This window comes from Carcharodon carcharias, chromosome 23, assembly GCF_017639515.1.
Source record: "Carcharodon carcharias isolate sCarCar2 chromosome 23, sCarCar2.pri, whole genome shotgun sequence".
In the NCBI taxonomy this organism is placed as follows: domain Eukaryota; kingdom Metazoa; phylum Chordata; class Chondrichthyes; order Lamniformes; family Lamnidae; genus Carcharodon; species Carcharodon carcharias.
In genome coordinates this window covers 31,715,025-31,859,203 of record NC_054489.1, presented here as the reverse complement: position 1 = coordinate 31,859,203, position 144,179 = coordinate 31,715,025, and the positions used below count along the sequence as shown (strand labels likewise).

The window sequence follows — 144,179 nt, the reverse complement described above, 5'->3', positions numbered from 1 at the left end:
TTTTGCGGGGTTAACATGGCTGGGTTTGCCGTTGTCGTTTCTGGTGCATAGGTCAATGCCGGGTGGTTGGTCTGGTTTCATTCCTTTTTATTGACTTTTTAGCGGTTTGAGGCAGCTGAGTGGCTTGCTAGGCCATTTAAGAGTCAACCACATTTCTGCAGATCTTGAGGCACATGTAGGCCAGACCAGGTGAGGATGGCAGATTTCCTTACCTAAAGGACATTAGTGATCCAGATGGTTTTTTGATGACAATCGACAATGTCCTCATGGTCATCATTAGACTTTTATTTCCAGATTTTTATTGAATTCAAATTCCATTATCTGATGTGGTGGGATTCGAACCCAGGTCCCCGCAGCATTACTCTGGGTGTCTGGATTGCCAGTCCAGTGACAATACCACTGTGCCTCCGCCTCACCTGCCTCTTAGTCAGCAGTCGCCAGAAAGCAAAAGAGAGGGCCTTCCTGAGGTCAAAGAGAGTTCTTCTCACCAGGGGAGAGGCATAGGTCAGAAGCCTAGCTGCTAGTCAGGAGGTTGAAGTGCAGACTGCAATATCATGTGCTCCCAATGCAACCAGCTGTCATTGCATAAGCTGCCTTCTCATTCTTTTAAGCAACAGAAGCATCTGTTGACTGTACTTATCTCTCATCGCCATCTTCTCTAATGTCTCTCACAGCAGCTGCAGAAGGGCAGAAGTCCACACGGAGACACGTTCCCGAGGAGTCAGAGGAAGAGACCTCAGGGCCTGCACTGTCGCATCTTACTAGCATATAGCATAGAGCATATATCTGCACCTCAGTGGGTCCACAAACTTTATTAGAGACAGTAGCAGAGGTTGAGCACAAGTCACTTCAGAACTGGCGGATTCAGGGGTGGCAGAGTCAACTGTGGCCAGTCTTCTTAGGAGAATGGAGGATAGGTACAGCCCTGGAGATGAGTCATGGTACAGATGGCTCAATATTGGGACCTGCATGAGTTGTGTGTCCACATGTCAAGAAGGCAGGGTGGGGTCACGGGATGAGTACGGAGGAGTCTCCTACACACAACAAAACCAGTGCTTTGAGGACTGGAGTTCCTCTATTGAGAGCCTGATCAACCTCTTGGTGAGTATGTGCAGCATCAGAATGCATGCAGGGACAGCACGCTGAGACGTACAGGATGTATGACAGACTCAGCAGCACCACTCAGTGGCACAAATGGCACAGAACGGCATGGAGCGCACTATAGCTAGTGGTGCACTCCAGTAATCAAGAGCACCAGGAAAGGGCTGAGGAGGCGACAGGTGATGTTGTGGGGGCTACCCTTCACTAGGCTCCGTCATTATCATCCTACTGCATTCCCCCTGGATCTCCCCGTGATGGACAAAGCATCTATAGAGTTACACTCTGTGACTGAGTCTGGTTCCACAGTGATGCCAGTGCAGCAGCCTTTGGATGTGCCACCCACCCCTGGCACTTCCATCGCGAGGTTGACATCTCAGGTGCAGACAGGGATGAACAAGCAGCCTGCCTCTGCCTCATCCTTAGGTGCAGAGGGAACACTTCGGAGGAGTGGCCATCCACAGAGACAACTGCGTTAGTGTCGCCACTTTGTGAGTCACTTGTTTATGATCTATTCATTAACAGTGAAGCCATAAAGCACTGGGAGATTTTTACACTAAGGCTGACTTGTGTGTTTCCATTTAGTGCTGACAATATTCCAGAGAATGGGAAGTGAGGGTTGGCAGAGCGATGGAGTGTGCTGGTGAAGATTTTTAAAATGCAGCTCCATCCTCACCCCTATGCCCCTGCTACACAGGGGTGTACCTCTTCACTGGAAATGCTGCTCTTCATCGCTGGTCAGCACTAAGCTCCGAGGGGCTTGATCCCATTTTCTCTTATGCCCTGTCTATAGGCATTAGCTGTAGAGTCTGCCTGAACCATTCTCCCCTCCTCTCCACAACCCCAACATTCCACTACAAAAAAACTCTCGTCAAGGGTGCAGAATTATGAAGCATATTGCTTATCATTGAGCACAATTTCTTACCGGTGAGCCTATCTTTCAACCTCTCTCTTCAATGCTGCATTTTGCCTCTATGCCAGATCATTCCCCACTAGGTCACTGCCTCCTCCTCTTCCTCCCTGCAGTGGGTTCTGACAGCACAGTAAACCTGCCCCTTAAAACTAAAATCTGGCTGTTATATATTTTATATATCTCAGAGCAATGCAGAGATGACAGTAGTTTCTATGTATAGGAACAAATTTTATTCACTGTGCCTTAAAATGTCTACTCCATGTTCCAGCTCTGACTTCCAGCTCTTTCTGCCATTTATTTCCTTTTCTCTGAGTCCACATCCTGGCTTTAGTAATCAATCTAAGTGAGCATCAATAGTAAACAAACTCATATAATCGAAAACAAAACAATTGAATGCTACTTGGCCCTTAAATGAGCTGACAACAAGCTCATTAATGGCCGTAAGTAGCTATTTAAGCAGTTTGGATGGGTTGGCCTCTTCCGGCTCCTTTCAAAGTTTGAGTGTGTTGGCCTCATATCAGGAAACTGGCACACCAGCCTGCCCTAAAACCCGCCCTCTTGGTCAATCCAAAATCCCACCCTTGGTAAAAGCACAGTTAAATAGCCTACTAATATTCACTGGCTGGATGATGCATGTGCACTTGGATAAGGTAACAGGGAACTGTCAGGCTGGAGAGCTACCTCCTTACATAGGTCAAAGAGGAGACAAAATTATTTTTTAAATCTGTTTTTCTCAGAGTTTATGAGATCAGCAAACCACTCAGCAGAATTACTGCCTTTTAACTTATTGCCGATAATCCATTATCCCATCTTTATTCATTTTCTGTACAGAACGTTCACTGAAAATTACCCTCAGTATCACAGTGTGACATGCTAGTTTCCAGGCTGTACTGGTCAAAACTCAAATAACCTTATTATTTGATTAAACACTGGATCTCATAAGTGTGTCAGCATCATGCTGAACTGCTGCTATTGTTAAATCAATAAAGAAGTACAAGCTATTAATCAGTAATGGGATTTATGTGCAGCAACCGTTGGATCATTTATCACTCACAGCTGTAGCATGGAATAAATATATTGTGCAATAGATCAGACTGTTTGTATAGCAACAACAGACTCAGACTAATTTCCGTTCATTCTTCCTGTTATTAAAGTGATTTGCAAGCCACCATTAGATAGCAATGTGTCCAATTTTGACAACTCTCTCATGCAATCATTGATTTATATTGAAGTACATTTCCTTGAATGTGGCATCAATTGCCCTCCCAGAGTTGTACACTAGTGATTTGAACCTGATGCTCAAAATGGTGGTTGCCATTACCCAAAATCCTCACCATTTGTAAAACCCTTCTAAAATCTCCTCAGTGTCCTAATTTCATATGTGCAGCAATTAAAATAATTAGAAATGGAAACTGATTTTATTTAGCTACTTGGCTTTAAATGTTCCACACACACATTTAAAATGCTGAATCAGAAAATTAGGGCTGGATTTTAAGGGAGCTTGTTAGCACTTGGGGAACCTGGAAATTTTTTTTACAGCTTATCAGTGGCTTTCTAACACAGCTATTGCATGATTATCTGACTTGCATATTTTTTTGACCCATAAGAGGACGTGATGATGACCCACATCCGTCTGAAGTAATTCCCGGGACGCTCCTGAGATGAAACTTTAAGCGTTGACCAGGATTTCCAACAGAGCAAAAAAACTGCTGCAATAGATTTAACTTTGCAAGGCAGCAGACCACTTCAATGATGCCTCCCTAGGCTGCAAAACCCCACAGAGAGATTCTCTTCCTTTCCAATGGCAGGAAGGGACAAGCCACAGGGAGCAAGAAGTTGTGGCTAAAAATTGCTCAGGCAGTTAAGGTGTGTTGCCACATTCCTAGATACAATCCCAGAAAGGGTTTAATCATCTAACCATGGCAGGAAGGGTGAGTGCAAGAGCACATTCAAGTTTTTCCTAACCCCCAACTTTTTCTAACTTCCCAAACCTACCATTTCACGTCACTCACCCATCCCTCTCCAAGCACCTCTTCAAATCCCTGTCTGTCACCATCCATCAGTGACTCAAAAGACTTAGATTTCTAAGGCACTTTTCACAACTCCAGTTGACCTAAAGCGTCTCCCAGCCAATGAAGTGCTTTATTGAAGTAATCAGAAAATGCAGCTGGAGCAAACTCCCCCAATCAGCAATGTGATAATGACCAGATAATCTATTTCTGTTCTGCTTGAGGGATAAATATTGGCCAGGGCACCTGGGATAACTCCGCTGCTCTTCTGCAAAATAGTGCCAGGGGTTCTTTTATGTCCACCTGAGAGAGCAGAAGGAGCCTCAGATTAATGTCTCATCAGAAGATGGCACTTCTGTCAATTCAGCATTCCCTCAAAGTGCACAGGAGTGTCAGTCTAGGTTGTTGTCCTTAGTCCTGGAGTAGCAGTTGAACCCACAACTCAGGCTCAGAGGCAAGAGTACTGTTACTCACAATAAATGGTTGTGGCAGAAGAATTAATCCAGGCTGGTCTTTTGGTGCCAGCTGGTTTATTTTCAAGACAACTCCTCAGTGCTACTGACTTCCAAGTAGCTTCCCCCCAAACTGTTCCAGCTGTATCTTTTTATTCTATTTCGATGGGATAATCAATGCCCATCACCTGTTAACCAGCAATTGGTTTTTACAAGGTGATTGCCATATTAACAAGTATGACCAACTGAAACAAGGCTCACATACTGACTTATTCTCATCTTAATGTAAAGTAACACCTATTGCTCACCATGATTGTCTACAAATGTTTCCCTCCATCTACTCAACACATTCCATTACTCTCATTCATAGATCTTGCCTCTCCTTCCTTGCAGAAGAGAGTGCAAAACACCGGGAGAGGCAGAGAATTGCAGGTAGCCCCCTGACAGCTGCCGAGTAGGCAACACTGCAGTTTAGCCAAGTCTTAGCACACTTGGCCATTGCAGATGGAGAGATGGGGGTCTCCCAGTTACCTGGTGACTGAATATCACACAGTCGCAGGGCATACAACACACATTCATATTGGTCTGATGTCAGCAGCCACTGAAATATGATCATGTGCACAATGATGGCGTAATGCATTCTTACCTTGACAGTCCTAGCTTATGTCTTTCATTTTCCACACGATTGATGAAGGGACACTTGACTGGTGCAGGGTGAAAGCATCAAGGCAGCTCCCTGGGAACCTGTACAAATATGCTGATTTTAATTTTTTTGTGGTTGCAGACACACTGCACATTGTGGAAGCCCTTGCAGTTCACAAACACTCCAGGGTGAACTTTGGGTGCCTCAGGTGCCAGTCAAGCCTCCCTGAGCTGTTCACACCTTGAAGCAGAGCTTATGGCTAGTTTCTTGGAGATATGGACTACCCATATAAGATCTGGCCGAAAACATATGTTAGGAACTCAGACAATGATGCCCAGGAGAGATCCAATAGAAGCCACCAGACCATGAGAGCTGTCATCAACCAAGCATTAGGGATAATGAAGATGCGTTTCATGTGCCTGGACAAATCTGGATGTACCAGCCAGGACATCCAGAACGATAGTCATGTGCTGTGCCTTGCAAAACATAATGACTCATCTGGAGGTTGGACAAGGAAGTGGAGGGCCCTTTGGAAAGGTGAGAAGCAGCTATGACTGGGCCTGTCATTCACTGAGGACATGTTGCAGGATAGTGCTGATCAGGCCGGCGCTGCCATGGACAGGCATCCACAGGTGGTGCCAAGGTTTTGGTGTTGATCTCTACCACCTAGAAAGACAAGGGCAGCAGATGCATGGAAACATCAGCACCTGCAATTTCCCCTCAGAGCACACACCATCCTGACTTGGAACTATATCGCTATACCTTCACTGTGGCTGTGTCAAAATCCTGGAACTCCCTCTGTAACAGAACTGTGGGTGTAACAACACCACATGGACTGCAGCAGCTCAAGAAGGCAGCTCATCATCACCTTCATAGGTGCAACTAGGGAGAGGCAATAAATGCTGGCCCAGCCAGCAACACCCACACCCTGTGAAAGAAGGGAAAAAGAAATTCTCTTCCCCGTGCCCTGCAGAAGGAAGCTGCCTCAAGGTACCAGAAGTGCCTGGATGGAGGTTTCCATAGAGATCAGCAGTAGAGGGGTCACACAGAGGACGTGGGTCCAGTATTGTAAAAGATTCAATGACCCACTAAGATCTGGGAAGGTGAGTGGCAAGCAATACCCGGGTGACAGGCCTGTAACTTTGCCTGGAGCAGAGTGCATGTGAACTGAGCAGACTGAGTGCCCAAAGTCTTAAGGCAGGATTTTCTGGTCCTACCCAAAATCAAGGGACTTTTGGCTGCTCCCCAAATTTTCCAATGCCAATTCCCGCTGTAGGCAGGACTGGAAAATCCCAGCCTTAGTTTCATTGCTCTGAGCAGAGTGCAGCACACACAGCTCTGATGTTTTAAAGCTTTATACCCATGTATAACTGTTCTCATGTGCCTAATCTTAATAAATGAACCCACATCATGTTTACCCAACCCGTTATAAGGAATAAGTTTTGAACAATAAGTCCAAGGTGTTATATCAGTATAATAACACAACAATGAAGAGGGAAGCTACAGACATCAAGCCAGACGCAGGTACAATGGAGAAGGCTGCCACCTCATCCTCAGCCACAGGGGGAGCATCTTGTAGGAGTGAGCATAAGCACAAGGCCTCACATTGTCAGTAGCACTCAATGGGTCACAGGGGTGAAGTTTTCTCTGTTTGGGTTGTCATTAATTTATTTTGTAATAGTGGCAATTTTTTGATAATCTTGATCAGACTTGGATGTTTTTGAATCTTGTTAAGCAAAGTGAAATGAAGGTTATGGAGGTGTTGTTGCTGGGGTGGGGGGGTGGTGGGGTGGTGGTGTCATGGTCGTAGGAGGTGGTGCCTGGTCATGATGCCGTTCCATGGCCTATGATATGAGATAATGTTGTGGTTGAGACCTCACTCTCAATGCCTTTGGGTGCCAATGGGGATTCAGATGTGTGTGTCTGCTGGAGGACTTCTCTCCCTGAGGCCTGTTAATGATCCCATTAATGAGCAATTGGTTGGAGGTAGGCAGGTTTCTGAATCTCCCACTGCCTTAGATTTGCTTTTGCTTTGAGCAGAGCGCAGTACACACAGCTCTGATGTTTTGCACCCAGACTCATTCCTGCCCCCACAGGCAATTGAAAAGCCAATCCATAGAGTCATCTTTTTTCCCACTGGAGGCAAAAATAGGAACCACATCTGTTTTTGTGACAGAAATCCACCTCCACCAGGAATCTGACTGAAGGGGCGAGTCCTTAATTGACATGGAGACAGTTTCCTGTCCAATTAAAGCTGCCCAGAAGGAAAAATAGTTCAACATTTTTAAATCCCAGTGAAAATCAGTAACACTGGCACCAATAAAACTGGAGTTCCATTTTAAGGTATAATACTGGAGCCCCAGTATAAGGTATACAAGACCAGTTCAGACAAGTTTTACTGGTGCTCTTCATTTTAAGTTTTACTTGTTTCTCCTCCTGTGATGGGAGCAGGAATGGAGGTGGGTTTCAGAGACCCAAAGCAGCCATCACTGAGGCTGATGGTGGTCTTGAGGGAGAGGTGTGCCAAAGTCTGCTATTGAACCACAGTAAACCAAAGTGACACAGGAGAGCTCATGAGGGAATGGAAGGAGGTCCTCTTCCAGAGGGTGGTAGGAAGAGGCCACCTCGTCACATAACAGGGGCACCCCCCTGTTTAGCAGCATTTCCATCATCTTCCAATTCCTCTCCTTCTCTTAGCTCCTGTTCTTCCCCCAATGAGCAGTTCCCATCCAGGGGCTCACTATCCTCAAGGTCCACACCTTTCAGGAGGACTATGTTAAGGAGAGTGCAGCAGACCACCACAATGGCTGAGGCACTTGCAGGAGAGCACTGCAGGACATCACCTGATCGGTCCAGTCACTGGACACAGTGGCCTCTGAGCTCTCAATGCCCCATCAGTTGTGATCCTAAGGTGTTGTCCAGCATCAGTAAAGATGTCACTTGTCACCTGGGTGCCTTAGCAATGTGCAGCCAACTCTGAGATGCTGCAGAGGTCCACACTGACGAGGGCACAGATGTCTGTATCCATTTGCCTAGAGAGTCGCAGTCTCCTTTGGCATTGGTTCTCAGTCATCTACAGGCCTGTTCAACTCTGCATGTCGAGTGTTCTCTGTGCTTAGAGTTGTGTCTGCCTCTCCTTTGTGCCTCTCATCCCTCTTCCCTGGCCCCGTGATGCCTGTCCCTCTGCCCTTCCTGCGCAAGCTACTGCTCCTCATCTCCAATAGCTTCAGTTTCTCAGCATGTACCACACTTTTCCATCCGCAGCCTTCCTGATGGTCAGGTGGACATCCATCTTACCCACTACTCTGATGCCCATGTGATGTCAGAAGGGTGACAACCACCTAAACTGGTAAATGTCCTAATGCCAACTTCTCCCCTGACCTGTGATGGGGTTGCTGCTACTTTAACTTCAAAGGGGTAAACCCTTTAAATTTTGAAAAGCATTTATACTTACCTTTCTAAACTCTTCCAACCTCCATGACTTTCCCCAGACATGGTCTTCTCCTCCTTGCAGCTTGATTGACACAGCCAGCTGCTAATTAATACCAGATTTCCCCAAGAATATTGGAAGAGTTTTAAGATGGGCTTTTAATAAACAATCTTGATTTGCCTCTTAATTGGTGCAGGTCTGTTTGGAGGCCTGAGCTCTCTCCAGCCATCAAGAAGATCAGGGAGGGTGGAAATGGAGGCAGGACTCCCGCCTCCATTCCAGCCCGAGTGGGCTAGGAAAATCTGGCCCACAGAACCATTGTGACACAGGTGGAGAACATTTGGCCCATTAGTTCTCTGAGGTCAGTCCCATTCCCCCACTCCATCCCTAGTAGCCCTACAAGTTTACTTGCCTCAAATGTTCATCCAATTTCCTATTGAAATCATTGATCGTCTCTGCTTCCATCACTCGTGTAGGCATCAAGTTCCAGGTCCACTTTCATACCACTTTCTGCATAAATTGTGAGATTCTCCAAGTGTGTCCAGCAAATTCTCGGAAGAAGCTAGAGGAGAAGAAATCGTGGGCAATGGTGACTTTGGTTGCCACTGGAAATGTGTGCCCACCAGATCCAATTAGCAGGAGGTCTTATTCCAGGAGGCTGCAAATGTAAGCAACCTCCTGAAGTGCTGTTGCTTGGACATGTCTGGGAAGCTGATCCCCTGCCTATAAACACTTTTTGGGTGTTTTGCCTCCTGTGAAGTGCACCTCTGCGCTCATCGCCCTGTCCTGTCGAGTTGCAGGTGGGTGCGGAGAAGGGTGCTGTTGCGGCAGCTCCTGCTCATCTTGGCCTCCACCTGAGACCCAAGGTAAAGCTGCATAAGCGGCATCCTTGCTGCACTGATGTTTGACAGAGGGGAAGTGTAGATCAGGTGCACAGAACTCCAAGGTAGCAGAAGCGACTTCCAAAATATTGCAAATCATCTCCAAGGTAGTGAAAACAGACCCTCAGAACAGGCCCCATCAGCAAAATCCTTTCACTTTGGCAGGGAAGCAGTTGTAAGGTCTGAGTACTTCCTGGAGTTTTTTTGCCTGCCATTTGTCCAGCCCCTCAAGTCACCCTGTCCTCGCACATTGCTGCCAATGGCAAGTTCCAGAAAGCCCGGAAATGCAGCGCCTAGAGTTAAATTCCAAAACCCCAGTTTATTAAAGCTGTCAATTTAATTTTAACATATTATATTTGGCAACCTGACTCTCCCATCCACAGCGGGCATTTCAGCCAAGATGAATATTCTCTTCATCTGAAGTACCTGCATGTAGAGTTTCCTGCAATCCTTAAATTAATGTACAGAGTTGACATTTGAATAATGTTAGTGTGTTTTGGTATTACTGTAGTATACTTGTTGCATACATGCACAATTTTACTGTGTACATTTTTTTTAATTCCATTTCTAGATATGGAGTATGAGCCTGGGCAAAATGTTGTTCTAATGGCTATGCAGGCAGCATCTCATGGGTCATGAGGTTAGACCATTAGCTTACTCACAGCTTTTAAACTCAATCTGTAGATTTGTCAGTGTAAAATAAAAATATAAGCCACCATTATATATGTCCAAAAATCATAACAATCTAAGAGTTTTAACCAGCTTAATCCAAGGCCATGGAATGTGAGTGTGGTTAAAGTGCTTACTGGAGACACTTAAAAATTCAGTACCCTGAATTTATGGCTCAATCGCAGAATAACACATTATATATTAAGGCAGGGGCACTCTCCCTCTCCATTGCGGGTAAGAATCTGGTCATCAGGTGTGAGGCACTCTCGCTGTTGCTGTATGCGGCGCAGATCTGGCCCATTCCAGACTCCTGCGCGATGGCGATCACCCGAGCCATCTTCCGCTTTATCTGGAGGTCAAAAATGGATCGTGTCCACAGGGACACGATGTACAAGCCTCTAGATAAAGGGGGAAAAAACGTGCCCAACATCGCCCTTTGTGTGCGGCTGCATCAAGCTGTGCTTGGACCCTCGTTACGCAAACACCAAGTGTCACTACATGCTGAGGTTCTACCTGTCCCCGGTGTTGCGAAGGATGGGTCTGGCCACACAACCGCGGAACGCTCCAAGTAGTTGGACTGTGCTGTACCACCTGTCCCTCGTGGAAAAATTTATGCAGAGAAACACCTTTGACCACAAATCCATCAGGCAGTGGTCGGCACATAACGTCTTAGAGGCCCTGCGGGAAAAGGAGAGGGTGGATCCTGTGGGATGGTTCCCCAAGCAGATTGTCAAAGTTATTTCGCAGAATGACTCATCGCCAGAACTTTCCAACAAGCACCAAGACATGGCTTGGCTGGTGGTGAGAAAGGCCCTCCCCGTCAGATCTTTCCAACACGCCAGGAGTCTCACCTCCTCTGCACGTTGCCCTCGAGGTGGCTGTGGTGGGGACGAGACCGTTGTTCACCTCCTCGTGGATTGTGCCTTTGCAAAGAAGATCTGGAGAGAGATGCAGGGGTTTCTGTCGAGGTTCATCCCAAGCAGTGCTGTGACACAGGATTATGTGCTCCATGGGCTGTTCCCAGGGACACACACCGAGACAAACATCAACTGCAGCTGGAGGATCATCAGCTCGGTGAAAGACGCTCTTTGGTCAGCCCGAAACTTGTTGGTCTTCCAGCGCAAAGAGTTGTCCCCGACCGTGTGTTGCAGACTGGCACATTCCAAAGTCCAGGACTACGTGCTGAGGGACCCACTAAAGCTTATGGCAGCTGCTGCAAAGGCGCAATGGGGAAGGGTTGCTGTCTAAGACCTTTCTGCCACAGTGCACCGAGGGGCTGGGAACTGTTGAGAGACCCTTGGGCTGTACAGCTCAAAATGAATGGCTGCATTGAATACTAATTGTATTATAATTGTATTGAAGCACCTCAGAGTGCAACATGATATATGTTGATAACTCCAATACCATTGTCTGATTGTTTGCATTGACCATATTGAAATGATTGTAATATTTATTGATTGTATTGATGCACCTCATGATCCATGTGTAAAAGTTGAATCTGATTGTACTTTTCTGATTGTGACCTTGAAATGTTTTGGAATGTTCTTCTAGATATTTTATGAACAAAGTATATTTTTCAAAAAAAAAGGTTTTACTAATCTGTTTTGTCTTACAATGCTAGATCCAGTAACAAAAATTACCATAAGAATTACAAAGGATGCATTTCCATGCTGCAGTATTGAAACATTGCTGGACTTCAGTGTCCCCATTAGCACTTCCTTTAGATAATCCCAGCGTCAACACCCCTTTGTCCTTTTGTCTATGACATCTTTGACAGTCTCTTCTTGGCCTCCACCCATCACTGGCCCTCTATCAAGCTCTACCTCTCCCACCCCCTTCTACCAGCTTATATTTCATCTCATTTCTATATGTCTTAGTTCTGATGAAGGGTCATACGGACTCAAAACGTCAACTGTATCCCTCTCCGCAGATGCTGTCAGAGCTTTTCCAGGTATTTTTGTTTTTGTTCATGATGAGGCTAGCTTCTTCAAGTAGCGGCTCAGTAGTAGTAATTTTGCCTCTGAATAAGAAGGATCTGGGTGCAAATCCCACTCTAGAGACTTGAGTACATAATCCAGGCTGACACTTCAGTGCAGTACAGAGGAAATGCCACCTTTCAAGCAAGACATTAAAGCAAGTCTCCATCTGCCCTCACATGGACATCTCCAAGTCTCCATTTGCCCTTGCAGGTGGAAGTAAAAGACCCAATAGCACTATTCAAAAAGTGTGCGAGTCCTTCCTAAAGCCCTAGCTAAATTTATCCTTTGACTGATATCACTAACAACAAATTATGGGAAGCAATGGCATAGTAATATTGTCACTAGCCTAGTAACCCAGAGACCCAGGGTAATGCTCTGGGGACCTGAGTTCAAATCCCACCACGACAGATGGTAGAATTTGAATCCAATAAATATCTGGAATTAGAAGTCTAATGATGACCAACCATTATTGATTGTTGTGAAAACTCATTTGCCTTAGGGAAGGAGCACCTGGCATCGATCGAGGCAGTGGATAATGACAATGGCAAACTCAGCCTTGTTGACCCTTACTAAAATCTGGGGGATTGTGCCAAAGTTGGGACAGCTTTCTCACAGGCTAGTCAAGCAACAGCCTGACATATTCATACTCTTACTCATGGAATCATACCTTACAGATAATGTCCCAGACACCACCATCATCTATCCCTGGGTATGTCCTGTCCCACCAGCAGGACAGACCCAGCAAAGGTGGCAGCTCAGTGACATACAGCCAGGAGGGACTTGCAATGGGAGTCCTCAACATTGACTCCGCACTCCATGAAGTCTCATGGCATCAGGTCACACATGGTACACAGCAATCAGCCCCACTCAGCTAATGAATCAGTGCTCCTCCATGTTGAACACAAGTTGGAGGAAGCACTGAGGTTGGCAAGGGTGCATGCAGAATGTACTCTGAGTAGGGGACTTTAATGCCCATCATCAAAGGTGGCTTGGTAGCACCACTACTGACCAAGCCCTAAAGGACATAGCTGATAGACTGGGTCTGTGGCAGGTAGTGAGGAAACCAACAAGAGGGAAAAACACAATTGACCTCATCCTCACCAACATATCTGCTGCAGATGCGTCTGTCCATTTGTCTGGAGCAGTTGGAGTAACCACCGAACAGCCCTTGTGTAGACAAAGCCCCATCTTCACATTGAGGATACCCTCCATCGTGTTGTGTGGCACTACCACCATGTTAAAAGGGATAGATTTCAAACAGATCTAGCAACTTAAGACTGGGCAATCATGAGGTGCTGTGGGCCATCAACAGCCGCAGACTTGTACTCAAGCACAATCTGTAACCTGATGGCCTGGCATATCCCCCACTCTACCACTTCCACCAAGCCAGGAGATCAACCCTGGTTCAATGAAGAGTGCAGGAGGGCATGCCAGGAGCAGCACCAGGCATATATAAAAAATAAGGTGTCAACCTGGTGAAGCGACGACACAGGAATATTTGCATGCCAAACAGCATAAGCAGCAAGTGATAGACAGAGCTAAGCAATTCCACAACTAACAGATCAGATCTAAGCTCTGCAGTCCTGCCACATACAGTTATGAATGGTGGTGGACAATTAAACAACATCCCGGGAGGAGGAGGCTCCACAAATATTCCCATCCTCAATGATGGAGGAGCCCAACACATCATTGCAAAAGATAACGCTGAAGCACTCACAACAATCTCCAGCCAGAAGTGCCAAATGGATGATCCATCTCAGCCTCTTCCGGAGGTTCCCAGCATCACAGATGCCAGTCTTCAGCCAATTTGATTCACTCCACGTGACATCAAGAAACTGCTAAAGGCACTGGAAGCTGCAAAGGCTATGGGGCCTGACAATATTCCAGCAATAGTACTAAAGACTTGTGCTCCAGAACTTGCCGCACCCCTAGCCAAGCTGCTCCAGTACAGCTACAACACTGGCATCTACCTGACAATGTGAGTACTTAACTGCCTGCATACTGTAATCATAAAAGAACCAATAGGACAGGTTTTCTTGAGTTTAACAAAAAAGTGGTTAACTTTATTGTACTTAAACTGATCTAAGTATCACACACACACTCGAAGTTCAAACACACGCAAATACAGATTACAAGGCTTGGGAGGATAAGTTGACCAAATTAAAGCCCATAAAAAAGTAGCCCATATTTTGGTGACTCAGCTGGCTTCAGGCTGAATCTGATGGTCTCACTGCTTCCGATTTAAATATATAGATGACTGAATTGGATGTTCTTCGGGTGATGGTAGAGCTGGATTGGATTATTTTAAGAAACCTCTGTCTGCAGAGGTGTCCCTGGATGATCACAGTCAGCAAACAGGGCTCAAGGCTTACCATCTGGTTTGGAGAAAAGAGGTAGGACAGATCCCATTTAGGTCTTTTCCCTAAGCTACTTGCCCTCAGATCTGCTGAGAAAACATTTGCTTAAACCTGACAAAGGGTTGGCTTATCATGTGGTCTTCCTTCTTCAACTGCCACAACTGCCAGGGGGATTAAAAAAAAGACATTGCCTACATATACATAATATACAAAGATGATTTTATTAGGTCATGCCTGGAAGTTAACTTAGCCAGGGGCCTATTGTCCAAGTGCTTACTCTTAAAGGCCCATCTCCAACAGTTGAATACCTTGGGTGATTGTCATAGATGCCTTGCTAATGAGACAGGGTCTGTGAGTCCTTCACACCTTGCTGAAGTCATTGTCTTTGATAGGTTTTGCAGACTGACTGATTCCACTCCAACCAATTGGAATGTGGAATGTATAGTAATGCAAATTCAGTTAGCCAACTTGGGCTGTGAGCTCAAGTTACCTTTGCCTCTGTTTTGAAAAAAATCTGCTTTTAAAAGTTCAGTTCAGGTTTCCAGATGGTGGGTTAAAAATCATCATTTGGCATAAAGCACATCTTCATGATGTCTGTCAATTTCCCCAATGTTCAATTGCCAGCCATTCTTTTTTCAGGCAAGAAATAGTTGAGCAGGGATTGGTCCCTGGGCTTGAATTCTCCTCTTCGGAACTCTGTAAGCAGCAAGTGAAATGAGTTTAGGCCATTTCTATTTATTCAGATCAAGGTGCTCAATTTGGTGCAATGGAGAACACTCCTGTGTGGATGGTTTAACTGGTGCCAGACCTTACCTGAAAACTTCAAATTGGCATTGGATTAATAAGTGGAAATGTGTTTTATTCTCAAACATACTTCCAGAAACATTTTTTGCTGATTCATTTCCATTTATTAAAAAAATATAAAATTGATCCCAGCTTTCAAGAGAGCAACATGTTCAATCTATGTTAAAACATCCAGATTTTCAGCCGTTTAAAATTAAATGTATTTAGATAAATCCAAAAATAAACTCAAATTTGGATGCATGAGCAGGATGTGTTGATTGTGGGGGGGAATGACAAGAAGAGCCCAATAACCAGTTAGAGCCACATGCCAGGATTTTCCGGCTCCGTTATGACGGGACCTGATGTGGGGATTCGGCAGCCCAGCTAAAAGCCCATTGACTTCCAATGGGACCAGATGATTCCTGTGATGGGTGGGGCTGGAAAATCCCGCCCACAAACACAGCTAATCTGGATGGCAATAAATCCCCAAAATTAGCAATTCACAAGGCAGGTTGAGTAGACCTGTAACCACACAGTACAAACTTTATATTCAAAAAGAGCAAAATATTAAAAGGAATAAAAAGATTTTAATCTTCTCAATGTTCCCAGATATTACCTAATTAGTGCAAATTCACCATCCAGAAAAGGGAAGAGTTTGTTGCTGTAAATTTTCTAACATTATATGGAAGCATAGGCGAAATAATCAGCTTGCGCCTTTAATTTTTAATACATTTATTTCAATTAAACATATTGAACTCTTTTGGCTTGTGTTTTTTTTCATCTATATTGATTGAATCAAACAAAGCAAGCTCCATTCATATCCTTCGTATTCTCCTGTGTCAAAATAGGGAGAGAAGAATTTGGTTAAAGGCTGAAATATTGGACCAGATTTTGAACTGACTGTGGGGTCGGGACCCAGTGTGGGTGGGATCTAAAAATTGCAGCCTGGGGGCCACTTCAGGATCTCGCACCTCCAGGGCAGTTTGCAATTTTCAAAGGGCTGGCTGTAGCGGTGAGGGGGATGGAATGTCGATTGCCACCAATTAATGGCCACTTAAACTCCTCAAGGAGCTTGCTAAGGGGCCTGTCAGTGCAGAGCTGAATTTTTAACTTTAGTTCAGTAGAACAGTCTGGTGCACATTGGTGCAGAGCTGTCTGGTTCACCACACGGCAAATTAAAATTTACCTGTCTTTATGTTTTACCTTTTTTTTCCAGGACCTACCTGCACCGGTGTGAATGCTGGACCTTTATTTTTCCTGCATGACCCCTTCCAGTCCTGTCGATGCTGCTGACCCTCTGACAAGCTGTGTGCTCTCTTCAGCAAGGCAACAGCAGCAGCCCCCAACATGGCTGCCACCTGCATTGGCCACTGGTGTCAGGGCAGGCAGCTCCTACCTCCTGGAGGTGCTCAAAGCTATAAATGGGATGCCAATCTCACCTGCTGGCTAATTGGGCCAGTTGCATATTATAATTGGGGGGGCTTGGGGACAGGGTGGGGTGTTGGTGAGGTGGTCGAGACAGAGAATTCATCTGGGTGTCAGGTTCCTGAGCCCTTTTAGAAAATCCAGCCCAGTAACTCTGTTGAAAGCAAAACACTGTGGATGCTGGAAATCTGAGACAAGAACAAAAATTGCTGGAAAAACTCGGCAGATCTGACAGCATCTGTGGATAGAAAGACAGAGTTCTGAAGAAGAGTCATACGGTCTCGAAACATTAACTTGGTCTTTCTCTCCACAGATGCTGTCAGACCTGCTGGGCAGAATTTTCTGCCTGTCGGGTGGGCGGGCCCGACCAAATCTCTGATGGGTGGGGAGCCAATCCCTGAGGGAGAAGCGGGCCCTGCCGCCATTTTAAGTGGGCGGGCCAATTAAGGTCCACCCAGTGTGATGCCCGGCAGGAAGCGTTATGCACTTCCTATGCATGCGGAGGGGGGGGGGCAGTTCCCCAAATGCGAGAGCGCGCTCTTTCACGCACATCTCCCTAAGGCTAAGTGCTGCATTAAAAATAGAAAAATAATAAAATCCTTAACATATCACACGAGATGGGACATAAATTTCACTAAAACTTTAATAAACTATTTTAAACCCTACATGAAACCTCATCCCGCCGGTGGATGAGGTTTCATGTTTTCTCTATTTGTCGCCGGGGCTCCTGGCCTGCTGACCAGCCTTAAGGTTGGACGGGCAGGCCCTTTAATTGTTTTAATTATCCTGTCAATGGCCCCAGTTGGCCATTGACAGGTTGGCGGGCAGACAGTTGATTTTACTGTGCCCCCGCCTTCCTGAAAATTTAAATGGGGCCGGATGACGTCGGGGGGTGGGGGGGGCGGGCGGGGATTCCTGCGTCATTTTGCCATCGGCGATCAGGCCCCGCCCCTTGCTCACCAACGGCAAAATCCAGCCCACTGAGTTTTGCCAGCAATTTTTGTTTATGATCCGGTAACACTGTTTCCCTTTCCAGAACTGCTGCTTGAGCCACCGAGCATGTTTTTGTTTTAGCATTCCAGCATTCACTATATTTACAGTCCTTTGCCATCCCAACCAGCTAACCAATTTGAAGCACTTATGCAGTCATTTCCACTGTGAACAATAGCTGGTGGTGAGGCATTGGTGAAGTGATTGAAAAAAAATCAATGTTGCCTCAGAAGGAAGTAGAGAAATTATTCAAGGCAAAGAGGACCTTCCCATATCACTAACGTGTGCAACAGCAATGATAGCACCAGCAGAGATGTCCATACAAATAACGACAGCAAGGCTTTTGAAGACCAGTAGGACAGTGGTGTGGGAGAAGCGGAATATTTTAGAAAGAGCTTTAATATATTGTGTATAATTTTGGTATAATCACACAAAGGTTCGATAGAGAAAGTGTTGTGCTTCTAAGTGTCATACACTTTGAGTACTTAATGGGTCACAGCACTCATGCTGAAGTACATTTACCTTTGAAGTTAATCTCGCTGATATATTTACAGTTGGCTCTTATGTTGCATTGAAGTACAGCAAATGTTAATGGTATTTTGACTACTTGTTCTTTCAATTATTTATCTCTGTCCAGTCACATTTTAATCTGCTTAGCAGCCTTAGACTAAACTGTCCCTCCCTTCTGATTAGACAACTGTGGAAAGAATGCCAAGCTGACCTGGAGCTAAGCCTCCCTCTCTTGGGACTCCAGCCTGATTCGCAGTTAAACATTTCTGGAAGAATGCCAAGAGAACTGATAAAGGCCTCCAGTCAAATGAGTGAACTGTGCATAATGGTTGCGAAACAAAACTATCTTCAGTTATCCCAGTGCACGAGCCTTTATCAGAGTTTGTCTGTCCTGCACACTATCACTATTCCTTAGCTTCAATGTGTTCTGCTTTTGGCAAAGAAGAAAATGAAAGAACTGTTCCACCAAAATGCCATAATTTGTAACACGCCCAGCTCATGCTTCTCCACTGAAGTCATCATAGCTCAAGCTTGTTTCATTAACATTGTATTCCTGCAGTTAGAAAATTATTGCACAAATGCAAAGGTTACCATTCTGATGAAGGATTACATCCAAAATGTTTATCTGCCTACAGGTGCTGACTGAACTACTCTGTACTTCCAGCATTTCCTGTTTTTGGAGAACACATTACCACCGGTTTTTACGTAGACACTGCAGAAAAAATAAATTCCTAAGATATTTATTATATTATTAGGCAGCGAAGAGTCTATAGGAATCATGATTGTCTCAGACATAAAAAAAATCTAAAAGACACCCAGTAACAATTCTAATTAGAATTAATCTTGAATGTAGTTTCACATGTAAGAGAAGCCTATTACTTTTCGTACATGTGTTTTCTCTCCTTGTTGTTGAACCACAACAGCAAGCCACTTTCCCTGACTGATGATTCAGTGGTCTGCTTTGGAAAATTGAAAAGGCTAATCTCAATTTTGGAAAATTCCCTTTACATGTAGTCAGACGCTGCTCCATCAGTAGCAGGGATGTATCATGTTATGCAAACTATCTAGCCCTGCATACTATTGTGGGGTATTGGTTACATCTCGGTAGGTTTAATGAAGTCTTTGTAGTCTTTAGTTGGTAAATTATAAGTCTTTATTAACTACTAGGGCTATTTACAAATATACAGTCAAGGGTACAAGTTAGAAATTGTCTCCATACTTAGTTCCGCATGCGGCTCTGTCCAACACACCTTGTTCCCTTGGTGCAGCTCATGTGTTCCTTTACATCACCTTGTGGGAGGTATTGTACTCAGCCTCACATTGACCCTATATGTGCCAAACCCTTATACTATACATCCCAATCAACAGGGCAGCTAGGAGGTTTGCTTGCCTGGTACTGACTTCTGCACTGTAAGTAAAAACTGTATCCATTCTCTATAATCCTACACAGTCCGTGACATTCGAACCAATAATAATTAAAATGAGGACAAAGGCTGACCAATGAAACTGAGAATTATCCTATTTGATCTGTGGGTCATCATTTGTCTCCTGGCCTCTGCAGAAGAGCCTTTCCGCTATTGCTTGATTTTCAACAGGAGGTCCCATTTCAAGTCTAACATTGTTAAACATATATCATTGGCAACATTTTGCTTTTAAAGTACTGGTGTCAGCCTTGGCTCCATTGATAGCACTCTTACCTCCGAATCAGATGGCTGTGGGTTAAAGCTCAGAGAGTGAAGTGGATAACCTAGACTGATACTTCAGTGCAGCACTGAGGAGTGCTGCACTGTTGGAGGTGCTGTCTTTAGGATGAAGCATGAAACTGAAGTCCTGCCTACCTTCTCAGATGGTTTCAAAAGAACCTATGGTGTTATTTTAAAGGAGAACAGGGGGTGTTCTTCCCCAGTGTCTTGACCATATATTTATCTCTCAATCAACATCACTAAAAAAACAGATTATCTGATCACTATCACATTGCTGTCTTTTGTACCTTGTATGTTCCAGAGTTCAACAGGAGTTCCCATTTTGGGCGGAATTGTCCCAGATTTACACAAAATATGGTAGTGGATGGGTAAAAAGTTGCAATGGCGGGTTTTCACACCGGATTGTTCTATTCCTGCCTCATTAATTATGCAGCCACAGGAAACACAACATCTTGCAGGTGGGCAGCTTCTGATTTTCTGTCATGACGTTACCTCGCTGTTTCCTCACACAGGACGCCATATTTAAACTGCAGCCGTGCGCACACTTCTCAATGCTTGCAGCCCACGGCTGTTCCAGTGATGACATGGCCCCAAAAGCCAAGAGTGCAGCCCCCCCAATTCAGTGATGCATCCCTGGGACACCTTCCGTGCCCCATGGAGACCCGCCACGATGTCCTCTACCCCTGCTCTGGCTGCAGGAGCCCCATCAGTCTCACCACTCCAGCTTGGGAGGCGGTGGCAGAGGTGGTCAATGCCAATGCATGAGATCGGCCATCCAGTGCAGAAAACGGATGAATGACCTCATCCATGACGCCAAGGTAAGACAACCATCTTATCACTCTAAACTCACACACTCACAAGACCATCAGACATTCACTGTCAGCTCAGGGGACATCACCACTCACTCTCTCACACACACAGCTTCACGTCACCATCTGGTCTCATCTCCTCTGGGGGCTGCCTCCTCAGCCCTCACCATCTTGAGGCCACTTTCATAGATCAACACGTGCCCCCACACACACCCTGGGATACCCCCCTTCCCCAGTATAGCCCTCACTCTGTAACTTCTTCCCATGTCTGAGGCCACTTCTCCTCCTGCCCCAAGTAAGCCCTAGAGCTGCAGCCAATGAAAAGCCATCCCCACCTTACGGCTGGTCCAGTATGTCGAGAGCTAACCGTGAGCTGCCCTAAAAGTGATGTGGTGCTGCTTGAGAAGCCTGGCGCTGATGACTGTGACTGTTGGCCAGAGCAAGGCAGGCAAACAAACCTTGAATCCCTGAGTGAAGTGCGGGTCACCGGGTATACGGTTGTGAAACATGCCAGAGTGCAATCATGCCAATGTGCCTGGATGATCCAGCGTGGGGGGATAATTCGGGGGGGCAGGGCTTATAATAGATGCAAATTTGGTAATATGACGTTCCATTGATGAGTGAAGTAGAAGATTGCAAACTGGTTTCATGACGGCGTGAAACTGATTTTTGGCTTCTCACCACATTTGTCTCCCTCACCCATCATGATGTCCGACGCCAACGGGGCCAGAAAATTCCGGCCTTTAAGCCTGCGCCGTTCTTACATCACAACAATGAGTACACTTCAATTGACTGAGTTGACTGTAAAACACTCTGGGATGGCCTGACATCATGAAAGGCGCTATGCAAATGCAAATCTTTTTTCCTGCACTCACGACGTTCCTCGACATTTCTCCACAAGAAGTCACTAAGGCTTCATCACATTTTGCTCAGAAGCTGCCTGTTCCATTTCTTGAAGTAAGGGCTCCGTACCTTGGCTGGCATGTGCAACTGAAGGCAGATAATTTATTTTGTATTTTGCAAGCAAATTGAGCAGTTGCGGAATGGATCCTTCCACAAGAAATCGCTTAAGGAACAATCATTCTCACTTTTTTTCAGAAGTTCATGAAAGGATTTCAGGAAAGTGGAAAGGGGTGTAAGTTTTATCTTCAGCCAGAGGGGTTGGTTAACATGTCTGTTGCCTGGAAAAAAGTTCATCTGTTCACATAGATTGCTATATTGCCAAAGTGAATAGAAATGCCCAATGTTAAATCCTTGATATACGTTGATCTGGACAATCTCGTAGCTGAGATGAAGGATGGGATACTATAATTTGCCTTAAATCCATGCACAGGGAGGGACAAAATCAGTCAGCTTTCCTAATTCTATGGAAGTGATCACATACGCACATCCAGGGAATAGCAGGAAGAGGCTTAAATATGATGGTCAAATAAGCGAGTGCTCGCTGTGGAAGGAAAATGGTCCCTGTGGAAGTGTGTCTTTAACCTTTTGATACCTTCAGGAGAGGTCTTGGAAGAAATCCCTAGAACTAGTGCCTGTCCCTTCCCTGCTTTCCTCTTTCCTGATGGTGGAACAGGAACAAGGACCAGACTGGACAAGAGGCCAAACTTCAAGCTCAAGCCAAAACATGGAAAGGGTAAGGCACAGGAAGTGAGAAAACTCTTAATTAAATTTAAAGAATCTTTGTAGAAAAGATCCATAAAGAAATAAAACTGAAAAGGTACAAATGAATGGGAGATTGCATGGATAAAAGGAAAAATAAACCAGCTTAAAAGAAAGAATGGGTCATAAAGTAAGAACTAGTTTGTGAGATTAGTAGACACGCATTCTGTCCTTTTATGTGACTTACTCTGTTCCAAATTGTTTCCCCATAATATTTAAAATGAGCCGATATTAAAAAGGTCTTCATTAAAACAGCAGCTAAGATTTTGTGAAGATGAAGGGTGTGTAAACAATAACAAAGAAAACGCTCATGAGATGATATCCTGTATGCCTCAGGAACCTGGACAATAAATAAAGACAGTGGAAGAAAATAGAGGCCTTTGAAATGTTGATGCTTAGACGAATGCTTAAAATTCCATCTACAGATGAGAAAAATGAAGTTGTCCTTGTAATTACAAGAGCAAAAAGAGCTCTTAAGAAGTGACATCCAGAAAAGAAAATGTCAATATTTTGGCCATTTGATCGGAGCTGAAAAGCTACAGAGATCATTTCTAGGTGTCAAAGTGGAAGGCAGCAGAAAGAGGGGCCAACTTAGGCATAGTTGGATGATGGACATCACAGAGCGGTTGCAGTCAAGCTACAGTGGATTTGTGAAGATGACAAAAGACAAATATGCATGACATACCATGGCAGCAGATCCTCTGGTAGCAGTGGATACAAGCAGGGATAGAGAGGAAGAAATATAATCCAAAATGCTTGCACTCATAGGTTAATATCACAAGAGTGGTTTCTAGGCTAGGGGATTAGAGGATGTGGGGATGGAGCAATGGAAAGGAATCTAAGGGTATGGGGGAGAGAGGTAGAAGAGGATGGGACGGGAGAGCAATAAGAACTGAGAAGCGATGGAGGAGGGAGATCTACAGGATATGTGAAGGTGTGCAATGGGGGGGAGGGAAGGTCAGATGTAGAGAAAGAGGTTTGAATGTAAATGAAGTTAAACGCTGTTATGAAGTTATTCATTCATGTGTGCGCTGCCTGAAGGTAGGCCCTTTGGGTGGGATTTTCCAGTCCCGCCTTTGGCAGGCATCGTTGCAGACGGGACAGGAAAATTTGGAGGGCAGCCAAAAGTCATTTGACTTCAGGCCGCTGTCCAAATTTCCCCATTCCGCCTGGGCATTGATGCCCGCAGCTGGCAGGACTGGAATATCCCAACCACTGTCTGCTGATGCTTAACCCTGAGCCATTTCCTTGGCAATTCTGGATTTCCCCAGTAGTGGTTATTGCCATTGCCTTTCACTCCCAGGGGCAGGGCCCAAGTCTACCTCAACTGAACCAGGAATCTACCCTGCTGGTGTTGTTCTCAACCACGCACTAGCCATCTTTGCCCCTATTATGAAGTTATAATGGAACAATTTGTTTATTCTTCATAAAGGTATTTAATTTAATTACACTGTGGGCAGACTTGAAGTCCATAGAGTCATTTCATGACTAGGGTGTCCAATTTCCTATATGTTTCCCATGGACCTGTAAATAGCTGTTAGTAAATAGTCAGCATTTACAAGACGTCAAGACCAGGTTCATGTTTTCTAAAAGATAGAACAGAAGGATGTCACAAGGGAACATAAGAAAATTCTTGAAGAAATGCACGCCACAGGAATAAGCCGCTGTGGAGCAAACAAAGCTAATAATTAAATTATTGGCATGTATGGCACAGCACAAGAGGATTGCAAATGTTTCTGTTTGCAATTAATTGCTGTGGAGAAAAACAATCTCTTCATGACATTTCTAGGGCTTAAGATGTCATTTGTTAACTTGAAAAAGAATCACAAACCTCTCTGCTTGGTTCTCCCCAAGTAACTCCACCACTTCAAAGTGCCGTGGAGCAGTGAGATACAGCTTTGAGTATGTTCTCAGTATGTTCTCATATGTCTAAATCAGAATGGTGTGCGACTGGAAGGCGACTTGGGGATGGTGGTGTTGACATACACCTGCTGCCCTTGTTTTTCGGGACAGTGGAAGTCGCAGGTTTGGGATGCGCTGCCAAAGATGCATTCGGAAGTTGCTGCAGTGCATCCTGTAAATAGTACAGATTGAACCCACAGGGATGAGGTATTTAGACAAGTGGGTGAGTAATGATTGTCTAAACGCATGTGTAAAATGCAAGATGTGTTTTCATTAACTATTACAGTATTTACCTTAATCGGTGAAGTCAGATGATGAGCATATAAACATATAAACATACGAAGTAGGAGCAGGGTTAGGTAGAGCACTGGGATGCTCAAAGTTTTTGTCAGATAAACTTATATTTTCCATGGTAATATCTGACACCCTATAATGAGTTTTTCTTTATTGAATTCCATTGGGACTTCAAATATAATTTATTTCAATTCTTACAACTTTAGAGAAATGTTATTGATTTTCATTAACACCAATGCACCATAATGATGAGAGGTAATGGGCAGTTTTAAGCAATTCCCATTATGTAAACTGTGCAATAAATAATCTGAGTGCCACAGCTGAAAACATTTCTGCCGTGTGCATGTTTCTTGCTTTATAATTTTTGGTAATGTTCACTAGTCAGTGTTTGATTTCATGTATTTAATGCAGCTGCAGTATTTTAGAATTCCAGAATGGTACAATACAGAAGGAGGTCATTCAACTCATCGGGCAGAATTTTACAGCCCTGTTTCAGCGGGGTCGGGGATGTAAAATGCGGGGAGCCATTATAAATCCCATTGACGACCGCGGGAATGTAAAATCCCGCTGTCGTAAAATTCTGCCCATCAAATCAGTGTTTATGTGAACCATTTAGTTTAATTCAATTTGCTTGCTCACTCCCCAAACTCTTTAATATTCTTTCTTTTCAAACAACCCTCTAATTCCCTTTAAAAATAATTGATAGAATCTGTTTCAATAACAGTTTGTGCCAAAACAAAATCCCACATTTTAACCGCCCTCTTTGTAAGGATGTTTTTCAAACCTCCCCTGCAATCCTTTTTGTAATTATCTTAAGTTTGTGTGCTATCGTTACCATCTTACTCAACCAGTGGAAACAATCTGTCGTATTTACCTTATTAGAATTCATCATAATCTTGAAAGCCTCACTTGATTTACTCCTTACTGTTTTAATGAAACAAAAATCCTTTTTCTCAAGTCTCTCTTCATAACTATAACAGTTCATCTTTGGCAACGTCCTAGTGAATCTACATTGCATCTTTCCAATTGCTTTTCTATCCTTCTTTACTAGGATTGTCAACTGTGATGAAATGTATTTCTGGAGGCTTCATCACATGAATTTCCCCCACATTCCAACCATTAGTCAGCCAACACATCCATACTTGTGATGTACTGCCTTCCTACACCAGTAGGAGAGTGAAATGGCTCATTATCCAATTGGATGATGCTTGACTGTCAGTCAAACAGCCTTTCCCCCAACAATTTTCAATATTTTTCTACCTGGTGAAGACAAATGTTCAAAGAAAATGACAAAAAAGAACAATCTTTTTTAATATCCTGATGACTTTTCTCCAGGGCTGCACATAGCAGTGCCTTGGAGAATGATCTTCAATCTTCCTGGAAACTCTAAGCCAATGCTGGAGGGTTGGCAACCCATAACCCTCTTTGCACCATCACCCATAATTAAAATAACATTATCTCTAGATATAAGGATTTAATTTAACTTCATTTGGTCAAGGAATGGAAGGATGGAAGAATGAATGGAAGGACATTAAGTAGTTGTAGAGGAACAGAAAGGCCTTACAGTGTATGCCCACGGATCCTTAAAGGTAGTATGACAGGTTGATAAGATGTTTAAGAAGGCACATGGAATACTTCCCTTTCTTAGTTAAGGCATAGCATAGCATATAAGAGCAGGAAGATAATACCAGAACTGAATACAACACGTGTTAGACCACAGCTTGAGTCCTATGTACAGTTCTAGTCATCATAGTACAAGAAGGACGTGATTGCACTATAGAGGGTGTGAAGGAGATTTACAAGGCTGTTGCCAAGACTGTAAAATTTTAGCTATGAAGAAAGATTGGATAGGCTGGAGTGAACTGAGGAAGTTGATGGGTGACTTAATTAAGGTGCTTAAAATTATGAGGGGCCTAGATAGAGTAAATAGGGATGCCCTATTTAACTTAGTGGAGGTGTCAAAAATCTGGAGTATTGACTTTTAAAGTATAGTAATTGGCAGAAGGATTAGCAGGGAGATGAAGAAATAATTTTCTCATCCAGAGGATGGTAGGGGCCTGGAACTCACTGAAAAGGTTGTTGAGACAGAAGATATCACCACATTTAAAAAGTACTTGGATGTTTATTTGAAGGCCCGTGACCTTCAAGGCAATGGATCTAGTGCAGAAAGATGGGATTAGGCTGGGTAGCTTTTTGTCAACCAGCATGGACACAATGGGCCAAATGGCCTTCTCCTGTGCAGTAAATTTTCTACGCTTCAGTGATTCTTATGTATTTGTGCTGTGTGTATCTGCACAGCGAGCTGCCTCTGTTTCTCTGCTACTTTATGGGAAGAATTTCCCCCCCATCGCGGGTGAAGTGCAGGAACAGGCACGTGGAGGCGCGCCTCCGATCGGCGCACCCAATTGGGGGCGTGCCGCCATTTTACATGGGCGGGCCAATTAAGGTCCGCCCAGCGTGGCGTCTGCCAGGAAGCGCTATGCGCTCTCTGTGCGGGTGGATGGGGGGATTCCCTCAGCCAAGAGTGCGCTCTGTTGCACATGTGCGTGAAAGAGCGCACGCATGTCCCTAAGGCTAAGTGCTGCCTCAGGGAGATCGGCGCCAAATTTAAAAATAGTGAAGGGGCAAAAATAAAATTTCTCTGACATTTCCACAAATGTGACACTGTCACATGAGTTGGGACATGTTCATCACTTTTAATCAAACATTTATTAAATTTTTAAAAACCCTCATGAAATCTCATCCCACCCGTGGATGAGGTTTCATGCTGTTTCCAATGCCCGCTAGGGCTCCTGGCCTTCCCGCCAACCTTAAGGTTGGACAGGCAGGTCCATTAATTATTTCAATTACTTTTTAAATGGCCTCAGTTGGTCGTTGACAGGTCGGTGGGCACACAGCTGATTCAGCTGCACCCCCCGCCAACCTGAAAATTGAAATGACGCAGGGTGGCATTGGGGGTTCCGCCCGACGTCATCCCGTGTCATATTACGTGTCAGTGAGTGGGCCCCGCACCCCCCCCCCTCCCTCCCCTACCCCCCCATGCTCGCTGACCTAAATATCCTGGCCTACGAATTATTTTATGTGAGTGCTGATTTGGTCCCTAGTTTTTCCAATAGATGAACGTCCCCACCAGTCATTACCAACTCAGTGTCAGCATGATGAAAGTACAGTGGAAGCGATTTATTTTTCTTAAAACCGTAGAGCTTTTTGTTTACCTCATCGCTTTTCCACACACAACCTGGATTGATTTCCTCCATCTCTCGAAACAAAGGTTTTTTCTAAGTGTGCAACAAATGAGTTGTCATTGGCCAAAAATCTCACTCCAAAACGTTTAGAAATGAAAAGAAAGACTCAGTTGTCCTGACCTGGAGCTGGATATTTACAAGCGCCGAGGGGTAGAGTTTTACATCCGCAGGCGGGCGCGTGCCCAACCTGGTCAGGCGTAAAATAGTGCGCAATGACTTCAGGTGACACAAATTTTAGCATCCATATGTTTAGATGACTCATTTTGATGCGTGGCCATTTTCTTTCGGATTTTTAAATCTGCTTTTATTGAATTTAAGTTCTTCAGCTCCCTAAGGCAGCTCCCCGCCTTCAGGCAGCTTTCATTCCCCGCTAACCCCGCACCCACGCTGACTTCAGCGCTCGCCTTCCTCCTGCACACCCCCTGCACCCTGGCAGCACTGAGCCTTTCAGCGCACGTTTCACGCTGGCTGGTCGCTAGTTGGACAACCAGCGTGAAATTGTGGCTGGGGGCCGATCGCAGGCGGTGATCTGTCCCTGGCTGCTCCCAGACCCGCCGATCTGGCCACCCGCCGACCCGAAAATCCTGCCCCTAGATTTGCACGGTTTTCTTAAGAATGCATTCTTGTTTAGCAGCTATTAACATCACAAATATGTTTCAGACCTCAGATTGTCTGAGTAATGTCAAAGGAGATTGACAAATTCTCTTTAAGAAGAAAGGGGAGCGCTAATGTAGGTGGTAGAGGTCATGGATAAATAAAAAGGATAGTCCTTTGTGACTCTGGCAAACCAAGGAAGACTTAAGAGCACACGAACATCTGAATTAGGAATGGGAGTAGACCATTTGGACCCTTGAGCCTACTCTGCCAATCAATAAGATCATGGTTGATCAGATTGTAACCTCAACTCCACATCCCCTCCTACCCCAGATAACCTATCACCCCCTTGCTTATCAAGAATCTATCTAACTCTGCCTTCAAAATATTCAAAGACTTTGCTTCCACTATCTTTTCAGCAAAGGAGTTCCAAAGACTCACGACCCACTGAGAGAAAACATTTCTCCTCATCTCTGTGCTACATGGGTTACCCCTTATTTTTAAACAGTGACCCCCTAGTTCTAGATTCTCCCACAAGCAGAAACATCCTTTCCACATCCACTTTGTCAAGACCCCTCAGGTTCTTTTACATTTCAGTTAAGTTGCCTCTTACTTTTCTAAACTCCGGTGGATACAAGCCTAGCCTGTCCGACCTTTCCTCATAAAACAACCAACCCATCCCAGGTATTAGCCTGGTAAACTTCCTCTGAACAGCTTCCAATGCATTTACATCCTTCCTTAAATAAGGAGACCAATACTGTATACAGTACTCCAGATGTGGTCTCACAATGCCCTGTATAGCTGAAGCATTACCTTCCTACTTTTGTATTCAATTCCCCTCACAATAAACAATAACATTCTATTAGCTTTCCTAATGCTTGTTGTACCTGTACACTAACATTTTGTGATTCAAGCACTAGGACATCTAGATCCCTCTGTAATTCAGAGCTCTGCTATCTCTCACCATTTGGATATTTTTTTTAGTCTTCCTGACAAAATGGACAATTTCACATTTTCCCACATTATAGCCCATTTGCCAAATCTTTGCCAACTCACTTAACCTATCTATATCCCTTTGTAGCCTCCTTATATCATCTTCACAACTTACTTCCCTACCTATCTTTGTGTCATCAGCAAATTTAGCAACCATATCTTCGGTCCCTTCATCCAGGTCTTTCATATAAACTGTAAAAAATTGAGCCCTCAGCATTGCTCCCTGTGGTACACCAATCATTACATCTCGCCAACCAAAAAATGACCCATTTATGCTTACTCTCTGTTTCCTGTTAACTAGCTAATCTTCCATCCATGCCAATATGCTACCCCCTATACCATGATCTTTTATTTTCAGCAATAACCTTTTGGAATTCTAAGTATAGTACATCCATTGATTCCCTTTTATCCACAGCACATGTTATTTCTTCAAAGAACTCCAATAAATTGGATAAGTATGATTTCCCACTCACAAATCCATGTTAACTCTACCTGATTATCTTGAATTTTTCCAAGTACCCTGCTATAACGTCTTTAAAAATAGCTTCTAACATTTTCCCTATGACAGATGTTAAGCTAACTGGCCTGTAGCTTCCTTCTTTCTGTCTCCCTCCTTTTTTGAATATCTAATTCTACCTTTGCTACTTTCTAACCTAATAGAACCTTTGCCAAATCTCATGCATTTTGGAAAATTAAAATCAACGCATCAACTATCTCACTAACCACTTCTTTTAAGACCCTAGGGTGAAGCCCATCTGGACCCGGGGACTTGTCAGCCCGCAGCTCCAACAATTTGCACAGTACCAATTCCCAGTGATTGCAATTTTCTTGGAGTGCCTCCCTCTCTTGCACTTGCTGGCTTGCATTTATATAGCTTTTCATGACCACCAGACATCTCAAGGTGCTTCACAGGCAATAAAGTACTTTAGAATTGCAGTCGCTTTTGAAATAGAGCAGCTGATTTGTGCACGGCAAACATCCACAAACTGCAATAGGATAATGACCAGATTGCAATCTTACCCACTTACTCACTCATTCGCTTACCTCTTCAACCACTAACTCACTCACCAACCCACTCATCCACTCATCAACCTACTCAACCACTCACCAACCCTCTCACCAATCCACTCAACAACCCACTCACCCATTCGCCAACCCATTCAACCACTCACCAACCCACTCACCTGGTCAGCAACCCACTCAACAACCCATTCGCCCATTCACCAACCCACTCATCCACTCACCAATCCACTCAACCACTGAGCAACCTACTCAGCAACTCACTCACCCACTCATCCATTCACTAACCCACTTACACACTCACTTACACACTTACCCACCCAGTCACTCATTCAACACTAAACCCACGAGCTGGCAGGCTGGGCTTCAATTAATGTCTCATCCGAAAGATGGCACCTCCGACAATGAAGCATTCCCTCAGCACTGCATTGAAGTATTAACCTAGCTCATGTTCAAGTCTCTGGAGAAGGACTTAACCCCATAACCTTCTGTCTCAGAAGAGATGACCGGCTGACAATAGCAACTGTGACAAGTTGTGAAACTGAATTAAAATAATCTAATAATTTGTGGGTTGGGAGTTGGAGGTAGGGCAGTGGGGAGAATCACCACGGGCAAGATATTGCACTCATCAGGCAGGTCACACCTGAGCCGAACGAGCGTAAAATGACACGCGATGACATCAGGTGAGCATCCCAACGCCATCGCACGCTCACGCGATATTTCAGTCAGCGGGCGCACGCGGGAGTCGGCAGCCCGCCCGCTGACAATATGAGTGGCCTATTAAAGCCCTTAATCAACTAATTGTTTGGAATTTTTCGCTGCCCGTCCAACCGTTCGGTTGGTGGACGGGCGAAAAAGCCAAGCGGCCTTTGCGTTTTTGGCAAAGCCTCATCCACAGGAGGGACGAGGTTTGGTCCTGTGATTAAATAAAAAAATGGAAACATTTTGCAAACATATTTTACATGTCCCTACTCATGTGACAGAGTTGCTTGAGGGACATGTTTTCATTATTTTAAAAGGCTTTATTTACATTGATAAAAAAATCTTCAGCACCCTGACGCAGCTCTGTGCCTCAGGAAGCTTTTACTGCACACACCCACACACATGCATGAACATCAGCGCTCACACCCCTCCCACCCCCACCTCGGCATGCTGGCTGGCCAATTAACATTCACATCAGGGCCCGATCGCAGGTGGCAGTCGGCTACACGACTCCGCCCCCCCCCCCCCGGGGCCCGCCTGCCGCGCCTGGCCAACGAGGGCAAGATTCTGCCCCGCGAAACCTGTCGGATTGTCAAAAATAAAACTAATGGTTCACCGACACCCTTCAGGAAAGTAAGCCTGCCGCTATACTTAATGTGGCCTACATGTGACTCCTGTCCTACCCTACACGGCCTCAGAAATAGTCCAGCCAGCCACTCAGCTACATAGCAACTGCTCTGCAAGTAGAAACTCTACCACCAACTTTGCAGGACATAGACGGACAATAAATGCTGCCTCACCAGTGTCACCCACAACTCAAGAATGAACAACTATAAGAAAATCCTAAACTGAACCCCCTTTTCTACTTATATCAAAGCAAAATACTGCGGATGCTGGAAATCTGAAACAAAAACAAAAATAGCTGGAAAAACTCAGCAGGTCTGACAGCATCTGCGGAGAGGAACACAGTTAATGTTTCGAGCGGATTCCTCTCTGTAGATGCTGTCAGACTTATGAGTTTTTCCAGTTATTTTTGCTTTTGTTCCCCTTTTCTACTTGAAAGGAGCTACAAAACTATTTATTTCAACTGCATTAAAGTCGCTTTCAAAGTAAATTAAAAGGCAATTTTAAACCAGTGTTCAGAGTTATGAGTTATTTCAAGGTACCAACTTGACTATCTCTTCTATATTCTTAATCGAAGCGTATAATTGTTACTGCATGTTGTTCACAAATTTAACAATGCAAACTGGACAGAACAGACAGATAGCTACCACAAATTTCCACACTGTAAAGATTCTTCACTTGATGCAGAGTTCCTGAGGGGTTCAGCACAAACGTCCTACAGGTTCTTGGATTATGGTGTAATTAGAATCAGAGGAGAAGAGGATGCATTGCTCCTTACAGAGGTTAGGAACGATTTCTTCAGTCCGTTATGAGGAATGGAGTTGTAAAGATGAGTATTGAGCATAGGAAGTAAAAATTCCTCCGGCTGTTATGTGCAGTCAGGTTGTAAATGCGATTGCTCAAGCTAAATAAAAGTTACAATTTCCTCTTTAAAAAAATTATAAACAAGCTTTAAGGAAACTTTACAATTTGAAAACCATCAGATAAGTAGGAACAACAAATATCAAACAGAGGAAATCTTCCCTCTGCCCACCAAATGCTGACACAACTCACCAGCCCTGTTTCCAGAGAATTTATCATATTTTCTTTAATTAACCCACCATGGCCTCTCTGAATGGGGCAGCAATTGCCAGTTAAGCGTGTTCTGTTCTCAGGCCTACTAGGAACTGCTTTCAAGTGGGTTGACATTTCTCAACCTGCAATATATTGAAAGGTCATTCTTGGGTCGCTGCTTGCATCAGGAGTGCAGTTTATTGTAGAATCAGCAAATCTGCTGATCGTTGTCGTATTTTTGAGCTTGTTGCAGCAGGTCTGGTGCTCGTTGCTGCTTAGGATTGTATTCGGGAGTTTTTGATCAGTCCCAGCCTGGCTGAGCTTTCAGACAGTCAGTGACATTCAAATGACAGATGCAAAGATTCCCACTTCAAAGGACAGTTAAAAACCAACACGTACCCTATTTGCACAGTGCTGTGAATCTAACTCTGTTTAAACTTTAAGAAACAACAGATTAACAGTGCAGCAGAATAAAGAAGATAAACGTCCATGTAATGAAAATTTCTTTTAACTGTTCACTGGTAATGGTGTAGAGAAGGGCAATGAAACTCCAGGGACTTGCGTGGAAATGTCGGAAAAATCCAAGCTCCTCAGCTCCTCAGCTCCAAAAGGAAGGGATCTTATAAAGGGGATGAAAATACCAGGTAGAAAATATTAGTCCTGAACATCATTTCAAGTTATATCATGAAGTCATGTGTAGAGACTCACAAAGGTGAGTTCAAGAGAAGTATTTCTTCAAACAGAGAGCGATTATTATCAGAAAGCATGAGGTTTTTGGTCGAAATTGCCTCCCCCATCTGAACTTCCATCTTTGTGACATAAACATTTGGTATACCAAAGGATGTTGTATCTACTGTAGGAATGACTAGCATTCCGGTCAGGCCCTAGCTGACAAAAAAGTAGAGCCAAGTGGCAACCCAATTTCAGGATATCCCATTTAAATTGGGACCACCAGGAGGTAAGGCTCGGTCCTTGCACTTTGAAACTTCAGAATCATCAGAGGAGGGGTACAAAGCCAGTTCCCAGAATTGAAAGAGCATTGATCTAAATTATTGTAGCTCCCAGGCCCCTAGCCACACTTTATTATTATTGCTCAGTTTAAACCCTAAGTCTTCAAACTTCAGACTAAACCTAACAACTTGTCAATTAGATTCTCTGTCTCCCTCCAAAGGGGAATGTGCTGTTTTCTTGAGTATCATGGAATGCATTAAAGAGGGAGAAACATGTCAGTGTGATTGATGAAGAAATGTACTTCCTGGCTCTTTCCTAGTTATCTGAAGGATTTGCAAATTGAAACTTTATGTACAGTATTTCAACCCTCAAAACTTTTCAAGGAATGAGGCTGCAGCTGTCTGCATTTAACAAACGTTTGTCCAGTCAATCAAATTTTTTAATGGCCACTTTAGTGTCCTGATAAACTACCATCAAATTAAAGACCATCTCAAAAAAAAACTGGTATTCCGCCCTATGGTTACACAACTATTTTTGAGGTATGTTTCTACTCTTATGTTTGAGAACAAAAGAAAATGTCACAACTAATAGCATTTAACTCACCGCTATCTGTGAAATGATCAGATATTTCAGCATTTCGTGCTGAAACTCCTTTCTAACCACCAGTTTATTCCAGTTAAAAGTTAATGATCACAGCTTCAATCAGGGGACTCTGCATTAGCAAGAGAAGGATTGTCAGTGAACTGTGCAGAGATGCATAACCACTGGTCTTACACGGGACCTGATATTTTTTTCAATGCTGAGTAATAATCAAAACCAGTGGATTATGGTAATCAAGCCAGATTTATTTTTAATACATGGGATCCCAAGATTTGTGTCAATGTTCTGGGGTTAGATTTGTGCTTTTACCATTACTCTGAAAATAAAGAAGTTTAGACTTTCTGATTTGTAGTTTTGTAGTTTAACCTTAAAATGGTTTAACACTGGTGTTAAGATAAAGCATATTGGAAAATTTAGTTATAAGGTAATGCCTGTTGCAAGACGTTATGATCCAAGTGGAGATCTTTACGCTTAAATAGCACAAATTGAAATCAACATAAATTAAGAGACAAATCATGGTCGGTACTAACTATAAATGACATATGGAGTCAGATACAACAAAGACATTCTCAAAAAGACAACAGGCAATCCACCCCACCTGAATGGTCCCATTTACAGCTACACAGCCTTCAAAGCGGAATTCTGGTCCCTTTCCTTCAAGGGCTTAGCTGATTCTCCACAGGCAGCAGTTACTGCATAAACAGGGTTCATCCCATGCAATGTTCCTTTTATGTTGCTCTTTTTACTGTAATTTTCTCAACTCCCAGCTCTTGTCAGTCAGGGTAGTATGGATCTCGCATGCCTTTACCTTCGCAAATCAGTATCAGTATGGCTGATTCTGGTCATTCAATCACTCAGAAGTGGAAAAAAACCAGCAGCAGCAGTTCTAAACATGTTTTCCAATTGCTCAGGAATCCAGGTTTCCCACTCAGCTTGTTGACTGCCTCCCCTTGCTCCAGCTCCACTCTTTCTTTTCTGTCTGCCACATGGATTCTGCATTTTTACTTATCCTCTCCCCATCCACCCTGCCAAGACCCCTCAGGATCTTATATGTTTCAATCAAGTCACCTCTTACTCTTCTAAAGTGGATACATGCCTCATCTGACAACATTGCCTCATAAGACAACCCACTCATTCCAGGTATTAGTTGGTAAACTTTCTCTGAGCTGCTTCCAACAGTTACATCCTTTCTTAAATAAGGTGACCAATACTGTACACAGTACTCCAAATGTGGTCTCATTAGTGCCCTGTATAACTGAAGCATAACCTCTCTACTTCTGTATTCAATTCCCCTCACAATAAATGATGACATTCTATTAGCCTTACTAATTACTTGCTGAACCTGCATACTAGCCTTTTGTGATACATGCACTAGGATACCCAGATCCCTCTGCACCTCAGAGCTCTGCAATCTCTCACCATTAAGATAATATGCTTTTCTTTTATTCTTCCTGCCAAAATGGACAAATTTCCCACATTATACTCCGTTTGCCAGAAATTTGCCCACTCACTTAACCTTTCAATATCTTTTTGTAGCCTCCTTATGTCTTCATCACAACTTACTTTCCTACCTATCTTTGTGTCATCAGCAAATTTGGCAACCATCCCAGCCATCCTTCATCCAAGTCACTTATATGAATTGTAAACAGTTAAGTTCCCAGCACTGATCTCTGTGGCACACCACTCGTTACATCTTGCCAAGCTGAAAAAGACACATTTATGCCTACACTCTGCTTCCTGTCAATCAGCCAATCTTCTATCCATATCAATATGTTATCCTGTATACCACGAGCTTTTATTTTCCACATTAAACTTTGATGTGGCATTTTATCAAATGCCTTCTGGAAATCTAAGTACAGTACATCCACTGGTTCCCCTTTATCCACGGCACATGTTACTTCCTCAAAGAACTCCAATAAGTTGGTTAAACATGATTTCCCTTTCACAAAACCATGTTGACTCTGCCAGATGACCTTGAGCTTATCCAAGTGCCCTGCTATAACTTCTTTAATAATAGCTTCTAACATTTTCCTTATGGCAGATGTTAAGCTAACTGGCCTGTAGTTTCTGGCTTTCTGTCTCTCCCTTTTTGAATAATGGAGTTACATTTGCTATCTTCCAATCTAATGGGACCCTCCCTGAATCTAGGGAGTTTTGGAAAATTGAAACCAATGCATCAACTATCTCACCAGACACTTCTACTAAGGCCCTAGGATGAAGTCCATCAGGACCCGGACTCTTGTCAGCCCACAGGTCCAATAATTTGCACAGTACCACTTCTCTGGTGATTGTAATTTTCCTGAGTTTTTCCTTCCCTTACACGTTCTGGTTATAGATGCTTCTGGGACATTACTTGTATCCTCTATAGTGAAAAATGCTGCAAAATAGCTGTTCAATTCATCTGCCATCTCTTTGTTTTCCATTTTCAATTCCCCAGACTCACCTTCTCTTGGACCAATGCTCACTTTGTTAACTTGTTTCTTTTTAATATTTATAAAAACTCTTACTATCTGTTTTTATATTTCTGGCTAGCTTTCTCTCATACTCTAATTTTTCTCTCCTTATTAGTCTTTTAGTCATTCTTTGCTGTTCCTTATATTCTGTCCAATCTTCTAACCTGCCACCTGTCTTTGCACAATTATATGCTTTTTGTTTAAGCTTGACACTATCTTTAACCTTTCCAGTTAACCACGGATGGTGTGTCCATTGCTTGGACTTTTTCTTACTCCTTGGAATGTATCTATTTTGTATATTCTGAAATATTCCCTTCAATATTAGTCACTGCATCCCTATTGACCTATCCCTTAACCTAATTTGCCAATTCACTTAAGCCAGCTCAGCCTTCATGCCCTTATAATTGCCCTTATTTAAGTTTAAAAACATAGCCTCAGACCCACTCCCCGTTCCCTCAAACTGAATGTAAAATTCAATCATATTGTGGTCACAGCTACCTAGGGGCGCCTCCACTATGAGACCATTAATTACTTGGATCTCATTGCACAATACCAGGTCTAGTATAGCTTGCTCTCTGGTTGGCTCCAGAACATGTTGTTCTAAGAAAATATCCTGAAAACATTCAATGTACTCTTCATCTAGGCTATCTTTGCCCATCTGACTTTCCCAGTCTATAGGTCAATTAAAATCTCCTCTGATTATTGCTGTGCCTTTCTGACAAGCTCCAATTATTTCTTCCTTTATACTCCACCCTACCATGTGGTTACTGTTAGGGGGCTTATACACAACTCCCACAAGTGACTTCTTGTCTTTACCATTTCTCATTTCTACCCAAAATATTTCAACATCCTGGTTTCCTGAGCTTAGGTTATCCCTCTCTATTATGCTAATACCAGCATTAACTAACTGAACCACCCCTCCATCTTTTCCTCGCCTCCTGTCCTTCCTAAATATCTTGTACCCTTCAATTTTCAGGTCCCAATCCATGTCCTCCTGCAGCCATGTCTCCGCAATGGCTATTAAATCATAATTATTTATTCCTATGTGTGCTGGCTGTTCACCTGTTTTGTTTCGAATGCTACATGCATTCAGATACAGTGCTTTTTCTTTTATCCTTTTATTCTTTTTATAACCTCTAGCATTTCATGGGTCTGCTCTGGCTGTAAGTGCCAGCGGGGTATCCAGCTGTAGTTAGCATTGCATGCCATGTCAATCAGGTCCTCACACGTACAACTCAGACAGACTAGAGATGGGAGTGGAAACCCTTGCCAATCTTCCATTTGCAACCCAGATACTACCACACATCATAGTGCACAATATCACTCCTTAGCCGGTGTCAGGGGGCTGAAAATCAACTTTCATGGATAGCAAAGCATTGTGCTTTTGATTTGGTCTTCCACTTTCCCTCGTTTCCATTCCACTAAAGTCAACAGATTGGAGGTTTGGGCTAGGCGAATGATGGGTGGTCAATCCACTACTGGCCATTGGTTGCCTGCTTTTGCACCCCTGCCAAAATTCAATCGAACCCCCCCGAAATGTCATCCCTGTTTATAAACATGATGAAGTGCCCTGCAAGACAGTTTACAATAACAGTACCACCCTCTTGAGAGTAGCAGTGACCTCTAAACCTTCAAATTTGTGAGTCTTGCTATAAAAGGGATTACAAAGGTTTGTTTTAACAAACTTTAGACCCAAGATCATCATGTCCCCCATTGGTTGTCAGAGTGATCTTGAACTAAGCTTCAGGATTTAGTGAACGATGTTTCTTTTCATTGCATGATGTTTGTCATTTTTAAAAACCAATTACAAGGATGTAAATTGCATTGTAGTCCGATGTCAATAAAATGTGACAGGGCAATTTTATTTTTGTGCTGCTAAGAGCATTCCAGAAAGTGTTCAGACAAAATGGAATCTAAAACAAATCATAGGTGTTCATAGAATTAAACATTTGCTTAGTGCTGAAGGGTTGGGCCATAATTGCATGACAACATGTTTGACAAGTTTGCCATGACATGGGTTATGTTTACCTCAACAAATGTTTAAAATAATATATTTTTTAAAAGTACTGCAGCAGTCCATGAACACACCTTTGTCCTGAGGATAGTTTGATGGATTGTTCAAAGCAGTCTATTCCAACAGTAACCCCCTGAAAAGAGTGACAGTTCCTATTTAAGACTAGTTCTGTAAAATGCCGTAAAGGCTTTAAAACAGGAATAGATTTCTGATAACAAAAATGTTTGCAAATTTTATATGTCACCAACACCTTCCCCTTTTCCTTCATTTCTCTTATGTTTCTAATATTTTCATCCTTCTTCTTCTTTTAATTAGCTTGTTTCAATTGACTTCGTCTTTTTGGATTTTCTTGGGGGACTTAACCTCTCTATTTGATGTTTATTCACCTTAAGTCCTTTGTTAATTTAATGGCCGTATAAGCTTACTTTGTGTTCATCTGAGTGTGGAGTGCTAGTATTAGAAAGTGAAATGCTTTCTCATTGTTGGTGCCCAGTGTCAGCGTGAGGCAATGCCAATGGAGCCTAGCTGCAAAGTGAAGCTGCCCCTGCTCAGATGGTCAGTCTCAACGATACCACTGTGATTGTTCCATTTTCTACATTTGATATCCTGATTGACAGTATATTCCTGTAAATTCCTGGTCTTGTGCTTAGAGGATTAATCGGGAATGATAAGTTTTTGCAAGGAATGACTCTTGCTGGTTGCCAGATGGCTTTGCAGCTTGCAGCCTGTGAGCTAAAACATGGGAATTCCCTCCTCTATACTGGGCTAGCCAAACAAAAGGGAGGATAATCAGGAGACTGAAAATCTGCAGCCATCAATTTTGTCCAGTGTCTAATGGAGAAATTGCCAACTTGGTCATAACCCGGAAGCTCAGGTTCCCATCCCGTTGCTAATGTTTCCTGTATAGCCTTGTTGGGCAGACCTTTTGCTGTGCTCAGAAGACCATCACTTAAAAGGGTTAGACTGAAACTGAGCACTTTCTAACTGCACTTTGGCCCTCACTCAAGATCTGGCGTAGGGTTGGTGTGGACACACCGGGTCTTACATACGTGTGCATCATTGATGGGCAGATGTGGGATCCACATTGGATTGATGCCTCGATTCAGAGGGTGAAGGGACAAAATGTTTTTTATATCCTAGGAGTATTCCCAACCTGCCAAAGGCCTGCCACTCATACTCCGACCCCTGACTTGTGAACTTTGGCCAGGTCAGTAATGGAGGCCACAGACGGACACTTCTGGAGCTTAAGTCAGGTTGCAACCCCTGCACATTTCTGAGGTGCAGTTACCTGTACTTTGAGTACACTCAGAACTTTGAAGCTGCAAGTCTCATTGCAAACATTTACACTTTAAAGCATTGAATTTAAAAGACTAGCCTCCTTCCACCAGAAGCTCCTAATGCACCAAGGTTGGGAGGTGTTACCAGGCAACGCGATGCCAGCCACCACGATCTTTGCTGTGGCTAATGCTGTGCCTTGCAGTGTGAAGTTTTGGCAGATTTAGGTTCACGGAAATCCCAGAAACTTGTCTTTGTAAGTGTATGACAAGCCAACACAAATACACACACACACACACACATACACAAAGACACACACACAGTTACACACATGCACACATACACTCACACGCACTCATACACATGCACACACTCACACACACACACACACGCACACATCCCACAACAGGGTCACTTGAAAGGGATTAGAAGTAAAGTGTCACACATTTGAAATGAAGGACAAAACCTGAGGGAGAGCACTGTGTCAGCTCACACTACCAAGATTAGAAGGAATAAACCCTGTGCACCCAACTTGGTCATTGTATTGAATATATATTTGTCATTGATTATAATGTAGAAGACTTAAGATATCAATAGATGATGTTTGAAGGACTGAGAATGAATTTGTGGGCAAGGTGATTTGCCGATTTAGCAGATGTGATTTTTCCCTTTAATGGAATTCAGAAGCAAGGCTTGGGGCAATTACTGGAATAGCTGCTTATTCCACTTTGGCATTTTCATCCCCTTGCTGCAACCATGACTTTGCCATCCTGGTCTCCGGGATGTTTATCAAGACACCCTATCAGGTGCTGCAGATAACCAGTATTCTCTTAAAGCCTGGGGAGATTTTGGCTGTACAGTTATGTCATATGGCACCAGATAGGTGAAGGGTTGCTTTAAGATATCAGTGATCTGTTCAACCATTCTGGGTGAAGTATGAGCCTCTTTTCAGATCTGCTGTTTCTGCCTGAATTGACACATGGCCGTCATAAGCCATTGTCACACTGGGTAAACTTCATCTCCCTGGAGCTGTCTGTGTACTCTCCATTCTACTTGAAGTAACTGTAAAGAAGATGATAGCCTTTAAATAAGGATATTGGACAGCTTCCAGGGAAGTTAGCATTGATCTGTTTTACACCATACCCACACAAAGATTTTTTTAAAAATGGGACTTGATTTCATGGCACACTGGCAGTGGGTTTGCAGGTGGGGAGAGCCCGTAAAATCCCATGGACACCTTGCCCATTGCCTATCCATCCGCCCTTGCCTCCGCCACAGTTTTACTGGCAGTGGGGGGAGATGTCAGGTGGCCCACCCATTGGCCAGTTCAGGCACTTAAATAGCCAATTAATGTTCACTTAAGGCCCTCATCCCACTGCCACTGGGATTCAACCAGCACCAGGGAGGTCCATACCAATCGTCCAGCCCAGCAGCTTTCACTATGTAAGCTGCTGGTGGGCAAGAGGGGTGATGGGGCTGCCTCCTTAATGGGCCTCCTGTAAGACTTCTAGATTTGGGCCCACACGTACCTTAATAGGTAGTCGACTATATGTATGTAATTTTAAGATAGTTTATTGAGTTTATTAAGAAACAACAGTTTAGATATGATACATTAACTAATTAGCCAGCAAAAAAAAGTATATGACCCATAACAGCTTATGATAACAGCATTCCGGTCTCTAGTCCAAGTGTTAGGAAACTCTTCCCTCAATTGCTCGATCTTCCTCCTCTTCCTCTGGTCCATCTTCCATCTGAAGAAGGCAGCTACCCAACGAGCACTGCTACCTCACCAGCACCTCAGCAGCACCTCAGATCACTACCACCAGTATGACACCAATCTATACACCCTTTTTGGGGGGCTGGTAGTGTCAATCATCTATCTAATTATTCTGACCAATGGATATAGGACAGGTACTCAAAGCATCAGGGTGATTACCACCCACCTTGTGCCCCACTCTACTCGAGGTCAGCTTTTTAGTTTACATCTTGCTGAGGGCCATATCCTGGTGGTTTTTAAACAGTTGCATAGATAAGGGGGTATAGAAGACGCCATCTTAACTTAGGAATGGCAACATGAACTAAGTGGGCTTGCCTGTTTCCACAGACTGTTTAAAACTTGCTGACTTTTTAGAAAGATTTTTAGGGAGTGTTATATTATGCAGAAAATATCTGTTTATTCAAGACCCCAATTTCTTATACTCCCTATCCTGGGAGTGATAACATAACACAGTTGATACTGCAATCAAAACACATTAGGGCCCATGGTGAAACTTTTTAATGATTAAATGGAAAAATGAGGTAGCTTATGAATCAGGCTTGCTAATCTTAGTGCCGGGATTCCTAAAATGTGCCCCTGTATTGCAAAACTTTGTGCTAGAGAGTAAATTATAGGTTTATCCTTATTCCCTACAATGAAGGGAACTATTTGTAGCACTCCCATCTTTGAATCAAAAGGCAGCTTCAGGTCCTGTTCCAAGATCAAAGCCAATGGTTGGAAACCTTAATAACAAGAAGAGCCATTTTAAATTTAGTCAAAAATGCAATATCTTAAGAGCTACAATCCTGTCCTCAAATGCCAATAATAATAATATTGAAAACAAGCCTGAGACACATTTCAACATCATTCTAAAGATATTTTTACGCAGAAGTTGCTAATTGAATGATACTTTCTCACAAGTATAATGTTAACAAAGGTTTTAAAAAGCGAAACAAGCCATTTAGATATTATCAAAATGGGTTTGATCAATCAATGTTGAGAGCTGCACAAGCCCTTAATGAGCTGCATGTGGCTCCTAAAGCTGCTGACCCCTGATCGAGGCTGATTCTAGTGTAATAGTGAGAGAGTGCTGGAGCTCCTATCCTTTGGATAAGACACCAAACCATGGCTCAGGAGGATGTTAAAGATTTAATGGCACTTTTTGAAGCAGAACAGGGAGTTCGCCCAGTAAATCAGCAAATCAAAAACAGATCAATTGGTTATTTGTTAAATTGCTTGTGGGTATTTTCTGGCCTGTCCATGTATGAGTCAGTATAATTCACTACCTGTGAAGTGCTGTGAAATCGCTTTGAGAGACAAGGTGAGGTATCTGTAACTCCATCACCACACTCGTTCTGCCAGGTTGGTATGGTGAAAAGCCATTGGGCTAATTCATCTTGACACCACAATTCCTTACCTTACCGTTCTGAAAATAGTACGAGTAACATTCAGCCCTACTTGCCAATGCTGACCAAGATTGCCAACCCTCCAGGATTGCCCTGGAGTCTCCAGGGATAACAGATTGATCTCCAGGACATTGCTGCAAGCAACACCCAGGAGAAAAATCATAGGGGCATTTCAGAGGAAATTTTTGAACACTTTATTAGCTAGGAAACAAATACAAAGGATCTTGAGAGGATGGATGTGCACAGGATGTTTCCTCTTGTGGGAAAATCTAGAACTAGGGGTCACTGTTTAAAAATAAGGGGTCACCCATTTAAGACAGAGATGATGAGACATTTTTTTTCTCTCACGGGGTAATGAGTCTTTGGAACCCCTGTCCTCAAAAGGCAGTGGAAGCAGAATCTTTGAATATTTTTAAGGCAGAGCTAGATAGATTCTTGATAAACAAGGGGGTGAAAGGTTTTCAGGTGTAGGTTACAATCAGATCAGCCATGATCTTATTGAATGGAGAACCAGGCTCAAGGGGCCAAGAGGCCTACCCCTGTTCCTAATTTATATGTTCCTATGTAACATGGAGAGGATAATGCTGCATGATTGTGGGCCAACGTTAATGAGGAGTCCATTCACTTTCAGATTGGCCATGGGAAGGTGGGAAGCCGCAAACAAGGATGCATTTTCTGACAAATGGCAGGAGTGAGAGGGGGAGACATACGATAAATTTCCAGGAATACGTCCAAGAGGAGTTGACGACCCAGGCTGACACAAAGTTCTATCCTGGCTCTGTGAACTAAAAATTTGCTTGCATGGCACCAGTTCAAAGCAGTGCTATGTGGACAATGTCCACCCTGGAGACAGAAAACATTACCGGCCATTACCTGTGTGGCCCATGTGTGTTTCTTCAAAGATACCAATGGAAAAACCTGCTCGGTTTATGTAGGTAGATGCCAGCAGCGCTGTCTGTTCCTGGAGAATCAACACACTCTGTATTGCTCAGTGGGACCATACACAAACTAATTTTCAGTCCTGTGAGTCTTGGCATCCTCTGGGCTATTTTGTAGATGAAAAATCACCATTCCTATTGTAACATACAATAGAGTAATTGTTTTATTCAAACATGCCAGACTTGTGTCCAGAGGAAGCTGTGACTCCCAAAATAACATTGCTGAAGTGGATATTTAAGGTCAAATTCATTTTTCAAAATTAAACTAAAATGGACCTTTTGAAGATACATTTGCCTGACCAAATTATTTTACATTTTTCTTTCCTGTGGACAAGCAATGCTTGATTCCTGGGCCCCAGTAATTTTATTATAATTACAGAAGAGAAAACTATCACCTTGTGTTATAATACCATTATTAGATGTTGGATATTTCTTGGATAATTGCACTTTTTGAGTTGGCCTTCATTCACTGGACATATCACACACATGCCATGTACTAATCACATGTAGCCATGTTCACGGGCACCATCGAGCAGAATTTGGTTCACAGAAGGTATTCTTTACAGGAGATAATTTTTCATATGCTATTTGATTTGAAATGTATTTAAATGGGCTTATGTTAATAAGATTTATTTTCACCACGGTTTGGGGGAATAAGAAGAGATTTTTGGGGGCTAAGTTGGATAGCCCTTAAAAATAGGCACAGGAATTGAGATGGGTAATTACCCTGTACCCCATTCAATTTCATGCAAACAGGGCGGCATCCTCTTGCTGTCTAGTCATTATGGTGACTCCCAAATTAATGTTTTTTAAAATTAAACTAAAATGAATCTTTTGAAGATACATTTGCCTGACCAAATTATTTTACATTTTTCTTTCCTGCGAAGAAGCAATACTCAATTCTGGGTGCAGCCAGCGCCAACAGTTGATTGACTGTGTGTACATAGTATGTACACTGTTTGATTGGCTCTTGTACTGCTTAAAGCTAGCCTGCACCTCTTAAAGGCGAGGTGTATAGGGGTTGGAGCTGGTGCTAAAGTCAAATCTGACCTGAGAGAGAATGCCAGATAGGGTTGCCAAGTCTGGCTGGGCATATTCTGGGTGACGTCGGCGGAAGTGATACTACTGAATCCAGCGGCATGGTGTGATAATCATATCCTATGATAATAAAAACAGGAAATGCAAGAAAAACTCAGCAGGTCTGACAGCATCTGTGGAGAGAGAAATAGAGTTAACTTTTCGAGTCCATATGACTCTTCTTCAGAGCTTCTATGAGTTCACTATGAGCATAGATACATAAATGCAAATCCTGCCCTAGATCCTCTTACTGCTGTTTGTACACAGTAAGTGGTGGTGGGGGTAGAGGGAAATATCAGCAACAAGAAAATTTCAATCTCAACAGAGCTACTTACCCTCTGTCAAAGACGTGTCTAGCCGCTACTCTCACCCATCGTCTTAACTCTGGTGTTTATTTTGACAAGTCACATTACCGCTTTCCCCACTCATGCCCCTACCCCTGACCACAGTGTCCTCTGGGGATTGTAGTCTGCTTGCCGCCCATTTCCCAGCCAGCCCTTCAGGGACTCTCTTTCCTGGTTTAGCCGGGGGGATGATACTTGTGGATCAAACTAGCCCAACCCAAGTCAGGATTGTGATGGAATACTCCCCGCTTGCCTGGATGAGTGCAGCTCCCACAGTACTCAAGAAGCTTGACACCATCCAGGACAAAGCAGTCCATTTGATTGGCACCACATCCACAAACATTCACTCCCTCCACCACCGACGCACAGTAGCAGCAGTGTGTACCATTTAACAAGATGCACCGCTGCTTAGACAGCACCTTCCAAACCCACAACCACTACCATCTAGATGGACAAGGGCATCAGATAGATGGGAACACCACCAACTGGAAGTTTCCCTCTAAGTCTAAAACTTGGAAATATATTGCTGTTTCTTCACTGTCACTGGGTCAAAATCCTGGAACTCCATTCCTAACAGCACTGTGGGTGTACCTACACCACATGGACTGCAGCGGTTCAAGAAGGCAGCTCACCACCACCTTCTCAAGGGCAACAACGGATGGGCAATAAATGCTGGCCCAGCCAGCAAAGCCCACATCCTGTGAATGAATTTTTAAAAAACTCCTTCAGTGGCATCAATATTGTTTTAAAATCCCCAGAATGCTTTCTTTGGCCATCGGGGGATTGATGCCGATTCCAGGAGACATCGGGCCATTCTAGGAGTGTGGGCAACCCTAATGGCTGAACATGGAAGTGAGCAGGTTCCAAGGTTTTCCGATACTGTACTAGAGGCCTGCATGAAAATGAGGAGGTGAAAATGAAGAGAGATGTCCTGAATCCACAAAGGAGCACATGGTGAGAATGCAATGGCAGCAGATAACTGCGGCAGTCAATGCCAGGACCTTAGCCCTGAGGACCAAGACTTTACACAAGTGGTCAAAGTCAAGGTCAGTGAATACACCTTCAAATGCCATATCCTAGCAACTGCACCATGAGCCTCAGGCACTGCTCAAATCACCATGCATTCATCACTGACCTATCAACAATCTCTGTCAATCAGGACTCATACTTAACATTCACCTCATCCTTATGTGTTCAACACTGTTGTAAGCCTCACAGCCAAAGCTCACAGCTTACACACACTGCCATTTTTTCAATCATGGCAGACACCTCATTCAACACTCACTGACGTACTTCGATCTCTGTCACAAGACCAGGTTGCCACAAATGGACACAGCAGGAATTAATCAGCAGGGAACAGGAGCGCCCACATGTTCTAACCCCAGTTGAGGAGGACTTTTTGGCCATTATCAAAAATGATCATTGCTGAGGCCATGGCCAGCAATGGAACTGACTCCATTGAAGATGACAGCATCCTCATGTCTAATCCTCCTTCTCAATTCCCATTTCTCCCATATCCTACAATCTCTGCTGACTTACAAGCTGTAGATGGTATAATATTTTCACTTCTTGCATCTTCTTCACCCCTCTCCTCTCACCACAACTTCACTCTAGTTCTTTTGACCTCCCAGATACTCAAGAACTGCACCTTGATCAGACAGTGGACGAGGACCAAGTAGATAGGGATGGTGAGGAAACACCATCAACTTGGATTTCATTCTTGCAGCCATGAGCTCAGACATTGGCACTGCATCTAATTTAGAGAATCGCAAAGAGGTGGATCAGCAGGTGACAAGACATAAGGCACGAGGCCACTGGCCACTGAAGGAAGGGGAGGGGGCAAGGAAAGGGGGCAAGTGCCAGCTCGCCAGATCAAATGCCAACTCGGCAGATGCTGAAGTCGCACACACATTCTGCAGAGGACTCAGATATGGACTTTTATGGGTGAGGCTACAGTAAAAAAGCTGATGGATCTGTGCAGAAATGCTTGGTACATTGAGAAGCCTTCCAGAAAGCTTCTGTTTTAATGTCAAGGAGTTTAGCACCAACCTGGCACAGGACTTTATGCAGAAGTTGGAGCCCATCTGGGAATGTGGTGGCATAGTGGTATTATCACTGGACGAATAATCCAGAGACCCACGGTAATTCTCTGGGGACCTGGGTTCGAATCCCACCATGTCAGAATTAAAAGTCTAATAATGACCATGGAACATTGTCAATTGTTGTAAAAACCCATCTAGTTCACTAATGCCCTTCAGGGAAGGAAATCTACCATCTGCCTACATGTGACTCCAGACGCACAGCAATGTGGCTGACTTTTAAATGGCCTAGAAAGTCATTCAGTTGTATCAAACCACTAAAAGCAAGTCAATAAGGAATGAAACCAGATCAACCCAGGCATCAGAAATGACAGCGGCAAATTCAGCCTTGTTGACCCTGCAAAGTCTTCCTTACTAACATCTGAGAGGCTTGTGCCAAAACTGGGAGAGCTGTCTCAAAGTCTAATCAAGAAATAGCCTGACATTGTCATACTCATGGAATCATACCTTACAGATAATGTCCCAGACACCACCATCACCATCCCTGAGTATGTCCTGTCCCACTGGCAGGATAGACCCAGCAGAGGTGGCAGCACACTCAGGAGGGAGTTGTCCCAGGAGTCCTCATCATTGACTCCAGACACCATGAAGGATCAAAATAGACAAGGGAACCTCCTGCTGATTACCTTGTACCGTCCCCCCTCAGCTGATGAATCAGTACTCCTCCAAGCTGAACACCGCTTAGTGGAAGGTGACAAAGGTGCAGGATGCACTCTGAGTGGGAGACTTCAATGTCCATTACCAAGATTGGCAGTGTAGCACCATGACAGACCAAGCTGGCTGTGTCCTTAATGGCATAGCTGCTAGACTGGGTCTGCTGCAGGTGGTGAGGGAACCAACAAGAGGGAAAAACATACTTGGCCTCATCCTCACCAACCTGCCTGCCATAGATGCATCTGTCCATGACAGTATCGGTAGGAGTGACCACTGCATAGTCCTTGTCGAGACAAAGTCCCATCTTCACATTGAGGAGACCCTCCATCGTGTTGTGCAGCACTACCACCGTGCTAAATGAGATAGAGTTCAAACAGAACTAGCAACTCAAGGCTGGGCAAACATGAGACGCTGTGGGTGACCAGCAGCAGCAGAAAAATTGTTCTCGAACACAATCTGTACCCTCATGGCCTGGCATATCCCCCACTTTACCATTACCACCAAGTCAGGGAACTTAAATAATTGGCCACTTAAGGGCCTCAATTGGGGCAAGGGTGGGCTTCCCTTCTGAGGCCTTGCCCGCTCCAGTGTAAAATAGCTGCATGGTCTGGCGGGCAGGAACACGGGAGAAATCCCGTTCCTTCAATTTGACGCTCTTCCCCACCTAAAAACCCTTCGGGGGTGGGTGTATAATTCAATCCATGTTGTCAGTGGATAGCCCTTGTCAGTCTTTGGCTTGCCCTGGTGGGTGGCTCAGCCAATTACCACAGAATAAGTGTATCACTACTGCTGCCAGGGCATCAGTCTGCATGATGCACTGGCTATGGTCACACACCAGCTGCACACAAAGGGAGTGATACATGGCAGAGTTAACATGTGGCATCCACTAAGCAATGTGCGTGTCACAAATGTCATACTGTCTCACAGAAAAGCAGGTAAACTATGCAATTCATTGATCACTCTGCCTACTTCACTCCCTGACAATAGGTAATGAAATGAAGTTCTCTCTATTTTACTAGAAATTCTCAATGTTCTCCCTTATGGACTACAAACTGCAAGATGTTGCTAATTTCTTCAAAAACAGCCTGGGAAGGAACCAGATGCATACAATTTCATTCATCTGGTCACTTTTACAGTACTTGCCAGTTGTAAGGTTGAAGTTGTACCTACAGCAGTTGGCAGATTGCACTAAGGGCCTTAGTGAAGTGAAGATGTCTCCAAGTATTGGTCATCGCTGAAGTTCAGGTAGAATTGGCATCTGAACATGCTGAATGGATATGCCTCCTGCTTGGAGGTCTTTTCCCCCTCTTCGTCCCTCTTCTAGCTACTTCACCTGCCTTGCATGGCCTCTGCTCATTCTTCCAATTATGATCCATCCCAAAGGGAAGGTCTACGTGTGCACTCATGTCTGGGAGCAACTGGTTTGTGCAGAAACCTTGGAGTTAGCAAAAGATATTTCAGCACTTGCCACACTACTCTGCAGACCTTTGAAACTGAAATAGCTATGAAAAGCACCAAAAACATTTATAAGCCTAACAATAGCCAGAGGAAATCGACCAGCAACTAACCTGTAAGTAGTTGATGATCCCTTTAAACTGCACTGCTGGGGGTTCCTCCTGCTGCTTAATGCATCTTCAGCTGTTAAATGATGTCATTAGCACGACTGAGAAACTCCAGGGTGGCAGTGCTGACGTTCTATCAGAGTTGCATGCTGATTGATGGCATGGTCTTCCTGCTTCATACTTCCATCAGATGTTAACTGTGTGTTAACACTTTTACCAAAATGGCATCTGGGTGCTTCACATCAGAAGTGGTGCACACATTGCGGAAGCCATTTTGGATCCCTAATGGCTTTCAGAGTACCAAAAAAAGGGCACTACTGAGCCCAATTTCTCAGTTTCTCTATTAGCTTTTAACAAATTTGCAGCCACATTTGTTACTTTTTATGTTGCAATTTTACAAGTATCGAACAGATAAAATCTGTTGGCAGGGTACCCAGTTTTGGTTCTCTGCACTGTAAGCCTGACAGATCTTTATAACTCAAGGTGCCACTGCTCAACCTTTTTTAAATTCATTTATGAGATGCATCGCTGGCAAGGCCACTATTTGTTGCTCATCCCTAATTGCTCCTGAGAAGATGGTGGTCAGTCACCTTCTTGAACTGTTGCAGTTCATCTGAAAGGTATAATCACAGTGTCATTAGAAGGAAGCTCCAGCATGTAATACATGCATTGGTAAGCAAGGGACATTAACTTATGTTACTTCGAGACCTCCCAGTCAATGAAGGACTTTTGAAGTGTAGTCACAGCAAACTCCCACAAACAGCAATATGATAATGACCAAATAATCTGTTTTTGTAGTGTTGATTGAGGAATAGTTATCAACCAGATCACTGGGGATAACTCCCCTGTTTTTATTCGAAATAGTGCAGTGATTACATTTACCTGAGAGGGCAGGCATGGTGTCACTTTAATGACTCATCTGAAAGATGGCATGCCCAACACAGTAGCTCATCACAGTACTGCACTGGAGTGTCAGCCTAGATCTTTGTGCTCAAGTCTCTGACACATAAACAACAGTACCTACAGCCTAATGGGAAATATGTTTGCAGTTTCATAGATACAGTCTATGTTAGATTTTCTGGTTCATTTATCCACGTCTTCCATAGTTCTCCCATAGGTCCATTGTGGATTGATCACTTCTGAGAAAACCACAGGCAATGAAGTTCAGCTGTGTCCAACACTGTTCTGTGCCAGTGTTTGATCTCATTCACAATAATGTAGGGCAGAATATTGCACTTGTCGGGTGGGCATGTGCCCGACAGCATCACGCACTCACGTGATAATAGGCCTGTTAATTGTCGGCGGGCACACTGCTGACTCCTGCATGCACCTGGTAACAATTGACAGGCCTATTAAGGCCATTAAAGATCTAATTAAATTAAATTTTGCACTGCCCGTCCAACGTTATGGTTGCCGGGCAGGTGAAAAGGCCAAGCTAAGGCTATTTAATAAGATAAGAGCCTGTGGTGTTGGGGATAGTATATTAGCATGCATAGACGATTGGATGACTGGTAGAAGACAGAAAGTTGGGAAAAGGGGGTTATTTTCAAGGTGATAACCTGTAACTAGTGGAGTGCTACAGGGATCAGTTCTGGGGCCTCAATTATTTACAATATATATCAATGACTTAGATGAGGGAAGTGAATGTGCTATCACCAAATTTGCAGATGATACAAAAATAGGTGGGAAGGCAAGTAGTGAAGATGATGCAAGGAGTCCGCAGAGGGATATAGACAGGTTAAGTGAGTTGGCAAGAAAGTGAAAAATGGAATATAATATGAGAAAATGTGAGGTTATGCTCTTTGGCAGGAAGAGTAGAGGAATTGAATATTACTTAAATGAAGAAAGACTGCAGAAGGCTGCAGCACAGGGGGATTTGGGAGTCCTGTGGATGAATCCCAAAAAGCTAACGTACAAGTTCAACAGGTAATAGGGAAGGCAAGTGGAATGTTGGCCTTTATTTCAAAGGGAATGGAGTATAAAAATAGGGAAGTCTTGCTAAAGCTATACAAGGCACTACTTAGACCACACCTGGAATACTGTGAACAGTTTTGGTCCCCTAATTTGAAGAAAGATATACTGGCATTGGAGGCAGTCCTGAGCAGGTTCACTAGATTGATCCCAGGTATGGAGGGATTTTCTTATGAGGAGAGGTTGACAGAGTAGATGCTGAGAGGTTGTTTCCTCTTGTGGAAGACTCTAGGACCAGAGGGGAGTAAGGGGCCACCCATTTAAAACAGAGATAAGGAGGAATTTCTTCTCTCAGAGGATAGTTAATCTGTGGAATTCTTTACTGCAGAGAGCTGTAGAGGCTGGGTCGTTAAGTATATTCAAGGCTAACATAGACAGACTCTTTATCAGTATGAGAATCAAGGGTTATAGGGAAAAGGCAGGGAAGTGGAGTTGAGGATTATCAGATCAGCCATGATCTCATTGAATGGTGGAACAGACTCGATGGGCTGAATGGCCTACTTCCACTCCTATGTCCTATGGTCTAAGCAGCCATTGGATTTTTTGAGAAACCTCATCCTCGGGCTGGATTGGGTTTCGATCAATCATTAAAAAAAAATTTTAAACTTTCGAACTCATTTCTAACATGTCCCAGTCCATGTGACAGAGTCCCATGAGGACACATGTTATTAACATTTTTAAAATGTTTCTTATTTATTTTTAAAAATCTTCATCTCCCTGAGGCAGCCGCCCACGTGTGGGAAGTTCCCTGCTTGCCCTCCTCCCACCACCTCCCCCCTACTTTCAGGCAGCGCTGCAGCGCGTTTCATGCTGGGCCTGCCAGCGTTTAAATCGCGGTGGGGCCCTGATTGCAGGTGGGCGTCACTTTCGCAGCTGCCCCCGTGCCCACCTGCCGCACCAGCCTGACGGGGGCAAAATTCTGCCCATACGGTATTCACTGATTTCAGGTGCAATCTGGTTACGGTCCCCCATTCTCGCCTGGCTTAACTCATTGAACGGGACAGAATTCCACTACAGGCACTTCGAATGCAGGGATTGCTGGCCATTTTTTCAGTCAGCTCGATGTTTGAGTGGATTTTGCACAGCCTCCAACTCTTGCCATTCAACACATCTGCACCTGCACCCAGAGAAGCAATGTTCCACTTTAGTTCAATACACTTTCCTGCCTCACTTGTCCCCAGATGAAATCTGTTACTCAATAACAGGTTAAGTTTTGTGTGCTTTGAAGAGTTGTTATTGACAACTATATGGGGGCCTTCCTTAATTGGGAAAATTAGACAAGGGAGACATTTAGTTTGACATGTTGAAGTTTCATTACTACACAAGCTGCACAGATATATTCACAGCTTTAAATTAAACTCAATGGAATAGAACATATTTAACATAATATAACAACCAGATAGCAATCCAATCTCCACCATCCTCTTCTGGTTTTATAATTAGACTCTAGGTCCAGAGGGCGGGATTTTCCCAGTCCTGTGGAGGCAAGCCTGGGAGCAAACTTAGAAAGTTGTATGTCTGATCAGCTCCTCGACGTGCTCCTTCCTCCGAGTGATCTTGCCAGAGGTGGGGTCAAAATGATGGTGGAATGTGCCCACCAGCAGCGGGTAGGTAGTTGAGGAACTAATTGAACTACTAAGCCACTTATTGAAGAGGCTGCGGTTTTGCCGAGGGCGAGAGCAGAGCGGGAGGTCAGCGTGGAGTTATAATGTTGAGAATATAAAAACTAGCAATCCCCAGGCCTCCTGCCCACAAAGACTTGCAAGTGGATTTGCCTCACTGCAGAAGGTTCCACTGGACAGCATTGGCTGGGAGGGGTAGGCTGGCAGTCTCATATGAGAACTGCACTTCCATCCTGTATTACTATCTCCTACTCCATTCAGGTCCGTAGCATACAGCCTCCACTACTGCATCTGTCCTTCACCCTGGGCAATCCGATTGACCCTCCTGCCTGCGCAGCCCACCCAGCTCCCCTAAACTGGATTGAAACTGCAGAGGCAGCCTGCTAATTGGCCGCCTCCAGGAAATTCACTCAGGAGGGAGGACTGCAGACGCCAGTGGGTTCGGGGCCCAGGAGGAGCAGGGTTTTTTTAGGTCGGTGTGCAGGCGTGATCGGTAGGCCCAGGAGCGGCCTGCGATCAGCCCCTGAGCGCGCGCTGAAATGCTCAGCACTGCCGGGGTGGGGTCGGGAAGAGGACGGGCACTGACATCAGCGCGGGCATGGGGGAGCGCAGAATGAAAGCTCCCTGAAGGCAAAGAGCTGCCTCAGGGAACTTAAGGATTTAAATGCAATAAAATCAGATTTTAACATCCGGAAAAAATGCCCGTGCCTCAAAATCATTCACGTGAACATATACAAGATGAAAATTCTGTCTGTACATTTTTATTTTTTAAAATTTATTTGCAGAAACCTCATCCCACCCATGAGGAGGGCAGTGGAAAATCTCCGGTATTTACAATGTTAACGGCCTCTTAATTGTCGGCAGGCAAACACGCTTCCAGCTTTCGCACGCACCCGCCAACCAAAATATCGGGCAAGTGTGCAATGATGTCGGGACGCTCATCCAACGTCATCACGCCCTATTTCTCGCTCGAGCAGGTTGGACGCAGGCCTGCATGCCAAACGAAAATTCCACCTCAGATATGGCCCCACGCCTACATACTTTTAAAGAGCAGAAGATTCGACCCATAGATTTACTTACCAAACATCTTACAGAGGTGAACAAAGCATCACAACAATCTGGGCTAAAGTAACCTTACAACCATTACAGTTACAGTTGTCATTCTACTCATCTTTTGTACTATAGATTAAAAGTGACAGAATAAGACAAATTCTGCTTTTATTGCTTTGGATTTGGGGATTTTTAATAGTGTTTTCACGAATATGTTTTGTGTTTCTGTCCATTTTTCTGTGAATGCAGAAAACTGATGCCCTTGTTTATTATTGTTTCATATCCGGTCAGTTGAGCAACACCAGATCCCAAATTATTCCTGATCTGACACACGTAGCATTTTACTGACTACACCGTCCTCAAAAAAGTGGATTCTGTTGCAACATTGAGGCACTTTGTCTCTATGCTAATTCTCTTCATGAAATCCTGAAGCTTGGTTTAATGATAGGAGCTTCTACTTGAACTCCAACATGTGCAGAAAGTGCGGAGGGTGTGACGGTGTGGTGGCCTGACTTGAGGGCAGGGGTTCTCTTTCAGCAGAAGAGGCTCTTGCCATTGTGCCCCCTCCTTGGGTGTCCAATCAGGGGAGACCCCTTGGGCTCACAGGGAGGCCGCCAGCTTTTATTGAGCATGCTGCCCACGTGGTGTACAATTGCCCACCACCCGACCACCCCACCAACAACCCCCCTGCCCCCTTGCTGCTAAAATATAACCAATTGACCACTTAAGGACCTCTTATGGCCTCTGGGCCAGAAGGCCATCCTTGACCTTCTTCACTTGTGACTTAGTCGGAGGGGAGGTTGGGAAGCTGATGGGAATTCAACTCCCTCTTCCCTCCCAATTCCATGCTTCCCCATCTCCCAGCCTGCTCCCGAGGTGTTTAAATTTTGCCCAGTTTCTTTAAGACTCTGTATGTGTCTATAATATATATATTATTTCTTCAACTATAGATAAGAGTAAGGCTGTAATGCACAGAGTAAGAACATAGGAACAGGAGTAGGCACTTCAGTACCTTGAGCCTGTTCCACCATTCGATTGGTTCATTGTTGATTTGTATTTTAATTCCACCTACTCATCTTGGTTCTTTAACTGAAAAAGAACTAATTAAAAATCCCTCCTTAAGAATCTTGTGATTAAAAAAAATTGCTGGTAATTTGATTCCGATCAAAAGAGTTTCCTTTGATTCAGGACCAATTCTGAAAACTCATATTTTTGTCTGTGGAGTCCAGATGCGTTGTCATCGATTAAGCTGATAGTATTTCCATGGTTAACTAAAAGTTTTGTAATATTCCATGGTATTTTCAATGAACATCCCAGGAACCTCTAACTGTTTAGCTCTGTTTAAACATGAGATAGGGATCTAACAGCAACAATGAATGAAAAGGGATGTGAACTCCTCCTGGCTTCTAAATAAATCTTAAAATAAATCACCATTATAGTGAAGTCCAGTCACACACAGCTTTTTTTGTTCATAGACGAGTGGTTGAATTAGTACAGTGGGCATCACATCTTTTCACTTGAACCCTTAGCTGGAATAGAGCTCTGTTAGGAGGGATGAACCCTCAATTCTCTGTTGTAGGTAAGAAGGCAACTCAGGCAGCCTCAGCCAATTCCCCTGCGGGCCTGAGTCAACAGCACGAAACCACTCCTAATTTAGCACTAAACTGGCCAACTCACATGGAGGGGCCCAAGAACTATTTACAATGGCTGAAGGAAATGTTGCACAGGTGCTGTGGAGATAAGCATCTGAGAGCAGGATTCAGGCAAATAGTTTAGGCAGAGCACAGAGAGCTTTACTCTGTACCAACTCCACTACTGTTGTATCATGCAGCTGCCAGGATGGTGGAAGGTGAGCTAGATGAATCTTGGTCTTTCTTAGCCCAGCAATTCTTGTGGTTCACACTCAGTTTTGTATTTCACCATATTGGTTTATATCTTTCCCTGATGGCTTTGCATTTGCTGCCTGCCCTGTTCCTCCCAAGTTTTGTTGCATTGGGCTAAATTTTAGGTAGACTGTTGGGGGTGGGTGGGGGTGGAAGGTCCCACCATCGAAGCTGAAATTTGGGGGGGGTGGTGGGCAAGGGGCCACATTTTGTCAGCAACATTCAATTAAATGGCTACCACCCCCATTAAGGGCAGTGGCTCATTCCCAAGAGCTGCTGGCAGCTTTTTATTCTTTCATGGATGTAGGTGACGCTGGCAAGGCCAGCATTTGTTGCCCATGCCTAATTGCCCTTGAGCTGTGTGGCTTGCTAGGCCATTTCAGAGGGCAATTAAGAGATAACCAGATTGCTGTGGATCTGGAGTTACGTGTAGATCAGACCAAGACAAGATGGCATGTTTCCTTCCCTCAAGGACATTAGTGAACCAGATGTTTTTTAGATCAATTATAGTTATCATTGAGAATAATTTTCAATTTGAGATTTTTCTTATTAATTGAATTTAAATGCCACTAACTGCTGTGGTGAGATTTGAACCTGTGTCCCCAGACCATTAGCCTGGGACTCTGGATTTGTAGTCCAGTGACATCACCACTATGCCATCATCTTGCCCAAGCTCAACAATCCCAGCAATGCCACCCCTAGCAGTGGCCACTATGGGGGCTGCATCTGTAGGGTGAGGGTGCATTGATGGTAATGCACCCTCACAATCAGGTAAGTGGGGTCATGAGGGTGCTGGGGTCAGCCAGACAAGCTCCAGGAAGGGTAGCAGGTGTGGTGGGGGGGGGGGGGGGGGGGGGCGCGGTGGGGTGTCACTCAGGGCAGGCAGCGCCATTGCCATGGAGACAGACCTTGCTATCAAGGGGCCCTTCTCTCCATGAGCCAAGGAGTGCCCAAAAACGTGGACATACCACACACCACCCCACCTCTCCAAATGGAGCCCACTGGGTGGCCACCAGGGTTTACCTGTCAATCTCATCATACAGCAGAGGGCCACCCCTATCACTGGTAAGATATCAGTGATGGCAGGGAGAAGCCTTTAATTGGCCACAGAATTGGCTCAATTGAGCTCCAAGTAAGTGGGCCACCTGCCACCTTTCACACTACTGTCAAAACGGCATGGCGGCAGGAAGATGATGGGCACACCACCCACTGCCTTCTGATGCCATTTTGCCAGCATTCCCACCTCCCAACTCATGCCCAAAAAGGCTAGTGAAATTCAGTCCCATGTGCCACCATCCTCCATTGTTTTGCAAAATGTCATTGCCAGGATAAGAGAATGAGGTGAAGTTTGTCCTGTAGGCAGAATATATGAAACGAAATCAGATAAAGGTACCAAAAAGATTACCATGTTAACAAAATTTGTAATTATAATGTACATTATGATACAATTATCATTCAGATGGTGTGTATCTGTAAATAAGCCTGACATCCATGATCCATCAGTATTTGAAATTCTTATTCAGCAGGGTCTGATTGGAGTTTACAGTCTGGCAATTACATCAGAGAAAAGCACTGGACTCTATATCTCACCCTCCATTCCCCCTACAAGAGATCACATGACATTGGCAAGTAAAACTGTGCCAGGGTATCAAAAATAGAAACCCAGAAACTGGCACCAAACCAAGTCAAAAACTACAAAATAGCATTGCCAATTGGTTCATTATTAATCATGACTGTATTTTCATAGAAATAAGAGGCCAATTTTAAACTTGCATGATTAACTGTGAGCCTTGGGATTTACCAGGCAAGTTAATAGTTAAGCAGAAACACCCCTAATCACACCAAGGTTGGCTTCTTGTGGACATTGTGTACATCCCAAGGAAAAAATGAGCCGAGTTTTTCACTGTACGGGTCCAAGTGCTGTTGCTTATTATGCACCATGCAGTAGTTTTCATGGTCTCTGGCAGACATCATCGTGGCTTCAAGGTCCAAGTTTCCCACCAGGAATTTTTCTACGGGAGGCTTCTGAAAGCTATAATGCAGCCGCGAGACCATCTGCTCATGCTGCCGCTGCAGGCGCCTGTTTTCACTCCGCAGCATTCGTAGGGCTAACATAACCAGCAGCACCAAGATGAAGGCACCCGCAATGCATACAGCTATCACAGCTGCCCTGAACCAGATCTCCTTGGCATTGGCCTCTTGCTGGTGGGCCAGGTTCCGATTCCCAGAGGCCTGCTGCTTCTTGGCTCGTCGGTCTGAAATCGGATCGAGAGGCCATGTTAGCAATTTATTGTAACTCAAGTTTATTTCTAATCAGTGTAGACGTTTGACTATTCCAACGAAAAAGATGAAAACATACACCAATTCACAATTCTGTGCCTTTCACTGTACAACATTAATATAGTGTAGTGTAAACTGCAAGATTTCTTAAAATCATAGAATCAAAAGACACAGGAGAAGACTATTTGGCTTATCCTATCCATATTGGCTCTTAATCTGTGGGATGAATTGCACAGCAGAGTAGCAGCAAAAATCCATGCACTCTCAGTAATTTAAGTGTTTTGATGTTGGTTTTTGCTTATTGGCTCCGGATTTGATGGAGCAATCCTTGTTGGAAATATGCTTGTGTGGATGCCAGGATGAGGAGAAGATTGGCCTCAGCTGCGATGCCCACCATGGTTGAGAACCACAGCATCAGCTATCAGAGTGTCAGCTTTGGCTCAGTAGGTAGCACTGTTGTTTCTGAGTCAGGAGGTTCTGGGTTCATATCCTACTCCAGGGTTTCAGGACAAAATGCAAGACTAACAGTCTAGTGCAGTGGTGAGCCAGTGTTGCACTCTTAGATGAGCTGTTGTTTGGGTGCCATGTTGAACTGAAGCCCTGCCTTCTCTCTCAGGTAGATGGTAAAAATCCCATGCCACAATTTTGAAATACATAGTTCTGGTGTTTTGGCCAATTTTTATCCCTCAATTAACATTACAAAAACAGATTATCTGGTTATTGGCACATTGCTGGTTGTGGGAGCTTGCTGTGTGCAACTTGACTTTTGTGTTTTATATATTATAACCGTGACTGCACATCCAAGAAGTACATAATTGGTCATAAAGCACATTAGGGCATCTGGCAGTCATGAAAGGTGCTATGCAAATGCAAGTCTTTTGTCTTTACATGTTTTCATATGAATAATGACCATTTTGGTATGGAGTCAACACCTTCAGATGAGCCACTGGAGGGAGAAATTTGGCAGAGAATGAAACAGTTGATCCATTGCTGTAGAAACAGCCCTTTAGTATAAATGCTATAGTTTCCACAGCATCAAGAACAGGCACTGTAGAAAGAGGTTTACCAGTATAATTGGGCTTCTAGAGTGCTGAGTTGCAGAACATCCTGATCTCTCATATCTGAACACTCTCCAACACAATACCATTTTGAAGGATCTTTGGTCTAAACATGCAAGGATTCAAGTTAAGACTGTTTGCAATACCCCTCGCTGTAACATTAGTTTTCAAAAGAACCAATTTTTTTTTCTCTCATGTAGAGCCACTGCTGTGCATCATGTAGCATTTGAGAGCAGTATTTGCCTTCAGAATTGTATGGCACTAAGCTAAGGTGCATTCTACCAAGAAAAGCACTGCATGGTGCATGGATACTTGACTATATATGTTATTTCCACAACCAGCAGCATAGTGCTGTCAACATTTCCTAATTTAATAGCATTATAACTTAAAGACACTTCAAGGAAGTCACTTGGAAAATCCTTAAAATCTAACTTGAAATGATTAAAAAGTTGGCATAACACACAAACTGACTAATGTGAGGCTGCAGTTGTATTGGAACACCTAATTGATCCAATATCTGAAGCCAAAGCCTGACCTCACACTAATCTCATTAGTTATATTACATATTATTACTGTGAGAATAAAAGCCCTCTTAAGCCCCTCATTGCCTCTTTTCAGGAAGGCCTGCCACATCTTGGGCCAGTCAGGCGCATGGGCAGGCCAGCTGTGGGCTTCCCCCAGGATCAAAGTTCAAGAAGTGCCAATCCGAGGCCAGCAGCTCTATTGAATGGTAGCGCCACCAGGGAGGCAGTGGCTGCTGCTGGTATGACACCCTCCCCAAATCCAGGATCATTGCATGACCCAGGACACAGACGAGTGATGGTGGGAAGTGGGTCGCGAGGTGGGGAGCAGATGAGGTGGCTCTCAACTGCACCCCCACCCCCCTCTTTCCCAATGCTAAGTCCCTTTATCAGGCACTGAGTGATCAGGCATCTGTACAGATCTCTGGGAGCTTGCGAGCAACCCTGCACAAGTTTGCTGGCGAACCCTCCTGCCTGCCACTGGGCTAGTACCAGCAGCGACAAGGTGAGACCCTTAAGTGGGCATTAATTGGCCACTTAGAGGGCCTCAATTGGCAGTAGGGCAGGAGGGCTGTTCACAAGTCTCCCCGCCACAGCCTTAACCAGCTTGAAGTTGGGAAAGCAGCGGGCCCCCCACCTGCCACCCTCCCGCCAGATTAAATGCCCGCCACCAAACTAGCCACGGGGGAGAGCACAAGATTCTACCCTTAATCTAACGGTGCAATTTAATTGTAATTCATGTTCTGAAGTTATCTATTATTTTTACTATCTTTTTTATGAGGTACACTGTCATTTCACTACTTCCATTCAAGGTTGAAGAATCTTATTTTCTCCAGCTTTTCCTCACGACTCAGCCCATAGACGACCACATATCTCCTCTCTGCATTGTCCCCAAAGCTTGAGTGTTTCTCTTTTGTGTCTCACTGGCTAAAGCTGGATGCTGTACTCCAGATGTAGTCTGGCCAGGTCAATGTACATCCTTCAAGCTGGAGAGATCCTACAGGCTGTATCTTGCAAGGCAGTGCATGGAGTCAGTGAAAGATGATTACATTGGATTTCTTCAAATCAAACAATCAACGAGGATTATTCTAAACAGTTTCTATTCAAGGAGGAATTTAATATCGTGGAACTCCTGTCCTGGATCCTTATATCATGCATTCTGTGAAACTATAGTAAAATAGTATATGTTTTAAAATCAAATGATGATTCATGAAGTTACATGTCAAAATATTTATTATTTAATGAGCTATTGACATAATTTCTTTTCTGTTAATAAGAGTATTTAGTCTGTATCTGATCAGGGAATTCATATTTTCCTTACAGTTAGAAGGCATTCCCTTTATGTTAGATTCATAAACAATTATTTTCCCACCAATTCACACAGAAATAGTAGCATCTAGTTACACAGCTGCTTAATAACCAGATATACTTATAAACAAACACCAAGTACTCGGGTCAAGGGATCAGCTTCTCCTTGTGCAACATCACTTAACTCATTCTCTGCTTCACAAGCTTTCTCCTGTCAACATGCTACCAAAATCCAATCATTAGAGCTGAGGCTGAACTCACAGGGTGGATTCATCCCATATTTGCATTAGGTGCAGTAGCAGGCAGGTAAAACACCAGCTGTAATTGTGGGCTTTCATGCTGTATCGTCCCAAACGCTCTGCATTAGTTATGCATTCCCGGGAAGCATGCCATTTCGATGGTGGGCGGGCTCTCATTCGCCCGCCACGCCATCACCTCACCGCTTCATCGAGCCGGGCGCAATATTTAACATCCAGCTGCATGCACACCACTCGGTGCTTCCAGCTCACAACTACTGCAGGTAAGATGTCCACAAAAGGCAAAAAGACTGCAGCCCCTAGGTTTAGTGACGTATCACAGGAACGCCTTTTGGACGCCGTAGAGGCTTGCCATGATGTCCCCTATGTCCACTCTGACCGCAGAATGGGCAGCGGCATGACCAACCAGGCTTGGGAGGCAGTGGCAATGGTGGCTAGTGCCAATGCTGCACAGAAGAGGTTGGCCATCCTGAATAATCTCATCCCTGCAGCCAGGGCAGGGCAACCATCTCATCACTCTAAACTCACACACTCAAGCCTGCGACACATTCACTGGCATCTCACTCACTGCCAACTCAAGGGACATCACCACTCATTGTCACACACATACCCTCACATCTTCATCTGGCTTCATCTCCTCTGGACTCTGCCTCCTCAGCCCTCACCATCTTGAGGCCACTTGCACAGATCAACATGTGACCCACACACACACCATAGGTTACCCTCCTTCCCCAGTACAGCCCTCGTTCTAAAGCCTCTTCCCTTGCTTGACGCCACTTCTCCCTCTTCGCCAAGCAAGCCCTAGTCATGCAGCCATTGAAAAGCCACCCACATATGGCTGATCTGTTGGTAGAGACCTGCCGTGTGCCCCCCTAAAAGTGATGTGGTGCTGTCTGTGAAGCCTGGCGCTGATGACTGCGCGTGCTGACCAAAGCAAGGTAGGCAGAAAACCTTGAAGTCCTGAGCGAAGTGCAGCCCACCAAGTGCACGTCCATTATGTGCTGTTATGAAATAAGTTGACGTGCTTTCCCCCCAATGTGGGCGGACGATCCAGCGGGGTGGAAGGATTCCGACAGGCTGGCCTAATAATGATATACAGATGTATTACAACAAGGTCCCCAACATCTGATGGCGGGAAATGCGGCCTGCCGTCGGCGGGCTGAGCAGATGATCACAAACTGGTTTCACACCGTTGTGAAACTAATCACGCCATATTGTCCGCTCACACCACCAAAGACACCCAACGCTGGCGGGCACAGAAAATCTCGGCCATTGACTGGATTCAACATAGGAACTGTTAGGCACAGGAAAAGGTCATTTGATACAACAAGGCTATCGTTTCTCAATAAGCCAACCCCACTAATGCTATTTATCTCACCTCTCGATTACTACTCTTTCCAAATACACATCCAGTTATCTCATGAAGACATTTATACTTCAGTGGCTTTCGCTCTGTGATTTTCTTTCAAAACGATATTATTTGGGTGAAAAATTTCCATGTGAGCTTACCTCAGACCCTTAGCCTCCTAATTCTTAAAATTGTGTCCCCTGAGCTTTGGACTCTTCATCATAGTCAGCATAATTTTCTTGATTACCTTTGTCAACCGTTGGTCATGAGTGATAAAGTTTAAAAGACCTAAACTTCCAGGTTAACTGAAATGCTCCTGGTTTCTAAGGTTACAATAGTAGCTAGTCTGGTCTACAGAAGAGACTTTTCTCAATTTTGAGTATATGTAATGTACACATCCAAAGTTAATGGAGAGTTGTGTGACATACTGCACAATGCAGTTTAGCTGGAAGCTTCTGTCCAGTGCAATATTGCAAGTTGGATTTTTTCTTCATCCCATTGCTGAGAGTAACAGGCAGAGAGGAGTGAAATTTGGAGCGGAATCATCCCAGATTTCCACTAAATGCGGTGATGGGCGGGATTTACCCACCGGCCACAATGGCGGCTTTTCCCATTGTATTGTCCCAAACCCGCCGCATTAATTATACATTCCCGGGAAACACGCCGTTTCCATGGTGGGCAGGCTCTCATTCACCCGCCATGTCATCACCTCACCGCTTCATCATGCTGGGCGCCATATTTAAAGTCCAGCTGCGCACACACCTCTCAGTACTTCCAGCCCACGACTGCTGCACCGAGACATGGTCCCAAAAGCCAAAAAGCTTTAGTGATGTGTCCCTTGAGCTCCTTTTAGATGCCATGGAGGCCCGCCATGATGTCCTCTACCCCTATTCTGGCCGCAGGAAGGGCAGTGGCATCATCAAACCAGCATGGGAGGCGGTGGCAGCAGCGGTCAGTGCCAATGCCCTGCAAAAGAGGACAGCTGCCCAGTGCCACGAAAGGATGAATGGTCTCATCCGTTCACAGAATCACAGTGCAGAAGAGGCCCTTCGGCCCATCAAGTCTGCACCGACATGTGAGAAACACCTGACCTACCGACCTAATCCCATTTACCAGCACTTGGCCCATAGCCTTGAATTATGATGTGCCAAGTACTCATCCAGGTATTTTTTAAAGGATGTGAGGCAACCCGCCTCCACCACCCTTCCAGGCAGCGCATTCCAGACCATCACCACCCTCTGGGTAAAAAAGTTTTTCCCTCACATCCCCCCTAAACCTCCTGCCCTTCATCTTGAACTTATGCCCCCTTGTGACTGACCCTTCAACTAAGGGGAACAGCTGCTCCCTATCCACCCTGTCCATGCCCCTCATAATCTTGTACACCTCGATCAGGTCGCCCCTCAGTCTTCTCTGCTCCAACGAAAACAACCCAAGTCTATCCAACCTCTCTTCATAACTTCAAAGTTTCATCTCAGGCAACATCCTGGTGAATCTCCTCTGCACCCCCTCCAGTACAATCACATCCTTCCTATAATATGGTGACCAGAACTGCACTCAATACTCCAGCTGTGACCTCACCAAGGTTCTATACAACTCCAACATGACTTCCCGACTTTTGTAATCTATGCCTCGATTGACAAAGGCAAGTGTCCCATATGCTTTTTTCACCACCCCATTAACATGGCCATCCTTCTTCAGAGATCTATGGACACACATGCCAAGGTCCCTTTGTTCCTCAGAACTTCCTAGTGTCATGCCATTCATTGAATATTTCCTTGTCAAATTAGTCCTTCCAAAGTGTATCACCTCACACTTTTCAGGGTTAAATTCCATCTGCCACTTATCTGCCCATTTGGCCATCCCATCTATATCTTCCTGTGGCCCAAGACTCTCAACCTCACTGTTAACCATCCAGCCAATCTTTGTGTCATCCACAAACTTACTAATCCTCCCCCCCACATTGTCATCTATGTCATTTATATAAATGACGAATAATAGGAGACCCAGCACAGATCCCTGTGGTACGCCACTGGACACTGGCTTCCAGTCACTGAAGCATCCTTCTGTCATCACCCTCTGTCTTCTACAACTAAGCCAATTTTGAATCCACCTTATCAAATTACCCTGTATCCCATGTGCATTTGCCTTCTTTATAAGTCTCCCATGTGGATCTTGTCAAAGGCTTTGCTGAAATCCATATAAACTACATCAACTGCACTACCCTCATCTACACCCCTGGTCACGTCCTCAAAAAGTTCAATCAAATTTGTTAGGCATACCTCCCTCTGACAAAGCCATGCTGACTATCCCTGATCAAACCTTACCTTTCCACGTGGAGATAGATTCTCTCCTTCAGAATTGTTTCCAATAGTTTCCCTACCACTGACGTGAGCCTCACTGGCCTTTGGTTCCCTGGCTTATCTCCACGGCCCTTCTTAAATAGCAGAACCACATTAGCTGTTCTCCAGTCCTCTGGCACATCTCCTGTGGCCAGAGAGGAATCAAAAATTTGGGTGAGAGCCCCTGCGATCTCCTCCCTTGCCTCCCTCAGCAGTTTGGGACACAAATCATCCAGACCTGGAGATTTGTCCACTTTTAAGCCTGCCAACACCTCCAATACCTTGTCACTCCCTATATCAATTTGCTCAAGAACCTCGCTGTCTGTCTCCCTGAGTTTGATACTTTCATCCTCATTCTCTTGGGTGAAGACGGACGCGAAGTATTCATTCAACACTCTACCAATGTCCTCTGGCTCCACCCATAGATTGCCCCCTTGGTCCCTACATTCTCCCTGGTTATCCTCTTCCCATTGATATACTTATAGAATTTCTTGGGATTTTCCCTACTTTTACCAGCCAGAGTTTTCTCATATCCCCTCTTTTGCTCTCCATTTGCTTTCTTAAGCTCCACCCTGCACTTTCTGTATTCTACTAATGCCTCTGCTGATTTGCTTCCCTTGTGCCTGCTAAAAGCCTCTCTTTTCCTTCTCATTGTATCCTGAATATCTCTAGTCATCCATGGTTCTCTGGGCTTGTTACTCCTTCCTATCGCCCTAGAGCGAACATGTTGAGCCTGCACCCACCCCAATTCCTTTTTGAACGCCCCTCACTGCTCCTCTGTAGATTTCCCCACAAGTAGCTGTTCCCAGTCTACCTTGGCCAGATCCTGCCTCATTTTACTGAAATCCACTCCACCCCCATCCAAAACATTTTTTTGCAACTTGTTGATTTCTCTGTCCATAACAAACTTAAATTATACAATGTTGTGGTCGCTCTCACTAAAGTGCTCCCCCACCACCACCTCAACCACCTGCCCAGCTTCATTCCCCAGAATTAGGTCCAGCACTGCGCCATCCCTTGTTGGACCCTCTACATATTGACCTAAAAAGTTCTCCTGTACACATTTCAAGAAATCCACTCCATCCAAGCCCTTAACACTATGTCTATCCCAAGTAATGTTGGGAAAGTTAAAATCACCTAATATAATTACCCTATTGTTATTGCTTTTACACACCTCCGCAAATTGTGCACATATTTGCTCCTCAATTTCCCGTTGACTTTCTGGGGGTCTATAATAAACACCTAACAATGTGGCTGCCCCTTTTTTATTCCTAAGCCCTACCCACTTCTTACTGCAGTAACTGACTCCTTAACTAATAATGCAATGCCTCCTACTCTTTTACCCCCTCCCCTGTCTCGCCTGAAGATTCTATATCCTGGAATGTTGAGCTGCCAATCCTGCCCCTCCCTCAACCACGTCTCAGTGATGGCTACTATATCGCAATTCTATGTGTCAATCCTCAACCTTAACTCATCCGTTTTACCTGTAATACTCCTGGCATTAAAGTAGAGGCCATCCCGACTTGCCTTACTCCCTTGAAACTTAATGGAGCTGTACTCCCTCTGACTTGATTGTTTTGCAGTAGTATGATGTGTCCCTATTCTGCTAACCTTATGTGTCCCCTCCCCCTGCTAAATTAGTTTAAACTCCTCCCAACAGCACTAGCAAACCCGCCTGCAAGGATACTAATCCCGCTGTGGTTCAGAGATAGACCACCCCGCTTGTATGGGTCCCACCTTCCCCAGAAATGGTCCCAGGGGTCCAGGAATCAAAAACCCTCTCACCTGCATCAACTCTTAAGCCACGTATTCATCTGCACTTTTCTCCTATTTCTGTGCTCGCTAGCATGTGGCACTGGGAGTAATCCAGGGGATAACAGCCCGAGAGGTCTTGCTTCTTAGTCTACTGCCTAACTTCCTGAATTCTTGATGCAAGAACTCATCCCTCTTTCTACCTATGTCATTGGTACCAACATGTACCATGACCTCTGCCTTATCACCCTCCCCCATCAGGATGCCCTGCAGCCATTCAGTGACATCCCGGACCCTGGCACCAGGGAGGCAACACACCATCCTGGAGTCATGTTGACGGCCACAGTAGAGCCTATCTGTTCCCCTGACTATAGAATCCCTGATTACTATTGGTCTTCCTCTCTTCCTCCCCTCCTGTACAGACAGGCTGCTTGTGGTGCCAGAAGCTTGGCTCTGTCTGCACTCCCTGGAGGAACCAGCGCCTTCATCAGCCTCCAAAACGGAATACCGATTTGCAAGCAGGACCCCAGGGGTCTCCTGAACTACCTGCCTGTTTCTCTTGGACTGCCTGGTGATCACCCATTCCCTTCCTTCCTCAAGTCCCTTCAGCTGTGGTGTGACCACCTCTCTAACTGTGCTATCCACGATGCTCTCAGACTCGCGGATACTCCACAGTGTCCCCAGCCGCCATTCCAGCTCTGAAACCCGAGCTTCCAGGAGCTGCAGCTGGACACACTTCCTGCACACAAGTTGGTCCCAGGCATTGCAAATGTTCCCGGTTTCCCACATGAAGCTGAGCTAAGTCACTCTTCTCATCACTCTCAACTCACACGCCCACAAACCCATTACACATCCACGGGGATTTCACACCAAGGGACAAGCCCACTAACTCTCACATGCACTCTCACATCTCCATCAGGCTCATATCCTCTGGAGCTCACATCCTCATCCTGTCCATGGCTCCGCTCACCACACAAACATTCCATGCAGTGCCATGCGTCCTGCTCACACTCGCCAACTGTTTCCATGCAGGAGAAGCTGGCTCACAACAGCAGGGATTGGTCCCAGACCAGGGGTGGAGTGGCCCACATTAGGGCCCTCACTCACTTTGAGGAGTGTGCCATCACGCTGACTGTTGAGGACGTGGACCATGCCTGCAGTGATGGTGAGATCGGCGGTGAACACCCACATGAGGATCCTGCACCACATCATCCCTCTCTCTCCTGCTTTTGACTCTGCTGCCATGCATTAATTATCTCTGCTTTGGTTCACAGGGAGCTCTGCCAAGCGACCGACACCCTCAGCCAGCCAGTCCCTCAGCTCCATTTATGTCCTCACCTCCAGCCAAGAGGACACCTCCTCCATTGAAGAGCTGGAAATAAGCAGCCTGGAAGACCCATCACAAAGCTTACCCACACCCTCCACCTGCAACAGAGTCACACACCTCAGTGGGATCTAGATCTAGAGCAGGCTCGGGTTCACAATCTGATGGTCACCACACAGACACACGTCCGCAGCAGGAGGAGGCAGGTTCAGCTAAGCACCCTGGCACTGGGAGGACTGTTAGGGAAGAAGCATTTCTGAGGTCCGAATCAGATGATGAACCTTTGGATTAGGCCTTCCAACCCATCGTGGAGAGTCAGCAGAAGGCATGGGAACATCGTGCGGAGCTGTTGGAGGCCCTCAGCAGAACAGCTCGCAAGTCGGAGGAGTAGTTGCGCCTGCTCTCTGATGAAGTGATATCCACATGTGCATATATGGAGGTCTCCATGGGAAGGATGGTGGAGGCTATGGAGATCCTGGTCCAGCAGAACGCAGAGATGCACGTAGGCCTGCACTCCATCGCGGGAGCCATGCGTGAGTTCCTGCAGTGGCAATGTGCGAAGGTAACAGGGCAGCTCAATGTCCCTCCAGGTGCTCCTTCTCCTCAATTAGCCAGGCCAGGGCCCTTGGGCACCCGAAGGGAGGAGGAGATGCAGCTGGGCATCCCTGGGCCATGCACTCAGGAATCCCAGGCTGTCCACTCCGAGTCCCCTTTGCCTGTGAGCCCCTCAACTTCGTCCTCTGTCACTGCAGAGGGAGCAGCCAGCCCACGAGTGATCCTGGAGGGACAAGTGTGTATGTGGCAAGGTCTTTCGGAGCCTGGTGCAATCAGTCTCTGATGCATGCAGATCCTGCCCGCATCACACTCACCTCAATATCCTGAGCATTTTCAATGCTGCCTTCTGGGGTTCACTTTCAGTTGTCCATCTGAGCTGACCTGCATCTCCGCCCATGCACTGATCACACTCCCATGCAGCCCTTGATCTCGCCCACACAAATTTTGTTTCACTTTTGATTTGGACAGGGTGATGATGATTCAGTTTCACATTAACTCTGCTGTCTTTTCCCCTCCCCCAGCCACCCGTTTCCTTTCCCCCATCACTATCGACCCCTCTGGCATCACCTTCCACCCCCCCTCCCTGACCTATGAGCCATAACCCTTTTTGTTTGGGGATTCCTGGTGAACATGCACATTCCCTTCCTTCTTGAAAATCCCACCCCCATCCACATTAATCTCCCCAACCTCCTCGTCCCCACCCCCAGGGTCCGTGTCTGCCTCTGAATCCCCACCAACCACCCTCACTGTCCCTTCTACCGCTACCGTTGAACACCCACTCTCCCACCCTACCGCCCCACTCACCATTCCCTCATACCACGCCCACCATCAGTTCACTCCCCAGGAGACAGTCATGGACTCACCAGACCCCTCTCTTGCACATTTACCCGGGTATCCCTCCCTCTGGACCCCTTCACCCCTGAAACCCTTCCCCCCTATGGATCCCTTCCCACCCCCCAGAACCCCTTCTCCCCTCTGGACTCCTTCCTCACCTAACCCTTTCCTCCCCCCCGGTCACCTTCTCCCCGGGAAGGTGGGAGCCAGGGTGGGAGCTGTCTTACCCTGGAATCCCTTCCCCCCCACCTTAGTCCTCCCACCCCACCCGGACTTCCCCCACCTGTTTAGTTCCTCCCTTTCCTTATTTCTTCTGCCAACATTAGTCCTGACTCCATCCTCCAGCCTTACTCCTTTCCCCTTCCTGACTTCCTCAAACACCCTCATTCTTCCACTAGATTTACTTCTTCCCCCTTCCCAACTCCTTCCTCCACCCATACCTCTTCCTCCTCCGGACTCACTCTCTTTTCCACACGTTTTTCTCCCCCTGGACTTCCTCCCCCCCAGACTCCCTCCCTTCTCAACACACCCTCCTCACTCCAAACTCCTTCCCTACACCTTCACCCCCTTATACCTACTTCCCCAGTTGCCATCTTCTTTCCCGTGACCCCGTCCTCCCCATGTGCTCCCTCCCCCCTCCTAACATCACCCCCCTCAACACCTTCATTGCTCCATCTCCCAACCTTACCCTCCCGGCACCCTTATTCACCCCCTCCCAACCTCACCTACTGACACCTCATTCCCCCCTCCCAACCTTACCCCCTGACACCTTCAATTCCCCTCTCTCAACCTCTCCACTCCCCCAACGTGTCTTCCTCTCTCATTTGGTCCTAGACCTTCCTCTCCCACCCCCTTGACCATCATCCGTTGTGAACATCAACAGTGACTTTCCAACTTGCGTTAGCTGCTTCCCAGCAGAGCTGTGTCCATGAGAATCCACCCAGCATGCCATGCATGTTCCTACCGGACCCCATTGCTGTCAGGCTCCAGCATCTTCTGATCCTCAGATGTCCATGATGTGAGCAAGGCCCTGATAGTAAATCCCGACTCCTGCACATCACACTTGTCCAGATGTGTTCTGCACCAGAGTGTTTTCCTGCTGATTTAGGCAGATGATCCAGCTTGGTTTTGGGGGTGTGGGGGGGGGGGGGAATGAGTCCAGTGGGCTGGCCTTATAACGATATGCCGATGTATTACAATGAGGTTCCCGATGTTCGATGATGGGGAACATGGCCCACCGTCAAGGGGCTGAGCGGACAACTGCAGATTGGTTTTACGACATCGTGAAACTGATTTTTGGCTTTCTTGCCATACTGTCCGTTAATGCCACCGAACACACCTGACGCCCGCAGGCACAGAAAATTCCGTCCTTAGTCTTTTAACTCAAGTCTGTAGTGATAATGGGCCTGAATGAGGGAAAATTAATCGTGCTTAGCAAATTGTATGCTTCTGTCTAACGTCCAAATGCTGTAAAGCATGGAACTAACTAGGAAGAACCCAATTTTGATCCCTGGTCTGCTAAATTGGCTAATCTCTGCCTTAACAGCAAATGGCGATGTTACAATTGACCTTCTTAAGAAGCCCCAGAGAGGAAAAATGATCCCAAATTTCTGCCCCTGATCTCCTGGAAAGTGAGTGTTTACGGGCATTGGATCAGGACAGGATTAGACTTGGCTGTTATTTTCTCCCCCGCCCTCTAGTCAACTTGCCTGCCAGTATGGATTGTGCAGACTCACAAAGGAATATTGCCTTTTCAGGCAATGAACCAGGGACCAAATGGCTGCCAGCACTCAGTGAACCAAACCACAAGAGTCCCGCCCTCGCAAGAGCAAATTAGGGAAGAAAGTACAAAGAAGGTTGCAAACTGTGGGGCAGATTTTGAGGAAACATGAAGGGGTGGAGTACTCTGAAAATGGTGGGAATGAATTACTGCCCTGTCCCTGCCAACAGTCTTACAGACCTATTCACCCCAGGGCCTACTTTCCCATGATCGCAACATCTAATTGCATCAGATGTTTGGCTCTTCCAGATGCTAAGCAAGGTTTAATGACATTTCAAACAGTTTCCCCTTTGCATGCTCCACATGGTATTAGCTGCCCATCCAGGTGAAAAGGAGCCCAGAAACTTCTCCAGGATCTAAAACAATCAAACTGCCACACTGAAAATGCTCACAGGGTTTTCCCGATCTCCCCCCTGCCCTTGGAGAACAGACCCCCTCCTGACCTTCCAGCGTTCCTGATGTTGTAGCCCACAGCCAGTGGATTAGTACCTCTGGGTGCTTATTTTCCATTGGGGGCAGCAGGCCAACCCTATGCTAATGAGATCTGGCACTCAAAACAGACAAGTCCTCCCACCACTGAGATATCTTTACTGCTTTTCTTCCTCAGCCTCTGCACTGAGCGACTTCTCACCCTCAGTGACGTCTATCTCAACTCATTATGCAATCTCCCCTCTGAGTTGACTGCCCCAATTCATGCTTCTGGTCTCCATCTTGACTTTGCCATCTCAAGTGACTTTGCACCAATCACAGATAAGGCCACCTCTGTATCTCTTGTATCATTTTCCACCCAGGTCCCGCTTCCCATCCCAATCCTACTTCTTTCTGTATTCGCACCTGGAAAACAAACCTTCCTCCAATTCACTTGCAACTGCACTTTCAAAATCCCAACAGTTTAGCCTTTGGCCCTTCACTCACCTTCCCATTATACTAAATTGACTCTTATTAAAGTCAGAAATGTCATCCTATGGGAATCTGATAGAGGTAAATCATCCCTCTTAACCTGTCCATAGGCTTCAATATGGTTGATCACTCCAGCCTCTTCCAGTTAAGGCCTTTCCAGTGTCCAGCTGAGACTGCTCTCACCTGATTCCATTCTTGCCTATCTAATTGTAATCAGACTATCAACTGCAATGGCTTTGCACCCTTCTCCTGCACCATTACTTCTGGTAGCCCCCAAGGGTCTATCCTTGGCCCCTTCCTATTTCCCAATGTACATGCTGCCACTTGGTGACATCATCTCAAAACACAGTCAGTTTTCACGTGTAGCTGATGACACCCAGTTGTCCCTCACCACCACCCCTCTCAACCCCTCCACTGTTGCTAAATCATCAGATTGCTTATCCCACATCCAGTACTGGATGAGCAGAAATTCCCTCCAATTAAACTTTAGGAAGACCAAAGCCATTATCTATGGTCCCCATGACAAACTCAGTTCCCTAGCCATCCATCCCCTCCCTAGCAACTGTCTAAAGCTGAACTGTTCGCAACCCTGATGTCATGTTTGCCCTCAAATCTGAGCACCTGACCAAGTATTTGTGCCATCACTATGATAGCTGATTTCCATCTCTGTAATATTGCCTGAATCTGTCCCTGCCTTGGCTCTCCTGCTGCTGAAACCCTTGCTCGCTCCTTTGTTGCCTCTAAATTTGGCTATTTCCACTTACTGTGGGCCAACCTCTCACATTCTACCCTCCATAAACTTAAGGCCATCCAAAACTCTGCTGCCCATGTTCTTACTTGCACTAAGTCCCGTTCACTCATCACCCCTGAATTTACTGACTTATAACGGCTCCCAGTTAACTAACACCTCAATTTTAAAATACTCATCCTTGTTTTCAAATCCCTCTGTGGCTTCACCCCTTCCTATTTCTGTGATCTTCTCCAGCTCCACAATCCTCCGAGATACCTGCGCTCCTCCAATCCTGCTCTTTGGAGCATCTCCAATTTTAGTTGCACCACCATTGGTGGCCATGCCTTCCGCAGCCTGGGCACTAAGCTCCCAAATTCCCAACCTAAACCTCTCTCAATCTCTCTCCTCTTTTAAGTTGTTCCTTAAAACATACCTTTTTGACCAAGCTTTTGGCCAGCAGCCCTAATATCATCTTATGTCTTTACCACACTCCTGTGAAGCATCTTGATCATGTTAAAGGCCCTATATAAATACGAATTGTTTTTGCAGTTGTCAGGGCTACCAGATGGCTGATGGTCGCAATACATCAGCTAGCCACTCGAAACCTGCTCCCAGTCAGAATCTATCCCAGATTTTTTGTAAAGCTGGTCTATGTTATTTTTATTTCCCACTCACTCTCCTTTAGGACATTGTGCAACATGGGCAGATCCCTGAAAGGGATAGTGGCGATTAAGACTACCATGAAAGTCTCTATCACTGCCACTCGTGACTGAATGCTGATGGCCTGGGATGACTCAGTCTCCAATTGTTTTTCCCTCTTTCTTTGTGCAAACGTCTCCCTTCTACTCAGTTCTAGCCCTTGCCCCAAATATAGTGCAGCTGAGGGTCAGGAACTCACCATGGGGCAACCAGAGCTTTGTCACACAGTAATGCCATTCTGTTCAGGGTGTCAGAGCGCCAATGAGTTTTAGCACTGCAACATTCTTATGATCAGGAACACAGTCAGGCCCACCAACTCTCCCATACTAGGCGACTCAGCTTGAGAGTGCAGCTTCAAGCCAGTAACTTAGGCCATGGTTGTGAAACACGTAGGCAGCTAGTCCACAATCTGAAGCTCCAAGGAGAAGGTGACTGCACAATTTAAACAGGGCAAGTTCTTCTTTAAGAGGCAGAACAATTGGTAAAATGATTTCTGTAGCAGTTAAAGATCTTTTAAACAGGAGGAGGATCAGGGTGAAGTAATTAAAGCCCTATAATTGGTTCACCATGGCCTATAAATCAGTGGTTTCTAACTGTTACAGTTTAAGCTGATGGTTCGCATTCAAATTGCTGTTATTCATTACTTTAAACAGACTCCGTTTGTAAAGATATATATTTGTAAAATCGCATTTCTTCAGAAAAACTACATAAAGCTTAGTATTTAAAATAAAAATGACAGGATGTTTGTGTTCAATATCAATGACCCATCTTTAAACTATTACAGTTGGTAACACATTAACCCTCTCCTTGTTGAATCCCCTCTGCTTGTCTCTGGAACCCACAGATGTTTAAGATTACAGATGTAGCCTTTAAATTTCAAAATTGGAATGTGATAAATGTTGTGCACACATGTGTGTGCATTCATATAAATTGCACATACATGCAATACATGCATGCATTCATTCACTCTGATTAGAAAGCCTTGCATGTTCTTCCTGCATTCTGTCAGAATTGAACTCAAGACCCATTAGACTGCTTTCTATTCTGAGGCTGTATCAGTGCTACACTACCAGTGTCTGCAGAGTGAAAGAAACAATTTGGCAAGTTTGAAGCTACATTGTGGGCTGTGGCTGGTTCCGGCTCGTACTTCGCCTGCTACCCATACACAGTGGGCTCTGCATGTCAGAAAGAGTTATACTCCACACAGTGCAAATCTAAATAAATGTAGGATGGCTTGATTTTATTGCGCTCAGCAATCAGATCAGGGCCCAATTATCATCACCATTACATTGGTGTTCACTCGAACAACATGACACCTACACAAAGTGTAGGATCATTCAAGAGATTCCTCCCCTCCTTATTTCAGAACTCGAGGCTGAAGCAAGGCCTTGAATTCAGTTACCTGCCACCAACCAGCTGGCATAATTAATATTATACAAAAATTAATTGTTTTCTTATTGATTCTGTTCAATGATTCTATTGCAAGAGTGATAGTTTAAGGTTGTTTTGTTTTTGTAGTGAAAAGTACCTTCTTCTATCTTGAGGTATAGAGTTAGGAACATAGAAGGTAGGAGTGAGCCATTTGACCTGTCGAGCCTGCTCCGCCATGCAATGGCTGATCATTTATCTCTTACGCCATTTTCCCCCACTGTCCCCATATTCCTTGATATCATTAGTATCCAGAAATCTATCTGTCTTAACCATGCTCAATGATTGAGCTTCCACAGCCCTCTGGGGTAAAGAATCCCAAATATTCACCATCCTCTGAGTGAAGAAATTCCTCCTCATCTCAGTCTTAAATGGCCTGACCTTTATTCTGAGACTGTGTTCCCTGGTTCTAGACTCACCAGCCAGGGGAAGCAGCCAACAACATCTACCCTGTCACACCTGTCAGAATTTTGTAAGTTTTAATGAGATCGCCTCTCATTCTCCAAAACTCTAGAGAATTCAGGTCCAGTTTCCTCAATGTCTCCTCATAAGACAAACCCACCATCCCTGGGATTAGCCTGATGAACCTCTATTGCACTGCCTCTATGGCTAGTATATCCTTCCTTAGATAAGGAGACCAAGACCAAGTACACAATACTCCAGGTGCAGTCTCACCAAGGCTATGTACAATTGGAGCAAGACATCTTTACTCCTGTACTCAAATCCCCTTGTGATGAAGGCCAACATACCATTTGCACTGATAATTTTGACTTTGGTGATAATGTAAAATGGTGATATCAATCCATTTGTTTGTTGTTTATCTCCCCCAATGGAAGTAAATAGAAATGAAAATCAGGGAATAGCATTTCCAACCTTCCATCTTCAGGAATTAAAGATTAATCTCCAGGACACTGCTGTAAGGAACTCAGAAAAATCTCTGGCTCATTGTGTATTCTGAATGGTTCGAGTCTGGAATGCACTGCCTGGAAATGTGGTGGAAGCAGGTTCAATCGAGGCATTCAACAGGGCATTAGATGATTATTTGAATAGAAACAACGTGCAAGGATACAGGGAAAAAGCAGGAGAATGGCACTAGGTCATGATGTTCATTTGGAGAGCTGGTGCAGACATGATGGGCCGAATGTCCTCCTTCTGCACCGTAAAAATTCTGTGATATGATTTCTTTGAACACTTCTGTTTAATACATGTGAATAAAGACTGCTTGACTGACATGAAAGATCATCCAATTGGGTAACAAGGAGTCTATTCACTTTCTGATTGGCCGTTGGAAAGAATGGCACTGCAAGGATAGACATGTTGGGCAACCGGCGGTGGGAGTGTGGTGTGGGGAGGGGGTGGGATGGTTGAAATGGTTGGTGACAGGAGGTCATTTAATGTAACCTTTAGGAATGTGGTCAACATATGTCAATGCTCCTATCAAGGAGCTACACATAATTGTTGGCTGAATCCAAATTGCCCATTTGGTAAGGCAGGGATACTGGGGAAAGAGTCTCAGAGGGGGAAAGGAAGTTAGTTAAAGGATAGACCACTAATACAGGAGTAGCGAGATTGAGGAAGCAGAAGTACTGGAGGATTAAAAGACTTGCAAAGGGACATGGGAGTGGAGAGCATCATGGAGACTCGGGGAAAATTGGCAACAAAAAATTTTGAAGTTGAGGACAAGAATCTTAAAGTCTTGCTGACAAAGAGACATATCTAAGCTTTTCATCTTGCACTCACCAGGACACTTTGCGAGAATACAAATTAAGGGGAAAACAACAATTTATACCGTATGTGATGAGAGTGCTGATTGGCTGGCAAGTGGTGTCACCATGGAGAATGCACCAGTGATGGTGACTGACTGTTAACTGCCAAGCATTGTTTGAAATTTAAACCAAGCAGCTTGACCCTGATTGATCAAGGAATTGCCCTGAAGGATTAGTCAGCGAATGGCTGTCACATCTTGTTTAGCTGAAACAGGCACAATGTGTGTGCATTTTCTTTCTGTATGCAAAGAACAGGGCCTAATGTATGAACATATGTAGCTTCCAGTACATACAAATGCACCACACTGCAAGCCTGACTGAATCTTAAATTGATTGTCAGTGTAATTCTTTGCACACTGAGGATCATCTAGCAAATGTTGTCCAATCACAGAATCACATCTCCTGTTGGACACTGTGTTTTGAGTTTTGCAAGCACGAGCTGGTTGGGTATGGTCTGTACCCTGCCTGTTGTGAACAGCAGCTGAGATATGCTGTTCGGTATGATCCGCCAGTCTTTGGGACATATGGCCTACATACGTAGCATCACACTGGCACTGAATTTCATATACCACATTACTCACTTGTGTGATAGGCAGAATATCTTTTTGGCTTGATGGCAGCATCCTGTTAGTGGTGAATACCACTCGTGTTGCCACTGCATAAAGTTGCTTTTCTGGGTTTTGGGAAGCCTGTAGAAGTTGATAAGGGATGATGAGGAAGAGGGGAGGAGATGAGGACAGGCTTTAGAATGAGTGAAGACTCAAGCCACAGAACTCTGGATGATTCATGTTTTATGAATAGCAGAACGTAATCAATTAAGTCAGGGTTCTGACGATGCATTACTTGTGATTTTCCAGCTTTTTCTGCTTACATAAGCAATTCTTATGAATAATTTTCAAAAGATTCCAATGTATAACAATCTGTATTGGAAAAGAAAAATGCTGCACAGAGACCCGACTTTCCAGCTTGTTTGTGACGTAAACCAGCCCTGTACTCACTCAAATTCGTGAAAATCCAATATGGGGACATCACATCACATTTGCACATATAGGGCACTACATTGAGATGCATAATTTCCTCATTCTGAGAGGAACATCATAATACTTTATAGAGGAGGAGAGACAGGGAGGAAAGGCAGAAGAGGTTTAAAAAACAAGCCAACAAAGAAATTGGCAATTTTCCTTTAATAGACTTCCTCCCTTATATCGCTAAACATTGCTTCCAATTTTGTTATGAAGGTTGACATCTTGCACTGTGTAGTAGTTTGCACCAGTTAGTAACATTTCCCTGTTTCCAGCTTTTTATTTACTTTTGTACTTTGTCTTGGGTATGGAGGCACTCAAGTCAACATTTGGGTAGGCTCATCTCTATTTTCATGTCAGTCAGGCTCTGATTTTGACAACTAAATATCCTCCATCTAAGCCACTGGTTCTCAAATGGGTCTGTGGATTTTGTAAAATTTGTATAAATTAAAAATAGTTAGTGTTAGTCTCGCACAAGTAGCTGACAGATGTCCACCCTAGAACTATTAAATCTTGCCCTTCTTCACAGTGATGGGCAACCATGGGTTGCCATGTTTTTCAGCAGTGAGTCTCACATTTCCTTTCAGTAAGAGGGGAGGTGGGAGGCTAGCTGCTGCCTTGATAGTTGGGTACATTTAATTTCAACTCATGGGGTTGAATATTGTGCAGATGATGAGGTGCTGGCTGGAGAGTCACCTCTTTTCAGGAAGGCCTGCCATATTTTGTGCCACTCAGGCACTTGAAAGACCAGTGGCAGGCCTTCCCTCAGGATCAAGGACCCCAGGGGCGGGAGTCCTGACTGCCAAGACCTGCTGGCCAATCTTCTGTACTCAGCAACACCACAGGGTGGTGGTGGTTGCTGCTGGTACTACACCCACCCAAGGCCTTGCACTGAGGAGGGACCCGGCACAGTTAAGTGATGGAAGGAAGGAGGTTGCGGTGTGGGGGTCACAGGGGAGAGTTGGGTCGGCAGCAACAGCAGTTGGGTGGCCTTCAGTGGGCCACATTCCCATTGATGGGCCCCTCAATCAGGCACTGAGTGCCTTTGAACAAGGGATCCCCTCTCCCCAGGGAGCCTGCAGGCAACCCCACATGGGTTTGCTTGCCATGCTCCCCACATGGCTGCTCCTCACCCTGCCATTGGGTTTTTTAGCAGCAGCGGCAGGATGAAGGTATTAATTGCCCACTTAAGGGCCTCAATTGGCAGTGGGATGGGAAGACCGTCCACAGGTTTTCCCATCGTGGACTTAATCAGGGTGGAGGAGGGAAGATGGTGGGGTCCCCACCAGCCACCTTTGTGCCTGATTAAATTCCCCCTCTTGCCACCAAACCCGCCATGAGAGAGGGCACAGGATTCCACCCATGCAGAGGGAGAATGCTATTATAATGCTGCTTGGCCCACTGAGTATTTCCAGTATTTTCTATTTATATTGTTGGTTTGATTCTTGTGATTGTGGAAAAGCTCTCAGCTTACTTAAATATTCCACCATGTTGCAATAATGTGAATTCTGTGCGTGATTAAATAACACTGAGAAAGTGGCCTGGGTTTGCTCAGGCCTGTAAAATATTCCTGTGAACGTCACATTCAACTGAGTACTCTGATAGAACTGTAGGTATTGAAGTTTGTAAATTTATGGGATTTTTTTTTTTTAAACAGTTACCTGCAGAAGTTAAACAACCAAATAGGGTGAGACTGCTGTTAATACTGATTTGGCCAATACTGTTGGTATTGGATGAGATCTGTGAACTGATTGCCTGTTAACGGCAGACCTACCCAATCATCAGCCACATTAAAGCAGTTTTGTTGGCACACACTAGAATGTTAGTCGAGTCACACTTACCCTTTATCTCTGTCTTGTCTGGTTTGTCTCATCACTGTCTACATCAATGAAATAATCCTCGAATTGCTACTCTGATTAATTTCCTGTTTTCTTAAAGGCATTATTAAAACACTCATTATAATCCGCACTTTCATACTGATTATTATATAATACAATATTTTAAATGAGGGTCTGTGACTATTTATCTTCTTGAAAAGGGGTCCTTCAATGAACAAAGCTTGTGAACCACTGAAATAAACAAGATGAAAGGGCATCTTCCCTGGTGCTTTTACATCTGAACAATGAACTGTTACAGGGATGTAAACTGTTTGTGATTCGGTTAAACAGGGTATATTAATGGTATTTTGGCTAGCATCTAGAACATCTAAACCAGTGACTCATGCCAGCAATGGGCACAGGACAAAAGTTCATTTAGTTGGGGCACTGGATGGTCAAGATGCTCATTACTTCTTGTGGAAGCTGTTCACCAACGAGTGCTCTGAATTCACCCTGTTTATTTCCTGAAGTGGGCATAAAGAGGTGGCAGTGACACTCATGCATATGTGCAAGATAGTGCAGTGTTACGCAATTGTTCAAAGGTTGTAATCACAACCTGTATTTTCTAACTGTTAGCCATGGCTCAGTGCAGTAGCACTCTTGCTTCTGCATCAGAAGCCGGTAGATTCAGGTCCTACTCCAGAGCCTTGAGTAAAAATCCTAAGTGGGCACTCCAGTCCAGTACTGAAGGAGTGCTACAGTGTTGGAGGTACCGTCTTCAGATCTGACAATAAACCAAGGCTGCGCTGTCAGCTGGATTTAAAAGATGGCATGCTGCTTTGAAGGTTATCCCATTGTGCTGGCCAATATTAATCCTTCAACCAAGATTACTAAAACAAATTACCTGGTCATTGTCACATTTCTGTTTGTGGCACCTTACTGCGCACAAATTGCCTGCCAAGTTTCTTACATTACAACAGTTCTTACCCTTAAAAAATAATTAATTCACTACAATTCACTTTTGGATGTCCTGAGATCATGAAAAATGCTAAATAAATGCAAGACTTGTGTTATTCTTTCTAGACTTAGACCTTCTCCAGATTAGGGAAAGGTCCATATAGGTCAGAGATATGAAAACAAAGTGGCAGCCCCTGAAGCAGAGGCATATGTTTACATTTGTCATTGATTATCCTCCGAAGGCTACATGGACACCAACTTCATGAAGTGGTCCTTGTATCCTCCACAGCATTGGTGTCACCTCATAAGAATTTGCTTTGGAGAAGCACTTTCAGGGCATTAAGAGAGGTTTGTCTCTAATTTCTAAATAGAATCTAATGAAGCTACAGTTGTTTCCCATGAAAATATTTTTTTTTGTGGAGCACAACAGAAAATAATAACTCTAAAAACCATTCCCACTCAGCTGTGGGAACCATGGAATGTTGCTCCTGCAGCAGGGGTACAACACTTAGATCGTTATGAAGCATTAGCAAGACCACACATGGAGTATTGTGTACAGCTGTGGTCACTGTTCTTATATAAGGATATAGAGGCAGTGGAAATGATCTGGAGAAATTAAACGGATAATTCCCAGTTTTACATCATTGAGCTATGAACATAAACTAAAGAAATTAAATCCGTTCTCATCAGAGAATATAGGCTACTAGGAAACAGAATTCTAGACTGTAATTAGGGTTGCCAACTGTTATTATATGTATTTCTGGAGACTTCATCACATGAATTGTCCCCACACCAGGCCATTAGTCGGCCAACTCATCCATCCTTCTGATGCACTACCTTCCTACACCAACTGGAAAGCAAAAAGACTCATTACCCAATTGGACAATGCTTGGTTGTCAGTCACACAACCTTTTTCAATATTTCTATATCTGGTAAAGCAAAATGTTCAAAGAAAATGACAAAATAAACAATCTTTTTTAACTTCCCGATGTTTTTTCTCACACAGCACATAGCAGTGCCCTAGAGATTGATCTTCAATTCCTGGGGACTCCTGGAGATTGGCAACTCTACCTAATATCTTGAAATGCATTGACGATGTAAGAGTAAAGGCACTTTGTGAATAGAGGTACAACACATTGAAAGCTGTTTGGGGGTGCATTAAGTTTAATTTGAGGTGAGAGGGAGATAAAAGCAATGTCAAAATATTTGAAGGAAGGGAAAACCCATCTCCAATTCATCCCAATCCCATCCTGATAGTTGTACCGATGATTCTGCAACATTAACAATAGAGCCAACTTCTAACCTAAAGAGGGCACATCTAAATGGAATAGTCTTTTCACAACTTGACTGATTGATGATGTTAGACCAGCTCCTAATAATGTGTTGACTTGATTAAAATAGTCAAATTGGAATTGTATCAATCCCTATTTCAATGGCAACAGAGAACAAGGAATTGGATGACAAATGACCCAATTGGATCGAGAATGGAACTTAGGGGGTGGAATGACATCCCCTAATGGACAAAATGTTCTTTTCCCATTCCAAATCACTACATCGTTATGGCTGTAAATGAAAGCCCATTCCAGAATTACTAATTTCACTCTGACACACAAAAACTACGTCAAGCTTTGTGCCACCCATGAATTACGGAATGATTTGTGTTTTTAAATTCATTAAAAAGGTTGACAATAAAGCATGCTGAGGAAAAAATGAGACAAAAGTAGAAAATGTAACCAAAAAAAGGAAAATGTTTGGAAAAATTCAATTGGGAATGTTCAGTGTCCCAATGCATTGTGATACTGCCCTATATGCCAGACCAGTGGAGTGTGATCCCTTACTCACTCTTTGCATGAGGTGACAAACCCTATTGAAGCTATTCTCAAATGAACAACGCCTTAATAGTGCCTTAAGATTCAATAGTGCCTTGAGATTCATTACCTGACATGCTACTCCCAGAATGCAGCAACACTTCCTGTAGCCCTTTATAATTACACATATCTTCCCAGCAGCACTCTAAGAGTGACCAGTGTCCTTTATGGTGGTAGGAACTTTGTGAATGGCAGATTTCTGTCGTATTGGAGAAAGTGTCCATGCAGCCATGCAGTAAGGGGGAATTGACATTCTGAGGGTCCAGTAGTCTGGTAAAGCAGGCAGAGAGCTGGGACTTGCACATGTAACCTGTTGCTACACACTGTGGCCCATCACAATAGCATCTGATTTCACCTGAAAAAGACAAGAAGTTCTGATTAGTGAGAGCATTTGTGAGGGAAATCAAAAGCCATAAACAACAAGTAAGTTGGAACCATCATTAACCTTGTTAGTTGAAGGTTCAAGACACAGAACCATTGAATAACATTTTCAGATAATTTGGAATGTTATTCTTATCTCTTGAAGGACAGTGAAACATTAACAATTTCTATATGATGGAATACATTTCTACTTCGGACCACTGCAATGATTCAGGATTTCAGTTCAGGATTTGGCTCCCATTCTAGTTGAGTTCCCCTTCATCCTCAAGATTCACCAATTCATGGGGAGCTGCCAGGGCCCTTGTGTTAATGTGGAAAGGAAGACTGAGCTGGGGGAAGAGATTGACAGAGATTATTACCATAAAAGGTGCAATCTCCCCGACAGCTGGTTTGGAGCAATGGTGTTGATAGCAATGGAGCTATTCACACTGAAATCTTTGAACGCTGTAGCCTGAAGGAGCAAACTGAGGTAACAAGGGCAAAATTGGTAATATTAAAAAATGGCAAAAGGTATTTACTAATACTTTAGAGAAACCAGAATGCCACAATTGGAACATAGGAAGGGGGTTGGCAGGTGGGGGGAGGCGTAAAATCGGGTGGCATGACAAGGTGCACTGTGCCTATTGCCTACCCACCTCTCTGGTATTCTACCAGCAGCAGTCGAAGGGTGCACGTGGATGCCACCCACACCACTCATCCTACCTCAGTGGTAATTGGCACCCCCTCCTGTTCCAGCCCCTGGCCGCCTGATTGTGCACCCCCCCCCGCCCCCCAACCCCACCCCAATTGCCAGTGCCTGACTGACTGACTGGCTCCGGCAAATACTCCCCACTTACCTTTTGGTCCGGCTTCCATCACTGATCCTCTCCCCCTGTGACCGATGCTATTTGACATCACCTCTGAACAACCTAGCGCTAATTTTAAAGGTTATGTCCCCTTGTCCTGGCTTCCCCTACCAGAAGAAATAATTTCTCTCTATTTGCCTTATCAAATACTTTCCTCATCTTAAACACCTCAATTAGATCACCCCTTAATCTTCTACATTCACAGGAATTAAGCTGAGTTTATATGAGTTGTCCACGTAATTTAACTTTTTAGCCCTGAAAAATCTGCACTCTGCCCCCTCTAAGGCTTAAAATATACTTCCTGAGGTGTGGTACCAAAATAATTCTCCAGATAGAGTCTAACCAATACTCTGTACAGCTGTAACATAACTTCCAGCCCTTTGTGTCCCAGCCACCTTGAAATCAAATTCATTTTTGTTCCTGCCCACTAGGTTTTAGTTACTTTTGTACTGTGATCCCTAAATCTCTCTACTTATCCACAGTTCCTAGCTTCTCACCATTTAGAAACTACTCTGATTTATCTTTCCACGTTGAGTTCAAACTGCCACAGCGCTGCCACTCACTTAATCTTTCAATAACTCTTTGCAACTTTCTGTTCCTAGTTATGCTATGTGCCACCTAATTTAGTATCATCAACATGCTTAGATATATAGCCCCCCATTCCTTCATTCAGGACATTTGTAAATATTGTGAGAAGGTGAGGCCCCGGAACAAATCTCTGTAGGTACCACTATATTGCCAATTTCAGTACATGTCTATTATCCCCTCCCTCTGTCTCCAACCCCTATCAACTCCTTACCCAAACTAATGGATTGGACAATAAACATATGTGCAAATTACAATACATAGTACAAATAAACAACCAATGTCATAACTGAATCCAGAAGAATTGCATATCAAACAACAGTTTTCTTTACACACCTGAAGTCACTGATTGATGTTTGGGTTTGGTTTTACCAGCCCAAGGAGCCTTCCTGGATTTCAGCCAAATGGTGATTTTTGGTGTGGAGGTCTGGACTGTAAATGTCGGCAGACCATAAGGCTGTACGGAGCATCCAGTTGAACCTCACCCTGTCCTCACCAACATCCACAATCTCGGGTTTGCTGACTGAATAGCAGTCAGAATCAGGAGCTCTGCCTGATTAGCTTGGGGATGCTCAGAGCAACATTGACGCTTGCAATGTCAACCTGGCAGAGATCGCCTAATTCAGCAAGGACCGTGGATCAAACCTGGAGCCTTCTGGCTCTGCACAGATCAGCAGGTACTGTAGTGCATTTACCCAATTAAACATTGGGAGAGCTCAGTTATATTTATCTGTATTTTCCCCCATATATAGCAAATATATTGCACGCTCCTAAATTCATTAAACTTGGTTGGAAATACAGCCGAAGACCTTTCTGCAACAACAGTGGGCATCAATCCAAAGTTCAAGAGAAACCTCTTTACCCGGTGAGTTGTTAGAATGTTGAAAACGTTACCACAATGTTTGAGGCAAATAGCATAGAAGCTCTTAAATGGAGGCGAGATAAAAAAGAGAGGAGTAGAGAGTTATAGGCTGTGAAGGTTAGATGATGTAGGGCGGGAGAATTGTGGGGCATGAACATCAGGATGGACAGTTTTTTCGAATGACTTGTTTCTGCACTGTCCATTCAATGAACTCCTACTGTAAACTCAGATGTCTCTTTACCAATACTCAAACATTCTCCAAGGCCCTGTGGTCAGTCAGGGATATCCAGTCTGTTAGTTTGAGGCTGGCAACTGTCAGTTGCTAACAAGCCAGACACCATCAAATACTGGACCGAATACTAGCGTGGGTACCTCAAATGGAAAAATGCCCAGTATTCAACATAGGAATGTAGCAACCAGTTTTAAACATGTGTTGGAATGCATTTTATAATTGCCATCGTTTCTATATTTGATTAGTTTGGGAGCCAGGCCAGGGACAATATTCAGTCAACTTTCAGCTATGCTGCTGTATCTGAAGCTGTCAGGTTATTTTTAAACAATAAGTGCAAGATTTTTACGGTTAAGAGCCTTGGGATCCCAAAAGTTTCATTAAATAGTTTGAAAAATGCTAAACATATAGCACAAATGCACCAGCGTGAAAAATCTTTACACTTGTGTTGAGATGTGCAACAAATGGAAAGAAATTAAGTTCCAAATCAGTTGTTGAATAATATACTCTTACAATACAATAGGCCAGTCACACCATATTATTTGCATTGAAGGAAAGTGATTTTGGCCTTGCATCAACATGAACAGGTGAGTGGTTTAAGACTCACTTTCACATCAAGTATATGTCAATTATAAGTTATGTTCCTGATCAATAAAATTGTTGATCCTTGCACCTGAATTCACCATGAACCGTCTAGCTGATACTGGCTGTATTTTCCTTTGCCGAGCTTCCATCAAACTTAGGAACAGGAACAGGACATTTCACACCTTAAGCCTGTTCTGTCGTTCAATTAAACTGTGGCTGATGTGCGACCTCATGCCATGAACCTATCTGCACACCCACTTGCCATCCCCTTAATACCTTTGACTTGGAAAAAATAATCAATCTCAGTTTTAATATTAATAATTGATCTAGCTTCAATTGCCATGTGTGGAAGCAAGTTCTGTGGCATGAAGGTGTGTTGCCTTATTTCATATATATTCAAAGAGGCTGTGATTTCTGCTAAGTGCTGAATCTTTTCAAATCTACTTGCTGGACAATGGTCCAAAACACTATGCCACAATGTAGTCTGATGTGGTTTTGCACATGTTATTCCTCACAGGGTAAGTCCCTGAGTCCAGTTCTGTTGTTGCAATGAGGTACATCTTTGAAGGGAGGGAGGGAAGATTGGACCGAGAATTCTCTTCACCACTATCATACACCCTCAGCAGCCAGTGATGCAGTAACTTAACTAGACCAGCCTCATAGATACTTTGGCTACAAGAGCAGGTCAGGTGTTAGGAATTCTGTGTTGAATAGCTACCTCCTGACTCCCCAAACCCTGTACACCATCTACAAGGCACAGGTCAGGAGTGTGATGGAATACTCTTCACTTGCCTGGATGAGTGCAGCTCCAACAACACTCAAGAAGCTCAACCATCCAGGAAAACGCAGCCTGCTTAATTGGCATCCCATCCACCACCTTCAACATTCATTTCCTCCACCACCAATGCACAGTGGCAGCAGTGTGTACCATATACAAGAAGCACTGTAGCGACTCGCCAAGGATCCTTTGCCATCACCTTCTAAACCTGCGGTCTACCATTTAGAAGGACAGGGGCAGCAGCCACATGGGAACATAAGCACCTGCAGGTCCCCTTCGAAGTCACACACCATCCTGACTTGGAACTATATCGCCATTCATTTGCTGTCACTGATTCGAAAGCCTGGTACTCACTTCCTAACAGCACAGTGGGTGTACTTACACCTCATGGACTGCAGCAGTTCAAGAGAGTGGTTCACGATCTTCTTCTCAAGGGTAATTAGAAATGGGAAATAAATGTTGGCAGTGGTGCAAAAACAGATCACTAACCTGTATTGTGAGCTAAAGGAAATGTATATCATGGATAGATTGCAGGAGACAATAAAAAGGAAAACATAACTTCCAACAAAACCAAGGTGGTTCCCCATTACCTCAGTGGGTAAGTATATCATGTGATGTGATGCTGAACTATTTGAAGCTGGAAAATCTAAGGATAAAATCATTCATTTGTGTTGAATGAGATGATTTCAGATGAACCTTCAGAAGGGACATGACATTTGGGCTCAGTGGCTAGAGGTGGAGGAAAAGTTGCTATTCTGGAAAATGCACAAGGAAGGACCCACCCTGCAAAATGCATATTGGTGGACGCTATGCTAAGGAGAGAATTGGGCATAATTCATTTGCATCTTCAAAGTTGACTGGCCTACTAACACTCACAGTCAAGCTCACACAGGAAGAATGAGCTCTTGGATAAAGGTAATCAGCATCTCTGGAAGAATACCCAAATATGAGTTCTCACTTTCAGTAGAGGGTAAGGGGGAAATCGAGAGAGACATTCGTAGGGAACAGGCTCTATCTTTATTGAGAATCTGGTTCTGGAACTCTCACTGTGCTGCATTGCCAACATTTCAACATGTCAAAGGAAAAGCAGAGAGTTCCTTCAGCAATTTTAAAAAAAAATTATTTGGCTCTACTGGATCTCTTATGGCATTACAGCAAGTCAAAGAAAAATCTGTTTCAAAACAGAAACATTAGACTATGTAACATACTATTTATTATTGATAATGCAGAGCAATACTTAAAGCTACAATTTATAATTGCTACAAGTGGGCACGCCCTGAGGTCACTTAGAGATGAATTGCTGTCACTGAAGGAGCTTGGCAACTGCTCATAAATCTCTGATTGCAGGTCAGAAAAAAGGAAACAGTAATAATTGGCCTTTCACTTTTTGTTGTAGTATTTTTCAAAATGCACTTACACATTGACAGGCCCTGTTTCTGTTATGTTGTGATTTTTTGAGATATTACAGATATGAGATTTAAATCATTCAGAAACAATAGCAAGAGACTTTGTATATGTGACATTTTCAAGTGTGATGAATGCACTAGAGCAAGGTTGGTGCTGTAAGTCCTTGCTTTAAATTGCCCCGCTTAACATTATTTCTTTTTAAAGTCACTTATTCATTAGGGCCTGCTTTTCTGATTTGCATTATCACCTTCGTTTTTATGTCATTTGTAGGCGTTATTGGCTTCAGAGTTGCATAGAACCATAGAAAGGTTATAGCACAGGAGGCCATTTGGCCCATTTTGTCCATGCCAGCCCAAGGACACCCAGGTGCCTTTTCTAATCCCACCTTCCTGCACCCGGCCCAGGCCCTGCAGCTTACAGCACTTAAGGTGCAGATCCAGGTACTTTTAAAAAGAGTTTAAAGTTTCTGCCTCTACCACCAACTTGGGCAGCGAATTCCAGACACCCACTACCCTCTGCGTAAAAAAGTTCTTCCTCATGTCCCCCCGACACCTTCTGCCATTTATATTGAATCTATGTCCCCTGGTTCTAGAAATCTCCATCCAAGGAAACAATTTTATTCTGTCCACTCTATCTATTCCCCTCATAATTTTGTACACCTCAAACAACTCACCTCTCAGCCTTCCTTGTTCTAAGGAAAATAACCCCAACCTATCCAATCTCTCCTCATAGCTACACTTTTCTAACCCTGGCAACATTCTTGTAAACCTCCTCTGCACTGTCTCCAGAGCTATTACGTCGTTCCTGTAATGTGGTGACCAGAACTGCACACAATACTCTAGTTGTGGCATCACCAGTGTTGGCATCAGAGTTGTGTGTCAGCACCAGGGTTACGTGTCGATGCCAGAGCTGTCCATTGGAGTCAGAATTGCGCAGAGCCAGAGTTGCATGTCGTCATCGCAGGTCAGTATACATTAAGTGAATAGAAATCCGATTGAAATTAATCAATGGAAACCCACCTGAAGGTGATTGAAAGATTTGGGCAACGGTCTGTGACACAGGATTAAATGTTTTCTTCAAAGGATGAAAAATGTTCAGGAAGAAAATCATCGGGGCCAACTAAACATAATGTGCAGAGATAAAAGGAGATGTGAAAATATAATGCAGCAGTTCATGATTGAAAGATCACTAGGTTACCAATTTTTTTTTTTAAATGCACTTAGCTGTAAGACTGGAAGAGTTGCATAAGAAAGCACTTAGATTTTACAGAAGCAAATATGGTAGAGACTTTCTGTGGAGTTTAGGGAAAGAGTCAGAGGACCAGACTTCTGGACTTAGGGAAGGTGAGAGTGACTGCCCTTGACATCAAGACAACATTTGACAGAGTGTAGCATCAGGGGACCCTAGCAAAACTGAAATCAATGGGAATCAGAGGGAAAACTCTCCATTGGTTGGAGTCATGCCTTGCACAAAGAAAGATAGTTATAGTTGTTGGAGGTTGATCAACTCAGTCCCATGTCCAAATGCAGCAAGACCAGGACAATATCCAGGCTTGGGCTGACAACTGGCAAGTAACATTCATGCCTCACAAATGCCAGACAATGACCATCTCCAACAAGAGAGAATCTAACTATTGCCCCTTGACATTGAATGGCATCACTGAATCCCCCACCATCAACATCCTGGGGGTTACCATTGACCAGAAACTGACTGGACTAGTCATTTAAATACTGTGGCTACAAGAGCAGGTCAGAGGCTAGGAATCCTGCAATGAGTAACTCACCTCCTGACTCCCCAAAGCCTGTCCACCATCTACAAGGCACAAGTGAGGAGTGTGATGGAATACTCTCCATTTTTCTGGATGGGTACAGCTCCATCGACACTCAAGAAGTTGGACAGCATTGACAGCAAAGCAGCCTGCTTGATTGGCAGACCATCCACCACCTTAAACATTCACTTCCTCCCTCCCTGCCGATGCCCAGTTGCAGCAGTGTGTACCATCTACAAGATGTACTACAGAAACTCACCAAACCTTCTTCAACAGCACCTTCCAAACACATAAATACTACCACCTAGATGGAGAATGGACATCAGAGGCTTGGAACACCACCAAATCAAGTCCCCCTCCAGGCAACTCACCATCCTGACTTGGAACTATATCTCAGTTCTTTCACTGTCACTGGGTCAAGATCCTGGAACTCCCTTCCTAACAGCACTGTTTATTGTTTGTTCATGGGCTGTGGGCTTCGCTGGCTAGGCCAGCATTTATTGCCCATCCCTAATTGCCCTTGAGAAGATGATGGTGGGCCACCTTCTTTACCTGCTGCAGTCCATGTGGTGTAGGTACACCCACAGTGCTGTCAGGGAGGGAGTTCCAGGATTTTGACGACAGCGAAGGAACAATGATTCCAAGTCAGGGTGGTGTGTGGCTAGGAGAGGAACTTGCAGGTAATGATGTTTCCATGCAGCTGTTGCTCTTGTCCTTATAGATGATAGAGGTCATAAGTTTGGAATGTACAAACATACAAATTAGGAACAGGAATAGGCCATTTGGCCCCTCGAGCTTGTTCCACCATTCAACAAGATCATAGATTGTAACCTCAACTCCACACTCTCACTTATCCCCAATAACTTTTCATTCCCTTGCTTATCAAAAATCTATCTAATTGCGCCTTAAAAATATTCAAATACTCTGCTTCCACCACTCTTTGAGGAAAAGAATTCCAAAGACTCATGACCCTCAGAGAAAAAAATTCTCCTCATCACTGTCTTAAATGAGCAACCACTTATTTTTAAACAGTGACCCCAGTGACCCTTCAGGATCTTAAAGGTTTTAATCAAGTCACCTTTTACTCTTCCAAACTTCAGTGGATACAAGCCTGGTCTGTCCAACCTATCTTCGTAAAACAACCCATCCATTTCGGGTATTAGTCTAGTAAACCTTCTCTGAACCACACCTAATGCATTCACATCCTTCCATAAATAAGGTGATCAATGATGTAAACAGTACCCCACATGTGGTTTCACCAATGCCATCTAAAACTGAAGCTTAACCTCCCTACTTTTGTATTCAATTCCCCTCCTAATAAATGAAAACATTCTCTTAGCTTTCCTAATTACTTGCTGTACCTGCAGACTAATCTTTTGTGATTTATGCACTCAGTCACCCAGATCCCTCTAAATCTCAGTGCCCTGCAATCTCTCACCATTTAGATAATAGGCTTCTCTTTTTTACTCTTCCTGACAAAATGAACAACTTCACATTTGCCCACATTATACCCCACTTGCCAGATCTTTGCCCACTTGTTGACCTATGTCCCTTTGCAGCCTCCCTTGTGTCCTCTTCATAACTTACTTTCCTATCTATCATAGTGTCATCAGCAAATTTAGCAACAAACTTCGGTCCCTTCACCCAAATCATTGAGACAAATTGTCAAATGTTGAGGCCCCAGCTCTGATACCTGGGCTGCTGAAGTTCTTACATTAAATGTTAAACTAACCAGCGATGCCCAAATCTCATGAATGAATAAATTTTAAAAAAACCTCTCTTCAGCTTCCAATCATGGAATTATGGAATAATCAAATTATACAGTACAGAAAGAAGCCATTCGGCTTATCATGCCTGTGCTGGCTCTTTGAAATAGCTTTTCAACACCATGTAGTCTTACACCCTGCTCTTTCCCCTGCAATGTTCTCCCTTCAATTTATACAGTATTTATTTTATATTTAGTGACTTATTTTATTTTGCAAGTTATTTCAGCAAGGAATGCATAGTGCTGTGCATGTCTGGTATAGCATTCCAGCTTGTGCATTGTTTATCACGGGTGAGAAATATCTTAAGGAACCTAACTCCGGCTTTAACATTGATCCCTATGGGAACCCATGATTTGTTTAAAGTTGTTTCACTTAAAGGCGCAATTTTCAGGAAGGCAACATCAACTTTAAGTGAGGATTTACTGTATATAAATACAAGACATGTTGATAAATGGATATATTGAACAACCCCTAATGAAGCCATCATAACACAATAGCACTGATGTTGCACCAGAGGATACAGGAGTTCAAGTTTGTCCAAGTTCTTGGCTCTGTTATTTTAGCACTAGCATCAACTCCATTAAAATAAATAGGATAAAGCTTCTGTTAATAGAGCAATAAGAGAAGGTTTGGATAAGTACATTAAGTATTTGTAAACTGGCCTTTCATTGTGCAATTTTGTAAGAACATAAGTTCATAGGAGCAGGAGTCAGCTATTCAGCCCCTCAAGCCTGCTCCACCATTCAATGACATCATATCTGATCTGATTGTGGCCTTAACTCCACTTTCCTGCATGTCCCCCATAAACCTTGACTCCTTGCAGATCAAAATCTGTCTAATTCAGCCTTGAATATATTCAATAACCTATCTTCCACTGCTTTCTGTGGAAGAGAATTCGGAGAGAATAAATGCCTTCTTATCTCCACCTTAAATGGGAGATTCATTATTCTTAAGCTGTGCCCCCTAGTTCTAGATTCTCCCATGAAGGGAAACATCCTCTCATCTACCCTGTCAAGCCCCCTCTAGTTCTTATATGTTTCAGTAAGATCACCTCTCATTCTTCTAAACTCCAATGAGCATAGGCCCAAACTGCTCAACCTTTCCTTATAAGACAAACCCTTCATCCCATCAGCCTAATGAACCTTTTCTGAACTGCTTCTAATGCAAATATGTCCTTCCTTAAGTAAGGAGACAGAAACTGTACACTATACTCCAGATGTGGTCTTGCCAATGCCTTGTACAGTGGTAGCAAGACTTTCCTACTTTTATGCTCCTTCTCCCTTTTAATACAGGTGAATAGTCAATTTGCTTTCCTAATTACTTACTGTATCTGCGCACTAACTTTTTGTGATTCCTGTGCAAGGACACCCCAGGTTCCTCTCCGCAGCATTCTGCAGTCTCTGCCAAAAGTGGGCAGTCTCACATTTTCCCACATAATACTCCATCTGCCAAATTTCTGCCCACTCACTTAACCTATATATATATATATATACACCTTTGCTGACTCTTTTTAAACCTCCTCACATCTTGCTTTCCTGTGTAGCTTTGTATCATCAGCAAATTCGACTACAATACAGTCTCTACCTTCTCCAAGTCATCAATGGCCTAGATCTCCAGTCTCTGGACTGTCAGAGGCCAGACATAACACCCAAGATGCACGTTGGGACCCTGATGCACTAAATCCATGGGAATCACCCAGGAAGTATGAACTTCTGATGGGCAATGCCCCTGCTCCCGGAGACCCTCGGAAAAGTGTCTGGCTCTGCGCTTGAGCCCAAGACTTCAGATGGTTCTAACTTACTAACCTGGATAGTTACCCTTGAAATGTTAGACACAGAAATCCTAGTCTAGCTCCTGGGTAACTTTATAATGGAATCCCCATCATTCACCCTGCCTCCCCCCTCGACTCCCTGAGTACTACCCCTGAACACCCCCTACTCCCTACCCACCTGCCACCCTACCCACCTTCCTCACCCACATACCCATTTACACGCTCACCCATTCATTCAACAGTTCACTCACACACTCATTCACTAACATGCTGAGAAGCTTCTGGACCTTTAAACACATGGCAGAATATGTCAGCTCATGTCATAAAATGGGGGCATAGCTTCTGCACAAACTCTCCTCACTGCTGTCCTTCCTGGATTCCTGCACTGAGGGGGTTCTGCAGGATGCTCCATTGAAAGTTTGGACTGAAAAATCATAAGAAAGGAAGCAGATAGTTTTCTCTCTGATCAGTGTCAGACACAGGGGCTCCGATGCTGAACAGAAGATTTGGGCCAATATAGATGGTAAAAAGTTGAGGATCCAGCACTGATCCCTGCGGCACTCCACTAGTTAGTTTGCCAACCTGAAAAATCATCCATTTATCCCAGCTGTTTCCTGTTAGTTAGCCAATCCTCTATCTGTGTTAATATATCGCCTCCAACACAATGAGCGGTAACCTTTCATGTTGCATCTTATTGAGCGCCTTTTGGAAATCCAAATACATTACATCTAGTGGTTCCCCTTTAACCACCCTTTTTGTTACATTCTCAATGAACTCTAATAAATTTTTAAACAAGATTTCCCTTCTCCAAAACAATGTTGATTTTGTCTGATTATATTTGATTTTCCAAATGTCCTGCTGATATCTCCTAAATAACGGATTCTAACATTCTCCCAATGAGATGTTAGAGTAATTGGCCTATAGTTTTCTGCTTTATATCTTTCTACTTTCTTGAATAGAAGTGTTATATTTGTGGCATTCCAATCCTTTGGGACCTTCCCAGAATCTAGGGAATTTTGAAAGATTACAACCACAGTATCCACTATCTCTGCAGCCACTTCCTTTAAGGCCCCAGAATGCAGGGCATCAGGTCCAGGAGACATGTCAGTCTTTAGTCCTATTAGTTTTCCAAGTGCTTTTTTTCTAGTTTTAAGTTTCTCTCTTCCTTTTGTCCCTGATTTTCAATCCCTATGCAAGTCAACAAATCATTAATCTACCATCAGGTGGTATCTTCCGTTCCGGAGTTAAGTTGGGTAGCAGGAGTGGAAGTGGCACTGCCTATTTGTTGCAAAGTGACACACATAAGAGCATAAGGCAGTGTAAGTGTGTTAGTGCACAGGGATATCAGGCAGGAGTTTGGGCTGCAGGACCAGCAGAAGATGGGGCATGTGTACTGAATGTGTGCCAGCCACCTAATGCTCCCAATGTTCTACCAGTTGCTTGTTACTGGGGAGAGCTCAGGAGCTAGCATAGACATGCATGCTCCTAAACTGCTCATGCATCCATTGGGATGTCACTCAAGCCTTCTATCTGTTTGCAAGACAGGAACCTTCACATTCAGCGGGAGCAGGTCAAGACTGGCAGCGGTATGCCAGACCTCAGGAGTCCTCACCACCTTTGAACAGGAAGCCGCCAAACTAGCCGGGGAGGACTGGGGCCATGCCTGGGCTGAAGGCGAGACAGGGATCCCCAGTAAGTCAGTGAGGATGGCTCCAGTCTGCAGTTGTCAGATGCATTGACAGAGTGAGACATAGATAAGGGAGCCTGGTTAGACATTAATTTAATCTTTCTCTTCTCCACTCCACCTACCAGCAAGAAAAGGGGGAGCTAAGGAACCTAGCCCACCCACAGCTCTGGCTCCAATACCACCTCTGAGAGTGTGTCCTCAGAGGATGCGCCATCACAGGATTCACCTGCATCCTCCACCAGCAGGGAGACATTCACCTCAGCAGGTACACATTCTAGAGTAGGCTCGGGATTCACAATCTGGTGAGCACCTCACTGATATGAGTCCACAGCTGGCGGAGGTAGTGATAGCTGAGGTCCCTAACACTCATAGGTCTGTTGGAGACCAGGCCACTGCTGATTTCGAGCCTCTAGACCATAAGAAACATATTGGAGATGCAGAAACAGGCAGGGGAACATCTGGCAGAGATGCCAGCAGAAATGCGTAGGCTGAAGGAGTCTGTCCACATTCTGCCTGATGTCATGGCTCTGGCATGCAAGCACTTGGTTGCCTCCATGGAAAGAATGGCGACACTTTGGAGACCAGGGCCAGCAGTATGCACAGTGGCTGCCAGATATACACTCATACTTGCACTCCAGCGCTCTATCTATGGGTGCAGTGCAACAATGGCTAGGCAAGAAAGGGGAGAAGCACCTCAACCTCCCTCCAGGTGCCCCATCTCCTCAAGGAGCCAAGGAGGTGCTAACGCGCACCAACAGGGTGAAGGAGCACCAGCCAGGCACATTGGAGGCTTCATCCCAGGGAACTCCAAGGGTGCCATGTCACTCAACCTCCCCTCTGCCAGTAATCCCATCACCTTCAGCAGGTCAAGCCAAAGGGGCTACACCTGCAGCTGTGCAGGAGACCCTTAGCAGACCCTCTAGGCCTCAGGCCACCAGAGGGCACCTGCCAAACTCCTCACAGTCTACAGGGCCCAACAGTCAGCAGGCTGCCCACACCTCAGCTGTGGGTATCAGGGCTGCACCTCAGTGCAGTGTTAGGAAAAGAAAGGCAAAAAAACATTAAGGTCACAAGTCTGTGATCAGTGTAAATATCAATCACGATTGTAAATCGATGTATAATTGCCCCGTGTTTATGCTCGTTGTAAACTTATGCTGCGAGTTGCTGAAATGACACTCACAAGTTATGGAGGAATGTAACTGTCTTGGGGGTTTGACCATAGAGATGAGAATGCACCTGAACGTGGTTCTCCATCGGTTGACTAATGATTATTAGGGTGCCCCTTTAGTTGGCCCACTAAGCACACCAGTAACTCCAACAACCGCTGAAGATCCTCCTCCCACTTCAAGTCCCAGCTCTCACTGTGTGACTGCATTGCGATATTGCAAGTAAAACAATGGTGTACATCTCAAATCAACGAAGATTCAGCATCTCCTACCCTCCCCCTGTCACCCACCAAGTTCCCCCATCTTCCTTCACCAACACCACATTATCTTTCATCTCTCCACTGTTCGCCTTGCACCTCCTCCCCTTACCCTTGATCCTATAATATTTTATGTCTTCATCTCTGATCTCCCCTGAGCCCTTAACCATCCAAATGCACATCACCATTTTGACTCTGACCCTTACCCTGCTCAAAGCCACTGTTAACTTGACTGTCCCCGTAAAACCCTACAGTACCCGATCATGACCCTGCCACTCCCACCCTACCAGGTCCAACTGCCCCGTCATTGCCACTGTACCCTCTGCCTCCCAGTACCCTAATCTTAACCCTCAGGACCCAAACCTAGACATCCATGGTCCCACCATTTAGACACCTCTGCCACTGTCACTGTCCAGGCAGCCCATCCTCCAACCAAAAACATGACCAATGCTCACTTGAGCAGATTAGTCTGCTCTGTTGGCTGCAGAGAGCCTGCGTTAACCCTTCCTCCCTTGCCTGCCCACTGTTCAACCCTTCCCAGCTAACTCTTCCACATTTGCTCTGCCACTGCTCCACCCTTTCCCACTAATCCTGCCTCCCTTCCTCTATTCCTTGGTCATCCTCCATGCAACTTGCGCTGCCACCATGCAGTCTCAAGAACAAGCTGGCGTTTACAGACACTCTCCAAAGGGGACACTGCAGCAGCAGCTCACCATTAATCATGGAAGAAGTCTACCTCAGCAGGTGCAAGCCACTTATGTGCAGTTGTAAATGTGTAAATACAAACATTTCTCACTGGCGGAGAACTTAATTTGGAGGGCTAGCTGGCCTTTTAATGAGCATGCATGACATGCAAATACATGCAAATACATGCATAACGGCTTCCCAACACTCTTCGTCAGGAAGCCCGACCTGCCTTTAAAGCTCCAAGAACTTAACTGGATAAGTTCATCCCGCCATCTGGAAACTGATTTTGGCCTCCCACTTTAATAAGTTCCCTCGACTCCGTTAAACTTCCTGGGCCCGAAAGATTCCACTCAGTACCTCAGAATCTGAATCCAAAAAAAATGCCTCATTTCAAATTATTATTTGTCAGTCGTTTTAACTGTATTTGATTTACTACTTTGGTGACGAACATATCAAAGCGGAGAAGCACAAATTAGTTACATACAGATGTGCCTGGTTTATCATTCTACCTGGTATTATGACTTTTGCTGGTCTTTAAATTACTTTGTTATTACGATTATGATTCCAATAAAAACATTACATAGACAGGGAGTTCCGCCTCAACTAGTCTGTCTTTGAACATTTCAATCAGCAGTTGCTTTCAAGAAATGGTATAGAGCCCTCATGATAAACCTTGGGGAAATGCACCAAAAAAATCAAAACTGAAGGAAGTTATTTTAATCTAAGAACGTCGACAGGAGATTTGTCTTTGTACATTTCTCCGACTCTTATTCAGAAAATTATTAATTTGAAATTCACAGAAAAATCACCATTTTCAGATGTTGTATTGAAGATATAAGGGAGAATTGAGTTATTTGGCACTCAGTGTTTTGGCTGTGACTCAAACCACTTTGAATGATCCAGGAATGAAAGGAGAAAAAGCAAAAAAATTGACAAGTGGCCCAAACAATTTCATTGGACCCATTTCTTGTCGTTCGTGCTTTGCACCTAACTTTTCCCCATTTCCAAAGGATCACTTTGAGCAATGATGGATAGATTACTGGGAGCACTTACCCACCCCCAGCTTCAATAAGGGTGCCTCAACTGGAGTATTGCATCCAGTTCTGAGTGCCCCGCTTTAGGAGGGATGTGAAGGCATTAGAGAGGGTGCAGAAAAGATTCACAGGAATGGTTCCAGAGATGAGGAACATCAGTTATGTAGATAGATTGGAGAGGCTGGGACAGTTTTCCTCAAAGAGAAGGTTTAGAGCAGATTTGATAGAGTCATAGAGGTCTACAGCACAGCAAAAGGCCCTTCGGCCCATCGAGTCTGCACCGGTCAAACAAGAACCTAGCTATTCTAATCCCATTTTCCAGCACTAGGCTCATAGCCTTGTATGCCATGATAGAGGTACACAAAATCATGAGGGGTCTGGACAGAGTAGATTGGGATAAACTGTTCTCATTGGTGGAAGGGTTGAGAACAAGAGGGCACAGGTTTAAGGTGATCGGCAAAAGAAGCAATGGTGACATGAGGAAAAACTTTTTCACGCAGTGAGTGGTTAAGATCTGGAATGCACTGCCTGAGAATGTGGTGGAGGCATTTATGAGGGAATTGGATTATTATTTGAAAAAGAAGTATGTGCATTTCTAGGGGAAGAAGACAGGGGAGTGGCAGTAGATAAATTGTTCCTTCGGAGAGACAGCACAGACATGATGGGCTGAATGGCCTCTATCTGTGCTGTAACCATTCTGTGATTTTGTGATATCCTCCTTATGTCCTCATGTAGCCCAAATCTGCTGGATCTATGCTGACTGCATTAGGTCAGATATTGAAGCTGGAGTTTTACAATTCAAAGAACGTCAGAGTGAAAAACTAATGCAGGTTAATACCAGTCCCACCATGACTTACCAATCTACAAAAGTATTATTATCCATGTTCTATTTTCTCTTTCTCTCTAGCTGTTGTTTTTACCCCCTCCTTCCATCATGGATCATTCTTCATATGTTGGAAATGCAGCTGACTTTCTCGAATGTTTGAATTTTGCTTCAAGAGGTTCAGGAGAATCTTGGAGGGGATTCAACCCTTCACCTACTCTCCCTTCCTGAGGGGAACTTCCACCCAAACAAAACTGTAGTCGTTATACAGGGGAAAACAAACTCCATGCAGTTCACCTGAGCACTCAAAATAAATGGGAAACTTTTCAACAAAACATTAATTGACAAGGTTGCTTCTTCAAATAAAAATTCCATTTGATGAGTTGATCACGTAAAGCGGGACCTCACAAAAGTTCATGAGAGTTGGAGATGAACAAGTGTTAGTCAGTGATTAGATTAATCTAAATTTGGCGTTTAAAAGCCTGAAAATTGTAGCAGGAAGGAAGGGCAGAGGCTACCTAAAGTGATTTGACATTGCTGATGTCCTGGCAGTACAATGAGTCTTCATTTCAACTGAAGATGGAAGAGGAAGTTTTCAGCAATTAAATACATCACAATGAGAAACAATTCCATATGAAGGCTTGTTTATTGTCCAAATACAGAAAATAATCCACGATAATAAAAAAAATGTTAAAGGGCCAAAACCCTTATGACTCCTCATGCCCCACATTGGGGCTAGGTGGGGGTCATACTTTGACATGGGAGGGGGAGTGGTGATGAGATGCCAGAGGGGTTGGGTGGTGCCATAAGTTGACATGAGGGCCATAGGGATTGTTTGGGGTTTATACCTTGGCTTGGGGTCATGAGGAGGGCCTTTTAAAAGGCTCCCTCACGCAGAATTTGGTTCATGATACCTCTGAGGTGCAGTAAACCATGACACTTTGAACAGCTGGCCCAATTCCATGGAAATTACGAAGGACTAGTACATGACTATCCCCGTAATGGAGCCAACCAGGTCGGGAGTGCAGGATAAGGTCTCACAACATGAACCAATCTGGGCCCTTAAAAGGCACAGCTGAAAATCGGAAACCCTGGGAATGGGGTCAGAAATCCCAGAATCAGAATCCACCTCCCATTTTTAAAGGGCTCCCAATCCGACTCAGTGAAAATCCAGCCCAATGTCTCTGATAAAGGAAGGTAATTATATCATACAATAATGTGCCGACAGAGACTTATTGAAGGAATAAATCAAGAAACCATTTGAAAGTCATTAACATTCTTAGCCTTCGATACGTAGCATGGTTCAAACTAGCACATTCCCAAACCTGAAAGGAGAGTGAAGAAGAAGCGTATAGTGCATGTTAGATTTTCAGTTTAAAAAAAACTTATGGCTAGAGTATCAAAATCATGCCTATGTGTGCTGGTGTCAAGAGAGAATGTAAAGGTAAAATTTTAACTTGGATGTAAACTGAGGAGCAGACTCTTTTGTGAATGACTGGAACATATCAGTAAAACGGAAAGCTGGATTAAATGGGAGTGTAGAGAAACTAGAATGTGGAACTCACTACCACATAGAGTAAATGAGCTAATAGCATTTGATGCATTTAAGGAGGGGCTAAATTCACATATGAGGGAGAGAGGAATGGAAATATATACTGCCAGGGTTAGATGAAGCAAGATGGGTGGGAGGCCAGTTGAGTGAATGGTCTATTTCAGTGTCATAAATTCAATGTAATTCTATCTAATCTGACTGAAATTTGCTGAACTTTTCACTGGGAGGAGAAGAGAGCTGATTTTTGAAATTCTTTCTAAATTCTACGTTTTTATTACTGGAGCTAATGAAAGGGTAGGATTGTTTCTTTTTTAATTCCTTTTGTCTGTAATTTTATTAAATCAGGCTGATTGGTTATCTTGATTATCTCTTATGCTCTTGATTATCTTTTGGCCATTTTTCCAGCTCAGGAAATAAATGATTAGTAATCCACTCGTTGCAACATTTTCTTAAGAAAAGTACTTACTTTCTCTTTATTTTATTTGAAGTAGTATTCTACCCTCTTTGAGTTTTCGCTGTCATATCCCACTTCCTGGGACCCGCCATTCTTTGAACTGGCCACGAGAGCTGCATGAGCTCAGTGTGGATTGCCAACAATGATCCCTTCACTTTGAGGAAATCCTCGGCTTCAATAATGCCAAAAAACTGCTTTTATTCTAATACCGCCAAATCTCGGTGAATGGGTCTTGTGCGGCTGCCTGCCAGAACCGTGAAGGCCTACACCACAGGGTTCCAATCAAAGGAAGAATTTGCCCAGGCAATAGTTTTAGCAAGTAGTGTCAAATTTACCTTCATGGTTGTGCCCACGCGTCAGGGACTGGAGGCAGTCTCCCATAGTATTTAAACAGCCGACAGTCAAAAACTTGGAGATGAGGATTCATGGGTACATTGCATGCCTCAGCACTCTGTGGCCCTGTGCTCTGTGCCAACATTTCAGTCAGTTTAACATTGAAAGTGGACAGGGAAAAAGGAAAACCTCAACTGCTGGGAGAAAAAAAATACTGAAAATGCTGGACGAGTACATAAAAATATGAGAAGAGGGATGGCTTAACATATAGGTTGTGATCAATCTTCAGTGGTTACACCCAACATTCTAAACCTTTTTCCTTTCAAATGCTATTGATCGGCTGCACTTCTCCAACATTTTCTGGTTATATTTAAACTTCTTATCTACATTATTAATTTTAGGAGATGAGCTGACTTGATTTTTTTCAACATTGGGAAGATTTTCCCCCAGTCACGTGGGCTGGGTGAGAGTGGGCACAGGCGGGAGCGCAGCCAATCACCGCCCGCGATCTCCTGTGCACCGCCATTTTACACGCGCCTAGCGGCCCACCTAGTGTGACATGCATCTGGAGACATTCAGTGCTCCCTCTGCAGATGGGGGGAGGAGGGAAAGTTGGGGCATGCGTGCGAAAGAGCGCAGAAATCTCTCTGAGGCATGGAGCTGCCTCAGGGAGTTTAATTTCATTGTGAAAAGCTGAAAAAAAATTTGAAAAAAATTATTTGGACATATCCCCTCATGTGATAATGCCACATGAGCTGGGACATGTCTATGAATTTCATTAAAAATTTTTATTAAAGTTATAAAACCTTCATGAAACCTCATCCTGCCCGTGGATCAGGTTCCATGAAAAAGACTGCCTGGGCTCATCGCCTGCCCCCCAACCTTAAGGTTGGACGGGCAGCTCAGTTAATTAGTTTAATTAGTTTTTAAATGGCCTTAATAGGCATTAGACACTTCAGCGGATGTGCAGCCGACTCCACTGCGCGCCCGACGAACTGAGGATCGGAATGATGCGTGGTGAAGTCGGGACACACACCCGACGTCACCACTCGTCATTTTACGCCTCAGCAAGCAGGGCCCACCCCTGCACACCGACCAGAAGATTCAGGCCATTGATTTCTGGTTGAATATGACCACTTGAGAGATGATTGTTGAAAGAATTTTCCCTCCCTATGTTAAGCGAAAATGTCATTTCAATCTTATGTTGAGGATTTCCATTGAAGTTTTCACTATGTACTATTTTTAAAAGGTGTACCCTAGATTCAATAAATGTATCTGAAACACTCCAATATTTTTAACATGATCCTGATCTCTATGAAAACATTAGTTTAAAACATTACTTCAATCTTATAATCTGATTTTCACTTTAGGTTTATTTTGAAGTGTTTTTTTGTGTTCAGTAAGGATGCAGAAAGGAACAATTTTCATTTAGCATCACTATTACATGGGTTAAACAAAAAGTGAAGTCCGACATGACCCTCCTTTGGAACCCAAAACGTTAACTCTGTTTCTCTCTCCACAGATGCTGCCAGAGCTGCTGTGTTTTTCCAGCATTTTCTGTTTTTATTTTGTTCTCTCTTTTGTTGAGGTTCTTTGCCATCTGTCGCATCTTCTGTCACTTTGAAGTATGAAATGTGACAGATAAGCATTTAATTCAATATTATATGATAAAAGAAAGAATCTGCATTCTATATTGCACCTTTCACAGCTTCTGGCCATCTCAGGCTTCTATACAGCTATTGAATTACTGTTAAAATAATTGTAATTGTAACATAGGGAAGCACAGAAAATAATTTGTATAACCCAAGGCCCCGCAACTAGTAAAGAGACAACTGGCCAAATGATCTGCTTGAATGGTGTTGGCTAAGGAACAAACATTGTCCAGAAACCAGGAGAACACCCAGGTTTTTGGTTATAACCAATTTACAAGTCTATAGGTCCTCAGTTTAACTCTCCTGAAAGACCTCCACCAATGCAGCTCTCCTTCAGTACTGCACAAAACTGCCAGCCTAGAATACGCGGTCAAGTCACTGGAGAGGGGCATGAACATTCAACCTCCTGACTGGGAGGTGAAATTGTTACCACTGAGCCAAGGGTGATTACTATCATTTATGACATTGCCCACATTTGCTGGATTGAAATCCTGTTTTAAAATGACTTGTAGATATATAGCCAGATAGACAGAAAGATGTAATTTTAGATATTTCAACCTATATTTTTATCTGGCATGAACAGTGCAGTATTGATTTTATTCCTGCAATCAGGTAATTCCTCATAATCTTCTCAGTCCCTTAATTTGGAATAGCTGGATAGCTCTTTCAGCGATGGAAGCCCATCATTCAACATGAAGCCAGCCAACATTAAGAGCTTCCCCTATTCCCCTACAATATTCTCATCTCGCCATAACATTGAATTATGTAAGGGCATCAGCAGCTCCCTGTGCCTCATTTCAGTGGCTAGTCTCTACATTGGACAATATTACCAGCACACTGCAACATGGGAGGCATCATATTCATGTTCAAAAATGATCTCAATTGATGTCCATCTACACCACTCTTCAAACTGGGATCACTGGACACTGATCAGAAGTGACAACACTCACTGTTTTTCTCCCTCTTCCTCATTTTTTGGGCACTGAGGCCAATTCTAATGCCACAACAGCTGAGGCAAGCTAACTCAGCACAAACCAGGGTACCCAACCTCAAACCCTGGTTCAGCCAAATCAAAAACAGAGTGGATTCAGGTCAGATGTCTGCAATGGAGAGTAAAATCAGGCTGGATGCAAATTGCTATTGAACCTGAACATACACGGTTCCTTTTGGGAGTGTTGGTTAAAATTTGGATTTTTCTTTTTTTTGAGGGGCAGTGTTTAACATTTCCAAACTTTGTTAATGCAGTAAAGGAGAATTGACATAGCGGATGACTATTCATAACTCATGAATAGGCTGGCCAACAGTTTGACCAGGATGATCCTCTCTTCATTGGAGTTTACAAGATTGAGAGATGATCTTAATGAAACAAATAAGATTCTGAGGGGGCTTGAGAGGATGGATGCTGAGAGGATGTTTCCCCTCATAGGGGAATCTACAATTAGGGGGCACAATTTCAAAATAAGGGGTCTCTCACTTAAGGCAGAGATGAGGAGGAATTTCTTCCCTCAGATAGTCCTGAGTGTTTGGAATTCCCTTCCACAGAGCGGTGGAGGATGTGTCATTGAATCTTATTCAAGACTGAGTTAGACAGATTTTTGATTGACAAGAGAGTCAAGGGTTATAGGGGGTGGGCAGGAAAGTGGAGGTAAGGCCACAGTCAGATCACCCATGGTCTTGACTGGCGGAGCAGGCTTGAGAGGCCAAGCGGCCCACTCCTGCTCCTATTTCTTATCTACTTATGTTCATGAACCAAGGGCTCAGTAATGCTCAAGGAACTTTTTTGGTTAAAAAATTTATAAATAGTATAGAACCCAGCATATTAATAAAAGATGAGACAGACACTACCTCTCAACAGAATAGATGGTAAGGGTCCCCTGCTGCTTTTATATGCTATGAATTTAGTTGATTCCTCGGGAGAGGGAGTAGGATTTCCCCAAAGCTACAGGTCGCACTACAAATGGAAACATGTCCAGGTAAAGAGGAGTGAGAAATATTGTTTGAGAGGATAGGAAGGAAGAGAAAGAATCCGAAGTCATCCTCTCTGTCACAATATCATTACACACAAGAAATGCAATGATTTCCAGCAAACAGTAAGTTTACTATGGCTCAATATAGCCTAATGGTTCTAACGCTGCACTAGTAGCCCTAGGGTTAAGAGTTCATTGTACACCATTGCAAGTTAAAATGATCATGAAAGCCGCCTTTTAATTGGCATTAAAAGCCAATTGATTTATGATCGTCCTACAGGGACAGTACCCATCCAGCTCTGCAGAGTTGAACTTGTGTTGTGCTGTTGACTGCTAAGGGCAAAGACAATAGGCAATGAATCCTGGTCTGCCAGTGTCGCCTACAACCTGATGTCAAATCAAAAAATAAAGTTGCTGTTACAAGTAATGTAATAAAGCTTCCCCAACTATTTTACAGGATCTTTATTATTGAAGAAACAAATCTTGCAAATGGTAAGTACTTATCTTCAAGCTACCTGAGCAAGTTCCACTTGAAAAGAGCCTTTCCCATTTTGAGCCTGGTCATCTCCATTTTCTCAATGAACACTGTAGCAGGCATTCTTGTGATGTCAGTCAAGGAGATTCTTGCACATTTTTATTGCTTGTTTGAGACTGCTCAAGTGAAATCTTTCTGCCAGTTTCCCTCCATTCTAATTTTCCATTAAAAAAGACATGGGGACAGAATTGAAGAGGAAGAAAGATTCCCTGTGACTGATTTGAAAGTTGAACTAGAAACTAGGGATGGGAATGGCATCTTCTCAGTCAACCAGCAATGCTCATGCATTTAACTGAGCAAATTAAATAAATATGGGGGGATATAAAGTGGCCTGTATATTAGATTTCTCTTATCTCTCCCTCTCTCCTAACAGTAGCAAATTCTTAGACTCCTTGACGAAGATGTGGACCATAGACACCAATATGGATCCATGGGCGATGACATCTTACTACAAATCCAAGTATCTTTTTCACTTTGTGTCTATCCTTTCTAAGCCCATTCAGCTTTTTTGTGTGATACAGCTATTTATTGTTGACTTTCCACACACTATGGTTGAATTGAGTTGAGTGATATCAGTTATTATTAATTCATTCGTGGAATGTGAGTATCACCATAGGCCAGCATTTTTTGGTCATCTTTGAGAAATGCCTTGAAAAGGTGGTGGTGAGCTGTCTTCCAGAACCACCACAGTCCATGTGGGTGTTGGTACACCCACAGTGCTGTTGGTGCCCAATGGGTTAAACAGTTGCTACAAAATTCTGCTCCTTAACAGAAGTGTTAACTGGTTTAAAATGCCTTTGTTAAAATAGTGGTTTTTTATAAGTATACATTAATACATCTGTTACCAATATCCCACAGCATGACTTCATTCTAATCATCGATGCACTCCTCGCACAGCCTCTCTTCATTAGGGAGTATAATCAAGGGCACCACAAGATGTGGAGGAGAACTCATCGTAAAAGCTATCCAACTTCCTGAAAAGTGATGTTCCTGCAGAGTGATTTCTCTTAACTGTATCTCAGAGGAAAACCACTTTGATATTGGAAAGAAGCCCCAGGAATGTTATTTCCTGCTTCTTGTTGCATGTCTATCTCAGAAACTGAAAGGGACAGCAACAGGAATCCTCTGAAATTCCAAAAGTATCTTGAGCTGACTTCAGCTGTGCCGTCTACCTCAGCTGGCACTAAATCCATTCCGGGTTCTCTCTCACTGTCTTGATAATGGATTGCCATTCAAAAATCTGAATAAAGCTCCTTCTTGCCTTGGTTGGGAAACAGTACCTAGAATGAATCTTGCAGACCAAGAAAGTTCTGGTTCTGTTTACAGGTCTTGCCAAGGTCCTAGCCAGGACATCAGTGGGGTGCTACAATTGGTTCCTGTGCTTTGACCATGGATGGGTACAGTGCAGATTCACCAGAATGATACCAGAGGTAAAAGGGTGAAATTATGAAACAAATTTGGGGGACTAGCTTTACACTCCCTTGAATATAGGGAGATTAAGGATTAATCTAGTCAAGTTTTTTTTCAAGATAGTTAAATGGGTTATGACAGAAGGTAGAGAGAAACCTACTTCCTCTGGTGTGGGGATGCAGAACAAGACAGCATAGCCTTAAAATTAGAGCTTGATCATTGAAGGTGATATTAGGAAGCACTTCTTCACACAAAGGCCAGTGGAAATGCTGGCATTTTAACAAGCAGGTAGCCAACAAATGCTGTCACACAAGTAGCTATGCAGGAGAATGCCAGAAGATGCATAGGACCCACAAGTGGATTCAATAATTGACTAATTATCTTATTGACTTAGCTGGCCATGCCATGATGGAGTTATTTATATGCATTTGAACCAGTCGTTCAGATTCTGTTCAACCAGAAGTCTGCTGGCATCACTGCAACAGTAAAACAAACAGACAGATGTATCCTTAACCTTTTGTTTATTGGACAGGCAACAGGCAATTATATTAAATGCTTATTCCATGTGAGTTAAGGTCAATTTGTGCGTGATGCACTGAAAATCAAGTGCCTTGGCTAAACATAGCTAACTTAGCAACTCCAAAGGGATATTTAATAGTAACAGTAATTATTTGGCACAATCCTTCAAAAATATCATTTTCAAATTTGTACCCCACACATCCCATCACCTAAAGTGCAATGATATAGTGTAAGCACTGAAAATTCTTATGTTGGCTTGTAAAGTCCTTTGGAATAGATAACATCTTTTCAAACATGTTTTCAAAGGGCACTGGGTGGTGCAGTATAATTAGATCACTGCCTCTAGGACCCAATTTTAATTTCTTCCCAGATGAATAAACAGTCTCCTCTTCCAGACAGCCATAGGGGTCCTGAGTAAAATGAGTTTGTGTTGTCTCACTCCGGATCCTAGTGGGGTCCATGTTAGCGATCTTAGCAGATTCCCCTGGCATTTAGACAAAGGAGCATTCCAAGTGTCCTGCTCAATCTAGTAACTTGGCAATAAAGAGGCTGTGAGGTTGCCAAGAGCAAACTAGAATGGAATCCAAACATCTTTGGTTGGTCTTCCCCTGTGTTGCAGAAAACCCAGCGCAGTGAAATCATTGACCCATTTCTCCATTCGGATTTCAGTTAGGGTCATATGAAGTTCCTTCAGCAAACAGCAGGTTCCAAGATCCTGTGTATGGAGAACTTACAGCAAGCACCAGACCTACAGAACTGTATATTTGGTACAATTATCTCCTGGTGAAGACTTGAAGAACGAATGCCAATATCCTTGGTGCAAGATAATTATGTTATGGTGGTGTTTGTCTGCTGCACATGCCTACTCATGTTGTATGTTCTGCGCAACCTCACAAGGTGCACTGGTAAAACTGACCAGTTGGTTCAGGGAACATATGGATTGATCACGTGACTCACAGCTCAATGTAAAGGGACGTATCTTCGGAGGCTGTCTTAGGGCCCAGTGATTGGCAACGAGCTTAACTTTATATCTGAGCTATGCTATGCCTGACTTGAAAGGGCTTCATGTCAACTAATGTAGATAACGAAAACACTTTTTGTTTCCCAGTGACTAAAACCTTTAAACTTGATGGGCACAAGAATTCACGAATTGTAGGCTTTAAAGTCATACAAGTTATTTCCCTGAGATATTTTTCATCCTGTTTTACCAATAGTGGCTACATATCACTGTACAGTGACTCATGACTGAGGCAATTGAGCAAAACACAGATAACAAACTCTGATTGAGCAATGCTCAGCCACTTGAGTGGAACAAATAGGTACATTACCTCAACTCCCATTAAATATTCTAGCTTGGAGTCTTTTGTTTCTTGGCCTTTCATTCTCATGTCCTATCTTGTTTCACGCAATGATCTGGCATATTCCAATGCTGTGCTCATCTCTCTAGTAAACTGAATGGGCAGGAGATCTTGAGCTGGCGAAGACAGAAACTGAAAATCCTGGCCACCATTTTTGAGCTCAAACAAAGGCAAGTGATCACCTCCCAGATGTCTGCGAATGCCATTCTCCAATCTGTGGTGGGAAGTATGTGAGGAGCACCATGATTGAGCAGCCATTTTAGTTCCCCTTCTCTGAGGAGAAATGCTGGGTCTCCCATTCAACATCCCTGTTGAACAACTGCAAAGATCTGGAGGTCACTGAGTGGAAATCATAGTTACAATCCTGTGGCCTACCATTCACTGTCCCAGTGCCTGCCATAGGCACACATTGAACCTCTGCATCACTTACATGACTTTTATTTACAGTTTTGTTCTCTCCTTCTCGAAAAATGTAGGTTTATACCAAAGTACAATACCTTGGGCATAACCCGTGACTCAATAATTAAATCTCATTTCCAAGTTATTCAATAATTCACCATGTGTTCCTGTTTATTATTGAAGGTAAGGTTCATCCCCTTAAGTATGTGACTCAATATTTATTCCCATAAATCAGACAACAACTAATGAGTGTGAATTGAAATCTTTTTCCACTGGACTCTATCACATAAGAGCTTTTAGCACACAAGTATTATAATCCTGATATGTCCTCATTTGTTACTTTTGCTGGCAAAGGGAGAGCTATTTATTTACAATTGCTTTATATTTTAATCCAGTCCTGTCCTTTAGGTTTTATGCACTGTTTACCTACACTGCACCACCCCCACTGCATTATCCTGCCCCACATTGCATTGCCTACACTTAACCTGATGCACCATACCCTCTTCCTCCACAATCCCCTCCCCTGCAGTCCACAACAGAACAGGTATACAACCTGCTCCTAGTTTTGTGCCAATGTAGCTCTGAGTTCCTCCATTAACAGGTGTCTGCGACTGTCCAAATTAAACCCTTACTGCTTGAAAACACCTACCTCCATTCCATGGCTCCTCCACCCCATACCACATATCGTGATTGAAATGGAGGAGTCAATGTGTGGCCAATTATAGGTGCAAGGAAAAGAACAGACCCAGTTTTTAAAATGGCAATAATATAGATGTGAGCAGATTATTTAACTTGGACTGTGAAGATAGAGCTGAAGGGCAGGAGTTTAACTTTAATCAGCCTCAAGTGAGACTAGTGAGTAGCAGGATAATTTTCCCTACAGAGATTAGGGACCGACTGCTAGTCAAAGCAGTAAATGTTGTTTAGTACCTTTGAAACACTGAAGAGAATGATTAGGAACAGGGGTGAGAGTCATATAGATCAATGCAGGTCAAAGTGATTGGATGTTGTGTGGAACATTTTAACTGTTAGGACCTGGGAATGGGCAATGGCTGTGTTAAGATAAGAGAGTGGGGCAACGTCTGCATGCGACGAGAGTGGGGATAAGAGGCCAGATGCTATTTTTGCTGTCGGATCCTTCATTATATCCTGGTCCAGCGACACAGAGCTTTGGAAGTGAAGCACGCTGCCTATTGTGCAACTCTACAGCTTAAATTAAAACATAGTTACAAACTCACGTTGACTGCTGCGCAGAATGAGAGCCCCTTTCGTTGTTATGATCCCGTTAAGCGGGCTTTAAACTTGTGCAACACCCAATGCAGCCAGATGTTGCACATGCCTTTCAGAAACTGGACAAAGGTGGTCAGTGTTAGGAGAGCCTGCTTTTTTGTTTTTTTCCACAGTTGCCAGACCACACAAGTGTAGCGAAGTCCCCACAGCTTAGGGAGTCAAGATCAGCAGCTTTCTGGTTGGGAGTCAAGAACTCAAGGCAAATCACTGAGCTACCTCTTGGAACTGTCATTTTGCTTTTCTTCCAAAACGATGCAAGTTATTTAGGAAAACAAACTTTAGTATTTTCACCAACATTGAATAAAGTGTTCTTCAACTAAATATTACAATCAATTCTCCACAGTCTCTGAGTTCATTGGGAGTTTAGGATCTCATTTACTGAAATTTCCTGATTATATATCTTTATCATTTACTGAATAGTCAGGCGCATGATTTACAGTGGGCACGCTTGATAAATCATTGGCAGACTAGATACAAGAACGTTCAATTAGTTAAGGACTGCACAGCCCTAAAAATGGGGAACCTGAACTTTATTGTTAGCCTGTGTAAAATCAACTCACAAGGAAAGTTAAACATCACCTTCTAAATCTACAGCTTTTTTTATAAACTGAAATGGAGCCTACCTTTTCAAATTGTTTCATTCAGAGGCACGATGACATTTAACAAATTGGAGAAGACATTGGGGTATTTATAGTGTTTGGAATGGGGGAGAGAGTGGGAACATGTACCATCCCAAATAAGATGGGAGTACATCCTTTTTCCCCCCAACCTGCCCCCTACCACCCATGGTTGTACCTATGATTTAACAATGTATTTTCAACTATATTATTCTATAGATGTAGGAAATGCTTCCAGTGTGCATTTATATAATGCCCTTAATGTAGAAAAATGGTGCACATTGTTTCACAGGAGCACAATCGAAAACCAACGGGTGTCAAGTCAAAGAAGGAGATATGGGAGTAAGGGGGAGTCCAAACGTTTGATCAGAAAGGTGAGTTTTAAGGAGGAGAGGGAGTTGCGGCAAGCTACAACGGGACTTTAGGACCATAATTACTTGTGGTTCAGAATTATCCTGAACGTTGCAATGAGCGCTACTAGTCTCAAATGCTTAACTTGTTCCTACGAAGTTACTTTGCTATTTAAGCAGGGCTGTTTAAAACTAAACATATTTCTATTAATCTGGAGAAGGTAATTTCATAGAAATGTGTTAAACATTAGTGTGCAAATATCGCAGTGTGCAATTTCTGGACTGTTATTAATAATGATAAGGAGGACCTAGTGGATAAGTAGCTGCAATAGGAAACGTTAATGGTTCGTGTCTTCGACACAATTTTGTCCACACGCTTTGTAAACTTGAATCAATGTTTATAACAATGACTGACCCCGAAACAACCCCTTTCATCAGATCATTGCCAGCCTGGCTGGCTTAACTCGGGTCATTGGAAAAAGTTTGAATTAGTGAGGCTTTCATCTGTAACTAATTAGGACCTTTTCAGATTTCCTTGGAGAAGCAGTTGAAGTTAATAAAATGAAGAATGAAATTTATAAAAGGGTGGGGGTTTCAGTTTCATAGTTTGAGAGGGGGAAAGATGAAGAAATAAAAACACATAACATAAAGGAAAAAGGAGAGAAAAAATTGTGCCTGTATTTTGAAAAGGACCTTTTGTTCTAATTTGCCCCAAGAACCTTTGACAGATATTCTCATGCAATTAGTGCAGTTCAAGCTCTTCTTGGTCAATAATCTAATCGTGTTTTTTTTTGGTTCCACACTCCAGGAAACTCACTCAACATTCATTAGCGAGTTTCCACAGCGAGCCCCTGTCACATCTCATTCCATCCTTTGCTCCTTAATCACTGACCAGCGAGAAACACCGCAAGTCTCGGACAGCTACCGGCAACCTGGAGTTAAAAACCTTGTGTATTGTCACGTTACACTGTACAGTATAGGCAACACCGATCTATTCGTTAAAACAGCGGGACCTCTACTATATTCGGTGTATTTTCCACTTCAGTTTAAGAAAATTTCGATACGAGACAAATATCAGAGAACGTAGATTGAAATTGAACATCAAAAGTAATAGAATGATTCAAACTAAAGCTTATAAAATACATTTTTATAACTTTTTTTCAAAAAGTTAGAAAGGTTGTATCCCGCGATCTGTTCAATGTGAGAGATTAGATACTTCAGTGCTATTTGACAGTCAGACTACTTGCCTTTTGTGAACAGAATGGTAATGACACATAATTCCAACTGCAGCCACACAGCTATCGAGTTTGGATGGCGATCCATTGATTAAGTTTAAGTCACTTTGCCCCCAGTTCACAGTACTTTTATCCAGTCGGAGCAGCGCCTTAGTACCCAGCAAGAAACCCATGTAAACACCAGCTCCACTTTTATTCTCAACTTCTTTTCCCTCCTCCAAGTCACAACTTTTTTTTCTCTCTCTCTATTATCTCTTTGTTTCTCCCGCGGAAAGTCTGGCTAATTGCCACGCCAGAGCATTCACAATCAAGAGCAGATCCACGGATGATGCTAGTGATGGACTCGAGAGAAATTCACCTAGAAATAGTCCATCTTCCAGGTCCTTGTGACCGTGTGGCAGCAGCAGCGAGTGGGGTCGCTCCTCGACTTCCTGCTCTTTCACACTGAAGCTCAGTGCTGCCCCCTCCCTTCAGAGATCGGCCGAGCTGATAACTTGACAGAGCTGCTCCTGAGCCAGCGCCAAACTGGCATGTCAATATCACATCTCTCAGGAGGTTCCAAAGCCCTCCTCAAGACTATGAATTACTCCAATGGGCAGCGACTGTGGCCGAATAGGCAAGCAGCGCTGTTATTTCATGAACGAAAGAGCAATGATAAAACGCTACAATACTGCGGATGCTGGCAATCTGAAACATGATAAACTTCTCATATAAGACCCTTTAATTGAGGGGTTTTAAGTGTGCTCCTGTTCCCCTGTGAGCAAACTTGAGGAAGCCTTTGTTTGGAGTCTGGCTGGCATCAAAAAGAAAGCCATATTTCACCCAAATATTCTATGGAGCAGCCTTCCAGCTCCAAACTCAACAGGTTCGAAAATGTAATCAGCCACGACTCCCATTATGGATGATCCAGTGACCCCTGCTGGAAAGTGAATGCACATTGGATGTCGAGTGCCATTAGGATTCGGCTCAGGTGTGATGCCCCCCGTGACCGAATAGGTTGCCAGTGCTCACAAAAGACATGAAACGTTTAATTGGCTGATTCTTGTGGAATCGTTCCCTAAAACAAATCAGCACCTTTGGAGGGGAGGAGAGGGGAGGGGAAGAAAATTGAAGAAGAACAACCTGTGTGATCTATTTTTGTTGGTTCGGAGACTTCTCCCCTTCCACCTCCTGCACCAGCTGAGCTCCCCCATATTGAAACTGCTGTGTGAAAATGGACTGCGAGGATTTTTCCTAAACAGTTGCCCAGTTTTGGGAACCTACAGAACTTAGTAAAAAATGTAGAGAGCTGAGGACTCCAAAACAAAAGTAGTTATCCTTTTTGTAATGCTGCTTGGGGTTAAAACTGACAAATTCGGCGGTTTCCGAACCAGCTAAAAGTTATCTAGTTTTACAGAAATAGATCAGATAGTTTTTCCCTTCTTCAATTTTCGCTTCCCCCGCCCCATCCATCCCCTTCCAAAGGTGCTGATTTGTTTTAAGGGAATGATTCCAATTAAACGTTTCATGTCATTTGTGCGCATTGGCAACCTATTCAGTCACGGGGGGGCATCACATCTGAGCCGAATCCTGTTGGCACTTGACATCCGATTCGCATTCACTTTCCGGCAGGGATCACTGGATCGTCCATTGCCAAACTGACGAATTTGGCAGCTTTTGAGTGCACGTCATTTCTGAGCAACGGAGACTTTTTGTATGCAGCTGAAGGTCGTTTTGAGGTTTGTTGAACAAACTCTCGTTTCAGTTCAGAGATACAACTGTTTTTTTTTTTCCTTCCGCCTCTGTAAAGCATCTTGGGATGATTTTCTGTCATAGGCGCAAAGTTTATAAAGTTGTATTTGATAGGGGTGTTTTTATTTTTTTTAAAAAAACGCTTTAAACTGGGCAGCGTTTTCATCGTAGCTGGTGAAACAAAAATGAATACTAAGGTCAACTGTGCAAGGCCCACGTGTCAGCAGTCAATCACACTGAACTAAAGTAAAAGCTGAAAAAAGAGACATGCTGGCGAAGCTTTGGTTTTGCACCCATCAGGACAAATGCAAGAATGCCAAATTTCAAAGAGAGCAACATTTGTACTGCATGAGGAAAGGGTGCTGATTGGTTGGCAAGTGAACTTTGATTGGTTGAGATGTTGCCACAGAAAATGCACCTGGAAACTCTTATACCCCAGGTTTTTGTTTAATTCAATGAAGGCACAATGTGTGGACATGTCCCTTTTGCCTGCAGGGGATAGGTCCCTGCACATGAATATATGTAGCTTCTAGCTAGTGTAAATTGTAAATTGTGACCCTGACTGGTAATCTTAAATTGGCTCTCAGGGTAATTCTTAGCACATTCAGGATTCTTCAGCAAGTGCTGTCCAATTGCAGAATCACATCTAACATTAGACATCATGTTCTGAGTTTTGCAAACATGGGATGGTTGAGTATGGTCAGTATTCTGCCTATTACGAACAGCCCGAAGGGATACAATTTGTCAGTCATTGGGCCTATGTGCCTGGCATTACACCAGCATGAAATTTCATATACCACAGACACTACATTTTTTAGCAATACTCAAGTTCTAAAGTCAAAGCTACTGTGGTCCATCTTTCCTGTGACTGAGGTGTTCCCTCTCCTCTCTTCACCTCAGTCCAAAGCACCAGCCATGGGCCTTGTTCCCAAACCTCAACAGCCAGATCTTCATGGATATGTAAACAGCAAAGAGAAACACCATTTTGATAGCTGATCACGCCAACTCATATTAGTATGATGATATTTCTGTTTTAAGACAAGCTGTTCCATATTTCGAACATATTGTTGACTTTTTGCACAAAAGTAGCATAGTTTTGTGCAGAGATGTTTGACATTTCATCCATCTGTTTAAAATCACTACCTCAGACAAAGGCAATTAATCCAATCTTACTCTTTTATTAACGTAACATTTGATTTACCTGTAGTATTGTTGAGGTGAGATGAATCGGTGCATCAAGTTTGTTGCTATGGCTGAATGTACATGAGGAGCAATGTGTGTTTAACAATTGTGCCAGTTACTGAACTAGGCTTTGGAAATTATGTGAATAGGTTTTTCAACATATTCAGCCAGAAATTCCTGGGAAACTTGTGGCATGTTGGTGTTGTTACCCAGCAAGGTGGTCACTGGGCCTCCATCACAATTTCTGTCCAATTTTATCCCTCCATACACATCACTAAAACAGACTGCATCTTAGTGGAGTCTGTGGAATCTTTCTGTGCCACATTTCCCTACATTGCAACAGCGTCTGTATTCTGAAAGTACCTAATTGGTAGCAAAGCACCTTGGGATAATCTGAAATGATGCGAAAGGCACTGTAGAAAGGCAAATTCTTTATCTTTCACTGAAATTTCCACTGAAAGCAGGGAGTGGGGAGACGTTCCATATGCCATTACCCCCGCCAGCCCCCCCCCCCCCCCACCCACCCCCACACCTGAGGAGACATCGCTAAAAGAGGCAGGACTGAGGGGATAATGCCATCTGTTGAAATTCCTGCCAATTTCACTTCATTTGCATTCCAGCATAAAGCAGGCATTTCTTATTTTTGCCAGGGTCTGATGCTAGCAGAAGAGGTGCCTCTTGTAATTTAAAAGGCTGATTTCCCTGTAGCATTTGACCACGGAGTGATTGATTACATTGACAAAACTCCAAATTCAGAATCTGGCCTATACAAAATATTTTTGTACCAATTCTTTCCCCCTGCAATTTTCTGTATGGCTGCATTTTGCTTGCTTTGAACATTTTATGTTCTAGCCTCATTCAAGCCTCAGAAGTAATGAAAACATATTCAAATGAATACCTGGTGAAATTTTCCAGCTTATAAGCAAGGATGAATCTTTTTCCATTTAAAACCCATTTTGCACAGCTAAAAGGGGAGTTTAAGATACCATTAAGCATTTAAAGGAATACAGTATTTTTTTCTGTTACAATATTTGCAGCTCTCTTTTAGTTTTTTTTTAAATTGTCAATCTTTTAATAATTCTGCCATTTTTATGTATTAATTAATCTTCCATGGTAGTATGCAGATGGAATCACTGCCATGCATAGTCCACAGGTGAAGCAGGGTTGGAGAACAGGGAATTTTTGGACCAGGGTTTGCAGATGTAATTCAGTCCCCATTTCAAAAATCACACATTCTGTTCTTATTTTTATTTAACACATTGACTTAAATATCCCTTACGTAATTTGAGAGGTAGACAAGTGGGATTAAAAGTGGCTAAGGGATACAAAACTGAGGCATTTAGAAACGCTATGGGTAGGAGATATAGCTACAGAATGGGAGATTTACATTCTAAAGGTGGGCATGAGAATTTATAATGTAAAAAATTTGACAGAAAGTGCTGCAGAGATACAAGTTTCTAATACAATATAGAGACTGTATGAATGATTTTGTGAATGAATAAGCACTATTTTCTGTGCATTTCAGAAAATCATGGGTATGCTGCCTATGATGTGTTGTCCATTCATAAAATTGGTACTTACATATTGCTGCAATAATTGTTTGGAGAACAATTTTCAATCACTCGTTATGATAAACTTGTGGTCCAGCAGGAAGGATTTGAGCTTAAAAAGAGTGATGATCCCAGGCAATGGAGGCACCCAGGTCAAAGCCTCCCTGTAAATGAATGATGTCACCATCTTCTGCTTGGATCCACTGCTGGTGCACAGACTGATGAACCAGTTCAACTTGGCCTCGGGAGCCAAGCTAAATCACAACAAGAGCAAGGCCATGTTCTTTGGGAACTGAGCTGACTAATCCATTGTCCCCTTCACCGCAAGGTCAGACTGCCTGAAGGCTCTGGGGATATGGTTTGGAGGGACTAAGGCATGGGCCAGAACCTGGAATGAACGAGTAGTTATGGTCAAACAAAAACTGGGAGCGATGCCTAGTCATCAGGCGTGAGGCTGTCACTGTTGCTGTACAATGTGCAGGTCTGGCCCATTTCTCACTCCTGTGCTGTGGCGATCACCCGAGCCATCTTCCGCTTTATCTAGAGTCAAAAATGGACCGTGCTCACAGGGACACCATGTACAAACCTCTAGTTACAGGGGGAGAAAAGGTGCCTCGCATTGCCCTCATCCTGATAGCCATATTTGTGTGGCTGCATCAAGCTGTGTGTAGACCCTCGGTACACAAACACCAAATGTCACTACATGCTGAGGTTCTGCCTGTCCCCAATGTTGCAAAGGATGGGTCTGGCCATGCTGCCGTAGAATGCTCCAAGTAGTTGGACAACCTGTCCCTCGTGGAAAAATTTATGCCGCAAAACAAATTTGACCACAATGCCATCAGGCAATGATCTGCACGTAACATCCTGAAGGCCTTGTGGGAAAAGGAGATGGTGGATCCTGTTGGATGGCTCCCTAAGTAGACTGTCAAAGTCATTTGGCAGAGTGTCTCATTACCAGAACTTTCAAACAAGCACCAAGACGTAGCTTGGCTGGTGGTGAGAAAGGCTCTCCCCATCAGAGATAAAAACAAAAAAACTGCGGATGCTGGAAATCCAAAACAAAAACAGAATTACCTGGAAAAACTCAGCAGGTCTGGCAGCATCGGCGGAGAAGAAAAGAGTTGACGTTTCGAGTCCTCATGACCCTTCGACAGAACAGTTCTGTCGAAGGGTCATGAGGACTTGAAACGTCAACTCTTTTCTTCTCCGCCGATGCTGCCAGACCTGCTGAGTTTTTCCAGGTAATTCTCCCCATCAGATCTTTCCTACACTCTCGGAGTCTCACCCTCTCCACATGTTGCCTTTGAGGTGGTTGTGGTGGGGAAGAGACTGTTGTCCACCTCCTTGTGGAATGTGCCTTTGCAAAGAAGGTCTGTAGAGAGATTCAGTGATTTTTGTTGAGGTTCATTCCAAGCAGATCTGTGACACAGGACTCTGTGCTCTATGGGCTGTTCCAAGGGACGTACACAAAGATAAACATCAATTGCAGCTGGATGATCGTCAGTTCAGTGAAAGACACTCTTTGGTCAGCTCAAAACATGTTGGTCTTCCAGTGCAAAGAGTTGTCCTTGCCCAAGTGTTGCAGACTGGCACATTCCAAAATCCAGGATTAAGTGCTGAGGGATGCACTAAAGCTTGGGGCAGCTGCCATAGAGGCACAATGGGGAAAGGCCGCTGTCCAAGGCCTTTCATCCATAGTGCACCGAGAGGCTGGAAATTGTATAGAACCCCTCTTGACTCACTTTGAATGTGTATGATAAATATTACATGTATTACATATTTCACAACAGTATTGAAGCATCTCAAAGTGCAACATGATCTATGTAGAAAATTTGAATACCATTACGCTTTCTGTAATGATCATTTTGTAATGTTTGTAATGTTCTTTTCATTGTGTTGAAGCACCTCAGAGTGCAACATGTAGAAAATTTGAATATCATTGCAATTTCTGTGATAGCCATTTTGAAATGTTTGGTAATGTTCTTTTAGATATTTTATGAATAAAATATAATTTTGCAAAATAAAACTTGTTTTAAAATGGCCTGAAAATACAAGTCTATTACTGTCCACTTATCAAGAAAGTGATCTATTAATGAGCCACTTATAGGACTTTGACACAAAACAGATGAATATAATAAAAGTACATGTAGCCCTTGAACCAACACATGCAGATTTTTGTAGAAAATAGCATTTGTTCCTCGGTGCTTTGTTTATGTGGTAAATTTATTTTGCGAGTACTCTTGAGTAGTACACAAGTTGGAAGCACTTACACTTTCAGTGTGCGGTAATAACAAAAAAAACCCAGAAGTGTTATTTTAATCTCAGGTGAACAATATATAATTAAACTGGAAGATGGAAGAAAACTCTCAGTGGAAAATTGAGACAGAGTTTAATTATTTATTTCTGCTTTCATTGTCTGCTAATTCTCAAGTGTCTATTTTTACCTGGTCCTTAAATCTGCTGAAGGTTTCAAGTAATTTCTCACTGTGGGAGCTCAGTGGACCACCTCAATGCAAGCTGCAGGCTTCTAGCACCCTGTCCAATATGAGCGTGGAACATGATGTGAAAATATAATGAAGACAAGTGTTGAGACATCAGCCTGCTGAAGATTGCACTCAGTGAAAGCTTTTTTTTGCCAGTTTCTGTGGACCCCATGAAGAACTGACCCTCATTCTATATCAAGTTATGCTAAAAATCTTTATTGTTTAATCTGTTTCTATAGGTAGCCTTCTCTTGCTCTACCATGTCAGAGCAACTTAATATCAGGTTGCTCCTGATGAGCATTCAAGAAGCATTGGCCCACGTAATGCTTATCATAAACTTGTCACTCTGCAATTGGTTGACATGAACTGATACTCAAGTGATTATTTCAGATCTTTGGACTAACAAAAGGCTAAGGAAGATGGGAACACCACCACCTGGAAGTTCCCGTCCAAGTCATTCATCATCCTGACTGGGAAATATATCACCGTTCCTTCACTGTCGCTGGGTCAAAATCCTGGAACTCCCTTCCTAACAGCACTGGGGGTGTACCTACACCACATGGACTTCAGCCAAGAAGGCAGCTCACCACCACCTGCTTAAGGGCAAATGGGAATGGCCAATAAATGCTGGCCCAGCTAGCGAAGCCCACATCCCTTGAATGAATAAAGAAAAGCTGAACCCATTGTCATCAAACAATAGAATAAAGGAGTAAAGCAAAATAAGTTATGATTGGAATTAAATTAACATTGATCAGAAAATTGAGGCTTGTGAGCTCATGCAATAAAAATAGATGGATGTCCGTAGCAAAGAGGTCCGCTTTTTGAAAAGAGTAAAGAAAAGTTAACATTGTGGGTGTAAATCCTACATTAGAACTGAAAACTGGGAGAACAGCAACTCCCTTAAAAATGAAAAGGGAAAGCTAAAGCAACAGATAGAGTCCAAAGTTATGTTGGGAATGAGGAAAATCATTTTACATAGTGATAGGCTTTTGGCCTGAAAGGGCGCGTGGAAACAGATTCAGTGATAACTTTCAATAGGGAATTGGAAACATAGTTGAAAAGGAAAATATTGCTGGGCGTTGAAAGAAAAGGGATGGTGAGTAGGACTAATTGTAGAGCTTTCTCAAAGAGGCATGGTGGGACAAATTGCCTCCTTCCAGAGTATAATATTCTATGGTTTAATGTATTCTGAGTGCAGTAAAATCTTAATTATCCGGCACACGCGGGGAATGGGTGGTGCGGGTTATTCAAAAATGCCCGTTAACGGAGAGTCGCATTTACCAATGGAATACAGCAAAATCCTTCTAGAATGAACAATACACAGCAAGTGTATTTCTAAATTAAAGTATAGAATAATCCAGTATACAGTCCAGGTTCCGGAGAACTTTATAATCGTTTCTGGTTGCTAAAGTGACGATTCGTATTGGGGAACATCAGAAAGTCCGGTTGGGAGAATTCTGGTTCGCAGAGTGCCGGATAACATGAACTTTACTGTACTGTTAAAAAGAAGTAATTCACAGATTTAACAACAGCTAAACAGATTTATGCCGAGTTCTCCTTGTCAATGTGGGGAAAAATAGTTTTGTAATCCTAGATTTCATTTCATATCTATTTCTCCCTTGTGTGCAAATTTTCCTCATGGTCCATTCGATTAACCAACTCAGAGAAGAGTGCTGCTGCTGGGTTTCTGTTATTGCTGCTTTGGAGCCCAAGGCAAGAGGCAGCTGTCTCTTTCACTGGGGAAAGGTCGCAACTTCCGCCACGCCTGACTCAAAGCTGGAACTGGCCATTGTCCTGCACCTGCTCATTGTGCCAAAGGACCTTAATACACCTAGAAAGTTATGCCAGGCAGTTACGAATGTCCAATTTGCAAAGTAAATGATCGAGATTTTGCTAAAACAGGCCGGCGCATCACATGGGCTCATTCGTCAGACCTTTTTTTCCCTCTTATCACCGATAAAGGAAGCCAAGAACTCACACAACTGAAAACACCCATACAGAAGTGTCATTGTACAATTGGAATCAGCTGTGTTAGAAGTGTCAAAATATTTATTTTGATACATACGCTTGTGTGGTGATTTAACTGTCTTTTTTTTCTCTCTCTTTTGTAGTCATCTAAAATCGAGCTCCATTCTCCAATCTGCTGCTGACATCTGCTACTCCCTGATTATTCCCTCTCAACTGTTGTAGCAGATGTCCGGGTTTCCCTCCTTGCTCTCTATCCGTTCATCTAATGGATAAGAGGCCAGCTTTGTGAGGGAGGGTGCCTCCCTTAACAAGTCTGCAAGTCAGACTGTCACATCAGCAGCAAAACATGTAATTTGTGGAGGGATCCTAATATCCCCTTTATGGTCATAACTGTTTAATTATGATTCCTGTTCTGTTTTTTGGGGGATATAAGGTCATTTCAGTTTGTAGAGAATCACACTGTCTACTTTAACCCTGAACACTGATGCAGAATTTTGCATGTCTATCCAAACTGAGTGTGTTTTATTTTCTTATCAAAAAAAATCTATTTGGGATGATCTAAGCCAATTAATCATAATTTTCTGCACCATCTCCCTCTTTCTTTTCAGACATAATGAAAATATTATTGCAGTCCAGAAGTGCTCCATATTTTTTGGCCCATGTTAATGGAGAATGAGCCACAAACTAACTGACTCCATCAGGGTTATAGGGGAAACATTTCAATCAGTACTGGCCTTGCTTGTCTCTCATTCTTCAGAGAGCCGCTGTACTGACAATTTAAAATATTCACATTGTTATCCAAAACTTGCTGGAATCAATTAATCTTCCTCAATTAGTTGCCACATGTGAGCTGTTTGTGGGGAGTATTCATCAGAATGATCTGTGTGATTTTAGCAACAATAATGGATGAAAAAATTTCACCTGTGGTCTGAGTTTAAATTTTGCATAGGGGACAGGCTAACAGAATAAAGAAGAATTTACTAAAACTGTGTTTGTATTGTCAAAACAATCTTAATTTCACATATATTTTTAGCCTCTTGTTACAGTACAGAACGTGAACTGCACTCAAAATTGCTTACTGCTGATGAATGCATTTTAACCACAGTGTCAGTAAGGGCAAATTAAAATCAGCATCTGTTAATGTCTCATTCCCCACTTTTTGATTCTTTCTTTGAACATCGAACACTTTTGGAGATGAAAATCAGAACAGCTGATTTTGGATTGAGGATCTCTTGAACAAACTAACAATCAACCTCCAATTCAGAACCTGCAACTACTGTCAGCAAGGGTACCCATACAGAAGAACTCTCATTACCTTACTCAGGAGCAATGATTTCAACACATATTCAGACTCATTAAAGGTTAAGTGCACAAATGCGAATGCTTCACTGCTTAACAGTGCCTATGTATAATGAGACAATTTTAAATGGTAATGCAAATCCAATAATTTTAGCAGTGCCTGATTGGAAACAGAGGAAGAAATCCTGGCAGAATTTCCACATTGGAATGAAAGTGACAATTTATAATGTATAACCAGCAGATATCCTATTAAATTACTCATAGTGTCGCAGAGATGCTCCAATAGGGGAGTTTTGCCCTGTAACAACGTCAGAGCAACTGATTTATGATGACTGAATATGTCAAGTTCTGTTCTGTCAAATTAACAAAGTGTGACAAGAAAAGGTGTTACAGGAAGTGAGTATGACAAAGCAAGTGAGCTCAATACACAGGATATTTTGTACATTATAGATAGTGCAACAAGAAACACTCCTTTAACATAGATACATTTATATATTTTTAACATGTAATATTAAACATCAAACACATTTATCCATCTTTAACAAGTAATAGAAAACAAAAATAGCTATTCACCTTTAACGTGTTAAATCAATTCTGAAACACACCTGTCTTTAACGTAATATCAAAAATAAATGCAACTATGCATTTTAACATGAAATAGCAGAAATCAAAACAGCTATCCATCTTTTATACTTAATATCAAACATGGCTATCCATTTTAAACATTTTATCTCAATTTTCAAATACATCTATTTTGAACGTTTAATGTCAAACATGTCAATCCACTTTGCCAAGCAGCTGACATCACTGTTGGACTATAAGCATCATGAATATGGCACCAATAAATAAACACAGCTGCCAACAGGTGACTTTGTTTCAAACCAATGCACAGATCCGCAAACACATATTCTGGGCAGTCTCCATTTTGGATTTGAAGAGTTAGAACATTGTTTGAAATAAAAACGGAAAATGCTGGAAAAACTCAGTAGGTCTGGCAGCATCTGTGGTGAGGCAAACCGTCCGTATGACTTCATCAGAGCTCTGAAGAACAGTCATATGGACTCGAAATGTTGCCTCTTTTTCTCTCTCAGACCTGTTGATTTTTCCAGCATTTTCTGTTTTATTTCAGACTTCCAGCATCTGCAGCATTTTTCTTTTATTTTAGGACATTGTTTGACTTTGTTGCATTAGATTTAAAATAGAGTTACACACCTAAAATCATCTTAGTATTCCCCGCCCACATGATGAGACCTCGCATGAATGCCTTCACTAATGTAAAGTCTGTGCTTCATTCTCAACCCAACATTTTAATTTGTTGAATCCTCCAGAGTACAATGAGTGGAGTGTTTTCTTTCATATTTGTTCATGGGATGTGGGCATTGCTGGCTGCCAGCATTTATTGCCCATTGTCATTGGGCATTTAAGAGTCAATCACATTGCTGTGGGTCTGGTGTCACATGTAGGCCCAACCAGGTAAGGACAGCAGATTTCCTTCCCTGAACCAGATGGGTTTTTACAACAATGGTTTCATCAGACTTTTAATTCCAGATTTTCTTTTACTGAATTTAAATTCCACCATCTCCAATGGTGGGATTTGAACCTGGGTCCCCAGAGAATTACCCTTGGTCTCTGGATTACCAATCCAGTGACTATACCACCACCTCCGCTAATGTTGTGGGCCCCCTTTAATGATTCTGTGCAGTATACTGTCAATACCATAATTTGGTGGAGAATTCCTGTTTCCTTACCATCAGTTGATTTCGAGCTTTATTTCTTAATGAGTGCCTCTTCCACATAATTGAATAATCCTATTGATCCAAGTTGTGACTCATCATCATTCTTCACAGTCCCTAGTAAGACCTTTAATATCAGATCAAATTGATGAAACACAGCATAATCTTTCCTGCTTGAATCTCCCAGACTCATCTGGATAACTGTACCTTGCATAATGTTGTGCGAGGGAGCTACTGCTCCTGCCCACACCTCCAATTGACTCCAATGCAGCAAAGTGCTTGTCACTGAGCGGCATTGCCTATTCCCGCCTATCATGTTAGTTATGCAATCGACATACAAATGTAGAAGGGGAGGAATAACTGACATTTCACGTAATGATTTTTCATAACCATAGGATGTGTCATGCCCAGTGTATTATGAACTTTCAGTCAATACTTCTAAAAACTAGAAACAAACAAGCTATTAAAATTGCTGCTGTAAATCATGTGACCTTTGACATTTGAGCAACAGTCAGTATCAAGTTGCAGGTGAATAACTAATTAAATATGGATATTCACAGCCATCCAGTGAATTCACACATCTTTTTGTTTAAGGACAGGCCAACACAAAAGGGCTATGGAATTGTCAGACTGTGTGACTCATTGTTTCATACTGAACAAAAGGGAAGACCAAAACTTAACTGGTGACAGATGGAAGTGAATGGCTTCTAGCACAGTCCCATTTTATTATGATGGCCTTTCCATCCAAACTAGACTGGGTGAATCTCATTGGTGTTAACCCACAACATAGGAAAGGAAATCAACATAAATACCATATTTGGAAAAAGACTTGAACTTCTGAAAAGTCACATGGGGACAGTCATTGCTTTTGTCTGCTTTAAAAAATCAGCTATGAGCTGTTTGCAGTTAGTCATCAGTCATCAGTTGGTCAGAAAGCCAGGCCACAAACTAGCCGCAAGTCGTCAAGCTGCCAAGGATGTTAGCAGCAATACCTTGAATGCAGAAGATCCGAAGGACCCCCCAGCCACTACCCCACCCCCCGGCAATCTGTTCCAGTATAAATTTCGCTTGAGAACCAACCTCCTAGCTCTTCGACTAAAAGAAACCTCACAACCAGCTGCAAACCCTTTGTTTTACAAGACCCTTACTTCAACGTTAAATCATCAAAATCATTTAAAATGCCAGGCCTGGCATGCAGGAGACCAAAGATCATAACCAGAGATTGAGATAACTATAATCTATAAAAGTACATTACCTTCAACTGTATCCAATCTTGGTATAATGCATATGTGTATGGGGGAGAGAGAGCGAGGGAGAGATCAAATAGGTAAAGTTGCATTAATTCAAGAAAAGTGTATGGGAATAAAAAATCTTTCCTTTTTAAATCACAAAAACTTGCTGCTGAAATTATTTAATTGGAACGCGCACTCATGGGGGTAAGAAAACACAAACCTCATTCCATGACAAAAAACACATCACAGGAGGTAAGAAAATACAAAGATTCTGTCCATGATAGAGGTCCCAAAGCCAATGAAGGACTTTTTGAAGCATAATCACTGTTGGCATTTCAGCAATATGTCACCCACTGATGATCACTAACAGTAACCTGGTGTGAGGCCCACTCCATGCACCAAGGGAGTTCTTCATTCAATTTGTGATCTGCTCAGGTCTCACATTAGTACTCAGCCTCCTAACTTCATCCTAGGATTTCTCCTTGACTTGACATTCACTCATTCTGTTCCCAATTTCTTACAAGTGGAATGCCTAATGGACATTAATCAGCCTATGTCAACTGTCGCACTGTACATTCCCCAGTTCTGAGTGTTATAGCCGGCCATACACTCACAAAATAGTGATGTTGAGTTAAGTCCTTACCAGCTAATTCTTTAAGCAAAAAAAATGGAAGCATATGCTTGTTGTTCCCATTGCTTTCCTCACCATCCCTTGGCGATGAGCTGGGGCAGAAATATGGGAGCTTTATTTCACACATGCTAATGTGGCAGTGGAACTAGACACCATCTGTTACCAATAAAGTGTTGCAGATTTTGGTAACGGGCCTGTCCTGGATCTTAAAGAAGTTGAAAAGTCTGCTACCGTGATCTACCACGAGCAGTGGAACATAGGAACATGAGACAGGAGTAGGTCTTTCAGCCCCTATCAGTGGAGGAGGTCAAAACTTAACAGCTAATAAAGTGCATTGAATGTATTGCACCCAGATGTCTGTTTCTTCCTACCTTCCTTCAGTTTCTACTGCCAGAAACTATAGCAATAGGTGCCCTCAGGGTGGCAGTCCAAAGCTGTTTTTGTTTAAATTCAAAGTGTGTAATGCCAATTATCTCCACTAAGTGTCATCAGCACTCAACCTGATCACACGCTGCATCCTTGCTCTGCAAGTTTACTGCATTTTATGCAAAGATTATTTAGTACTTTCAATCTTCTTAATTACTCTGCTTTAGTTAAGAACTCCTCATATCCATAGCAACCTCTTCCACCTCCGCAGAAGTGGACCAAAATTGAACTTGATTTGAAAGGATATGATTATTAAATAAATTGCTCTGTGAAACTTGTACTTCATGTCCTCTCTTGCTAAATCTAACTCAATCTATTTTCTTTATTAATTACAGGGATGTGGGCGTTCTTGGCCAGGCCCAGCATTTATCACCCATCCCTAGCTACCCCTGAGAACGTGGTGGTGAGCTGTCTTCTTGAACCGCTCTAATGTGTGTGCTGCAGATGTTCCCGCAAGAGGAGTTTCAAGATTTTGACCAAGCAGCTGTAAAGGGGACAGTGATATATGTCCAAGACTTGCCCATCATTCCCAATATGTGCTTTTGGTGGGCAAGATTCATGGCCAAATCATAGGGTGAAATCTTACCCCCGTAATCCCTGGAGCAACAGCAGGATCATATTTGTGTTTACAACCCAACTCCTTGGGTGTGCAGGTTTTGTGGTTGCTCTTTCCCAGAGTAAACCAATTAACAGTCCACCTCCAGACTCCCTGACCAATTAGAGAGGGTGGGCAGGATGTCAAATGCAGGAATAAAAGATCTTTATTTAAAGGGACCCTGGAAGGACCTACAATGACACCAATGTGTAGTGTGAATCACTCAGTGTGAAGCGGGAAAGGGGGAGATAATGGATGGAAGACGTGGAAAGGCTACCCCAGAATCATGGATAAGTCCCCGGAGGTAATGCTTGAAGCAGTGAGGACATGCAGTGAGGTCCTTATTCCAAAGGATGGCAGGAGGAGGCCAGCCTGCTCATCAAACAGGCTTGGCTTGAGGGTGCGGAGGAGGTGAGCAGCTGGAGTGTGGTGCAGAGGACATGGATCCAGTGTCATAAATGGGTCAATGACCTCCTAAGGTCTGGCCAGGTTCATGGCCTGCAACTCTCAGCTGACAGCCAACAATATCCCACCTCTTTAGCAGCCTTCTGTACAGCAATCATCTGAACCACACACTTTGCCGACTCACACATTCCTTTCTCCCCAGGCTGCTCCTCAAGGCCCCATTGACAGACAGCTGTAACACTCACCCAAAATCTTTCACTCCCATTCCTCACAGTCACACTTTCAAATGCCATCCCTGCATTCTCAGCAATCACTTAACTCCTCACACTCTGCCTTTTCTCATTGCAGGAGAAAAGAGAGCCCACAAATGCCAGGAGAGACAGAGCAACAGGATTGGAGCTGCCGGGATGACCACCTTGACCGCAATAGAGGAGGGAGCCCTGGAGTGCGGCAGGGTGGCAGTGGTGCAGGCTGTTGTTGATAGGGAGATGGGGGTGGCCCAGAGACAGGAATAGATATCACACTATCACTTGGCACTGAACCTTTACTCGTGCTGAATCAATGTCACCAGTACATTGACTGTCATGATGCTGCTCCAAGGAGACCTTGGCACATGACTCATGCACACCCTCCACCAGTTCAGATACGCACAGCTCAGTGGGTCCTACCTCCCAGATAGAAAGGCTAGCACATGGTGAGGAGCACTTCACATATGAGCAAGGGCAGGTGCTGGAGACAGGGACAACATCGGAGAGAGTCCCCGTCAGAGGGCTGAGAACAAGCTCTGCTCAGCTGGGCACAAATGCTGAGCCTCGGTGGGGTCAAACTTGTGGGCATCAGAATTTTCAGAAGCAGTATTTCCCTTACACAGAAGGTAAGAGGAGTCTACCTCTACCATGAGTGCCACAATGGCTATGGTATGCTGAGCTCATGACCAGCTCCATTGAAAGAGTAGCCAACCTCATGGAGAGTCATATGCTGCAGCCCACCAAGTGGATGATGGCCCACAACAGTGGCCTGCACAGAATAGTGACAACTTTGCAAAGCATTAATTAAAGAACCGCCTTGATTGCTGAACACCACACTCAACTGCAGCCAAGTGTTTTGGTTAGCCGGGAAACGCTGGTGAAACTCCCTGAGAGGGAAGAGGGAGGCAGGGATGATGGCAGTTGTAGTGCTCAATGGTTTAATTGATCTGTGTTTTTAAAAATGTATTCTTCCATGGGATGTGGCCATCGGTCGCAAGGACAGCATTTATTGCCCATCTTTCATTGCCCTTGAGCCCAGTGGCGTACTAGGTTATTTCAGAGGGCAGATAGGAATCAACCACATTTCTGTGTGGTCTGGAGCCACATGTAAGGATGTAAAGATGGCAGATTTCCTTCTCTAAAGGAATTAGTGAACCAAGTGGGTTTTGAACAAAAATCTATGATAGTTTCGTGGGCTCCATTACTATGGCTAGCTTTCAATTCCAGATTTATGAAATAATTAGATTAATATGATTGCAAAGCCATGTCTGCAGAAAGTTAGCCTGGGCCTCTGAATTACCAGGCCAATGGTAATACCACTACACCACCATCTCCCCTCTGGGTTATGTCAGTCTCTCTTGATTATATTAGTCTGTTCACTGATCTATGTTCACCGTGCTTGATTGCTTAAGCCTGAGAAGAGCTTTTGAGAGAAAAGTAAATGGAAGCTTCCAGAGAAAGACCTGTGGACACGAGCGGAGACATCTATTGCAGAGATATTTTAAAGCACTGTAAATAAACCTGTTGAAGGCTTAGAGCAGGTGTCATCTCTGCAGATGAGGTAAATCAGATATATAAAATAGACAACAAGCTGGTGAATACACTAGAGTGGCGGGGACTTTTCTCAGTGCTCCCCAGACATGGCCCTTGCCCTTGGCCCCTTTGTCAGTTACATACATTGCATCCCGCCCCCATGACAAATCTGTCCTTGTACAGATGCAAGGGGGCAGTCTTTGACAGAGTCCTCATGGCCTCAAAAACCCAGAGGACACAGGCCATGGATATTTCATAAGTCAGAGCAACAGCATGGGCAGCCTGCCCCCAGTTCTTATGAAGCCACAGTGACAGCAGCATGTAGAATTAAATACATATGGAAATAGAGCAGGTGGGGGGGTGGGGTGGGGTGGAGGGTGGGAAAGAGGACCCGGGGCAGTCACCACCACCTAGAAGAGCAGCCAAAAAGAGGATCCGGAGCAGTAACCATCAAACCTAGAAGGATGGGTGAAAAGAGGATCCAGAGGCAGCTGACTGAAGAAAAGTTGGGCAGGCTGGACTTGTACCCACTGGAGTTTATAAGAATGAGAGGTGATCTTATTGAAACATAGGGCAGAATCTTCTGTTCGGCAAAGCAGGGGTGGGCCCCACACGCTGACGCGTAAAATCGGGGTGACATCGGGCATGCGTCCCAACATCACTGCGCGACATTCCAACCTTTAGTTTGCCGGGCACATACCAAAGTCAGCTGCGCGCCCGCCAAACTGTCAAAGGCCTGTTAAGGCCATTAATAAACTAATTAAAGTTATTGTCAGGGCTGCCCGTCCAATCTTAAGGTTCACAGGCAGGCAAAGAGCCCAGGAGGCCTTTGCATTTTTCATGAAACCTCATCCACGGGCGGGAAGAGGTTTCACGAAGGATTTGTTAATGAAATAAAATTTTTTATCAAAGTTCATAAACATGTCACATGAGGGGACATGCCTGAATAATTTTATTTTTCCTTTATTTCATTATTTCAATATGAAATTAATCTCCACTGAGCGCTTCCGAGTGCACGTCACGCTGGGCGGGCCTTAATTGGCGGCATGAGGGGATTTAACAGGGTGGATGCTGAAAGGATGTTTCCCCTTGTGGGAGAGACTAGAACTAGGGGACACAGTTTAAAAAAAAAGGGGCCTCCCATTTAAGATGGAGATGAGAAGAAATTTTTTCTCTCAGAGGGTCAAGAATCTTTGGAACTCTCTTCCTTAGAGAACGGTAGAGACATGGTCATTGAATATTTTTAAGGCAGGGGTAGATAGATTCTTGACGAACAAGAGACTCAAAAGGTTATCAGGGGTAGGCAGAATTTGGAGTTGAGACCACAATCAGATCAGCTATGATCTTACTGAATGGAGCAGGCTCGAGGGGCCAGTGGCATACTCCTGCTCCTAATTTGAATGTCCTTATGTATAAATGATTTCAGTTACACAAAGGGAGTCACTTGAGTGGTTATTACATTGTTAGTGTGACATGGATGATGTTTATTTCAATGAAGGCACGAGTTTGTGCAAGCTAATATTTATGGAGTAATTTTTTGCTCCTTATCACATTAGCTCTGGGCAGGTAAGTGCCGCAGAATGGTCTGAGACTAAGCAATGAGAATATAAGGCTCTGAACTGTAATGGAAGGACAGCTGGTGGATGAGAGCATTATGGGCTTCATGGGCATGCTGGTTGAAAGCTGCAGGCAGCAATGGCAATTCAGGTCGCTCCTTTTCCTCCTGTGTGGTTGCTGGGCGTTCTTCAACTCTCTATGGCACCAGCTCCAGCTCTTCCCTGCAGTGCCAGGTTGTGCAGAGGAGCACAGCACAGATAAGATCATAAGAAATAGGAGCAGGAGTAGGGCCATTCAGCCACTTGAGCCTGCCCCTACCATCCAGTATCACAACTATCCAGGATACCCTCACAAGGAGGCATTAAAGGGTGCCACCAGGTTGGTCAAGGCAATGGAATCTAACTTGGAGCAAAACAATGGCTTATCCTATTGTGGCACTGGTCGTGAGATGGCTCTGGTTTTGGCCTCTCTTATTCCTCTGTGGCGCAGTTCCTCATTGGGGTCAGAAGCCAAGTCTTAAATGGAGCAATCCACTGAGGCTGTCTGGTGTGGAGTAGGATCTATGGAACTTGAGGGTGCCAAAGGATACTGGGCACACACTTGCAGGATCCCCTTTGACAATACCTGATTGACAAATGGGCCAGGCTATTCTGATGGCACCTTAATTCTCACATGGGTGCAGTCTACTCCAGCCTGGATTTGTAATAAACCTGCAATGGAGGTGAAATCGACAGCCCTCTGAACTTGAGCACCCACAGCAGTGAATCTAGTTGGAAACCCTCACAAACGAGGCATCTGTAACCTGGCTTAAACAGTTGTGGGCTGCAGATTAAAATATGCTAAAATATGCAGACAGAGCCCTGGAATAAACCTGACATGAAGAAATCCAGGGCTGTGATCACCTTAACGGCCACAGGAGAAGGCAGCCATACCAGAATTTATGGCACCGTCCTGCATTTGGGGTGGCTGACACATGTCCCAGCTTGTCTGCATCTAAGATACTGTTTGGTCCATAATTGTGAGATTCAACATTCCCGCATGTGCAGTAAACACAGCACCACCATCTCCAATATGGGGATTTAACACCCCCAGCTACAGCGACCCCACATCTCCATCAGCACCCACCCCACAACTCCATCAGCACCCACCCCACAACTCAATCATCACCCACCCAACATCTCCATCAGCACCCACCCCACAACTCCATCAGCACCCTCCCCACATCTCCATCAGCACCCACCCAGCAACACCATCAACACCCACCCAACATCTCCATCAGCACCCACCCCACAACTTCATCAGCACCCACCGCACAACTCCATCAGCACCCACCCCACAACTCAATCATCACCAACCCAACATCTCCATCAGCACCTACCCCACAACTCCATCAGCGCCCACCCAACATCTCCATCAGCAACCACCCCACAACTCCATCAGCACCCACCCCACATCTCCATTAGCACCTACCCCACAACTCCATCAGCACCCACCCCACAACTCCATCAACACCTACCCCACATCTCCATCAGCACCCACCCCACAAATCAATAATCACCCACCCCACAACTCCATCAGCACCGACCCAACAACTCAATCATCATCCAACCAACAACTCCATCAGCACCCACCCCACAACTCCATCAGCACCCACGCCTTATCTCCATCAGCACCCACGCCATATCTCCATCAGCACCCACCCCACAACTCCATCAGCACCCACGCCATATCTCCATCAGCACCCACGCCATATCTCCATCAGCACCCACCCCACATCTCCATCATCACACACCCCACAACTCCATCATCACCCACCCCACACCTCCATCATCACACACCCCACAACTCCATCATCACTTACCTCACAACTCCATCATCACCCACCCCGCAACTCCATCAGCACCCACCCCACAACTTCACATCACTCTCCCCACAACTCCATCAGCATCCAACCCACAACTCCATCATCACCCACCCCACATCTCCACCATCACCCACCCCACATCTCCATCATCACCCACCCCACATCTCCATCATCACCCACCCCACATCTCCATCATCACCCACCCTACAACTCCATCAGCACCCACCCAACATCTCCATCAGCACCCACCCAACATCTCCATCAGCACCCACCCCACAGTTCCATCAGCACCTACCCCTCAACTCAATAAGCACCCACCCCACATCTCCATCAGCACCCACCCCACATCTCCATCAGCACCCACCCCACAACTCCATCAGCACCCACCCCACATCTCCATCAGCACCCCACCCCACATCTCCATCAGCACCCACCCCACATCACCATCAGCACCCACCCCACAAATCAATAATCACCCACTCCACATTTCCATCATCATCCACCCCACAACTCCACTAGCACACACCGCACAATTCCATCAGTATCCACCCCACAACTCCATCATCACCCACCCCACATCTTTATCAACACCCACCCCACAACTCCTTCAGCATCCACCCCACAACTCCATCAGCATCCACCCCACAACTCCATCAGCACCCACCCCACAACTCCATCAGCACCCACCCCACAACTCCATCAGCATCCACCCCACAACTCCATCAGCACCCACCCCACAACTCCATCAGTATCCATGCTCCAACTCCAATAGCACCCAACCCACAACTCCATCAGCACCTACTCTACTACTCCATCATCACCCACCCCACAAATCCATCAGTACCCACCCCACAACTCCATCCACACCCTCCCCATGACCCCAAAATCACCCACCCCACATCTCCATCATCACACACCCCACAACTCCATCATCACCCACCCCACAACTCCATCATCACCCACCCCACAACTCCATCAGTATCCATGCTCCAACTCCAATAGCACCCACCCCACAACTCCATCAGCACCTACTCTACTACTCCATCATCACCCACCCCACAACTCCATCAGTATCCATGCTCCAACTCCAATAGCACCCACCCCACAACTCCATCAGCACCTACTCTACTACTCCATCATCACCCACCCCACAACTCCATCAGCACCCACCCCACATCTCCATCATCGCCCAGCCCACAACTCCATCATCACCCAGCCCACAACTCCATCATCACCCAGCCCACAACTCCATCATCACCCACCCCAGAACTCCATCAGCACCCACCCCACATCTCCATCTACACCTGCCCCACATCTCTATCAACACCCACCCCACAAATCCATCAGCACCCACCCTACAACTCCATCAGCACCCACCCCACATCTCCATCAGCACCCACCCCACAACTCCATCAGCACCCACCCCACATCTCCATCAGCACCCACCCCACAACTCCATCAGCACCCACCCTACAACTCCATCAGCACCCACCCCACAACTCCATCAGCACCCACCCTACAACTCCATCAGCACCTACCCCACAACTTCATCAGCACCTACCCCACAACTCCATCAGCACCCACCCTACAACTCCATCAGCACCTACCCCACATCTCCATCAGCACCTACCCCACAACTCCATCAGCACCCACCCCACAACTCCATCAGCACCTACCCCACAACTCCATCAGCACCCACCCCACAACTCCATCAGCACCCACCCCACAGCTCCATCAGCCCCCACCCCAGAACTCCATCAGCACCCACCCCACATCTCCATCAGCACGTACCCTACTACTCCATCAGCACCCTCCCCACAACTCCATCAGCACCCTCCCCACAACTCCATCAGCACCCACCCCACAACTCCATCAGCACCCACCCCACAACTCCATCAGCACCCACCCCACAACTCCATCAGCATCCACGCTCCAACTCCAATAGCACCCACCCCACAACTCCATCAGCACCCACCCCAGAACTCCATCAGCACCCACCCCACAGCTCCATCAGCCCCCACCCCCATCAGCCCCCACCCCAGAACTCCATCAGCACCCACCCCACAACTCCATCAGCACGTACTCTACTACTCCATCAGCACCCTCCCCACAACTCCATCAACGCTCACCCTACTACTCCATCAGCACCCACCCTACAACTCCATCAGCACCACCCCACAACTCTATCATCACCCACCCCACAATCCATCATCACCCACCCCACATCTCCATCATCACCCTCCCCACAACTTCATCTGCACCCACCTTACAACTCTATCAGCACCCACCCTACAACTCCATCACCACCCACCCCACAACTCCATCAGTTCCCGCCCCTCCACTCCAGGAGCACCCCCTTAGCCCCCCCACTCCCACAACCTCAGCAGTACCCCCTATCTCCCACCCCACCACTCTGGCATCTGGCCCACTCTCACCACCCCATAACTCTGGCTGCACCCAGCCCCCACCCCACAACTTCAGCAGCTCCCCCGCTCTCACCAAGTGTCCTGTAAATATTTGGCCAGGAGTTGGTCAGCATGCGTGAAGAATTGTCACTCTCTTTACATCCACTTCCAAGAGGGTGCATTGGTCTTCAACCACCTGCTGTGAGAGACCAAGCACTTGAAATCATTGGTACTAAGTTGCAATCCCCCACACAAAATCAGTGAGTTTCGGCTGAAAGAACTGCTCTTATCAATAAGCCTCTGACAGTGACTGATCTCAGACTTGCTGCTTTTACCCGTTATGATACTGTTATCAGGTCAGTTTCACTCTCCATGACCTACCCCTGTGAATTCATCTCCTCCAACCTGCCAGGTTGCAGACCCAGTGTGTGACCTGTGAACTGTTCGGAAATGGGAAATCTGCGTGTATTCTCACTTTTAATTGCCTTTTTAAGTACTTCAGTTGGCACCCTGCCAAACACCCAGGGATTCATCACAGCACTTACAATCCAGCCCTCGGAAAACTGGAAGAAGATGGGATCATACTGGAATTCCCTCCCAGCATAATTTTTCGGAAATTTACATCCACAAGATGCACTGCAGCAAGCCAACAAGGCTTCTTTGACAGCACCTTCTAAACCCATGACCTTTACCTTCTAGGAGGACAAGGGCAGCAGATGCATGGGAACACAACCACCTGGAAGTTCCCCTCAAAGCTATACACCACCCTGACTTGGAAATACATTGCTGTTCCTTCACTGTCGCTGGATCAAAATCCTGGAACTCCCTCTCTAGCATCACTGTGGGTGTACCTACACTACATGGACTGGAGTCTTTCAAGAAGGCTCACCAACACCTTCTCAAGGGCAATTAGGGATGGGCAATAAATGCTGGTCTAGCCAGCAATACCCAAATCCTGTGAAAGAATAAAACATCTTCCCCACGCCACTTGCCCCCTTCAACGGTCTTGGAAAATTCCACCCATGAAGTAAGAAATTACCCCTATTGAATTAATTGGACAAATAGACCTTTTCCAAAGTTTTTTTTTACTCTTTCAGTGGGTAAATGCACTGCTTGGTATGATACTGACCCATACAGACCAAAAAGGTTGCAGTTTCAGTTCCTTCTCTGTGCTGAGGTATCTGATCTCAATCAAGTGTGAGAACTGGCCACACCGTTTGACTTCAGTGTTCCCAGGTTAAAGATAATGTCCACCAGGATTCCTGCTTCTGATTACGAACTTCTGCTAGGAAGTTTATGTAGAAAAATAAGACAGAGACAGAACTGGCCTCAATTGTGATGCTCTTGCAATTGAATATCCTTCTAAACCACACCATCCAAACGGTCATCTAAAGAATAGCTGAATACGTGAATTACTTCTGGACTAGTTTTGCTTGTTGAACTGTGCTTCAGCAAAAGACCCCAACTTAAAGAAAGGAGGGGAGCTGTGGAAATTCTGTGCAAAGTAGTTAAAACTCAATAGAATTTATTTTCTCAATTGGATGTAAGAAAATAAATATTGAACAAGATGGAGTGAGGTCCATGAACTATAGTAGCCTGTTGAAGGTGTAGTGAAAATGCACCAAATAAATCCAGGAATGAGTATCACCTTGAACAGGATCAGTGGCATAATTTATCTAAATGAGTCAAAAAGTATCCTCCATTAAGTGCTGTCATAAAAGAGACAATCTGTCCACTGTTAACAACGATCTCATAAACATTGGTCGGAAATTACTTGGAGAAAAATATTCCTCAATTCTGCCCCCCTGTCATGAAGATAACTTATGCTGGCACAGGCTGCGTGATCACGATATCTAATTCATATGATGGAGCTTCATCAACCAGTGTAAAGAATGATTCAGTAGACATTTCAATCATGTTGGGGCTTGGGAGGTTCGTAATTACATTTCATTCTGATCCCTATCTTCACCCAATTTTTACACACATGCACTTCCAATTGGTTCACTAAATTGTGACTCAAGAGCAGAATTCTGGCTAACATCTTCATCCTTAGTACAAAGACTTAGTGGTCAGTTGTAGCACCCACCTGGAGTGCACCCACCCCCTCAAACTCCATCACATGCACAATAGGGTTGGCAGTGGCACAGATTGAGCCCAGCGGCAATACCACTTGGTTTGGGGAAATATTTCTATACATTCATTTTATTACTTTTATAGACATTACAGTGAGCATTTGGAAATGCCTGAAAATCAGATAATCGTATATTCCTGGCCATTACCACAAACAAGTATAATACGCATACATCCCACAGAGTCTACAAGTCAGTCAAAATCCCAACATAACAACAAAGTGGGAAGCTCAATGTAGCATTAAAGCATAAGTAAGTAAGATCCAATGAATCCTTGACTACTAAAATTTAAAAGGCCCTTTTCCATCTACATAAAGATGATTAGATAGAACAGTACACCTCCGTACAATCTAAATATAGTTTTTTTTATTCATTGGATATGAGTGTCACTGGCTGGGCCAGCATTTATTGCCCATCCCTAATTGCCCTTGTTGAGAGGGTACTTAAGAGTCAATCACACTGCTATGGATCTGGTGTCACATGTAGACCAGCAGATTTCCTTCCCTAAAGGACATTAGTGAACCAGATGGGTTTTTACAACAATTGTTTCATTATTAGACTTCTAATTCTAGATTTTTATTGAATTCAAATTCTACCATCGGCTGTGGAAGGATTCAATCTGAGGCCCAGGGCATTACCTTGAGTCTCTGGATTACTAGTCCAGCAACAATACCACTACACCACCGCCTCCCCTCAGCAGGGGAGAAAATAATAGTAGAAATGGTCTGTCCATTGTAGCCAATGAAGGTTACCACACACAGGATAGAAGAAAGAAAGAATTTGCCTCTAATGACCTCCAAATGCCTCTAATGAAACTTCCAAAACATTTTACAGCCAATAAACTACTTTTGAGATACAGCAGGCAGATTTTGCGTAGCAGGTTCCCACAAATTAGCAATGTGGTATTGAACATTGATAACCTATTTTTAGATGTTTGCTAAAGGATAGCCTATGCCAGGGCACCAGGGAGAATTCCCCAATCTATATTCGAACAGCACTATTGGATCTTTCACATCTACCTGAGAGGCCAAACACAACCTCAACTGCACAGATCTTTCGGTTTTCAGATGATCGGAGACCAGATGTACTCTAGAAGATGCGCTACTTTAGAAACCTCAGGTTAGAAAATATTATTCTTTTAAACAGAAAGCTAAATATACCCTTCCATCTTGCAGAAAACATTCAGGTATCCTCTTCCCCCCTCCTCCTGCCACCTCTTCATACAGCTTCTGCTCTCAGTTATGCTGACACTGGGCTTGCTTTCCTCGACAATTTGATGAAAGAAGCCTCTCCCTTTCTTTCCAGCTCCTATCCCATGTGGAGGAGAACATGCTAAGTACGAATGCAGTTTAAGATAGGCTTGAATAAGATGCCTTCTGGATGAAAGCACTTTCTCTTTGAACTCTAATCCTCTTATAAAGGTCCCATCCATGAAAGTCTATATCTATTTAGTCTTCTATGAATAGAATGCACTCAAGACTGAGAGCTTTCCTTAGAATCATTTTGCTATGGATGGGCTTTCTCATCAGCAAATAAGAGATTTACAAATGGATATGGACAGGGTGGGTGAATGGGCCAAAATTTGGCAGACGGAGTTTAACGTGGATAAGTGTGAGGTTATCCATTTTGATCGGAAGAATAAAAAGGCGACTTATTATTTAAATGGAGAGAAACTTCAGAATGCTTCAGTGCAGAGGGATCTGGGTATCCTCGTGCATGAATCGCTGAAAGCTAGTATGCAGGTACAGCAGGTAATAAGGAAGGCAAATGGAATTTTGGCATGTACTGCTAAAGGAATAGAGTATAAAAATAGGGAAGTGTTGTTACAACTGTACAAGGCATTGGTGAGACTGCATCTGGAGTACTGTGTAGAGTTTTCTCCCCTTACTTGAGGAAGGATGTAGTTGCACTGGAGGTGGTTCAGAGGAGGTACACTAGATTGATTCCAGAGATACGGGGCTTGTCTTGAGGAGAGATTGAGCAGTTTATGCCTGTACTCGCTAGAGTTTAGAAGGATGAGAGGAGATCTAATTGAGGTATATAAGATGCTAAAGGGGATAAACAAAGTAGACGTGGAGCAGATGCTTCCCCTTGTGGAGAATTCTAGAATGAGAGGTCATAGTTTTAGGCTAAGGGGTGGTAAATTTAAATCAGAGATGAGGAGGAATTACTTTTCTCAAAGGGTCGTGAGTCTGTGGAATTCACTACCTCAGAATGCAGTGGATGCCGGGACACTGAATAAATTTAAGGAGGAGATAGACAGATTTTTAATTAGTAATGGGTTGAAAGGTTGTGGAGAGAGGTTAGGAAATTGGAGGCCAAAATGAGATCAGCATGATCGTAATGAATGGCGGGGCAGGCTCGAGGGGCTGAATTGCCTACTCCTGCTCCTAGTTCTTATGTTCTTATGTTCTAACCCTTGATTTTCAGGTGTTAAAACTGAGTGTCGCCAATTTGGAAATGTTATGTGATTATTGTGCACATCACAAATCCATTTCCAATGATGATCTTCAATGGTGACAGGAAGTCCCTACCTAAAACTGGGAAATTGATGACAATATTCTAACAATTAAGAACTTTTTGCACATAGAAGCATAAGAACAGGCATAGGTCATTCAACGTTCAAGCCATTTCCACATTCAGTTAGATCTTGGCTGAAATGTATCTTAACTCCAGCATCCCACCTTAGTCCTGTAACCCTTAATATCCCTGCCTAGCAAAAATCTATTGATCTCAGTTCCAAAATTTTCAATTGGCCTAGTCGGAATTGCTTTTTGGGGAAGAGAGTTCCAGCTTTCTAACACCCCTTTTGTGAAGATGTGTTTCCTAACATTGTAGCATAAGGGCCTGGCACACACAGGGTTAATGTGGCACTAAGTTCCTTACCGCCCACACAGTTGTATAAGAAGGCCCAGAGGTCCAGACCCAGGGGTCAGTGTGATGTTGAGCAGAGACATATATAGACCTAAGCATGGAGACATCTCCAAGCTTGTACCCTTTACTGTACATATGTAAATAGTTCTAGTAGTTAATAAACACTTGCAGCTAACATACAGAAGACTACAAAGACTTCTTTAAGAGATACCGTTCTGTCACCAGGCCCACCCAACAGACATCACCCTTGATCGGGCCTAGTTTTAATTTTATGGCTGTTCCACCTTCTGGACTCACCCCCACCCCACCCCCCCCAACCCCGCACCCCCAGAGAAAATACTTTCTTTCTATTTTTTGATAACATTACTTGCCATGCAAGTAATTTCCCAACATTCATCCACAAAGGTGCTCCAGTTTGCAAGGTGTTTTTTAAAGTTTGTTTAAGGAATACAAGAGAAGATTTATTTGACAATTTGGAATTCAGTTGTGCATATGGGAGAATGCCCTTTGAGAAACCCAATGCGACATGAAGGCAGCTTTAGGCAATTAAAACAAAAATTGCCACTAAGTACTGTCAGAAAGAAAAGTCACAGCAGTAAAGTAATAAGGGTGCACAGCTGACTTCAAAATTGTCAAATAAACCTTCTTTTGGCCTCCCTAGAGATACATGTAACGTAATACACTAATAATGGGCGACTTCAATTTACATTTAGACTGGTAAACCTAATTAGCACTAATGTGCGGAATGAATTCCTAGAGCGTGTGCAAGATGGATTTCCAGAGCAGTGCGTTGAACCAACTAAGGGGTGGGCTATTTTAGATTTAGTATTATGTAAAAAGAAAAGGGCTAATTAATAAGCATGCTGTAAAGGAGCCTTTGGGTAATAGTGACAATAATATGCTAGAATTTCTTTTTTTTTATTTGTTCATGAGATGTGGGTGTCACCGGCTAGGCCAGCAGTTGTTGCCCATCCCTAATTGCCCTTGCAAAGGTGGTAATGAGCTGCCTTCTTCAATCACTACAGTCCATGTGGGGTAAGTACACCCACAGTGCTGTTAGGGAAGGGAGTTCCAGGATTTTGACCCAGCGACAGTGAGTGGCTTAGAGGGGATATTCAAGGTAGCGGTGTTCTCATTTGTCTGCTGCCTTTGTCCTTCTAGATGGTAGCAGTTGTGGGTTTGGAAGGTGCTGCCTAAGGAATCTTGGTGAGTTTCTACAGTGCATCTTGTAGATGGTACACACTGCTACCACCTAAGTTGTGGAGAGAGTGAGTGTTTGTGGATAGGTTCCAATCAAATGGGCTGCTTTGTCCTGAATGGTGTCACGCTTCCTGAATGTTGTTGGAGCTGCACTCATTCAGGTAAGTGGAGAGTATTCCATCACACTCCTGACTTGTGCTTTGTAGATGGTGGACAGGATTTGAGGAGTCAGGAGGTGAGTTACTCACTGCAGGATTCCTAGCCTCTGACCTGCTCTGGTAGCCACAGTATTTATATGGCTAGTCCAGCTCAGTTTCTGGTCAATGTAACACCCAGGATGTTGATAGTGGGAGATTCAGCGATGGTAATGCCATTGAATGTCAAGGGGCAATGGTTGAATTCTCTCTTGTTGGAGATGGTCATTGCCTGGCACTTGTGTGACGCAGATGTTACTTGCCACTTGTCAGTCCAAGTCTGGATATTGTCCAGTTCTTGCTACATTTCGTCATAAAGTGCTGCATTGTCTGAGGAGTTGCAAATGGTACTGAACATTGTGCAATCATCAGCAAACATCCCCACTTCTGACCTTATGATGGAAGGAAGGTCATTGATGAAGTAGCTGAAGATGGTTGGGCCTAGGACACTACCCTGAGGAACTCCTGTAGTGATGTTCTGGAACTGAGATGATTAACCTCCAACAACCACAACCATCTTCTTAAATAATGGAATGAAATTGTCAGTTTTCCAATCTAAGGAAACAATTACTGAATGAAGAGATTTTGGGAAGAACTCAAGAATCAACAATTTCTTCACTTTCTTTTAGTGCCCTTGGGTGGAAACCAACAGCTCTTAGAGATTTGTCTATCTTTCATCTCATTATTTTCTCCAATACCTTTTTTTGACATTGGATATATGGCACAGAAACTGGCCATCTGGCCCAACCAGTCCATGCCGATGTTTATACTAGATGTTTATGTTGGAGCTGCACTTGAGCCTCCTCCCATCTAAATCTACCATCATAACCACCTATTCTCTTCTCCCTCATATGCTTGTGCGGTTTCTCCTCAAATGCATCTGAACTATTTGCTGCAACAATTCCTTCTAGTAGTGGGATCCGCATTCTCACTATTCTTTGGTTAAGGGAGTTTCTTCTGAATTCCCTATTGGATTTCTTGGTGACTTTCTTATATTGATAGCCTCTTATTACCTCCTTCCCAACAAGAGGAAATATTTTCTCTGCATCTACTTAATAAAGCCTTTCATATCTTTAAAAGACTCTAATAGGTCACCGCTCAGCCTCTTTTTTTCAAGAGAGAAGAGATCTACCCTATCAATCCTTTCCTGATATGTATGCCCATGAATTTCAGGTATCACCCTTGTAAGTCTTCTCTGCACCCTCTCCAGTGCCTCTATAGATAACCTTTTTATAATATTGTAACCTGATCTACACGCAGTACTCTAAGTGCAGTCTAAACAAGGTTTGGTACAGGTTTAGCATAACTTCCCTATGCTTAATTTCAATTCCTTTAGACATAAAACCTAGTGCTTTCTTTGCTAACTGGTGAGGTAATTTTTAGTGATTGAAATGTTTGCACTCTGAGATCCCTTTGTTCCTCTACTCCACTTAGGCTCACGTCTTTCAACAATAAGTGGCCTTTCTCTTCTTCCTACCAAAATGCGCTATCTCATGTATCTGCATTTAATTTAATTTGCCAATTACTTATCTGTTCTGCAGGTTTATTAATTGTAAATTGTGGCAGTCCCCCTCAGTGAGGATGGTTGGAGGGTGGTTGGAGCCTGGAATGAATTTCCTACGAATGGTGGAGGCAGGTTTGATCGAAGTATTCAAAAGGGAATTGGATTGCTATCTGAAAAGAAGGAATGTGCAGAGTTA

General features: G+C 44.0%; 1 protein-coding gene across 2 annotated transcripts; it reads right to left on the bottom strand.

The window, feature by feature from the left end:
- Window positions 1-57,796: 57,796 nt before the first annotated feature.
- Window positions 57,797-113,668, bottom strand: LOC121294025 (BMP and activin membrane-bound inhibitor homolog). 2 transcript variants are annotated; one of them, XM_041217515.1, is made up of 4 exons: window positions 113,253-113,668; window positions 89,630-89,729; window positions 83,009-83,293; window positions 57,797-58,650 (listed from the first exon to the last, which is right to left on the bottom strand). In XM_041217515.1, the coding sequence occupies exons 2-4, from the start codon at window positions 89,718-89,720 to the stop codon at window positions 58,232-58,234; spliced, it is 795 nt and encodes a 264-aa protein (XP_041073449.1). In that variant the 5' UTR covers window positions 89,721-89,729; window positions 113,253-113,668; the 3' UTR covers window positions 57,797-58,231. The 2 variants fall into 2 exon arrangements, with proteins under 2 accessions (XP_041073449.1, XP_041073450.1); XM_041217516.1 differs by lacking the exon at window positions 89,630-89,729.
- Between the last annotated feature and the right edge of the window lie 30,511 nt (window positions 113,669-144,179).

Coding starts and splice junctions, on each gene's coding strand:
- LOC121294025 (XM_041217515.1), bottom strand. CDS start 89,720: ATGATTTTCTTCCTGAACATTTTTCATCCTTTGAAGAAAACATTTAAT. Junction 83,294..89,629: donor AATCTTTCAATCACCTTCAG/GTGGGTTTCCAT, acceptor TGTCTTTTTCAG/GTGAAATCAGATGCTATTGT. Junction 58,651..83,008: donor TTCTGGGAGTAGCATGTCAG/GTAATGAATCTC, acceptor ATCCGATTTCAG/ACCGACGAGCCAAGAAGCAG.